Source organism: Primulina tabacum, chromosome 14 (genome assembly GCF_025594145.1).
Source record: "Primulina tabacum isolate GXHZ01 chromosome 14, ASM2559414v2, whole genome shotgun sequence".
NCBI classification, from domain to species: Eukaryota; Viridiplantae; Streptophyta; class Magnoliopsida; order Lamiales; family Gesneriaceae; genus Primulina; species Primulina tabacum.
In genome coordinates this window covers 37,707,756-37,849,914 of record NC_134563.1, presented here as the reverse complement: position 1 = coordinate 37,849,914, position 142,159 = coordinate 37,707,756, and the positions used below count along the sequence as shown (strand labels likewise).

Here is a 142,159-nt window from a genome sequence, read left to right as displayed (position 1 = left end):
GAGAAAATGTCCAGCAAGGCGAATTTGACCGTTGCAATCTTAGAAACAGTACAGAAACTTTTCAAACGGTCATATTCTTGTGTCTAACGTATATATCATCTAGAAGATCAAACAAGAGCTTTTGAAGAGAATTCAAAGAATGGGCTGTTAGCATGAAAAAATCAGCTAGTTGAGAGTACAAGCCCTTGTGTGAGGATACATTTGAGATATACACTGTAAAGGATAAATTCCTCACACACAATCACTCACATATATACAAGAGAGTTGAACTTCAAATATTAGTTAAGTGAGTCTTTACACAAAGACGTAAAATAATGTGTTTGTAGTCTTTGCATATGAGACATTAAACAATATGTTGATTGTGAGGTGCTGCCTACAATCTTGAGTGCTAAGAGTTCTAGTTGGGTGCTGCCCTTCCAGAGTGGGTTTGTACAAAGAGTTGTATAAATCAAAGTCTTCTAGTGAATCCTTCCCAAAGGGAAGAAGGGGTTGACGTAGGAGCATTTGAAGTCTCCGAACATCCATAAACAAATTCGTGTATATTTGTTTATTGCATTACTGTTCATTTCCACTGTTTTTAAAGAAGCATTGTTGAAGCATTTTATGTGTTCTTCAAATACCAAAATATTGCATATCAAATGTTTGATAAAATGCTTCAACCAAAATATTTTTACTCATTCAACTTTCATATATTTTAAATGCTTTACAAAATGTTTAATTGGTTTCTACGAAGGATTATTTCGAGTGTCTTCCGCTTGGTTTGAAAATCAAACTCGATTTAATTCATCGGTGTTCAATATTTCAAGAACCGAGCTATTGTAGCTCAATGATTTACCCCTTAACCGATCCTGTCAATTGGTATCTGAGCGGGTTGTTCTTGAAAGAACATTCAAATTGATTTTGATGTTTAAAAATTCGAAAATTTCAGATTTTTTAAACATATATATGCAAAACTGAATTTTCGTGCAGCTTGCAGCAACCGTAGGAAAAATGACATATTTCTTTGCTCGAGTGTCCAAACGACAAACCGCTTTTTGCGTTGCAAACTAGACTCATAGAGGATTACAGCAGTATAAAATTTGCATCCTACTTATGCTCGAGAAAAAGCAGTTTATTCATTGAAGGCAGTGCATATGTGCTGCGGCAGAAAATGAGCAATTGATAAAATTGGTTAGTTATCCATCTTCTTTTATAAATTTCAAACTTTCAAAAATATAGGAGGAGAACTCATTATAATTTTAATGGATAGATTATTTTTAAATATTTATGGGGAGAAAATTTTGTGCTTAAAATGTTTTGAAAATATGATTTCTTGATTTACACAAAAAGTGGGAGAAATATGTTAGTTGAATCGATTGTTTATCCAAGTTTTGTGATCATCAAAAAAAGAGAGATTGTTGGAACATTTTATGTTCGCAATCTTGATTTTGATGTTAACAAAACTTGTTGTTGTGTTTCTAACATATTTACTCAATTGTCAAGTTATTAAAACAAGAAACAAGCTGAAACTGAATTTTGCACAAACTGAATTTCTGGCAAGCTTAGGTGTTTTGAAGATATCTCTCAACTGGATTATCCAAATGATAATCCGCCAACTTGACTGATCAGAAAACTAAATTTGGAAAAAGTTTTATTGCACATTAGTTAGGCAAAATCTGATGTTATCTAGGTCAAACTGATCATAACTGATCGAAACTGATCGCACGAAGACAACAATCAGTTGGGTTTGAGCAGCTGCAGTATTTTGGTCATATCACTAAGCTCGGTTATTGAAATAAAGTGATTTGGTATGCGTTGAAAAGATAAGATGATGATCTACAAATCATATTCAGAAGTCAAAGTCTGAATGGAAGCTTAAGATGCTGATAAATGACGATGAAGCTACTGGTTCTGCACAAACTGAAATCAGCTAGGCTGATTTCAGCTCACCAGCTGAAACTGAACCAACTGAACCAGCTGCTGACCAGCTGACCAACCAACTGAATTGAACCAGATGTTGACCAACTGAAACTGAACCAGACCAGCTGAAACTGAACCGAACCAGTTGAATTGGACTAGACCAACTGAACCAGCTGAACTGAACCGAACCAACAGCTGACTAACTGAACTGAACTGAACCAGCTGCTTACCAGTTGAACTGAACGACCAGTTGAGTTGACCAAAGTTGACCAGTCGGGAAAATGTCCAGCAAGGCGAATTTGACCGTTGCAATCTCAGAAACAATACAGAAACTTTCCAAACGGTCATATTCTTGTGTCTAACGTATATATCATTGTTGGGGCCTACAAATACAACATCTAGAAGATCAAACAAGAGCTTTTGAAGAGAATTCAAAGCGTGGGCATTTATCATGAAAAAAATCAGCTAGTTGGGAGCACAAGCCCTTGTGTGAGGATACATTTGAGATGTACACTGTAAATGATAAATTCCTCACACACTATCACTCACACATATACAAGAGAGTTGAACTTCAAATATTACTTGAGTGAATCTTCACACAAAGACGTAAAACAATGTGTATGTAGTCTTTGCATGTGAGACATTAAACAATGAATTTCATCTATATTTAGTGAATAACATATTATATTCATCCATTAAAAATATGTCATATAATTCAAGCATATACATTGTTTGAGTGTATTTCTTTTTATTCTTTGTATCTTGACTGTTAAAATAGTATACCCCTATAAATTGTGTTTTAGATAGGGTTGCCATTCTTCCGCCTATCTCACTAAGAGATTTTCCGGCTAAGACTGACTCTTTGGTTTCCACTAAAGTCATGTCTCAAGAAATTTTAACTGATCTCATATGACTCATTTTTAAAATTTTAATGAATTTTTCTCTATTAAGATCAAGTGTTCATGCTGCGATTCTCATAGCTGATGTTCAATCATCTATAAGATCCTCTCTGTTTTTGAAATCCAATATATCAAAGTTAAGCATAACCACATAAGGATGTATAAGATCTAAAACAGATTTCCCGTAGAGTGTTTGGTGCGATGGAATTTGACTTCTCCTAGACTTTGTTCCCGCTGGGTGTGATTCTCCACAAGCATGAAAATCTTATTGGGGTTCTCTCATATTTATGTTCTGAGATTTCACAATTTCTCTTGGTGACTTCTGAGAAGATGATCAGGTTATGGTGGGTGGTTCACCCCCAGTTGTGTTCATATTTAGATCTACAATCTTGAGATTTACAAAAGATTCTGCAAGGTCTTGGAGATCATCGAGACCAATCTTTTCTAAAGTTATCATCAGATTAATTTTTTTTCTGAGACTATTTTAATTAAATTGATCATTTTTTCTTCAGTTAAAGGTTTTGGCATTACTTTGGCATTCTCTTTTTGGTTTAATAAAGGTTCTGCACCATAACCTTCCTTGTGAAGTCCTTTTACTAGAACTTGGTTGTTGTTGTAGGTTTTGAATTCTTGTTTGAATCTCAATTAATACTCTAAGAATTTCTTTCTAGTTTTCAAGAATTTTCTTCACATTTTGTGGTACATAATATAGCATATTACATTAATTTGTACTGTCTTTTGAATTTCTCTTAGATTTCCGAAAAGTTTAGAAGAAACTCATACTATTTCTAGGAACATGTTATTTTGAATCATAAGTTTACCTTAGGACTCTGATATGTTCTTTGTTTTGATATCAAACATTGGTTAGATCTTCTTGTTTCAAATATTCCAAAGTTTTGGAATATATCCCGCAGATAATTAATCTCGAACATCGGTTCAGATTCATGTTATTTGCGAAAATTTTGTTTCTCAAACATTTAATTACATTGTAATAATAAATTTGTATATTTGAAATAATTTTATATCAGTTCTTGTATCATTTCTAAGCCCAATAAAATCAATCATTAAAATTAGCACATATAAGAATATTTTTGTCATTTTTGTTATGTTAGGGAGTTTTAACAAAAAAAATTTAGGAATAGGAAAGTAGAATAAATATATATTTGAAGTTTAGAGATTTATCTCTAATTTATCCTAAACTAAATTATATGGTCTTTTATAATCATGAAATCAGTTTGCGTGATATATTATTATATTATACATTGACAACATATGATAAAAATGTGGAGAATTAAAATATAATTTTAAAAAATAATTTAAGGTGACCCATTTTATTTTACTAGTGTGTAGGGTCGTAGACTTTTATGATGCGTTGAAGTTTGAATAAAGGAATAAAACAATTGGTGGCATAAAAAAGTGATTATGAGAAGACTTGTACCCGGAAACGACGTGTCAAGATTCTATTGGTATTTGTTTATATGTCCGCGTATCTTACCGGACGTGTCTCCAGATACTATTACGACAAATCAGACGTTCTCTGACTTTTTCAATATATATGTGTGTTGCGTGCTTTAATCAATATATATTTTGATTCTCAATTTCCTTGTGAATTTTCCCACCTCAGCTTGTTCTTTAAGCTCTCGTCAAAGATTCATTTTATATTCTTGAATTAATGTTCTTCTTTATGGTGAGTTATACATTTGAATGTTTGTTTGTAACGATTTTGATCATTTATCTGAAATGGGATTCTGTTTTTGAAACATGATCCGGGATTTTCTGAATCGAACCTTCCATCATTTTTATCGGTTTTGTTGGAAAATTGCTTCTTTTGGTTCCTGGATTGACTTTTTGGATGGTGGGGCTTTTTTCAAGAATCAAATTCATATTTTGTTTTTACAAAGGATTTCCCCATGGAGTTGGATTGGCGCGCTAACTAATCAAGGTATATTTCTCTGTCTTCCCAAGGTTGAAGACTAGAATAGAATATCGATATCGATGGCGGTGAAGACTAATGAATTTATGGAAGGTATTTTGCCTAAAGAATTGATGAATCTCCTATTATGTCTTGCTTCAAACTGGGGAGATGCAATAGATAAAAGTAGCTTGAAGATAAATCACCTAAGTGGTGCCATGACTAATGAGGTTTACACAATTAGTTGGGCAACTAAGGTGGGAAATTCCTCAAGAACAGTTTTAGTTCGGATTTATGGCGAAGGGGTCGATCTTTTCTTTGATCGGGAGGATGAGATTCAGACTTTCAAATGTTTATCTATGCTTGGTTACGGGCCCAAGCTTCTTGGTCAGTTCTTGCAAGGTAGAGTTGAGGAATTCATCCATGCCAGGGTATGTGAATGTCAGATAGTTATTTTGTTCCCATGTTGCTTGCATTTTTATCTTGGAAGGTATGTTGATTCATTTGGTTTCGTATCATCCAACTGACAACAGACTTTATCGGCTGTGGATCTTCGTGATCCTATCATTTCTGCCCTCATAGCAGCGAAACTAAGAGAATTTCACAATCTCGATATGCCTGGTTCTAAGAAAGTTATCCTGTGGGATAGAATGAGGTACAAAAATCACTGCCAAGGAAATTAAACGAGAGACAGTTAAATGGCTCTTTTTTACCCTGATAAAAATTTCTTGCCTTGATTCTGCAGAAAATGGCTTCAAGAGGCCAAGAATTTGTGCTCTGCCGAACATGCGAGGGAATTCCACTTGGATAACTTAGACAAAGAAATTGACTTTTTGGAAAATTCAATATCCGAAGGAAACACCCGAAAGATTGGTTTTTGCCACAACGATCTGCAGTACGGTAACATAATGATCGATGACGAGACACTATCCATCACTATTATTGTAAGTTTCACAAATCTTCTGGATATCTCAGTTACAATGCGCGAGGATATAGATTGTACTGGACTTCTAATAATCTCTTTTCTCCTTGGTATATAGGATTATGAATATGCGAGTTATAACCCCGTGGCTTATGATATTGCAAATCACTTCTGTGAAATGGCAGCAAATTATCATACCGATACACCTCATGTCTTGAAGTATAGCAAATATCCTGGTTTGTTCCCGTGCACAAAAGGATTAACTTTGTAGTTGTTTACAATTTTGCTCACATCCACGTTGAATGTTTCTATAGGTTTAGAAGAGCGCAAAAGATTTATACGTCAATACCTCAGTGATGAAGGTTGGTTATACTTGGATGGTGAATTAGAGATTCTTATTCTAACCATTCACCATAGGTTTTGTTGTCAATTTTTTTAACAAATTATCTATAATCTTGAGATTTTATCATTGATAATTCATGGAATATGCTAAAAATCTAATGCTTGGAACATTAGGTTTTGTTGTTTAATGAGAATAATATAATAAAAATCGTTGTTTTTTGGGGAAAGAAACACCAACTTGGAATTGGAAGAAAGTTGGGTTGTATAAGCTACATCTCTATCTCCTTTTGTGGCTTTTAAAAAGGAGGATGAGTATAACTTGCTATGATGCAGGTTTTTGTTTATATATACTCAACTACTGAGAGTTTTCGTAGTGAAAAACAAGCTTGAATTGACATTTCAATTTGTTGCCTGCATCCAGACCATGAGGCCAGCAACACTGAAATAGAGCAGCTTGTTGATGAGGTGGAGAAATACACTCTTGCAAACCACATTTTCTGGGGACTGTGGGGGATTATCTCAGTAAGCCCTTTTTGGAAAAAGAAAATAGACTTGTTTTGTAAAATGCCTGTGTTTGTAAAGTATAAACTTGGGATTGTTTCCTGGTGTGTAGGGATATGTGAATCACATTGAGTTTGATTACATGGAGTATGCCAGGCAACGGTTTGAGCAGTATTGGTCAAGAAAGCATGGAATCTTCAATGAAAAACAGACTAGTGGAGCTTAGAAATATATACATGTATATATTGTATTGTAGATATGCATAGGGGATTTCACTCTATTGATTCTACATTCGGTATGTGTGTTTCATATTGATAAGGTGTTTAGACTATATATTACCATGTTCGTTGGAAAAACAGAGGATGTAATAGGCGACTTTTGCAATTTTCAGTTGTTTCCAGTTATCTCTTTACTGCGATTATCATTTCAAGAATTGAAACTCCGCAACTACACAGATTTCTTCCATTTGTGACATTTTTACCCAGTTGTGTCGATATTAATTTGTAGTTAAATTAGAAAAATCACATTCCTAATTAATTGGTTAGGGTAGAAACATCTGTTTGCAAAATTTTCGAATTCTGGACCAAAATGCACAATCATCATAATATAAAAATGTAGGAAGTAGCTTTCTTCCAAAAACAAATCCTTGAAATATGGAAGGTAGTAGGAAAATTTGGAAAAAATATCCCAAAACTCACTACTCATCCAACTGTTGAAGCTCAACCTTGAGCTGCTCAATCTTGAGGCTCGTCGCCCTTTGAAATAGCAGGCTTTTCGTTCTCAGGTAGCTTTCTCAGCAGCCCTTGATACATATCAACAACTTCACCCACAGCTCTACGAGCACATTCACCGTCTCTTTGGACACCATGGCCGATTCTATCTCCTCCCTAGCCTCAGCAAACTTGAGATTAATATCATCCGCTTCAGTCAACTCGTTTTTTACGAAAATGACCTCTTTTAAATACACTTGAAGAGGTCATTTACTTAAAAAAAGAGTTACCGAGATTATTTAACTAATTTCCTCATGTATTGCTTAACATATTGGAAAGAATTGATGTGGGTCGGTGAAATCATGCAATAAAATCGGTGGGGTTTTTTGAAAATGAAGAATTGATATACAGAGTCGTCAAAGGAAACGGAGATTTGGGTATTTTTGCATACCTTCGTGAAGGGTTTTTGAAAAGCAATTTACAGACTGAAGTTGATGAGCGCACATGCATTTTGAGGTCATTCACAATAAGAAAAATATTTCATTGAAATATTTGTGGAACTCATCATCCACATCATCAATCAAATATTTTTCTATTCAAATATATCATATTTCACAATCAGATATCACACCAACCAAATATTTATGGATCTCACTGTCACTTTAATTAATATTTTATTTTCAATTAAATAAAATCATTTAACCACTTTAATTACTTTCATCTATTATTTAGTATTATATTTTTATTGAAATATACCACTAGAAAGTTTATAACGATTATTTTTGAATAACTAATTTGTAATAAAATAAATATTAATAAAATTAAAAAATTTATAATGTACTATACAAAACCTAACGTTATTAATTGACCAAATAATCGACCAATGTTTTAAATGATCGATGAAAACAATTGGTAGACCAAAATAATTTGCCGACCAACAATTGCAATTGGTCGACCATGGACCAACAATCGGTCGACCATTTCCAACAATTGGTCCACCAAATGGTCGACCAATTGTTGGTCGACCAATGTTTTTGGTCGACCAATGTTTTGTTTTGGTCGACCAATGTTTTGTTTTGGTCGACCAATGTTTTCGTCGACCCAGGCTTGGTCGATCCCGTATTCCATTTAATTGTCAACTACACGTTTTGACCCGCGAGTGCAACGCACGCACGTGTCTCAAGTCAGCGTGAAACTCACGCTGGCTTGAAGAAATAAAAAAAATTGCAATACCCGGTTACAAATTTGTAACCGGGTATTGCTCTGACACACAAATCAATGGTGTGCAGTGGTAAATATTTAGATGGAGAGGATATTTGAATGACGTGACATGTATTATATCCACTATTGTGGATGCCCTGAGAGAGAGCAGGGATTCTTCGTTGGGTTTGATCCTGAAATCACACTCTGGGTTTGGTATTAAAACATGGAATTGATTAAAAGCTACGAATTGATTGAATTGACGAACAAATAATCACTTCCAACTAAATTCATTGAATTGACCTTATATAAAACAACTTTTGCATCAAAACTTTAACATTCCAAGTTTTGGGTCTTGGACAACTTCCAACTAAATTCATTGAATTTTCCTAGTACAAAAAACATCCTAACCATTTCCTGCATAAACTAAACATTAAAAGTTTTGAGCCTTCTACGACCCAGATGAGTCAAATCTCGGCAAAATTTTCGATAAAGTAATTTCAGATCCAAACGCATTTTACTTTGGTTATGAATAAAATAAGCATCCATATCCGATCCATCATATAACGTTTTAGTTCACCTAAAAAGTATAGTTGATTTCAAAAAAAAAGTTAAATTTTCAAAAATATTTCCTTTTAAGTGTTGAAAAATAACCGAGATTTGTAAGAATTGAGCGTGGACTTCTGCTTTTGGACCAGGGTGTGGACTCCTTTAATAAATGATTGGAGTGTGGAGCCCCGAGCCAGGGTACGGGTCTTTGGACTTATAAAATATCCAGGGTACGGAGCCCCGGGCCAGGGTACGGATCCCTGGACTCATAGACTAGCCGGGGCCTCATGCCTCCCGGGTTTAGATATAATATTTCACACACTTTTTCGGAAGAAAAGAGCTTCATTATCACTTCAAATGATAGATACATTTCAAGCATAATACTTTTTCAAGTGAAAGATAATTCATAGTCGCTTAAGAGAGGGTCACTGAGCATCTTCCAGATAAAATGTTCCCGAGTTAACCTTCCTGGTAATCTTGAAGGGCCCTCCCATCGTGCTTCAAGTTTTCCCACTTCTTCAGCTGGATTGACTTTTTTCATCACCAAATCACCTACTTGAAAATCTCGGATCTGGACTCGTTTATTGTATGATTTCATAATACGACCCCGATAAGCTACAATCCGAATCTTTGCTTGATCTCTCTTCTCCTCCACAAGATCGAGTTCCATTGCCCAGCTTTGATCAGTATCGTCCGGGTAAGATTCTACTCGGGCAGAAGATTATCCGATTTCCACAGGTATGACTGCTTCAGAACCATACACCAAATTGAAAGGCGCTTCTCGAGTGGGTGCTCGGGGTGTTGTTCGGTATGCCCAGAGAATACTAGATAATTCTTCCACCCAGTCTTTTCATTTTCCTTGTAGTCGGGCTTTCAAGACTTGTATAATAACTCTATTTATTATCTCTGTTTGCTCATTTGCTTGGGGATAAGCAACCGAGGTGAAAGACTGAGTGATCTTCGTTTCTTAGCACCAGGACGTTATCTTTCCATGAAACTGCCTTCCATTGCCTGAAATTAATATTCTGGGGATCCCAAAGCGGCATACAATGTTCTTCTAGAGAAATTTCAACACTTCTTCTTCGGTGATTTTAGCCAAATGTTCAGCTTCGACTCATTTGGAGAAGTAGTCTACTGCAACCAGGATTAATTTTTTTTTGAGCTCGAGCCACTGGGAAAGGTCTCACAATGTCCATTCCCCACTGATAAAAAGGACAAGATGCCCAAAAAGGTTTCATAGGAGTAATTGGGATGTGCTGAAAATTAGAAAGATGTTGACACCCTTCACATGGGCAGAGTCTTGGCTCATGCTGGACCACCAGAATCTAGCCAGCATTGCTTTTCGAGCCAATGATGTTCCTCCGAGATGCTCTTCACAACACCCTTCATGAATTTCCCATAGGATATATTCTACCTCTCCAATAACAATGTATTTCAATAAAGGTCCCTGGTACGATCTCCTGTACAAGACTTTATTTAAAAGATAGAACCTGGGAGCTTGCTTTTTGATCTTCCGGGCTTGGGATTGCTCCTCTGGTAATTTATCATGTGTTATGAATTCAATCAAAGGGTTCATCCATGAATCCTTTTGCGCTGGAAGTACTTCTTCGTCAGTAGAAAGAATTAGACGAGTAACATGCAATACTTCTCGAGTATTGACTTCTGTCAATGAGGCGGCCATCTTAGCCAGGGCATCTGCTTCACCATTCTCCTCTTGGGGGATCTGCTCAATACTCCAATCCACAAAAGATTCTGAATGGGTTTTGATGAGCTTTAGCTATTTAAGCATCCAATCATCCTTAGCCTCATAAATTCTCTTTATCTTTTGAGTAACTAATTTTGAATCGGAGTAAAGGATGATTTGGAAAGCTCTTATTTCCTGGGCAGCACATACTCCAGCAAGAATAACCTCATATTCTGCTTCGTTATTGGTCATCCGAGAGTCAATTCTCAAAGCCAATTAATATTTTCTCCCGGAGGGGCTATTATCACCACTCCCACTCCACATCCGGCTAAACTTGATGCTCCATCCTTAAATACTCTCCACACCTCTTCTTCATCCGAACAAATCATTTCTGACAGGGCATGTGCTTTGATAGCGACCTGAGGCTTGTACTCAATATCATACTCTCATAACTCTATTGTCCATTTCACCATTCTTCCAGAGACCTCAGTGTAAGTCATGATTCTCCCGAGAGGACTGTTGGTAAGCACAATGATTGGATGCGAGAGAAAATAAGGTCGTAACTTCCGGGCAGTCATGACAAGGGCCAGGGCTATCTTTTCCATTTTGCGGTACCTGAGCTCGGCTTCTCTGAGAGCGTGGCTAACATATTACAAAAGCTTCTTGTCGGAGCCTTCTTCCTGTATAAGCACTGAACTAACAGCATACTCTGTGATGGATAAATAAACAAACAATTTTTCCCTGGGCTCTGGCCTTATCAAGAATGGAAGCAAGGCTAAGTGAATCTTGAGATCTTTGAATGCTTTCTCACACCCGTCATTCCAACCAAATTTTCAATACTTCCGAAGGATCTGAAAGAATGGATAACTTCGGTGTGCAGATCACGATATGAACCGGGAAAGTGAAGCAATTCTCTCGGTCAACTTTTGTACTTCTTGAACAGATCGAGGGATGGCATGTCTAGCACTGACTTGACTTTCTCATGATTTTTATCGATTCCTCGATCAGTCACCACAAAACCCAAAAACTTACCACTCTTTACCCCAAAAATGCATTTAGCCGAGTTGAGTTTTATTCCATAACGCTTAAGAGTGGCAAACATCTTTTCCAAATCCGGAATGAAGCATGAAATCTCTCGTGATTTGCCTAATATATCATCCACATTACTTCAATATTTCTTCCCAACTGCTTAGCAAAAACCCGTTTCATCAAGCGCTGATAGGTGGCCCCAGCATTTTTTAACCCGAAAGGCATAACTACATAACAAAATGTGCCTCCCGAGGTGATAAAACTGGTCTTATCTTGATCAGTCTTGGCCAAAGGAATTTGATGGTACCCTTGATATGCATCCATAAAACTGAGCAACTCATAGCCCCAGTGGAAACCACCAATTGATCAATCCGGGACAGAGGATAATGATCTTTGGGACAAGCCTTCTTCAAATCCCGAAAATCTACACACATCCTCCATTTCTCGGCACCCTTAGGAACCAACACTACATTCGAGAGTGAGGAAGGAAATTTTATTTCTCAAATTTGGCTGGTCTGCAACAATTCTCGGACCCGTACACCAATCACTTTGTCCTTTTCCGGACCAAAATGTCTCTTCTTTTGTTTCACCGGCTGGGATCCCGGGATGACATTCAAATTATGCTCAGCTATCATGGGTGAAATCTTGACTAATTTCTGTTGGGACCGCAAAGACATTAATGTTAGTTTTAAAACAGTTTAATAAACTGACTCGGGTGGATAAGCTAAGATCTCCAGCCACCCGGATCTCCTTTCCTGGTAGAATCTTCACCGACTCCTGCTCATCTTCTGCCACAAAATGCACATCCCCTTTCTCCGCCCTCTTCTCCACCTCTTCAACACAACCTCCTCCATTCTCCTCCCGTCTTGCTTTCTTCTGATCCACCCAGACTCTCTACATAACACTTCCGGGAGGAGGGTTGATCTCCCCATACTTCTCCCACTTGATTTCCAACTAGAAATTTGATATTTTTATGATATGTGGATGCTACGGCTTTCAACTCATTCATGGTCGGTCGTCCCAATATGATGTTATATGATGAAGGAGCATCCACAACTATGAAAGTGGTCATGACTGTCTTCCTTAATTCCCGGGTACCGAGAGTCAACGGCGGAATAATCTCTCCCTCCGGATACACAACATGACCAACAAAACCAAAAAGAGCAGTTTCTACTGGCTCTAACTGATACCCCTGCAAATCCATTTGCACCAGAGTTTCTTTGAAGATAACATTTACATAGTAGCATGAGTCAACAAAGACCCTCATAACATCATAATTGGCAACTCGAGCTTGGATTACTAGGGCGTTATTGTGAGGAAAACTAAAATCCTTGAGATCACCCGGTCCAAAACTTATAACCAATTCATTTCTTCTCACTCCCTCAACCTCAAAGCACTCCCTCCTACCCCGGGCCTTTCGAGCCCGATTAGAATCACCATCTGTAGAGCATCCAGAAATCATTTTTATCACTCCCAAAGCAGGGAATGAGGCATTTTTTTTCCTAGTCATGATTTTTCTTTCGCCCGAGGCACCTCGTGAGTCTTCTTGGGAACTGGGTCCTAGCCGCCGAGTTGTCCAAGGTGGCAATCTTGGCCTTTTACTTGATGGATTATATCTTGGGGCAGCAGGCTGGACATAATCCTTATTCAATATCCGACATTCATTTGTGTTGTGAAAACATACTCTGTGAAGGTTACAGAATCCCTTCTTCTTAGGTCTAACAGGCTGTGGATTGCGGTTTAGGTCCTGCGATCTTTCTGAGATGCACTCTTGGACATCCCTGTCCCGGGCAATTTTCAGAGGCACATGATGAGAAAATGCCCGGGTTTAACCTTCTTCTGACATCTATCCTCAGGTCTTGCCACCCGATCACCCCTCTCTCTCTCTTTAAAGCATACCTCTTCTGCTTCTGGGCTTCCTCAATATTGATGTATTTTTCTGTCCGGGCCAAAAGATCTTCAAAGTCCCTGGGCGCTTTCTTGGTCAATGATCGGAAAAATTCTCCCTCTCGTAGTCCCTGAGTAAATGCAATAGTTTTGGTTTTAGGGGCACATGAGAGAACATCCAAAGCAATTCGGTTGAACCTCCGAATGTATGTCCTCAGACTTTCTTCATGGCTCTGCTTTACTTCAAACATGCTGAAAGTTGTTCTTTTATATTTCTTGCTGCTGCTGAAATGATGCAAGAACACTTTCTGGAAGTCTTTGAAAGATTGTATACTTTGAAGGGTCAGTCCTTGAAACCATCTCTGAGCTGAGTCAACCAGAGTGGTCAATAACACTTTACACTTGATTTTGTCCAAATAGCAATGCAACATAGCCATATTTTCAAATCGGGCCAGATGCTCCTCAGGATCAGCACTCCCATCATAATCCTTGATCTTCGCGGATTTGAAATGCCCAGGCAGAGGTTCCCGGACGATGGCATTAACGAAAGGGCATCCCTTAGTGATTACCCGAGCATTGTTTCGATCACCGACATGTCCCTCCAAGATCTTAATATTTCTCCTCCAACTCTTTGGCCACAGCAGGAGACTTGGAACCAGCACTGGACTCCCTCTCCTCCACTCTCACCTCCTTTTCCCCTCCTCGCTCTCGCTCCAGCTCCCTCTCGGGCTGAGTAGAATGATGAGAAGGGGCCTTTCTCGTTATGGCCTTCTCGACGACATCGGATATAATCCTAGCCAATTCTTCAGGCGACAGAGTGATAGTGGGCTGAAGTCAGTAAGTGGAGGACCACCTTGACCAGAAAGAAGTGGGTTTTCTCTAGGGACCCGAGAAATTTTCTGGTTCGTTCTTCTAGTGGGAGCCATATCTACGTCGTGAGCTCAATTTCCCACAGACGGTGCCAATGATGTGATCCGGGTGAATCAAGTGAGCTGGGTCGGACAATCCACCGAATCCTGATGTGAAGATGATGAAGAGAAAATGAGCTGTATGATTTCCTGAACACAAGAAAACGAACGCGTGAGTGGGCGCCGGAGGGGTGTCTGACGTGGCCACTCTGATGCTTAAGTCAGCAAGTTGAATAAAATTAGTGTGGAGAAATAAATGCTACTTGTGTATATATGTGTGAATATATGTCAAGATATGTCAACGGAATAAATTTAAAGCAAACATGCTATTTATAGAAAGGAAAATGACGAATTTTCCTTGTTTTCAGTGCCTAATTACCACTTGTCGTCGCCACCTACTTGTTGTCATGCCGTCTTGACGTTTTCCTTATGTCAAATCAACAAGATTTTGTCAGGTACGCTTATCGAGATAAGATATTATCTTCTTTCGCACTCGAGTGTAGTGCTATTACCGAAGCATCCCGGGTAGAGAGTCGTCATCTGAGAATTTGCCCGAGAGCTCGGGCCTCTGTTTACCCGGCCAATGATGTCTCGGGGCACTCTCATACCCGGCTATTCATGAGCCCCTTCTGTAGGCTTACCCTAATCTAGATTATCTATTTACCATCCCGGTTTATCCATGATCCGAACCCTTCCGGAGTATCAATTACCAAGTATCTGATATCACTGTAAACCATATTCCCCTCTTCTATTTGCTGAATAACTCTATCTTATGTAAATTGGGCAGCTCAAAGAGTCTTCTTGGGGTCTTAAACGACCGTCCCCACTTATCATTGTTGACATGAATCTTGCGTGGTGACTGATGTACTTCGTCACACGAAACACCTAGCAACACGAGCTTGAATTTAATAAAAGGTTGTGTTCAAGTCCATTAAGAGATGTACAAAAACTAATATGCTCACAAAGTTCTCTTTCTAGGCAGAATACAAGCCAGATGTCGATTGGGAAGAAGTTCAACATACCATGTAATGAATGCCTCATCCCTTCTCATCAACTACAAGATCAAGATAATGATTCATATGGTTCTGGGTGTCGTCAATTTACCCAAGCAAAAAAAATAGCGTCAAAGTTCAACGCCAAGTGTAACTAAAGGACAACACGAAGAAAAATTAATACGGGAAGTAGGATCAAAATTGGACACAAAAAGTCATTCGACAATTTAAGGAAGCTTGAACCCAAGATCTACGAAATCAAGCATATGATGATGTTAACCATTTTGCGACAATAAACACTTAAATTAAATCATTAGTTAAAAAATAGCATGAGAAAATCACACCCAATGACCTCATTTCCCCATAAAAAGAACTCGTTGAACACATAAAAAAATGCTGAAAAAATATCAAAACTTGACGGTTGACACCTTCTGTACACGAGCAGCTGATTAAAAAAATTTATCATTCAACTAAGCTTTGCATTAGCGATGAATATATTACGGTGAGTATATGAAAGAAAGTAACAATAACATTGATTCATGAAAAATGGAACCTGGATAAGAGGCAAAAGATAAGCCAACGTCTTGCCAGATCCAATGCGCGACCCCAAAACCACACTATCCCCTTTCAACACCGCAGGTATTCCAATACATTGAATCTCAGTTGGTGACGAAATCCCCATTTCTCCCAAAGCTCTTATGACTTCTTCAGTCAATCCCAATTCCTCAAAACAAGACACCATTTTCACGCCCACCACTTTTCTTCTGTATTGAACCCTCGACTTCAGCATATTGATCTCTCGATGTAGTGTGTTTTTTGTTTGAGACTGAATCTTTGATATGCATGTATTAGCATTTTTATTTATTATGTAATATGGCTTAATTCAATTTATAGTTTAGTTTAGTTAGTTAAAAGTTAGTTCACTCGGTTATTAGTCGATTATTAGATAACAACAATCGTTATATATAACTCTTGTACAATTTTACTGGAATGCTCTCCGCTCGCATATATCATCGATGGAAGGCCATATTTTGGTTGAGTTCTTCAATCAAACTCCATTTTCTGAATTTTTTTATTGTTCAATCCTCATATTATGCTGGTAAAAACCACTATCAATTTTGTTGTTCTCAGTTTTCATTGATTTCCCGATGATTACAGTTACAAGTATATATACACAAAAGGAACGAATGAAATAACGACACTGGAATAGCTTTTGTTACACAGTTGAAAATATCCTAAGTAATTCACAAAATTGACAAATTGAATCACACTCCCTCATGTGCACATTGGGTTGCTGATTTTTTAGTATTATCTTTAATTTTCCCATGCAAGCACAACGTGGGAAGAATTTCAACGTGAATCTTGGTTCTGTAACATTGAAACCAAAAAGTAGACAATGGTTTAGTCAATACATCAACTGCTTGATCCAAAGATGGAACATGTTGCACAGAAAAGACTTAAGACAAAACTTTTTCATGGACGAAGTAAAGATCAAGTTCCACGTGTTTGGTATGGAATGTAGAATAGGATTGGCATTTAATGCAATTGCACTAATGTTATCATACCATAGGATCGGGGTACTAGATAGAGGAACACACAACTCTTTGAGAGGTGACTGAATCCAGATCAACTCAGAATTTGCATTTGCCATGCTTCGAAATTATGCCTCTGTACTGGATCTAGCAACAACCTGTAGCTTCTTTGAACTCCAACTAATAAGAGAATTACCCAAAAACCAACAAAAGCCAGACATGGAATGCCGATCATCGGGATCGCTACCTCAATCTCTGTCACAATAACCATACAAGCCAAGACAAAAAGGAGCATACAACTTAATACCATACTCAAGTGTGCCATTTAAAAACCTCGAGATACGTTTAACTGCTTTCCAATGTGAGTGTAAAGGAGTGTGCATGAATTGACACGCCTTGTTAACATTGCAAGCAATGTCGGGTCGTGTAATGGTTAAATATTGTAAGGCACCCACTGTGCTTCTATAAAGCGTAGCATCTTCAAAGAAATCATCACCATGAGAAGATAGTTTGAGACCGGAACTCGTCGAAGTTGGTATTGGCTTAGCATGATCTATTTTTCTTTTCATCAGCAGCTCTCTAATGTATGTTGTCTGTTTAAGAAAAAAAACATTTGTAGAAGGCTGAGACACTCAATCCCCAAGAAATAAGATAAAGGACCCAAATCACGCAGCTCAAATTGACCATTCAATTTCTGAATCAATTTTTTAACTTGACATAGATCACTTCCAGTAATAAGTATATCATCAACATAAATAAGGATAGATATCACGGAGTTATTAATGAGAGTTGATAGGCTCATAATAGTTTGCATTTTTATTGTCGTATCTCTCATTTTTATCACTATCAACGTGCTTAATTGACACATTTTTGTGTGATTTTATTGTAGAAGGAAGTTTTCTGCTCTTGTGATAAATCTAGGCTAAAAATGATGATTTTATATTACAATTAAAGTTGCCGATATGATCTTAGTCTAAGATGTGGAGCAGAAAAAATTCAGAAGTGGTTTTTGAACAAAGCGTGATCACGCCTTGTGGCTACTCCTCGGCTATCTAGTGAGAATTGAGGAATTTTCATATCAAAGAATAAATAGAAGATAGAGTTTTTCCATAAAAAAACTATATATTCTTCGTAGATATTTCTTAATATCTTTTAGATTTTAGTGATTAGTTTTTATTTTATTTTATTTTATTGGGCTTTTATATTTTTTTTTGCCCCAAAAATTATTTCCTTTTCTTCCTTACTCTATTCACGTAACAAGAGGAGGCGGCACAATCAGATTTTTCTCCAACCTCTCCAACAATTCACGCAGAGAGAAGAAAAAAAAGGGGCGCAAGATTTGTTCTCAATTTTTCTCCACGATTCTAGTATTTTTCATATCTTTATTTATTTTTTATGGAGATTGTTAACCGAGCCATGCTTGGTTAATTTTCTAGTCTGGTTTAAGGGTTGTTATCACTGTTTAATTTATCACTGTGTGGTACTCGTTCTTGTATTTAATGTGCTTGTTATTCCAAGTATTTGTCGGTTTATGATTTAATTCTATGAATATTATATATCAATTAATCTGACAATTTAATTTGATATATAATTTTCTATTATTATCCATGAATTCATTAATCTGTAATTGTCATGAACGATTGATATATGAGTAGCATAGATTAATGTGTTGTGCTATCATAATATATTTAATCTAAATAAATCAACAAAATTCGATCTATCAATTGCAGCTATCTTGGTTGTTAGATTTTAGGATTAACTGTTTTCACATAACGAAATGATATTTTTAATTAATATGGAACGCTATTATGCTCAGTTAATTATTGATAAGTTTTGACTGGATGTTGGGTTTGGTCAATTAAATTAGAAAAACACAAGGATTTTAGCGGCTATCCTTATAATTCTAAGGTTAACTGCTTAGAACAACTTGAATAAATTATTTGTTAGCCGATGAACAGTTATATGATTAAATAGTAGAACTCCCTTAAATCATATCTTTCTCATATTAAATTCTTCATTTTTATCATAGTTGATTAATTATCATTTTAGTTTATTGTTTTCTTTTCTCGGATAAATCTAGTTTAGTACTTTTTAATTCATATACAAAAAATCCCCCTTTTTACTTGCATTTTGCTCGAAAGAAATCATCCTCTGTTCTCTGTGGATTCGACCTTGCTCACCATTACACTAATTTTATTTTAAAGAGTAGGAATTTAAATTTGATGGCACAACGACAGCACACCAAATTTTGACGCCGTTGTCGAGGAACAGTGCAAGGTTAGTTTCTTTTGAGTTTAGTTATTTTATTTTCTTTTATGCCTCGTTCTTCTCGTACAGGTGAACTCGAATATAATCCAAAAATCGAGAAGACAGCTAAAAGATTGAGAAAAGAAGCAAGGCTACGGGGAAACAACCATCATCATCATCATCTCCTGGTTTAAACGTAGCATTGGAGTCAACTAACACTAAATGAGAATCCGATCTTGATCTTAACATTGAAAGAAGTGAGAGTGAAGAAAAATTAATGGCAGAACCAGTTCAAAGAACCATCAGGGAGTTAACCAATCCTAATGTTATTCAGGAGCCATTATGCATTCAATTCCCTACTACTGAAGCTACTTTTGAATTAAAATCGGGTTTGATTCATTTATTTCCTACTTTCTGTTGTCTTGCAGGTGAATATCCTCACAAACATCTGAAAGAGTTTGATATTGTGTGCACAGCCATGAAACCACAAAGTATTACCGAGGAGCAAATCTTACTGCGAGCTTTTCCATTCTTTAGCCGACAAAGCTAAGGATTGGCTCTATTACTTGCCCTCTGGGACGATTACGACTTGGGACAATATGAAACAACAATTTTTGGAGAAGTTCTTCCCAGCTTCACGCGCAGCAAATATCCGGAAGGACATTTGTAGGATTAGACAGCTACAAGAGGAGACTTTATATGAATATTGGGAGAGATTTAAGAAATTATGTGCCAGTTGTCCTCAACATCAGATTCCAGAACAACTCCTAGTCCAATATTTCTACGAGGGTCTCTTACTTTTCGATAGGAACATGATTGACGTTGCAAGTGGAGGTGCATTAGTAAACAAAACACCTCAAGAGGCACGAGCTCTAATCTCCAACATGGCTGCCAATGCACAACAGTTTGGGACTAGGCTAGATAACCCTACACGACAAGTTAATGAGATAAGCGCTAACCCTATCGATCAAAATTTAGATTCTTTGACATCCCTTTTGAAAAAGTTGGTTGTAGGACAGGTACAACATGCCAAAGCTTGTGGTATATGTGAGATTGTTGGACATTCGACGGACATGTGCCCTACATTACAAGAAGATCCAACACAACAAGTTAATGCAATCGAAGGATTTCCTGGACAACCTCAGCGCCGATATGATCCATATTATAATAGCTTCAATCCAGGATGGAAAGATCACCTGAATTTCAGCTGTAGGAATCAAGGAGGTCAAGAGGAATATCCACAACAAAATTATCACAAACATCCATCACATGCGCAAGCCTCTAACTCATGTATGTCCCTAGATGAAATTGTGAAGGCCTTAGCTCGGAACACTCAAAAATTTCAACAGGAAATGAGGACTAGCATTCAGAATTTGAGCACTCAAGTGGGACAGTTGGCAACCGCAATTCACAAGTTGGAAGCACAAAATTTAGGCAATCTACCTCCTCAGACAGTGGTGAATCCAAGAGAGAATGTGAGTGCAATTACTTTGAGAAATTATAAAGAATTAAAGGTTCAAGAAATTGGGGTACAAGCATCAGCCAAGCAAAAGGAAGAAAATGAGATAAAAGTTGAGGATAAAATAATCAATCAAGATGATGCTCCGAAAGGTAAGTTTTCTCCTCTATTTGAGTATAAACATATTCCCACATTCCCTCTTGCATTGAATAGGAAATGTGAAAGTATTAAGGAGTTGAATAACACTTTCGTAGAGGCGAGGTAAATTTTCCTTCATTAGATGCTATTAAACCAGTACCTCGTTGTGCTTTTTAAAATAATTGTGTACTACACAAAAGGGAAATAAGTTGAAGGACTGTAAAAGAGAAAAGGTAGGAGAACATGTTTCTGCTTTTATTCAAAAAACTATTCCTATCAAATGCGGTGATACAGGTATGTTTTTTATCCCTTGTACTATTGGCGATACTAGACTTGAAAATGCTATGTTGGATTTGGGTGTTTCTATCAATGTCATGCCTGATTCTGTTTATAATTATTTGGAACTTGGCTCTCTTACTGAAATCGGCATTGTGATTCAATTGGCTGATAGGTCCACTGTTTATCCTAGAGGTATAATTGAAGATGTTCTTATGAAAGTTGAAAATTTGGTTTTTCCTGCTAACTTTTATGTGCTTGACATGGAAAATGATGATTTAAACAGTCAAATTTTGCTAGGAAGACCATTTTTGAAAACTTTAAAGTCTGTCATAAATGTTAATAGTGGTACCCTTACTATGGAATTTGATGGTGAGATTGCTAAGTATAATATTTATGATACAATGAAATATCATGTTAGTGAAAGCATTATTAATACTCTTGATGTCGCTGATCACTTGTCACAAGAAAATTCAAAAATTGTTGATAAGAATGATTTAGAAGAGATTATTGAAAGAACTGTTGAGAATTCTAATACTATAATTTCTCTCTCTGATTCGCAGACATCTAAAATTGCTCGAAAACTTCCTCTAGATCGACCCAAGCATGTACTCATAAAAGGTAGGAAATATCCAAGGGATAGAGACTTCCAAGAAATTCAAAAAAAACAAGCATTTGCTGAAATTTGCTATAAAATATTCAATGCAGAATAAAGTGGACGAAGTGAATATCTATGAACCACCATGAGCAACAAGAAAGAATGAATGTCGAGCATAACGACTTAAAAAAATTGCGCTTTTAGGAGGCAACCAAAATTTTTGTTCTAGGAATTTTTTAAGTTTTTGTTACTTTTGGACAGAAGAAATCTTTTTATAAGGCGTGATCACGCCTTAAAAGAAAACTCCTTCTGGTGTAGTAAAAAAAATGGTCCTACACGCAGATGAAGTATTTTAATAAGGCATGATCATGTCTTATTCGTATACTTCCTATGTAGCCCCATCACAGTAGATGTTTTTCGACAAAGCGTGATCACGCCTTGCCCGAACACATCCTATTTTTTTATTTTTAATTGAAAAAAAGGACCAAAACACAGAAGATGTTTTCGGCTAAGGCGTGATCACGCCCTACCCAAATATCTCTTCTGATATCAAACAATACAAAAAGGTTTTCAAATAGAAAGTGAATTAAAAAAATTGAAGCATCAACCATAGTGTTTCCCCTTTCATCCCCCGATTTTCGTTTCTCCTTCCGAAATTTCTCGTAGGCTTCTTCCTCTCCGTCGACCTCCATATCTCAGTTCTTCACAACTGTGCACGGTGCACAGATCTCATCTTCGCTCCAGCCCACCTTCGCACGGCCATCTTCCCGCTCGTCCACCTGTTCGCAGGCAAGTCAGTCGCACCACTCTAGGTGATTTCTTTCCTACCCCTCTCATATTTCGATTATCGGTGTTTACACGGTGTTTGGTTTAATTATTCGTTTCACTATCAATTGGATATCATTGTGTGCGCCTATTATTACTCGCTGAATTTGTGCTTGTGACCCGTGTCTGTTGTTTGTTGTGGGAGAATCGTGTGGAGTAGTAGAATTTGTTGATATAATGAGTCGGGTTGGTTCTCATGCATCGCATATGTCGGGGTCGGCTTACAATCCTTCCATCACACCTCCACCACCACAGCAATAAAACAATTTTCTCTATGATGCCCAAAAAAAATCAGGGGAATTCTCTAACTTACCTTGCGTTTTTACTGTCTGCGTTGTGCATCTACTTTTTGTGTCATTTAGGACATTGCCACATATAGGTGTGAGAGGGGTTATATAGCTTTATTTATAGTTTCAATTTCTATTTTTACTTTTAGTTTCAATTTCTATTTTTGTTTCTAGTTTCAATTTATTTCTCTATTTTTTCTTTTTTCCATTTTTTTGCATGTTTATTCAAAAAAAATTTAAAATTATGAAAAGTGAATATAAAAAAAGGGAGAGAGAGTATGACAGAGTGAAGTTGTTTGATCCATAAAGCATTTAATGTTTATTTGTCATCTCTTTCATTTGAATCTTGAATGTCTCTGATGCGAGGCTATGAAAAAACTGATGTTTTCTTTGTGTGCAACTGATTTTGCATTCTTACTGTTACATTTGTGGGTAGTTGCTCTTGATGGTGTGTTGAAATGACAAGTGTATGGGGTCAAACACACATATCATTCTTCTTTGGTGAGCTTTGAGCCTATGAACAAACACTATATCATGCTCTATTTTATTTTATTGTGTATTGGTCATGCATTGTTAATTTTTTTAGAACTTGCATTGTTATACATGTCTTTTTTGATATCTTGTGATGGATTAGAGGCATAAACAAAATAAAGGGCATTAGGTTCAAACCGTTTTCTTTCGCATCATCAATGCCGTTTTTTTTGAGCCTACCCTGATTCATTTACCCCTGGTGAGCCAAGTTCGAGAATGAGCCTATTCATTGGAAAATAACCACATTACAAGCCATGATAAATCTTTCTTTTGGTTATTCCTCTATTTGAACCCTGAATTGGAGAATCATACAAACTTTTCGCATTTAACATGCTTTGAGCCAAGAAAGTGCAAATTGTTGTGATAGAGTGATTAATGCTCGAAGTCATTGTCTTAAAAAAAACTTCTTATGCAAAATAAAAAAAATAAAACAAAGAAAAATGAGAAAGAGAAAATGAAAAGGCAGAATGAGAAGGAAAATAAGAGCAACGAAGAAGAAAAAAACTCTCTTGGATGTTATATTGAGATTGAAGATGTTATTGTTAGTTGAATGCAATTGTCTTTGTAAAAAATGCGTATGATTTCTTCAATTCCGTAAACTCATTGTGCCTTCTTTCCTACCTGACCTCTAGCCATGGTACAACCCATTTACAGCCCTTATTTGTGCATTTTAATTCATTCATTTGGTGGATGATATGATATATTTGGAAGCTTATGGTAAAAAATTTCAGTGTTTTGACATTAGAGCTCCTTGATACATACCTAGACACTTACGAGTTAAATGAGCGAATCATGTGAAGAGTGTTTGGATCCTATGCATTTTTTATTTCTACACATTCGGATGAAAGCACTTGTTCATAATGTTGATATGTCAGATGCTCAACAATTAAATTTCTTCGGTGCATGAAAAAATATTTTACGAACAAGTAAATAAAGCAGAAAGAGGATAATGAGTTGAGATAATGAATTGAGCTCTTTTATGCTTGAGGACAAGCATGGTTTAGGTGTGGGAAGAGTTAATTATTGATGAACTTAAGAAAAAGAGAAGCAAGAAAACCTATGGCTTGAAAAGTAGTTCAACTATCAAACCATGCTCGCGGAGCCTGCTTAAGGCCATAAATTTCTTTGTGTAGTTTGCAAACAAGTGGCTGCTTAGCATTTTGAATTTCAAACTCTGACGATTGTTGAATATAAATATATACTTGGGAATAATACTTGGCTACTAATCGTTCTTTCTAGTGAGCAACAGATCCATCAGTGTTGGTCTTGACCTTAAAGACCCAAAGGCAGCCTACAATAGGAACATTAGAAGTTTGTTCAACCAAAATCCAAGCGTTGTTTTTCAGCAATGCATTATACTTTTGAAACAGAAGGCAGTTCAATCTTGAAATTCATTTATCCAAACAAAAGATTTAGTAGGCGACCTTGTGAAGTAGAGATTGAGTTCCTGTTGTGCCGCCTCTTCGTTTAGTTTATTTCTGTTGTGAACGATGAACTGCTAAGAGTGAAATTTTTCAAGTTATAGGTTGCATCAGCATTTTAATCTGTTTGCACATTGCAAGTGGTACCAACTGTATTCACAGATGAGAACAGGCGTACAATCCATTCAAATCAGGTATGATTTAAACACCACATGTGCATTTAATACCCTACTGCATTGTATGTTGGGATCTTTCTACTGGAAAGGATTTGAGATTCATAATATTTTGTCATACCGCAGTTTTCAGTTACTGAACATATTAAAGGAGCAGAACTAGGCCAACTTCAAGCTCTTCCTGGAATTTTCTTCTTTTACAACCTCTCACCAATCAAGGTGAACATATTCAAATATATAAATACTGAATAACTAGTATTCCATCCCGACCGTCATCAAAGTGAAAATTGTGCCAGTCACTTGCCTTTTTCGTTTTTCTAAATTTGTCGTTTTCTTTGAAAGTATTGTGTTTACTGGTCAACACAACGTGGCTCCATGTATCTGATTGCATCTATGTAAAGGAATCCTTCTATTCTTTATATTTGATGGTTACAGGTGACTTTACATGTTTCATTCTTGCATTTCTTGACCAACGTCTGTGCCATTCTCTCTCTCTCTCTCTCTGCGTGCATGTGTACATCTTCTTTATGTCTAGTCCTTTTGACAGCCATGTATCTTTAGTCTTCTGTTCTGGTATATTTGCAGGTGTTTTCACAGTCTCAGGGATAATTGACTCGCAGTCTCGGGGATAATTGACTCATTTGTATATCACAGTCAAAAGGCAATAAAAAGAAAAACGGAGCTCGGTAAATTTATCTGATGATTTATGCAGCTGCATTATATTCGATTTGAAGTTGGAAGGTGTTAGATGGAGAGGATCATTTTTCTGTCCTGAACAAAAGGAAATTATTTCAGAAATTCCCCAATCCTTATAGGCGTAAGATGTTGTTTGGACTCTCGATGAAGATAGATAAACTCTTTTCAATATGTCTAAAGGTTACAACTCAAGTATTATGAAGATTTTGCAATGTGCTTCATATATCCACTAGGTGCCGTGGCAGTTAACATCGTTTTCGAGTCATTGGAATTCAACACTAGGCGGCCAAAGCGAAACGATCTGGCCTGGAAATTATGATTGAAAAATCTTTATTTATTCACATACATACCAATACCAAATGGAAAAATGAACTTTCTGTGAATTCTCAACAGCCAGGCTTACTGTATTTCTTCAAATATTATTATCATGCATAATCAAATTTGAAAGAGTGGCGAAGCAGGAGGTGGAATGCACTTGCCCATGCAAGAGATGTTAGTAATGCTACAACTGACATAGCATGGTACAAAATCCATGGAACCTTTGATTCCACGTTCCATGTAACAAACAATCACGTCACGCCCGCATGTCGCCAAGCATACCGTCTCACTTTTAACATTTGGGAACCACGTCCGATTGCCCAATTTTACAATATGATGAATTCAGGAACTAAAATCGTAAGCGATTGATTATGCTTGAAAGTTCTTCTAGCAGTCTCCATCTCATTACATTACAGATATATTGTTGAGATCAAATGAAACACTCACGCAAGATCAGGGAAAGAGAGTAGAGTAAAAATAAGTGACACTCATTTACTTGGTTCGGATTGAGATCAATCCTACATCCAAGGTTCTGGGAACACCCCAAAGAAATCCACTAAAATAAGAACAAGATACAAGCGAATACAATTCTCACAGAATCACACCACCACCGAGTTCTCACAACACAAATCTATATGTTTGTTTCAGACTTGTATATCATGATTGGCTTTCCCTTCTATTGAGCAATTCTAGACACAAGAATTATATAAAAGAAGAATGGATGTCAGCGTGTGCTGTATTCAAAGAATTTTCACTTGAAGCATCGGAGAGAAGAAGAAGCCTTAAGCTGTTATATCAGTTAACAGCCCTCTAACCAACTCATATCCAATTTAATCCGTTGACCTCAAGATCATCAAGTCATAGCCGTTGGATGCACATCACTTAGCCATAAGAAATCTCAGCCATCTGATTAATATAATGAGTCAAATAAAACTTCACAATTCTCCACCTATTTGGCTCATTTCAGTGGTTCCAAAAGCATGTTCCCAGGTTTAGGACCCGACAGTCACTCCTCCACATTGAGCAGGCGCAATGCATCCTTAAGGTTATTGGCTGGGATAACTTTTGTTAACATATCCGCAGGGTTAACCTTTGTGTTGATCTTTTTGATACTTACTAGTTCCCTTGATATGATTTCCCTCACAAAGTGTAATCTCACATTGATGTGCTTAGTCCTTTCATGAAATACCGTATTCTTAGAAAGATGAATCGCACTTTGTGAATCACAGAAAATCGTAGAAGAGTTTTGTTCATATCCTAATTCATTGACAAAGCCTTTAATCCACAAGGCTTCTTTTACAGCTTCCGTAAGAGAGATATATTCCGCTTCGGTTGTTGACAAGGCTATTGCATGCTGTAAACTTGATTTCCAGCTTACAACATTTCCTCCAACTGTAAAAACATACCCGGACAGGGACCTTCTTTTATCAAGATCAGCAGCATAATCAGAGTCACAATATCCTATGACTTCACAAGTTGATTGTTGAGATCTAGAGTAAACCAATTTCAACTTCTTGGTCTCCTTTAAATATCTTAGCAACCACTTCACTGCTTGTCAATGTTCCCTACTTGGCTTGCTCATAAACCTGCTAATCAAACCCAATCCATATGCGATATCTGGTCTGGTTGATACCATAGAGAACATAATACTTCCTACAGCATTTGAGTATGGTACATCCTTCATGTGAGCATGTTCAGATTCAGTGTCTTCCTCCTTGACAGCCTTTAGCTTGAAGTGTGCACCAATAGGAGTGCTAACACTCTTAGCATCTTTCATTCCGAAGATATTCAATAACTTGCTGATATATCCTTCTTGTGATAGGCACAGGATTCTTAAAGGTCTGTACCTGATAATATCCATACCTAAAATGCGCTTGGCTGGCCCAAGATCCTTCATCTCGAATTCAGAATTGAGTAAGTCCTTTAACCTCTGTATTTGCTTCGAGTCCTTACATGCAATAAGCATGTCATCTACATAGATTAGTAGATATATGTATGACTTATTCTGAAATCTGGAGTAGTAAACACAGCTGTCATATTTTGATCTCTTGAAACCTTGGTTCTGTATAAAATCATCGAACCGCCTATACCATTGCCGCGGAGATTGCTTGAGTCCATAAAGTGGTTTCTGTAATAAGCAGACTTTTCCAGCCTCAGCTTGTTGTACAAAGCCTTCTTGTTGTGTCATTAGGATCTCCTCTTCTAATTTGCCATGCAAGAAGGCGGTTTTGACATCCAATTGTTCTAATTCCAAATCAAACGTATCAGTGATTGACAGTAGGATTCTGATTGAGATATGTTTCACTATAGGGGAGAACACTTCGTGATAGTCCACGCCTTCGACTTGGGAGAATCCTTTCGCCACTAATCTGGCCTTAAATCTAGCTGCTTCTACCCCTGGAATCCCTGGTTTTCTTTTGAATACCCATTTAGAACCAATGACCCTCTTTCCTATTGGTCTATCAACAAGGGTCCAGGTGCGATTTTTATCCAGTGAATCGATCTCCTCATTCATGGCTTTCTTCCACTTTGGCCAGTCCTTACTTATTCTTGCTTCGTTATAACTGGTTGGTTCCTCAAGCTCAAGTAAATCAGCCACATTCAAGGCAAATGCAATGAAATCTGCATTTGCAAACCTTGGTGGCACTCTTATCTGTCTTCTAATTCGGTCTCTTGACAGAACATAGCCATCTAGTCCTTGAGTATTATCACTATCACACTGAGGTTCCTCATCACCCTGAGCTTCTTGATTATTGATGTGAGGATCTGGTTGTAGTTGACTCTGACATATGTCATGGATGGTTTCATGCCTAGAATCAATACATCCACCAGAATCTTGGCTGCCAGCAAGTTCTGCTTGAGATTTTCCATTCAAGTTTTGAGAGTTCACCTGGTTTTGAAAGTCTTGCTCAGCTTGTTTAGAGCTGGCATTTTTTGGAATACTCATGTTAGTTTTAAAAAACTCATTTTCATTAAAAATTACATCTCTGCTAATCACACATTTATGTTCATCCAATAGCCATACTTTGTAACATTTAACTCCACTAGGATATCCTAAGGAAAATTCCCTTTTTTGCTCTTGGATTTAGTTTACCTTGGTTAACATGAACATATACTACGCAGCCAAAGGTTCTAATGTGTTCATACTCAGGTTTTACAGTAGACCAGTTTCATCTCGGGAACAAGGAACTCTATGGCAGAAGATGGAGACCTATTTATTAGGTAGCAAGCTATTGATGCAGCTTCGGCCCAAAACCTGTTTCGTAAACCACTCTCATTTAACATGCATCTTACTTTGTCCATGATGGTTCTATTCATGCGTCTGTCACACCATTTTGTTGTGGCGTGTATGTGCATGTTTGATGTCTAACAATTCCAGACTTTGCACACAAATTATCAAATTGTTGATTACAAAATTCTAGCCCATTATCAGTTCTTAATCTCTTTATTTTATTCCATGTTTGATTTTCAATCAAGGTTTTTAATTCAAAAAATTTATTAAATGCTTCAGCCTTTGTTCTCAGAAAATAAATCCACACTTTTCTAGAGTAATCATCAATTAGAGAAATAAAATACTGAGATTCAGAGAGTGAGGGTGGTACCTTAGATGAGCCCCATAGATCAGAGTGGATCTAGTCAAGGGTTGATTTCGTATTGTGAGTTGCTGTGTTAAACTTTAGCCTATGAGCTTTTCCTAACACACAGCTCTCACAGAATTCCAAATTGCTGATCTGTCTTGGATTCAGCAAACCTTGCTTGCTTAGTTCATGAAGTCCTTTTAGACTCATATGCCTGAGTCTCTTGTGCCACAGGGCTGTTAAATCCTTGGCAGGTACTATAACATTTGTTTCTGAAGTGATGGTATTGCCTTGCAAAACATACAGTCCTTGTTTCAGGATTCCTTTCATGATTACCAGGGATCCTTTTGCAACTGTCAGTGCACCATCTTGAGCCTTGTAGCTAAGGCCCTTTTGATCCAGTGTTCCTAAAGAGATTAGGTTCCTCTTTAGATCAGGAATGAATCGAACTACAGTGATTACTTTCACTGATCCATCCCACATTTTAAGCTTTACTGAGCCAACACCATGAACTTTGCATGATTGATTGTTTCCCATTAGCACTTGTCCAGAATCTAGTTCCTTGAAGTTAAAGAACCAATCTCTTCTAGGAGACATGTGATAGGTGCACCCTGAATCCATGATCCATTGTTCTTTTGGGTCATCAGTCGATATGGTTAGAACCTCAGCATCTTGATATCCTTGGAGTACATTTACTTCTTTGGTTCCTGGACTTAGATCAGTCCTTTGATTGGCCTTTCTTTGAGGGCAATTTCTCCTGAAATGACCTTTTTTCTTACAGGTCCAGCAGGTCCTCTTCGTTCTTGATCTCGATTTGGTTTGAGGTCTTTGTTTGTTCCCATAGTTTCTTCTTTCAACTAATCTGCCTCTTACATTTAGGCCTTCACCAGGTGATTTGTATTGTTTTCCTGCAGCCCTGAGATCCAACTCCTTCGAGTAGGCAGCACCTGTGACTTCTTCAAGAGTGAGAGTATCTCTCCCATACTTCAAAGTATCTCTCAATTGATCGTACTGCTTTGGCAAGGAGTTTAACAAGAAAATGGCCTGATCTTCTTCATCAATCGTTACTTCTATGTTTTCAAGATCAGAGAGTAACTTAGTGAATTCATCGATGTTTTCATCTATGGACTTGTTTTCTTCCATCTTGAATCCATAGAATCGTTGTTTCAGATAGATTCTGTTGGGAAGTGCTTTTGTCATATATAGTTGCTCCAGTTTTGTCCACATCTCACAAGCAGACTTTTCTTTCACCACTTTTCTGAGGATTTGATCGCTTAGACTCAGAACAATTGTGTTTCTTTCTTTCTTGAGGATCTCGTCTTTGTTTTGTATTGTGTCGGGCATTTTTGATTCACCATTTAGGGCCTCATCCAGCCCTAAGTTTCCCAGGTGTGCAATCATCTTCTCCCTCCACAAGTTAAAGTTGTTCCTACCATCGAATTTCTCCACCTCGAATCTTGATGTTGACATATTGAAGATTTGCCCCTGGCCAGTGGACTATCCACGAGAAATCAACACAAAGGTTCGATCGAGCAGTCAATTCAGCAGCTTCCTCTTTCATACCCGATCCAAGAGTAGGGCAAGGAACCTAGCTCTGATACCAGTTTGTTGAGATCAAATGAAACACTCACGCAAGATCAGGGAAAGAGAGTAGAGTAAAAATAAGTGACACGCATTTACTTGGTTCGGATTGAGATCAATCCTACATCCAAGGTTCTGGGAACACCCCAAAGAAATCCACTAAAATAAGAACAAGATACAAGCGAATACAATTCTCACATAATCACACCACCACCGAGTTCTCACAACACAAATCTATATGTTTGTTTCAGACTTGTATATCATGATCGGCTTTCCCTTCTATTGAGCAATTCTAGACACAAGAATTATATAAAAGAAGAATGGATGTCAGCGTGTGCTGTATTCAGAGAATTTTCACTTGAAGCATCGGAGGGAAGAAGAAGCCTTAAGCTCTTATATCAGTTAACAGCCCTCTAACCAACTCATATCCAATTTAATCCGTTGACCTCAAGATCATCAAGTCACAGCCGTTGGATGCACATCACTTAGCCATAAGAAATTTCAGCCATCTGATTAATATAATGAGTCAAATAAAACTTCACATGTATAAATAGAAACATGCCTGCACTGATTCCGTCTTAAAACATCTTCACGCTCGCTGCATTATTTCTATACATTTTTATCGCGGAAGGAAAAATGTGTAGGGATGAATTAGTGAAGCATCTAAACATTTTTTTTTAACAAACTACGATATCGATACTTTATGTTTCAACTTCTCCTTCTCCCTCAACCTTTTCTTTTACCCTCTTTCTTGACTGTAGATCCAACCAATTCACCAGCCCGAGTTTCTTCTAGCATTTGAACCACGCTTCTCATTGTAGGCCTCATTCCTGGAACCCTTGCTGTGCAGAGAATAGCAACTTTTAAAACTTTTAAAGCTTCTTCTTTATAATTTTCTGGAATTGTTGAATCCACAATACTTAAAACACTCTCATTAGTCTTCAATTTGCTTGACACCCATTCAACTATGTCTTTGGCCTTCCCAAACTCCGGCTCGATTGGCTTCTTACCCGTTACAAGCTCCATTAGTACTACTCCGAAGCTATACAGATCACTCTTCTCGTTAACTTTGTTTGTATATCCATATTCTGCAGGCATGCATGACAATATAATTAAGATGTCTTGTAACAATATCTGTTACAATTTAAACTCTTAGATAAAACGGCTGACTTGTGACATGACCTGGTTACCTGGAGCTATATAACCATGCGTCCCCGCAAAGGTTTGAGTAGATTCATGGGTTGAACTTGCCAGAACAATCTTTGCGAGTCCAAAATCAGCAATCCGGGGCTTCAATAATTCATCCAAAAGGATGTTGCTCGACTTGACATCACGATGGATTATCGGCCTGTCACAACCGTGATGCAAATACTCTAACCCTTTTGCAGCACCAAGTGCAATTTCGAACCTTGTGTCCCAATCAAGGGATAACTTTTTACTAGTATGCAATCTATCCCAAAGACTTCCATTAGGCATATACTCGTAGACCAACAAGCTTGAGTCCTCACTAGTTATGCTGCAATACAACTTCACAACATTAATGTGCCTAACAGAACTTAATGTTTCAACCTCGGATTCAAATTCCCGAGACCTGGTGCCTCGCCTTTCTAACATCGGCGTCGAATTACCTATCTTTTTCAGGGCATTGTGAGGAAGATCGGTGTGTAAAATGTGTTTCACTGCAAATTCTTTTTCATCTCTAACAAGAACTTTATACACATTGCCTGAACCACCTCGGCCTATTAAATTTTCGGGCTTGATAGAATCAAGAATATCATCCTCTGTGAATGTTAAAATATGAAAAGACTGTAGGTCCCACGAGTCATCCTTCAAAGATCGTCCCCCTTCATGTCCACTATTCCTTTTTAATAAACAGAATGCTAGCATCGAAACAAGCCAGGCAATGGAAGCAATCAGGAGGCATAACAAGACTGTTCCAAGGAACCTGGACGTGCTGGATTCTGGAGAACATCTCCGGAATCCCCTGATTTTATCAGTGCAGAGACCACCATTGCCTGAAAAGCTGCCATTATTGGCTTCAATCAAAAGGGATTCGGGTATAGGACCCGTTAACCTGTTATAGGAAAGATCCAGAAGATTTAGCATCAGAGAAGATAGTGTCCCTGGGATTGGACCGGAGAGTTGATTTCTTGACAAGTTCAAGAAATTAAGAGTGGACAAGTTGCCAAGAGAGGCTGGAATTTGGCCACTTAGTGAATTAGAAGCCATGTTAATGTCATTGATTGAAAGAGAGTTGTGTAATGAATCTGGTATTGAACCAGAAAACTTGTTTTCCTGAAACTGAATAGTGGTGAGCTGCTTCAACTCTCCCAGGGAGACTGGTATTTCGCCTGAAAACTGATTGCAACTCAAGTCGATAGATACCAAAGATGAAGCAAATGAGATCTCAGAAGGCAGTTCTCCAGAAAGCCTATTGTTGGCAAGAAAAAGTTGCGCCAAGGTTCTGGCTTTTCCTATGTCAGAAGTAATAGGCCCTTCGAGTTTATTTTCCGCTAAATCAATAATTTCTGCCTTAGGCAGCCCCCATATCCCAGCAGGGACATGGCCCGATAGCTGATTATTGCTGACACGAAAACGAATCAGCGTCGTGCAATTCACATACGTTTCAGGGATTTGCCCCGTTAAGTTGTTCTGCAGCAGCAAAAGTTTCTTCGTCGTGCCCATTTTGCACATGTTCGGTGGGATCGAGCCCGAGAAAAAATTCTCAGACACATCGATGAAGAATATTTCGGCCGACGAGCCCAGGTTTTGAGGAATTTCCCCCGAAAGGTTGTTCCTGTAAAGCGACAAGTTCACAAGATTCTTGAAATCCCCGATTTCAGCAGGAATTTCACCAGATAACTGATTTCGGTAGAGGTGTAGGCTTCTCAGCTTATGCATGAATTTGATTTCGGAAAGATTTCCGGAGAGATTATTGGCAGAAGCATCAAAATTCTCAAGATTCGTGAGATTTCCCATTCCTGTAGGAAATTCCCCGGTCATTTCGTTCAGATAAAGCTCAAGCTGCCACAGCTTATTAAGTTTGGTGATCCCGTCGGGGATCTTTCCAGCAATGCTATTCTGTGCTAATTCCAGATTAATAAGCTGAACAAGGTTCCCAATGTCTTCTGGGATTTGGCCTTCAAGGCTGCAGTTTGACAAGTAAAGCCAATTGAGCTTCGTGCGATTCAGAATCACTTGAGGGAATGGATGTAGATCAAAGGGATTGTCGCCGAGACTCAACGCAACAAGATTTGACATATTTTGAAGAGAATTCCACGGGAAGATTCCTGAAAACCCATTGTTGTTAGCATAAAAATAAACCATCCCAGTGAGGGATGAGATATCTGGAAATGATCCAGAGAAGAAGTTGTTTCCCAAGTCCAAGTACTTGAGAGAAGAGCAGTTACTCAAATCCTGGGTCACGGGGCCGTAGATACTGTTGAAGCCGAGGGAAAGTTTCTCCAGCGACGTCAAACTGCAGATGGGATTCAGAGGGGTCGACCCAATCAAATTCTGGTTCGAAAGATCAATTTCTTTGACAAAACCATGGGAGTCACAGGTGATTCTTGAAAAGTTGCAAACTGGGGTATGGAGATTCCAGGAATCGAATATTTTGGTGGGGGAATCATGGAAAGCAGATTTAATAGATAAAAGGTTTTGCAGTTCATCCGAGAGGACCGAGGATAGGAGGCAGAGGAAGTGAAAATAGACGAACACGGTAGCCGCCGCCATGCAGCACTGTGGGAAGAATGCCGTTTGAACCTGGGTGAATCGCCACTTATATTTCTTTAAAAGTTTGTCGAAATTGGAAGCAACTGCTCAAATTTCATTTGTAATGTTGTCATTGGAAAAAGAGGTGGCGGTGGAACAAAAGTCGCCGCCTACTTTGACTTCCATGCTTCCAATCATCCATTCTTTTGATCACATGAAATATCTATCATTAAAATACAGCCACAAATTGAAAAAACTATATTTAATCGGATCAGCTTAGGTCCATTTAATAGATTTGGTGACTCTGATTTCTCATTAATGGAATTGAATGGAATGAATTCAAAATTATATCATTGCAAAAATACAAATACATTGGACGAAAACGATATCTACCCTGAGATTCGTGGTTCTTTTTCCATATTTCTCTTTCATGGTCATGGCATCAATTTTTTTAATGATTGCATAACATTTCACCAAATTTTTAATCTATCTGGGCTTTCATCAAAGATTCGTGAGACCGTCTCACAATAAACTTACTCAAAACTAGTCAAAAACTTGTGTGAGAGGATCTCACGGGTCGTATTTTGTGAAACAAATCTCTTATTTGGGTCATGCATGAAAAAATATTACTTTTTATGCTTAAAATATTATTTTTTATTGTGAATATCGATAGAGTTGACCCATCTCACATATAAATATTCGTGAGACAAGAGACCTACTCTGAAAACTATGGGCAGCTCTCAATAATTGTTTTGAAACTACATTTTAAAAAATATGAACTACTAATAAATTGTGGAGTGTTAGAATAAAAAAAATGATTTAGACCGATATATATAATTGAGGGTAATGGAGGATGAATGTTATGATTGCCTGAGCCAAAAGAGAGAAAATGTATCCACGATAACTTTGGTCCATCAATTATTGATATTATTTTACAATGAACAGGATTTTGATTGGGATGTATTTATTATATTTTATTTCAAGTTTATATTTTTATCATCGGCCATAAGTGGTTAAAAAAAATGAAATGAAGAAGACATAGGATATACTTTTTTAAAATTATTATTTCACATTTGAGTTATTGATGATAAATAAATCCAAGTAGTTTCACATCACTTCTAACCTACAAAACCACGTTATATCTTGGAACTTGTCGATTTTTTCTGTTTTTAAATAAATAAATAAATAATCAATGCAAGATATATCCCAACCCCTTTCAATTAATTTATGTATAATTGAAATTAGTTACGTTCATATGTTGTCCAATCGCCAGTTCTATCAATTATTATTTTATCTAGTGGTGAGGCTGTGGTGGTGATATTAAATTTAAAGAAAAAAATAGTGGAGGGCTTGAGTGCGTTGACTGCCTCTTTATTTTTTCTACATAAAAGTATGGACATTTTTGGGCCGCCCTTTTAGGCCCATAAGTGAAGATAGCCCAATCCATTTGGAGTTCAGTTCACTACTTGTTTCAAAAATTGTAACTAATATGGGTTTTACTGATTTTATTTGGCTCTTCAGAAAACCGATGATCGAAACTATGTATATACATATGTATATATCTGTGTGTATGGAACAAGTTGACAAGAAGAATAAGAAGCAATCTTCAAGAATACATGTTGATTATATGGCTGTTTCTATCACATAACACGATGTAGAATGGGAGGGCGAGATCATGAGATTCTAACATTAAGATAAGCTGCAACTTAAGGGGATTTATTCCTGTCATCTATTTAGGAACGTTGATGCCCATGACTGATTATTTGTTCTTTGGAATCTCATGCAATTTGTGGAGCGAGAGAGGTGGTGAATATTGCATTAGATGAAACCTTGTCTATTTATTTGTCTCGAGAAAGCATTTCTAGATTTTTATGTAATACCACTTTATCAACATTCTCTTTTCTTTTATTTGCATCTCAGCTTTGGAATAGATTCTTATGTTTTGCATTATCACAACTCGTACCAAAACTATCAGAGAAAAGTTATGTTGACAGATTCTTATTGTGATTAATATTGTTTTTCGCATGCTGAAAGCATATATATAATTAATATCAAATTCTCACAATACATAATCCATGTTGCCTTTGCGAAAGAAAGATGTTACTGAAACATTGCATATTGTGGTTCTGCTAAGAAAATCAGTGCGATGATATAAATTTTAGGTGGATTGGACAAACTCTCTCGATAGAATTTTGTCATTTTTTTTACACCAGAATCAGAGGATAACTTATTTACTAATGAATAGATGCATAGGAATTAATTTTGTGTGACTTTGGGAAACCAAATGGGGCAACGTATCGAGCTGGAAACATGTGTTGTTCTGACAGCTAGCGGCCAGTTTTCAAAATAATAGTCACCATTATTAGAATTACAAGGCAGGCAAAACCTGTTGCTTGGGTAAAATATAAACAGAACGGTGTTTGTTTATTGTGATTGTAAAAAGGAGTTGTGTACTGTACCATCGGTGTGTTGCATCAATTTTACAGGTACAGAGACAGAGACAGAGAGTGGGGAGGAAAAGGAAAAAAGCATGCAGTCTCATCCATCTGTTGCTATAAGAAAGGGATGCAAATTAAATGGTTGTAGTTATAGCACGTAGCTAGTTGAGTTACAGGGTGTTTCCTTTCTTCCATCTGCCGGCTCTTCATGCACCCATTCACTCCACCATTAATCACAGTGGTCCATATGCATTTGTTATTGTATATCGCACCCAACGAAAATACATCTATCTCCTCTGGCTAATTATTTCATTTAGTTTTTGCTCAATGAACATCAAAACTTTTGGGGGTACATTGAAACCCCACTTGTTTGTTTGGTTCATCAGTTGTGGATTACTTGAATAGTGAAAGAGAGGGATATATACATATATATAGGATGTTGTCTTGGTGCACATGTTCTGATATACAGATATAACTTTTGGTTGTGAATGTCATTTTCATTTCCATCGAACTGGATGCGAAACATCAATATTACAACTTGATGCATTGATTAAAGCGTGTACGACGATTATTTGTGATTAATTGATCAAAAGTAAAATGACTTCTGATTTTCCATGCACGCATGATTGGTTGATGGGTTCTTGATTTAAAAGTGCTAATATAAATCTTTGATGGGGGGATTAAAAACCTTTTTTTTATTTTTTCCACATATCCCTCAAGACATCAGATCCCGGACCACAATTCTTTTGTCACAATAATGATGACCAACAAAATGTTTTGATTTCCACTTCTTTCAAGAAAATAGAAGCTCGGACCACTTTGAATAAGATAAATTTATAATACAGAGCCAAAAAATGGGTCCTCTGAGTGATTTCAGAATGAACTTGTGCCTCACATATTGGGAAACTAGTGCAGCAATGTTTGGCTGTGTTGCTTGCTTCATCACATGCCATGGCCACACTAATTGGCTTCGTCCATATATCTATGCCGCATGCAAGAATTAAACGAAAAGTTAATTAATTTCTTGATCATAACAACATTCAACCTCCTCATGTACAGTGTTTTCTGTACACATACAATAATAGTACGCATCATGCCATGTCGATTCAATTGAATTTAGATGGCAAGCTAGCTAGCTTGTCAAACCACACTAATTCCTTCCACTTAGCATTAAAGATATTCTTTTTTTGGGCGAGTCGAAGCCTGAAGAAGTCGGTGAAAATAAGATTATTTTTGTAAATTAAAATGGCCAATTATATTTGTAGCAAATCCACTGTCCTATTCATTTTGCCCACCCAAGATACTTGATTCTCACCTAAACCATGTTTCTTGGCCTCAAACTCGCTTCCTGATGGCGGTGAAAAACAATGCAAAAAACCACCAATTATTGATCCACAAAACTTGTAATTTTCCACAAAAATTATATATGTATAGCAATAGCACTACTGTTAGATAAGATTTATATAGCAAGGCTTTATTCACACCCTCCACAGCCGACAAATAAATTAAAGAAAAAATACTGAATGATTTTTTTTTTTTTTTAGCATTATCTATCGTGTTGTATGTCTCTTATTATTATTATTTGAAAGATAAAAGTTACTGGGTAGCTAGAGATGTCAATGGGGCGGGTATGGGGTGGGTATGGCTAAACCCAAGACCCGTCCCATGAAAAAAAAATTTGACCCATTATCCGCCCCACCCCGGTTAAATATTCTTCGGACCCGCCTCACCCTGAATACGAAATAAGGCCGGGTAGACCCGCTAGACCCGTGAAACCCGAATTTTTTTTAAAATGAAAACAATAATCTTTTTATCACATGACTGAATTATGAAACAAACAAGCCTCTAAATTCAACACAATAGAAAACTAATTCATGTCTTCGACCACGCTTAATAATAACAAACAAAGTATTTTCACACATAATGAATTACATAAAAAAAAAAAAAAAAAAGTTACTAGCTCTTCAAAAAATATCTTGACATCCCCAAAAATAAGTCATAACCGAATTTAAACAGATCAATATAAAATCAACGAGTAAGCAATATTTCAGACACATTCTTTAGGATCATCTTGATCTTCATCAAGAATGATGGACACAAGTTGATAAATTACTTGAAGAAATGAAAGTGAGAGTTTGTGGGAGAATCAGAGATGTCTATAGTTGAGCTTTTCAGGTGGACTGCTAAAAAAATGAAAATTAATAAAACTAAAATTCTAAAGTATTTATATTCACGTATATGGGACGGGTATTATAATATCCATGACCCACCCCATATCCAGACGGGTCTGAAAAATTGGACCCGAGACCCGTCTCATGACCAATTTAGTATGCCCAAACCCACCCCAAACAGAACGGGTCTATTGCGGGTCTGGGTAAAACCCGGACCCATTGACGTCCCTATGGGCAGCCGCTTTTGTTCCTTTTCCAAAATCTGCATTCTCGACACGTGGAGGAGCTTAGGTGGGGTCCTATTCTTCCGTGTACACATATATATAGACACTCAACTTAAATGTTATACTCCCATCAAGCCGGAAAACAAATCACCACACCGCCCCAGCATATTAAGGATTTTTCCTTTCTTCTTATTATTATTAACAATTTGTCTGAATTGTGCACAAGAAGAAAGCATTCATGTGCAACTCAAAGCCCTCTTCCCCTTTCTCCATATCCACTACAAATGTAACCCATTTCTTAAACCCTAACAAAGAAATGGATCTTCCCACAGATGATCGACAACAACTTCAAAGATGGCCAACATCTTCTGAGGTAACCCACACAAAGCCACCAACACTATCACAATCTGTACTTAACTAAATTCCAACGCCACTTCTATCATTTATCTACTTCAACATATATAAATGCTTTGTTTCTATATTTTCGTCAGGCCCTTGAAGAAATGAAAGCAATAGGAAAAATATCAGCGCCAACAGCTATCACAGGACTGATATTATATTCAAGAGCCATGATTTCAATGCTTTTTCTTGGATATATAGGGGAGCTAGAACTTGCAGGGGGATCTCTTTCCATTGGTGTTGCAAATATAACTGGTTACTCTGTTATTTCTGGATTGGCGATGGGGATGGAGCCCATCTGTGGCCAAGCCTATGGAGCCAAACGAATGAAACTTCTTGGCTTGACTATGCAAAGGACTATCTTGCTTCTACTCTCCACTTGCATTCCCATCTCCTTCATGTGGTTGAACATGAAAAATATACTCCTATGGTGTAATCAAGATGAAGAAGTTTCATCTGTGGCTCAAACTTTTATAATTTTCGCGATACCTGATCTCTTCTTCCTCTCATTTCTTCATCCTTTGAGAATCTATTTAAGGACTCAAAGCATCACATTGCCATTAACTTACTGCTCATCTCTATCGGTGTTGCTACATGTGCCGTTGAATTTTCTGCTGGTGAAGTATTTCAATATGGGTGTTTCAGGAGTTGCCTTAGCCATGTCTTTGACGAATCTTAATCTTGTTATAATGCTCTGCTTGTTTATATATTTTTCTGGCATGTACAAAGACACGTGGGTGGCGCCAAGCATGGATTGCCTCCGGGGCTGGTCGAAATTGCTGGCTCTAGCGGTGCCAACTTGCGTCTCCGTTTGCCTAGAATGGTGGTGGTATGAGCTAATGATAATGCTTTGTGGGCTGCTACAGAACCCCAAAGTCACAATTGCTTCGATGGGAATTCTCATCCAAACAACCTCGTTAGTCTATGTGTTCCCCTCAGCCCTAAGCCTCGGTGTCTCTACTCGAGTAGGCAATGAACTGGGTGCAAGACAGCCCGCGAAGGCTAGAATATCGATGATTGTTTCTCTGTTTATCGCCGTGGTGTTAGGCATAGCAGCCATGGTTTTCACCACAATGATTAGGCACAGGTGGGGTAAACTTTTCACAAGGGATAAAGAAATATTGGAGCTGACAGCCATGGCGTTGCCGCTGGCGGGGTTGTGCGAGGTTGGGAATTGCCCACAAACCACCGGCTGTGGTGTGTTGCGAGGAAGTGCGAGACCTAGTATCGGGGCAAATATAAATTTAGGGTCATTTTACATGATAGGAATGCCGGTGGCTTTCTTGATGGGATTTGTGATGAAACTGGGGTTTCCAGGGTTATGGATTGGACTTCTTGCGGCACAGGCATCTTGCGCGGTGTTGATGATGTTAGTTTTGTGTAGAACAGATTGGATTCTTCAAGTTGAAAGAGCTAAAGAACTCACAGAGATTCATCAGTCTTCTTCTTCTTCATCGAATCATTCTTTATTACCTGTTTCTGCAGACTCCGTCAACACTAACAAGAAAAACGCTAATGAAGAGCTGTTGAAGTCAGTCTCAGTCGAAACAGATCCTTTGCTAGCAGTAGCACTTGGGTAAGTATGTAATTCATATGTATATTGATGTGAGAATTCTTGAGTTTCATTTAACTACATCGATCCATTGTTGTACTCTCTTAATTCGATTGTTCTCACTTTTGTATCTTCATATTGTTGTAGAGGAATTAAAGTTTTGATTTATATGTATATTGTGATTTAATTTTGTGCAGTTGGTTATTTGTTCTAACTTAATTAATGGACTGTTGGAACAATACCATACAACAATATTAGTGAAATTTTGTTTAGCATATAATTTTAGGCATTATCATGTCTTTACACACACATGCTGGAATATAATATTAGTAGTTTCTGAAACTTTATAAGTGGGAAGAGATTAGATATTATATAGAAAGGTTAAGGTGTCGGATTCTCCTTCTTTTTATATGTTCTTTAATGGGAACAATTTCACGTCAAAATATTAACTGCCAAAAATGGAAATTTTGGTTGTCCAATTTATTACTGATCAGTTTGTCTATCATATTATAAATTAAGAGAAACATGTTTGGTCACCTACATTTAACTTCTTGTGATTTTGATTATTTTTTCCGTCAAATTTAAATACTAATTAGTCATGTATCTTTCGACTTTTCGACAATTTTAGTTTTTTTTTTTTTTATTGTATAATCCAACTATTCTCAGTTGTTTGAATCATATTAAATATGATATCTCTATAGATCTTCTTAATTCTCTTCAGAAAGATATTTATTAAGGGAAAAGATGATTGATGGAATCGTTGAAAGTTGATGGCAAATATAAAATGACATTTGTTACTAAAATGTATCAACTGGCTAGCTTTATTAAGTGTCGAATTCCTTTCTGAAGTTTAATACGAATGATTTTTCAATTTATGTACGTAAAAATATTTTAATTCTAGTAAATAATTAATATCATCGTGAGGTGAGCTTTAAATTTTTATTTATATAATAATGAAATATATGATTTAAAAAAAAAAGAAAAAATTTCGCTGTATATTACATCAAATGAAACATTGATTTTTGGAGAGTTAAGAATACATGACCAAATACTTGTTTCTTTTTTCTTTAAAAAAAATAAATAAATAATCAAGCAGCCAAAAGGTAAAGTTAGGTCATGTAAGTTTAAACTTTGAAATTAAGAGCTTTGGCCAGTTAGCTAACGTTGGTACCAAAGTAGAGAAAAAATTGAAATGGAAAATAATTATTTAATTTTGTAATAATTCAATGAGCCATATTCCCCTCAAGAGCTGCTAACAAGCAGGGATTTCACCTGCTTTCCAGCGCAAGCTGACTTCAAAAGATATATATGTGGCCACTTCATTAACACACTTTTACTTTCATCTTTTTCTTAACTAAAAAAATATGAAAAATAGAAAGGTCTGTTCAATCATCTTTTAGACAAATTCATGCACTTTCTTCATCGTGCCCATATGTATTTCTCATTCAGAACATTTTACAGATAACTCTGAGCATAAAAAAAATTTATGAAATTTTAATTCAATATTGCAACTTGAAAAACCAAAATGTGATATTATAAAGTTGATGTAAATATGTTCAAAATTTGGTAAAACTTTAAACACTATTTAAATAAAATGTATCGTGTTCATTTGCTAACTTTTCGTGTCATAATATAATATATATATATATATATATATATATATATATATATATCGTGTAGGAAGACGTCCAAATGAAATGATGGAGGTGGGGTGGGGGCCTGGTTGAAATTTATGAAACAAAATTCAGCTATCATTTGCTCTATCCGCTTAACATGACAAAGATTGCTGTTGGAGCAGAAACGTACTGATTCATCTTCACTTCACCTCAAAAGAGTTATTTACATGTATGACCCATGCCGAGTACCTTAATCTGTATTCTATTTTAGGCCAAACATTCATTGAGAAAATAAGTATTCATAATATCTGATCATTAATTAGACATGCATGTATATAAAGTTTTGAATTTTTGATGACTCGTTCGCGTTGCATGTGCTCGTATTTTAATTTCCATTTTAAGTTTAAGATTGAGCTCCTGAAAAATAAAATTTATGTTTAAGATTTTTTTTTAGAGATAATTGCATTTTTTGTCCTTTTGAGATTATATACTATCAAATTTCAGTTTTTGTCTATCTATACTTTTTTGTAATTTTAGTTTCTTTTACAATATGACGAGGCGCTTATGTGATACCGATGATGTTAATCATGTACATCAGTCCTCCATAGAAAAAAATTATTAAAATTGCTTGAAAGGAATATTTGATTCCTAATTTGATTAAGATTGAGCTTTTGATTTTTCATTTCTAGACTTAATTTGATAGATATGTTTTCCTTGATATAGTGAATCTTATTATTAGGAATTATCCACTTAAGTTGGAAAATTATCTATAAGATAAGGTATTTGCTTTAAAATAGAGTTTGATACCTATTAAACTCTAGTTACCTTATTTACAGGTGGAAGTATCCTTGGAGATCTAGGTCAAAGAATTACTCTATAAAAAGTGGGACAAAGATTGAATAAAGCGGCGATTAGAAGTGAAACTTAAGCGACGGCCTCTAAAGCTTCGCTGAAGTCAATTCAGTCGGGGAGAGTTGCACAAGGAGCTGAAGTGACTACATCAAACACGTGACTGTGTTACCAAGTGGTGTTGCCTACATCCAAGAACAACACTGACGCAGAGTGGTTGTTTGAAGGGTGTTTGTTTTTCGTTTTGTGTCTGAACCATACGTTGCTTGCATCTGATGCTTATTTTGAATTGGTGATGCAATTTAATTCCTTGGATTGTCAGGGAATTTAGTTTTGTTAAGTTTCACTAGTATTGATTTTTGGTGTAAACGATTTACAGATTTTCTAGTGAATTTATTGTCATGAGGCATTGCACAAGTATTAGTACTTGTGCACAATTTTACCGAAGTGTTCATTTATTTTATGTTCTATAGTTTGCTCTTAATATTTAATTTACGCTGCCGTGTTGTGTGTTGTGTTGACAACACCGTACACAACACTGAATTCTGACAAACTAGTTTTGAACTGTTCAGTTTCTGTACGTTTATGCGAAGTAATCCTTTCAAGTGGTATCAGAGCCAACACTTGATATACTAAGTGACTGATTCTGACATTCTGCTGTTCGTACAGGAACGATACTAATAACCTAATGGATTCACTAGCATCAAGCACCGCGTTCAGACCACCAGTTCTAGATGGGTCAAACTATGCCCTCTGGAAAGTCAAGATGAGGATGTTCATCAAATCTATCGATGAAAGGGCCTGGCAACGTGTCTTAGACGGATGGTCTCCATCGAGGACTGTTGATAATGATGGTGATAGCATAAGTAAACCAGAAAGTACTTGGTCCAACGATGAAGTCCAAATCTCAAACTTAAATTCGAAAGCACTCAATGCTATTTTCACATCTGTGGATATCAATATGTTTAGTCTTATAACCAACTGCATCTCTGCCAAGGAAGCTTGGGACATTCTTCAAAAGCACTGTGAAGGGTCAGAAAGTGTTCGCAGAACCAAACTCAGAATGTTAACCTCAAAATTCGAAAACTTAAGGATGGAAGAAAACGAGACTATTGTGGAATATGATCGAAGATTTCGTGACATTGAAAATGAGGCCTTTAGTCTCGGTGATCCTATGTCAAACGAAAGATTGGTTAGCAAGGTACTGAGATCCCTTCCTGGACGCTTTAATATCAAAATATGTGCTATTGATGAATCCAAGGACACCTCTACACTTAATCTGGAGGACCTGATAAGTTCTCTCAGAACTTTTGAGATGAATCTAGACCTGCAGAAAAGAAATACTGGAATGGCTGTTGCTTTACAATCTACTGATGACTCAGTGACTAGCCTAATTCAAGAGGCAAAGGATTCTGATCTTGGTGAGGAATCAATCTCCTTGATCACAAAGAAGTTTGGTGACTACCTCAAAAGAATGAGAGACAAGAAGAAATCTGGATCAACACCAAGACCACAATCTATACCTTTTGATAGAAATAAAACAACAGCACCAACTCAAGTAAATTCCAGATTCAAAACAAATTCATTGGGTCGCTCAGAAGCAACAAAACTTGATTCAATCCAATGTCGAGAATGTTCTGGATTTGGACATTATGCAAATGAGTGTGCTAAACGCCTCCGCATAAATAAAAATATGGCAGCCTCCTTGAGTGACGATGATACAGATGAAGAATGTAACTTGAAGGAAGGAGATGATTGCACCGCCCTCTCTGCCATGCACAAAGATATCTACAAACTACAGGTCAATCCCTTTAGTGTTGCCACTGGTGTTGAAACACCCGGCCGCAACACTGTGTCAAAGTCACTGTGCCTTAATGCAAAATCACTGAAGAACATTGATGCTGACGAAATCCAAGAATCTAACCAAGAAGAACTCACTATTGACATTGTACAAATGATGTACGAAGAACTATATGATGATTGGTTCAAGAGGAATGAAACAAATTCAATTCTGTCAAAAGAAAACACTGACTTAAAGAGTAGTTTGACTCGTCTTGAAGTCTTGTTGAGTAAGAAGGATTTAGAACTATGTCGAGTCAAAGACGAACTTGATAAGGCATCAAAGACTCTTGCTAAATTCAATTCAAGCTCATCTAAACTTGACACAATGCTAAACAGGGGAAAGGAAGGTAGATTTGATCTTGGATATGTTGAAAGTACATATAAACACGGTGAAACATCCAACACTGATTCAAGGACTAATGTATTTGTGAAGGGTGTAGGAGACTGCACTGTCCCATCAATTTCAAATCCACCTATGAAAACTGTACCAAACTCGAAGCAAATCACTGAACAGAAGCTAAAAACATCAAGCTCAGACTGTTCACACTCAAAAGTTCTCCCCTTGTCAAAGAAGCCTCAAGTCAAGAAGAATGTGCAAACTTCTCAACCCAAGCAGAGAAAGCGCCTCTTCATCTGTCACTACTGTCACAAGGCTGGGCACATCAGACCTTTCTGCTACAAACTTAGAAACGATTACCTGGATTGGCAATCAAAACGTGTGTTGTACAAGGTGTCTTATAACACCAAACACAACACCGCAGTCAAGAATTCTTCCACAAGAAAAATATGGGTACCCAAAACGGTGATTCGATGCAATGTCATTTATAATTCTTTAAAAACTAACATTGCAGGTGCATGGTACTTTGATAGTGGGTGCTCACGTCACATGACTGGATCTAAAGAACACCTCACGGATTACATTGAAGTAAAAAGTGGGCGTGTAACCTATGGTGGTGGTACCAAAGGAAGAATAGTAGGCAAAGGAACTCTGAATGTTGTTGGCCTTCCTGAGCTTCACAATGTCTTGCACGTTGAAGGACTCAATTCAAACCTAATTAGCATAAGCCAACTTTGTGATGATGATCTTTATGTTAAATTCAACACAAATAAGTGTGAAGTTCTAAATGATGCCAATGTTTGTGTAATGTCAGGTACTCGATCTGCTGACAATTGCTATCTGGTGGGAGAAGGTGATGATTGCAGAAGTGCGAAGGTGGGTGATTTGGACCTATGGCATCAAAAATTGGGACATGTAAGCTTCAAGACTTTGAAGAATCTAAGTAAGTTTGATGTTGTGAGAGGTATGCCAAATTTAAGTTCAGGTAACTCATATGTATGTAGACCGTGTCAGAAAGGTAAACAAACTCGTGTTGCACACCTAGTGTTGCAACACTTTGGGACAACACGGTGTCTTGAACTCTTGCACATGGATTTAATGGGTCTAATGGATGTTGAAAGCTTGGGTGGTAAGAAATACTCACTTGTCTGTGTTGATGATTTTTCTCGCTTTACTTGGGTAAGTTTTATAAGAGAAAAATCAGATACTTTTGATGTTTTCAAAAAATTGCATGCTAAAATAACAAATTTGCATGATGAGAGGGTAGTTAAAATTCGGACTGATCACGGCAAGGAGTTTGAAAATTCTCTTTTTACTTCCCTGTGCGAAAAGAAAGGAATCTCTCATGAATTTTCTGCTCCTAAAACACCGCAACAAAATGGAATAGCCGAAAGGAAGAATCGAACTCTTCAAGAAACGGCACGAGTCATGCTAAGCTCAAAGAATGTGTCAAAAAGGTTTTGGGCTGAAGCTTTGAACACAGCCTGTCACATTTCCAATCGTGTTTTTCTAAGGAGTGGTTCCACCATGACCTCCTATGAAATCATCATGGGGAGAAAACCAAACCTCAAATATTTTCATGTTTTCGGATGCATATGTCACGTTCTAAATGATCGAGAACACCTTGCAAAATTCGACTCCAAAAGTGATAAGTGCTTATTCTTCGGATATTCAATGAATAGTCGGGCCTATCGTGTGTTTAATTTAAGAACAAGAACAATCATTGAATCTATTAATGTTGTGTTTGATGATCTTGCAGATCTAACAGGAAAATTGAAGGAGGAAGATACCGATGGACTACTGGAAATTGCAGAGCCAATGACCAGTACTGGTGTTGAGAAGGGTGTTGAGAAGTGTGTTGAGATCAGTGAAACAACCCCAAGCACAACACTGTCCCCTAACAGAACTGAAGTCATGGAAAATGAAGAGATTGATGATGATGAAATAATCAACAGTGGGAAAGACATTCCCAACAAAATCCAGAAGAATCATCCATCATCACAAATCATTGGTGAAGTACATGAAGATGTGAAGACAAGGAAAAAGGAGAAGGTTGACTACCGAAAGATGATTGGGCTGGTATGCATGACTTCCTCATTCTCTCAGGTAAGTCACTCTTGTTTCTTGTCTCAAATTGAACCCAAGAATATTTCTGATGCCTTAAAGGATGAATTCTGGGTCAATGCTATGCATGAGGAACTTGAACAATTTGTACGCAATGAAGTTTGGGATTTAGTGCCTCGACCTTTGAACGTCAATGTTATTGGGACAAAATGGATCTTTAAAAAAAAAACTGATGAATCTGGTAACATTGTTCGTAACAAGGCTAGGTTAGTGGCTCAAGGGTATACACAGGTTGAGGGGGTGGATTTTGATGAAACCTTCGCTCCTGTAGCTCGAATTGAGTCTGTCAGATTGCTACTTGCTGTTGCATGTCACATGCGTATTAAATTGTATCAAATGGATGTCAAAAGTGCTTTCTTGAATGGAATTCTGAATGAAGAAGCCTTTGTAAGTCAACCCAAGGGATTTGAAGATCCTCATCACCTGGACCATGTCTACAAACTGAACAAAGCTCTTTATGGACTGAAACAGGCTCCTCGTGCATGGTATGACAGGTTGGCCAAATACTTGATAAACTTAGGCTTCAAACGAGGTGAGGTTGATAAAACCCTTTTCATTCAAAAAGTGCATCATGATATTCTGATATGTCAAATGTATGTTGATGAATTATCTTCGGTAGTTCATCATATAAGCTTGTTGACAACTTTGTTGATTGCATGTCATCTCAATTTGAAATGAGTATGGTAGGAGAGTTATACTTCTTTCTTGGATTGCAAGTTAAGCAAATACATGATGGTATTTTTTTGTGTCAATCCAAGTATGCAAAAAACTTGATTAAAAAATTCTCTACCGATGGCTTGAAACACATGAAAACCCCCATGGGGTCCAGTGAAAAACTATCCACCGATGGTGTTGGCGAAGGTGTTGACAACACCATGTATCACAGCATCATTGGAAGCCTGTTATACTTGACTGCTACTCGCCCTGATATCATGTTCAGTGTGTGTTTATGTGCTAGGTACCAAGCTAATCCGAAATTATCACATCTAAAGGCTGTGAAACGCATTCTTAGATACATTGCTGGTACACTAGAATTAGGTTTGTGGTACACTCGAGATACGAACACAAATCTAGTAGGATTTTCTGATGCTGATTGGGCTGGTGACCTAGACGATAGGAAAAGCACAACAGGTGGATGTTTCTATCTAGGAAATAATCTAGTATCATGGACTAGTAAGAAACAAAATTGCATATCCCTATCCTACTGCTGAATCCGAATATGTAGCTGCTGCTAGTTGTTGCTCACAATTAGTCTGGATGAATCAAATGATTGAGGACTATGGCTTTCATAGTGATACAATGATTGTGTATTGTGACAATTCCAGTGCTATAGACATCTCTAAGAATCTTGTTCAACACTCTCGAACAAAACACATAGACATAAGACACCGCTTTATTCGAGATCTGATTGAGAAAGGAATAATTCGACTGGAATTTGTTAGGACTGAAAACCAGCTGGCTGATATTTTCACGAAACCTTTAGACCTTGAGAGATTCTCCAATCTTCGGAAGTCTCTCAGCATGTGTGTGCATTAATTTGTGTCTGTGCTGTCATTGGTGTTGACAACACCGGTGACAACACCAGTTTGTGCATGACCATTAGTAGGATATTAGACAATTTGCATATTCATAAATTTCTTCATTGTATAGTTTACATCATGTTTACAGATCTCTCAAGTGTGCACCCTGGCCCTGACTGTGTACAATACTTCTATGCTAAGTGTGTACTTAACCTTAAATTGGTGTGATAAAATCAAGAATTTCTTGGGTTTATCCATTGTTAATGAAGTAAGTTGCGTCTTCGTTAGACGATTATAGTGAAAAACAGAAAAGAGGGATCATATGTTGTTGTGAGTTAGAAGAAAATGGAAAAAGCTACCTAGAAGAGTTCATCGAAGACCGTTCTTCTAGTGTGGGAGCTACCACTTCTAAAAAGAACAAACAGAAATGGAAAAAGCTACCTAGAGGAGTCCTGTGAAGACCGTTCTTCTAGAGTGGGAGATACCATGACCAAAAAAAAAAAAATCGTTGATTTTTGAAGGATTGCTGCACATGTTAATGGTGTTGCACTTCAGTGTTGTCAACACGAAGTCCCAACACAATATTTCTTTCAGATTGCCTGTCATCTTATCTTCTCATCTACAATTAGGCATCACTAGGTCATGCATATATGTTTGTGTGGATTCGTCAACTCAGCAGGTGATGCGTTTCTAACTTACAACAGTTGATGAAATTCCTTAAGATTTTGTCTTGAATAAAAGTGGCATCTCTAGTTTATGGGGTGTAATCGATGTGGGCTTGATTTGGATCATCTATGGAAATGTTTAAATGCACACTCAAACTTTCTGTTCCGATTGATTAAGGAGTTAAATTATAATTAAGTCGTGGGAAATATTCCAAAAAGTTACCGTTGTAGTAGAAATGCATAATCTGTAATCATTTTACCGTTTACTACACGACGTTCTGGTTGAAAATATTACCGTTAGGGCTTCCTAATATATTTACCCTTGATAATCGAACTTGTGAAAATTACTCTTGATCGTATTCTCTGAATTTCTGAAATAACTCTCTACTGTCCCTTCTTTTTCTCCCTGAGTTATTCGCAATACGCGTTCTATCTTATCTCATGGCTGATAATTCATTTGATCCCCAAGATATTCGCAGTGAAATGGCGGGTAGTCAGAGTGTTCCTTCTCCAGAAGCAACACCACCAACAACACCACCTCTAGAGTTCCCTCCTGAAAATTCGATGCAGATGGTAGTTGTTGACCCAGAGCCTGCTCCACTGGACGAGATTCTCCCAGGTGAACCTGGAAACCCGCTGGATGTTGACAATCCCATTGATACCGAAATCTATCGACAAGCTTTTCCTGCTCAACCTCCAATTTTTCGAAGGCGATCAAAACGCCAAGCAGGGTATAGCCCTAATTACGACGCACCAAAGAAGCCACGAATGGCCACCTACTTCACTCTTGATCCAGATTTGTCATCAGGAGACGACTCCAATGATGAAAACTTTGAGCTAGTTTCTCAAAAACGTCCCACTTCTGCGAACAAGGCGTCTGCTTCCTCCTCTGCTGCTCCACCTGCGAAATCTCCGGAACATCTTCCCGAGGTAGGTTTCTCTTCAGAAGATAAACAATCTCTGGCTGACTTTCTTAACAGCTTGCGTGAATCAAAAAGGCAACAAGAGTCAGTGGATAAAGAGGTCGATACTCCACCGGAGACTCTTGCGAAAAGCCTATCTGAATCCGAGACTGCAGCCGAAGAATCTGAGGATGAATCTGTTCAAGCAGTGAGTATTGAAGAAAACATTGAAGGTGTTGAGTCCGGTGTTGAGGCAAGTGCTGATGACACTGATTTGGTTGACTATGATCTTGCTTCCGTTTTTTCCTCCAAGTTCTACACTGAGTCTGCTGTGGCACAATGGTATCTATATGCCCACCGAGATTCTATTGAGGAACGCAACATCGATTTCAAAGCTTATGGGAGATACAATATTACTGCCTTCCTTCAGTCTCGCAGATTGAGTTCTACTGTCAACTCAGTGCTGCCCTATGCACGAAGACCAATCCTGGAATTCTACTGCAATCTGGTCTCCAGTGTTGGTGATGGGAGATCTGCCAAGTTTGGGAAGGTGTTTGTCCGAGACGCCATCTATGATTTCTCTCCCTCCATTATAAACGAGTTCTACAACACGCCTATTCCTGACAGGGAGGATCCCCTCCCACACATTGATGAGATCACATCAGTTCTCACGGGGGGCCTAGTCACACAATTTCCTAGCCTCCCCAAACGACTTGCAGCGGCAAATCTGACCTCTTTCTACTCTATCCTCCATAAAACTGCTATCCGCAATTGGACTCCCTTATCCAATACCTCAGTTGTAACCAGACAACAAGCAGTTACACTCTTCACTATTGGGACAGGGCTCAACTTCAATTTTGGTCAATTAGTCTTCTCCACGGTTCTTCAATTTGCGGAAGGAGGAATGAAATCAACTAAGCTCCCGTTTCCATCCTTGATCTTTGGTATTCTGGAATCCCAAGGTTTTTGAAAATTGCCTCAGCTTATCTTAAAGGAAAATGGATAGTTGACCTCCCTTGGTCTGCACCGGGTGCGCAACCCCATACTGCTCACACTGCTCCTTCATCTGTTCCTTTGACTGCTACCGGTGTTGCTCCTGGTGTTGCACTAGGTGTTGACAACACTGCCACCTCATCCCACCCTGCATCTGAAGACCATGTCGTAATGAGGGTACCTGAGATCCATGCCCAAATTGCCTTCGGTCTTCAACAGATTCAACAGGCCCGTGACACCATTGCCTATGCCAACACGCTGACAACCCAATCCATTGCCACAATCGCATATTACGAGAATCTGATTGCGGATTATCGGCAGCTCCTCGAGGTGGGCGTGATTTCTGGTCAAAAATGGGGAGATGCACTTCCAAAAATGGGACAAGAAACTGGAGTCGGTCCTTCCACTAGAGATAGTGCGGGCGACACTGATGAGGATGATGATGGCACTGCTGTTTAAGCCCCCTTTTCGTATCCTTCCTTTGTACTGTTTCTTTCATAATCTGTTTTGTGTTGTGTCTATTTTACTAATGTCCTGCTGAGTTGTCTCTATCCTTGTGCAAATATTTTTTGGTGTGGGGTGTGTGTAAGTGTTGACAACACTGACTACAACACTCCACTAAACTGATCTGCTGCAGGGGGAGATGTGCCTTACACATTCAGGGGGAGTTACTAGCTGCAGGTTTCAGGGGGAGTAATGAATTTTGTGCCATGTCCATCATGTTTGAAATTTTGTCCAGAAATGAAAAAAAGGGGAGATTGAAAGGAATATTTGATTCCTAATTTGATTAAGATTGAGCTTTTGATTTTGCACTTCTAGACTTAATTTGATAGATATGTTTTCCCTGATATAGTGAATCTTATTATTAGGAATTATCCACTTAAGTTGGAAAATTATCTATAAGATAATGTATTTGCTTTAAAATAGAGTTTGATACCTATTAAACTCTAGTTACCTTATTTACAGTTGGAAGTATCCTTAGAGATCTAGGTCAAAGAATTACTCTATAAAAAGTGGGACAAAGATTGAATAAAGCGGCGATTAGAAGTGAAAATTAAACGACGGCCTCTAAAGCTTCGCTGAAGTCAATTCAGCCGTGGAGAGTTGCACAAGGAGCTGAAGTGACTACATCAAACATGTGACTGTGTTACCAAGTGGTGTTGCCTACATCCAAGAACAACACTGACGCAGAGTGGTTGTTTGAAGGGTGTTTGTTTTTCGGTTTTGTGTCTGAACCATACTGTTGCTTGCATCTGATGCTTATTTTGAATTGGTGATGCAATTTAATTCCTTGGATTGTCAGGGAATTTAGTTTTGTTAAGTTTCACTAGTATTGATTTTTGGTGTAAACGATTTACAGATTTTCTAGTGAATTTCTTGCCATGAGGCATTGCACAAGTATTAGTACTTGTGCATAATTTTACCGAAGTGTTCATTTATTTTATGTTCTATAGTTTGCTCTTAATATTTAATTTACGCTGCCGTGTTGTGTGTTGTGTTGACAACACCGTACACAACACTGAATTCTGACAAACTAGTTTTGAACTGTTCAGTTTCTGTACGTTTATGCGAAGTAATCCTTTCATTGCTAAAAATCGAAATTACAGTTTTTAAATAGATTAAAGGTTCATAATTTTTAAAATCTAGTACGAGAAGTGGTGTAAATAAGGCCGGCATCGTGTATTATATTATTATAATTATGAAGATAGAATTGAGTGCATTGAAAAAAAAGGCTCACATGCCATCGCATAAGCAAAAAGCTCAAGTTACGAAGTAGTTTCAAATAATGTGATTTAACACTTTGTAATATACATGACATTATTATGCAGGTAAATAGGGCCTTTTATTGATTGGCAGTATATGAATTTTATATGAACTAGTGATTAATATAATATATATTTCTCAGCATAATTATTATACATATAAATATAGTCGGCATAAATGTTTTTAGTTTTAATCTATTTATTGTTAATTAACTATAAAGTGTAATGTCGATTCTTTGGTCCAAATGTCTCGAGAAGGATTTTACCAGCTAAATTTATTATGGATGCCACGTGTCTCACTTCTCTTGCTTAAATAACATTAATATAGTAATGTGCGAAGATAACAAGTAGCCGCCCATTTTCGCGTCAAAGTGGTCGGATAACTATTTAATTTTCTTGTCTATTTAATATTCAAATAAATTAATTAATGCTTATAAATAAATAAATAAATAAATAAAATAAAAAAAAGTAGCTAGTGCTTGTTCTCATTTCTATATATGCTCAAATGTGATTCCATCCACGAGTTTTTGGTTTACATTAATTATATGTCATGTGTGTGTGTGTTTTTTTTTTTGAAAAAAAAAATCAACAAGCTAGATTGTATATTATATAATCTTAATTAAGTCATTTCCATAACCAATAATTTTATTTTCAGCCACCCATGTTAGTATAATCGATCAATAATGCATATATTGACTAAAGTCCATGATCGAATCCTTCCATTGAACTGAAAGTGGATGGCAGCACAAGAATACAAATCATATGATGCACGAAAGATGAGGAACCAAGGGCGGGCAGAGAGTGATAGTCACGTCGGGATGAGGATCGGACGGTGGTGGTGGTGGTGGTGGTGGTGGTGAGATAGTCGTTCATACATACATACATACAAACAAAGTCAGTGGCTATCTAGGGCAGCAAAAAGGAATGGGCATATAAATGTGTGTGTGTGTGTGTGTGTCTAAGGCTTTTACCTAGCATCTGACCCGGTCCCCGTCCCTAAGTAATAATTTCAATTTTTCTGTGCAAGTTATATATATATAAGCTAGCATAGCATGCACTGCATTGTCTGATATTCGAAGACAGAAAGACTGAGTCCAAAGATGCGAATCTTGTGGCATTCAGCCAATTTATACTGATCAAAAGCTGCTCCAAAATTTTCAATTGCAATCCAAAAAACATTGACAAATTTTGTAAAAGGCGAGTTCATTTTCCACACGTCTCTCTGATCACTTGATAATTAGAAGTTGAGATGAAAACGCATGCACTGTTTTCCACCACTGAGAATGAAATGGAAAAAACGAGAAACGTACAAGTAACAATATTGTAAACGTATACAGACAAAACTCCACACTTAATTGTTGTTTCCTAACGCGCGACACCCTATCTTAATTAGCTTGGCCTCATGTTTTTTTTTTAGTGACTTCCCCACTTGACCCGAGTTAGTCTATGCCCCATATTCACATTTTTATGGAGGAGAAATACTACATATTTATATCCTCTCAATGCATATTCAATTCTTAATTAATTCGCTTGCTTCTCTCTATATATGAAGTCAACCCGTGACCACTTTGATCAAATTTCAATGTCAATTTTTATGATCTTATGATTTAAGATTTGCCTAAACAATACAATTCGTGAAAAAATATATTATCAACCACAAACACAAGTCAATCCAATTTATTTTCTTTAGATTGGGCTTAAATGATATGGGCCATCGGGGCCCAAACTCTTGTTGGGCTATCCAGCTCACCTCGCAGCTGCATACCTGGAGCCAGACCGGGCAAATTTCGATATCTTCTTCCCCCACTCGCAAAACATTTCCCTCGATCAGTTTACATTCCTTTTCCAGCCCTGGATTTTCTACATATTTCTCGCGCTGCTTGATACTTCGGCTGCATTTTGGGTTCGCTTCGCATAGAGTGGAATTTTCGCCTGGATTTTCTCCCGATGCATCATCCAATCTTTCAAAGTTCCCCTCATTCGGATCGATATTGATTGCTTTTTTCGATGCGATTTCCGTCGAGGAAATGGCGTCGATTCGTAGAACTCTGTCCCCGTACGGCGACCGATCGTATCAGAACGGATCGAACAACCCCTTTTCAATACAATCTTCATCGCAGAAGCTGCTCTCCAATACCAGGACGACCTTGTCTCCACTCCACAGATTTCTATCCGGAGTTTTCCTCCAAAAGCACAACTACAAAAAAAGTAATCACTTTTCTTTGCGAAAATGGCTTTACCGGTGCGTATTGTTCTTTCTCGTAGGGTTTATACTCGGTATGGCGCCATTTAATAGCGATTTTAATGAATTAAAGCAACAGGGTTTGAGTGATAGTGATTTCTCCTTCGAAATGAAGCCGCAAGTTGTGAATGCCGAGAAAAACGAGGGAGATATTGGCGTTGTTGATAGACGGAAGGAAAATCATATGGTGCTGGATGCTGTTGAATTAGGGGTTGTTGAGAGGAGTGGCCAAGATGTTACTGATAGGACATTAGGCTATTTTGTGCCGCAAAAACAATTGATTGTGGTTACTCCAACCTATAATAGGGCTTTGCAGGCCTACTTTTTGAATAGGTTAGGACAGGTTTTGAGGCTGGTGAGACAACCGGTGCTGTGGATTGTGGTGGAGATGAATGCTGCATCAATGGAGACTGCAGATATTTTGAGAAATATGGGAATCATGTACAGACATTTGGTGTGTACAAAAAATTCTACTGATATGAAGGACAGGGGAGTGCACCAGCGGAATACTGCACTCGAGCATATAGAGAGGCACAGGCTAGATGGAATTGTGTATTTTGCAGACGATGATAACATTTACTCACTCGATTTATTTGAGAGCATCAGGAAAATCAGGTTGACTTTTTAGTTTTTATTCATAAATCATCTGAATTTTCTGTCAAACTCGTTGATCATGTATGCTGCATCATTTCATTTATTCTCTTCGTGAATAATGAGGTTACGTGATTCCCCATAGAAGAGTTTTTACATTCACTTTGCTGAAGTAATAATGTGGTTGGTGAGTAAACAAACTGGAAGGTATAGATGACCTTCTCCTGATCATGGAATCTTGGAGCTAGTAGAGAATGGAATCTGTAAATATTTTAAAGTTTATTCGGATTTAGTCAGTTGTTATCATCTTTGTCTTATTTTTCTTCTCTGCTGTAAATGCCTCCATTGTTGTTCAACCATTTCATCTACATTTGGTTATCTGATCTGCTAACTTTTTACTCAGCATATGATATTTGTCTGAAAAAGTGAGATGGATGGAATACTTTTCATTCTTCATCATTGTTTGAGAGCCATCATGTATTGGGTTATTACCAAAACAAAGATGCTCTTGAAATATGTGAGTTTGAGTACTTTTAATGGATTATAGACCTCATGAGGATGATTAAACATCCAGGTGGAGATTTGTGTCTATTAACTTGTTGGATATTATTTTTGGCAGCTTTTGCTTGATACTTAAAATGTGTTCAAGTGAATGCTGAATGCTGATTATGTCCCGATGTCCTCGATATTCTTTTCCCTTTTGGCATGTATGTAGTTGCAAAAGTTTGCAAGTATAAAATGAACTTCTTCACTAAGTTATATGTTCTCGATGATATAGTTATAGTGTCTGCAGTTGAATTTGATTTTTTTTATGATAAACTATCTAAAAAAATTTAGAACGTAGGAAACTGTTCTTTTTCCAACAGATGTTTCTTAACATTTGCCATCCTGAACATGTGAACAAGCTTGCCATATGCCTTCTTTTTCAACGCCTTTTGACACCTTGCTACTGGGAAATTTCCCCTTCTAATTCAGGTGTGTGGGGGGGGTATGTTCAATTTTTTCTTAATTGATAATTGATCTCCATAAAGAGTCGAGATATTGAGCAGCGAGGTCCAGTGCTCCACATCATTCTTTGACTAACTAACTTGTGCAATAGTTCTGTGTTCTAAGTGATATAACCTGTTAGAGTGCATATATACCGCATCTTCAAACTTCTGTGAGAAGATTGGGCGCACATTCACTTGATATCATATTTTATAACTGTGAATGATATTCTTCTTAATGGTGGAACCTTTTTTCTTGTAAGAACCTGGACTAACTTTGAGAATGCCGTAGATATTCTACAAACTCATGAATTCAACCTGTCTATATAAAACTTAAGGGTTTTATTTAAATGGTTCTTCGCTGGAGATTTTATAATTTAGTTTAGATGATTTCATTTTCAGTTGTTTGGCAGCTTCTTTTGTCATTTTAGCTTGTTGTACTACACTGCTAGGCCTTTAACTAGTTCAAGATAGTTCCTCATGTCAATGTCATGTTTGTGGTTGCTCAAAAGTAAAACCGATGTATTTCTGCTGATTATAGGTGGTTCTCGCATGCTTATCTACCCATGTATTAAATATAATGCCGCAGTTCTGGTGATTCACAGCTGAGATATACTGAATCATGTGTCAATACTCGTTTTGAGCACTTATTATTCATACTGTTGTTTCCTCTAAACACTAAATTTTCAAGTAATCGAGAGTCTGCCATTCATGACCGCGGAATTCTCCTTCTAACTTCTGTAGTCAGAATATTAGCATGAGATGTAAGAAAAGACGAGATCACCTACATTAATACCCCTTCAGCCTGTTTGGAAAAAGCATATGTTTTTAATGATCCTAATTTAGATTAATTTTTAAGGTTTCTGATATAAAGTTTTGATCCATGATTCCGAGTTCATATTTATATCTTTTTTTATCATTGATATTCAGTCGTTTTGGCGTTTGGCCTGTTGGCATGTTGGCTCAAAGCAAAAATAAAGCAATTCTAGAAGGTCCTGTATGTAATGGAAGCCAAGTGATTGGATGGCATACGAATGAGAAGAGTAAAAGACTCCGTAGATTCCATGTCGATATGTCAGGCTTTGCGTTCAATAGCACAATACTCTGGGATCCCAAGAGATGGCAACGAGCAACTTCAGATCCAATCCGGCAGTTAGATACAGTGAAGGAGGGGTTCCAAGTATGTGTCATGTCTTTGTATTTTGACCCCATCAATTTTAAATAATCTTATCTCGTTGAGTTTATATTTAATGGTATAGCCTATTTTATTTGAATTTATTTTCAGGAGACAACTTTCATTGAACAGATTGTGGAGGACGAGAGTCATATGGAAGGAATTCCTCCTAGTTGTTACATGATAATGAACTGGCACCTCCATCTAGAAGCTCGTGAACTTATATATCCCAAAGGCTGGCTGCTTCAGAAAAACCTTGATGTAGTTATCCCATCCAAGGAATAGATTTTGATTTCATGAGATCACATATTCCATGTTCGATCTGTGAGGTATGATATTTGTTCTAAAACTGAGCACAAATTTGAGAGCCTATGAAATTTCTAGTGCTGCAAATCCTACGAACTATTCCTCCATTTTTGGCATTTCTTTCATATTTGTAATTCTTGGACGAGATGTTAAAATAGATACTGTATGATAAAAGAAGGAAAACAATAGGAAATGAACTCTTTGACGTGTTGTTTATACAAATTGGCAGAACGGTGCATTTTCTGGTGCCATGATGACTTGTAATTTGATCAAGATACAGCTGTAAGCAACGAAGTCAAGGAACTGCAGCGGTGATGGCATCGGCTAGCACCATTGCTATATTTCTTTGTAATGTTATATTTAGCCTGAGAATTCTTTTGCGAGACCGAACTTAAATTTTGTGATAGTATGAAGCTTGTTAAGAGATGAGTTACTGAAACGCCCTTAAAGTTTAAACCTATACTGGAAATTAGAAGTTGTGGATTAATATTGTGATATAGGTCTGTGTGATTAGTCTCTCACCTGTGGACTGCAGTATTTAGGAGAAATGAGGCGACAAAGTTGCCCATTCCTACTGTTGATTCTTTTACTTTCTGTTGCTTTGGCAGTGAGTGATGAATGAAACTCTAAACAAAACACAATTTTTGGTGCATGTTAAACTACATCATTTCATTGTTCTTCGTGAATATAATTTGAAATCGTACATTTACTTGGCTGTTTACATGACACCTCGAGTCACTCCACAACTGAAATTGGTGATTGTGAATTTCGATGGTTATATTTTGGGAAAATGGATTGAAAATAGGATATCAGTGGAAAGTGCATCTGAAAATTTTTATTACAGATCCATCGGATCTTCAAGCTAACTATATTAATTAATTAAATATCATTTAGCTAATAGCATATCATATTCTTGTTTATATGCCAAAACCTTGAACCTTCACCCTTTTTTTCCCGTATCTCGTAGCATTAATTAAAATTTGTTCGCCTTCGCCAAAACCTTAATTGTGAAGTTGAAATCGATCCCGTGAAAAACTTTTTAACCAGTGAAAAGTGTTGCAAAATAGCATTTTGAGCTCCGATTTGTAACCAAGAAAGAATATGAACGGGTCCGGCAAAAAAGTTAACCGAACATAAATCAAATTTGTTTATGAAACGCATCCGATATATATACTAGTTGTATAAAAAAGTAGAGGCTGCTGCTTTTCTAAACAGCGCTTGCTTGATGTCTTCCGCATCCCTCTCCTTCAATTCCTGCCGTACGTGTATACAATATAAAATTCAGTGTGTAAGTAATGTATATTCTCGCAAACTAAACTAAACTAAACAAAATAATATATATATAGATATATTCCAATATATTACTGGCCTGTGAGCAAGAAGCTTGCATTGTAAAGTCACTGAAGCAGCTGATGACGCATTGTTCAATCTCCAGCCCTAATTCCTCCACTGTATTCACGGTCGATAACAGTAACCCAGGCTTCATTCCGCAGCAAATCTTTATTCTCGTCTCCCCATTTTTCCTTTCCACTTCCATCTGAAACGTAGTGCAAGGAAATTAACATTGTGCATTCATGAAACAAGGCAGCTAGCCAGCATGCGTACCTTGGGTGAATTTCTCGCAAACGTTACGTTGGTAGGCTTGCCATCGTTGAAGATTGTCATCAGACCCAATTGCTTTGACCCCCCATCATCCATTTCTTCCCGCAATTTGTTTATCCTCTCTAAAAGCTCCTTCATGTAATCTATAGTATCTCCGAGTATAGACGTTCTGTCCATCTGCTAAATTAAATCAATAATTTTTCCATTTATAATGATAAGAAATTACCTACGTTACCTTGCTAATCTTGGGAACAACCGATCGGAGCATGGAAAGCCGGTCGTTTAACCTCTTCCTCCGCCGTCTCTCCGCCATAAGATTCTTGGAAGGCTGCCCTGCATTCAATTTCTTCATTTTGTTTTTGCTTTCATTCTCGGGGCAAAATCCCACGTTAAAAATGGGCATCTCGGGAACGGGCTCATCTTTACATGGAGCCCCGGTCATCGGAACCACCACGGACGATTGATAATCTTCATCAGCATAATTATTAATGGTGTAGCCTAGAGCTTGTTGAAAATCGTAGTAAAAGTTGGTATTGAGAATATTTGTGTTGGGTGAATCTTGGGATACTGGGAAGTTGAAGGTTTGGATGTCAATGGGGAAATCGGAGTAATCTTCAAAGCTGCAATGGGCCTTGGAAGAAGAAGAAGAGATAATGTTGGTGTCAAGATAATTGAAATCTTCATATTCCATGTCTTTTGCAAGCAAGAGCTGCTCTTCCATGAAACATGTTTCACTACTGTAATACTCCATTGATATATATCCAATGAGATCTCTTTTAACACACACACACACACACACACATATATATATATATGAAAGGTAGGTTTGAAGCTAATTAATTGTGTTGTGGCTGGTAACTCCGTTTTATTTATTTTTATTTCCCTACATAAATTAATAATGTGGGATGCATATATAAGATAAGATAGAGAGAGAGAGAGAGAGAATGGAAATGGTTTTACTTATAAATTATATTGATTTTAATATAGCATAAATAAATATTAAATAGGATGGCTGTAAAAAGTTTGACCCACATTTGCTGTCTCAACCGAAAACGATGGAGTTAGCATCACAGACCTGTCAGTCTTTGTATGCACTAAATTTCGCAGTATTAAATATACGTTATATTCGAGCTGTCCAATTATTAGCATTTTTTTATTAAACAATACAGAGAAATGTGCACAAAATTATTTTCTTTTATTCAGCGAGTTCGAAAACAATATCAATAATTTATAATCGAGTATAGTTTATTTTTATGATTCCTTTTTATTCTTGAATTTTCTGACAATGAAAAATACACATCACTTCATATTTTTAAAATAGTTTAAGAGAAATATGTTCGTTTCAGTTGTTTAAATTAAACGTTTAATCATTTTAATGTAATTAGATGAACCGTGGTAGGGTCAACTAAATTTCAAACTTCCACGGACCTTTCATCTAATAAAAACAAGACATCCGATGATTCAGGGGAATATTTTCAATGCGTAACACTGGATTAATTATTAAATGCTTATAAATTAGTTAACTTTGGCATATGTTGTATGAATATATATATATTTAACAGTGGATTTGTGTTTCCTTGTCTAAAAAAAAAAATAAATAAATAAGTTATGTGCTGGTATAATTATTAATTACTTATTGAAGGGAATGAGAGAATCCGTAGGTAAAAATTAATTAAAATGGAGAGTTGGGCGTGATGATTCTATGGATCTCAGCTGGGCACATATCATATTAATGTAATAATTGGGGCAGCCCACAGAATGAAGTAGAAACCGCTAGCTATATATGTTTTTGTTGCCCATTGGTGAGGGAAGGGAATAGTATTCCCCTTGTCTTGTGTCATTTTGTGATTTTCAGTTGTCGTAATTTATATTTATTTTTTTGGGCTCATTTAATAGGTAAATAAATTATTTAAATTATGTATGTTTTTAGCTAATTATATATATATATATATATATATTTTATTTCATGTCCCATTCGACGATTCACAAGTCAGTCGGAAGGAAAAAGCAGACGGATCCCTCTCCATGAAAAGGCGTGTAAAAGTAGACCCTTACCTCCCACTTTTAACTAAAAGCTGTTACATGCATCGTCTTTTTTTCACCATTCCGGTAATTATATGAAATCTTACGCCCTTCTTTATATTTTGTATCCAAAAATAAATAAAAATTTATGCTTTAAATTTAATCTTTATATACCCGGTATTCTTGTATGAAAATCATATTATATCTATTACCTATATAAAAGATATCTTTTAAGTCTTTTGTTAATTCATGGATTTAATTAATCATTAAAATTAATTCAAAATTATAATATTTATTTATATTTCCTAATATTAATGAACTTTAATTGATTCAATAATATATATTTATATATCATTACCCTTTAATTAATTCAATAATATATATATATATATATATATATATTAGTTTGTCTTTCTTCTTCATTAATTAGTTAACTTTAATTAATTTAGTAATAAATAAATATAAACATAAATACAAGCTAAATATATATAATTATGCACATAAATATAAATTTATGTTATTTTTTCATTAAATTAAATAATAAAATAATATACTTTATTTTGTTTAGTTTGTACATACATATACATATACATATATATATACATATACATATATATATATATATATATTCTATGGAGTTGAATAAATGAATGATGATTAGTGAAGTACGTGATACTTAAGAGTGAGTCGGAAAATATTTAATTCAGGCTCATCGAATAAGAATGGAATAATAAACTCTCTGTCCAAATATAAATATTAGCTTTGGATGTCATTTGAATGAAATACGATTTTCATTTTTTTTCCTTCTAATTTCATCTTATGGTTAGATTGTTATCATCTCACTGTTTTACACTGGGGAATTTGTTTAAAAGTGTGAATTGATTTGTGTATTATCGGAATTGTCATTTCATATATTATTGTATGTTGGTTTTTTTTAACTCTAATATTATTGATTTGTGTATTGTTTTCTAACTAATATATTATATTATTTATTATAGTAAATTTTACTTTATTGCATTTAATTATTACTTTCAATATTTTAATCACTGCATCACATAAGTTTTGCAAATAAATATAATAAAAAAAACACATTCCAAATTAAACAATTGTATACATGCTTATTTTTCTAAAATAATTTAACCTAACACTTTAAAAAATCAATTTAATAGCATTATTATTTTAAAAAATAACAACAACTAAATTTAACATATAAAATTGGCTTTCATCTTCATGATTACACCAAGTGTTTTAATTTACCACCTATAAATTTTCCTAATACTAAATAGATTATTATAAAGATTTGACTATATCCAAATATTCATAAACAAATCAAAAATTATTCAATTATCATCAGTTTTATAATGTATAATTAATGAACAACTATTACATATTAAATTATAAATCAAATAATTATAATAATTCGGGTAGCTGAAGAGAAAGATAGCTAATATTAATGAAATAAACGAAAATGTCTTCAAATACAATATTTAATGTCATTTGTCACAATGATTATTAACAATTATAAATCAGATTCAATCAAACATGCCAGACCATGCACCCATATCACTAGTCAAAAGAAAAGTTTTGCACGTCCATGTTGAAGGCATACTAACAATACAAACCTCTATGTGATGCTGATTGATATGTTTCAACACGATAAAAAAGAATAGAGTGATCAAAGTATTTATTATTCGACAAGGATATCAAATTCAACAAGACATAACTCAAAGACGACAAGGATATCAAATTCAACAAGACATAACTCAAAGACTATTCGAAAGTTAACTTTCATGGATGCACAAGTGACTACTTTTCAAATGTTATATTTCTTTAAAAACAAATAATAACATGTTTTTCGGACCATCAATTATGTACGAACAATATGAATATGATATTGTAGCGAACTATGATGCATGACTTGATTTTTGTCAATGTTATTCTACCATTTGAGCAGCTTTTAAATTATAACAAAAGTTATCTTGTATGAAATGCAATCATGAAGCAAATAAATTCAAGTTATCCAAATGTAAACACAAGTATTGAGTTGATAATTAAAAATATATATATATTCACCAAGTTGCAAAAAGCGCCAAATTAAGGCAGACTTAATTTCCGCTTCATAGAATTTGATCATTTAACAAGTGATCCAAATGACACTATTGACCAAAGTAAGTTTTCATTTTATTTATTTACATACATTTTTTCAATCAAATAATGTTATTATGCACAAATATCATTGACATAATCACGAAGGTTGGATCATTAAACAATTTCCAAAAACAAGATGACATCGTTATTTACCGGAGGAAGTAGTTTTGTTCAAAACTTTGTAATTTTATAAAAATAATTATATATATGTCTCATTTTGAAAAATTATACTTCACATGTAAATATCTGACAACAGTTGGAGATCATGATAATACATTTATGAGATGATATAGCGTTGAACGGATCTTTCGATTTCACTCAATGTAATTGTTTTATGTCTACTTACTCCATATAAATTATATCATACAATGTCTGTTCATCACGTGCAACACACGTGTTACATAGTAGTATATTTTTAAAGTATGTATTTCTTCAACGAAATATTATATTTCAAAAGTATGTATTTCTTCAATGAAATATGAAATGTAACAAATACAAAATATACAATATACGGTTGATTAGTTCTAGCTAATGAATAAAATACACAGGCATGTCACATGTAATTCTAGATTTCGTAGAAAGCTTCTCTTTGATAGTCGTGCCACTAACAAAACTCGGACAGTAATTCCAAATTCCTCTATATTTTTGTGCATGTAATTATTTATTTAAATATAGATATGTATAAGAATTTATTTTCGAGTTACGATATTATTGTAAAAATAATAAATCCGAAAATATTGTGATATTTGAAATTTCAAGTCAATAAATACATGAAATTCGAAATCCAACACAAGACATGTATTAATTTCAAAAATTAAAACTAAATATCAATCAAATTTTTAAAAAAAATATTACATGCAAGACAATTTTTACTCAACAAATAAGCATTTCAAAATTATGGAAGAAGCATATCGAAATTTATGAAAGAGCTTCTTGAAATTATGGAATAATCATATCGAAATTTTGGAAGAAGCATCTCGAAACTTTAGAAGGATTATCAATGAATTATGGTAAGATTTTCACATCACTACCTATAAATATCATACCTATGCCATTCGAAATTTACACCATTCAATAATTATATTTTTTCGAAAAGTTACTCTCCAAGTGCTACTGAATTTTTGAAGTCTTGCTCTCTAAGTTCTGCCGAGTATGGAAGCTCTGCAGCAGTTTAAGTACAGGGAGGATCCGAAAATCCTAACCAAGAAGCAGTGTTCTTCACGTTTTCGTTTAAGATTTAAGGTAAGTGGACTTGTTTTAAAAGTATAAATTTCGGTTATGCATTGCTTCGTTTTTTTCAAAAGTTACAATCGAGCGCAATTCTTTTTTTACTCATTCGTGATATGATTATATTATATTCTATTCTGACACTAGTGATGATTCAATTGGATATGAGTGGGAATTCCAATACGAGATATGTTTATGGCCCTTACATTGTGAGATTGTAATTGTTATATGGTCTTGACCTAAAAATTAGGAACTGATATCAGTAAACCATGGAAAATAGATGAGTATCAGTGCCTAGGCCAATATATACCTATGTTTATGTCGATGACGTGAATTATGTTATTCATGATATGTTTGTTTTTTTTAAATCGTCTATATTTATTATGTATGTGCTCGAACGGTTCCCATTTGCTGAGTGACGACCATATCAGTCACCTTACTCTCCCTCCTCAGATAATTACGAAGATCAGATAGAGGATGATGAATATGACTAGTTTTGGGGCTGGTGATAGACGAAACAATTAATAAGCTGATTTAGTTTATGATTGTTTAAAGTTTATTTGTTTTTTGTTGTAAACGCTTCCGCATATTTTTATGGTTTTAAGTATTTACTATTGTAAAGACAATTTTTTGATTGATTATGAGTAATAAACGTGTTTTTGGTTTATATTGAAGCGAGGTTGTTGTTTTCAATTACATGGTTGTAAAACAATGCCCGCGTCGACTAACTTCGGTCTCGGAACGTGACACGAATATTATTTATGTGATTATTTCAAATATTTGTTGACTTGTTATTAATTAACATATGTTTCTGGTTCATTATTTTGCACAACAAAGAGTTCATATTTTACTTTTTGCGTCCAACTCCGTCGATGGGCGTGGTTAGCAAAAAAAAATACCATCTCCTCAAGTGACATAAAAAAAAAAGAGGGAGAAGAGGACGTGCAAAATCGAAAGATTATGAGTATCAATTTTGAGATTGGCTATTCATTCGTAGTCAATCATATAATAGTGGTTAAACTTTGGTTCATGGTATTGTCCTCCTCACTAAGAACGAACCCCGTCCTATAGCTACTTAGATTTGTGAGTTACTATTGAGCAGCAATGTCATTTGCAACATAAGAAAGAAGAATCGTGAATATGCCTCCAAAACAAGACCATAAACAATAATTACAGAGTGTCGTTTGATTTGTTGTAATCATGATAATTGATTGGAAGTGGACGATGATGAACGAGGTGCCGCATACCTGTATGAAAAGCTACGGAGTGAAGAGTCGTCGAAATCATCACCATCTCGCCAATACTCTTCAAAATTTCGGGAATAACTCAATGGGCTATATCTAAAAACGCTGGATTTAGGAACCCCTTTTCTCGGATTTGAATCCGTTGCATTTCGCAAATTTTTTTTGCTGTTTTTTCTTGAAAAGAAATGCACGAGACGTCCCCAGCATGATACTGTATCTTGATTTTCCCCATAAATTCTTGTGTCCATGGAGACGTTCATGTGACAAAATTCTACGTGAGCCTGTCGTAGAGAAAAACACAAGGTATATCCCTGTGCCGGCCCCCACACTCACACGGTCGACGATGCAGAATTTAATAATATATCATGCAATAAATAACAGATTACCAGAGGATAAACGTGATTAAATTACCTTAATTAATATTTAGTAATTTATATTTTATTATATTTCTTTTTGGGTTTGTGGAGGGGGACACCTTGCAGAATTCTGTTAATTGAATTTAGAGATGTTTTTAGAGTTGTACCATTACCATTAACTATAGCAACCGACAAGTGATTGATCTTATAATTGATATCAGAGCCAAGATCATAGATTCGATTCTCATTGATTGCAAGGAGTGTGGAATTATTGGTTGAGAAATTTGTTGAGGCAATAATTGTCCCCATTGGGAAAAGATTTGATTTGCACTGTTACCAATAACTATAATTTTTTGTAACCGTCAAGTGTCTGATCCTATATTTTGTATGAAAAATATATCAATTTTGTTTTTGATAATATTTCTAACAAAAATAAACAAGACAATTATTTGTACTTGAAAATAGAGAAATTAATGTAATTTTATACAATTTTAAATATTTAATTTATTATAATTATCTATATGTGTTTGCTCATAAATTTTATGCATAAAATTTTAAAAATATATTAATGTATCAATCAATCACACACATTATATATATGTATATTCAAATGAATACATATATATTAATTTTGAGTTATAATCAAAAGTGAGATGCAGATTAACTAAAATTAAAGATAACTAAATATTATATAATAATTAATAGAAAACTAATTTTACTTATTAAAAATTATTATTATTATTATTATATTTTCAATTTATTGTTCAATAAAATATTATAATTTTTTTGTTATGTATTGTAATAATTTTATATTAATTGTTTTAATAAAAATAATTTTAAATTTCTTAAGAACTTATATTCAAAATTAGAAAAATAAAATAAACAATATTAATATTTGATTTTAAACTATTAATAATAATAATATTTTTTTAAAAAAAAGTTCAAAGAAAAATATATAGAGAAGAAAAGAATGAATTTAACACATGAGTTTGAGATATTTCCTATCTAAATTTTCGTCCAAATTTTTAGGTTGAATTAAAGATATTTTTGACATTTTTTAATTGCACATTATGATTTCATTATTGTATTTAATAGAATTTCATTGAGTTATTAAAAGTAACGACATTTTGAAAACATCTATACATAAGTTTGAAGGATCATATAACTTTTTAAAACTTCACAAAATTTATATTGAATACTACTAAACTTTTATACAGAATATATACAAATCTAAATTGAACAGGGGACAAGACATTATTCTCCACTTCTTCGGATTTGGATGTAGGTGTTTAACTAAATGGTTGATATTTTTTATTTTAGTGGGATAATCAACAAATACATCTAAATTTTTAAACTCAACAAAATCATTAAAAATTTAAAATCAACACACCTCCCTTATTACAAGATGATGTAATTTTTTTAGAGCTTTAAGCTACATGTTTACTTTGAAGAGAAGTAATAATTAATCGATTATATAAATAATAATTAATTACCACCCTCGCCCTCACCCACACCCACACCCAACTAAACCTAATTAGAAGTCTCCAATCCATTTATTCCAAAACCCCCACAGTCCAAGGTTTGGAATCTTAAAAGTTTTAGACATAAATAAAGTGGAAATTCGTTCCATCTGTAACCAACTGTTTCTCGTCTAAATTTTGTGGATTTTTCTTTCAAGGGCACGGATGGGTCGTCTGGAGGAAATAATGGCTGCAACTTCTGATGATCACGCCACCACCGTCTGCGGCCATTGGTAAGTTCCTTCTTCTTTCTGATTCTTTTCATGTAAACGCTTTTGTTTGCGTAATTGTTGGTAACGTTTGGAGTTTATGCATATAATTGTGTGATCAATCATTTTCTTCCTCCATCACCTCGCCCGTATATTAGATTTATGTTCATCTAAGCCGAGCTATTTTATAAGAATTTGGCTCCATTCCTATGTAAGATCTGATTATATAAATTCTGATTATCTGCTGTTTTTTGCCAGATTGCGTGATGCTTGTCGTTAACTATGTGTGTTCTCAACGGTTGTGTTGTAATTTATTCCGTCTTAGCTATCACGTTTACCATTTTAATGTGAATCTATGCCGATACTCATTTTTGGTTTATATCCATTGAAAAGGTAAGAAATTAAATTAGTGGAGTTGGGCCAGTTTTGCCCTTCCCTTTATTTATGTAATCTGATTGCTGTGGTTGTTTGTGCTTATGGTGTGTTTTAGTTGACAAAATGATATCGTATGGCAATTCTTATATTGCACAATTCTACAACAACAATCTAGTAAGAAAACATTCTTTAATTTTTGGTTATGATATTCTAGATTTGAAGGTGTGGTTATTAGGAGGTACGTTAATGGCACACACAAGTCATTTCGAAAATCAGTCTTGAAGTTTGTCTTCATTTTGTTGTTTATTTATTTTTACATGTAGGTAGTGATCAAATTCAAACTGCTACTTTTTAGATAGAATGGTATGTTACATAGGATTTACTATTTAGGCATGTCATCCTTGTGCTAACTAAACTATGGGAGTGCCAAAGGATTTTATCGGTCCAAATTATTTTTGAATTCAGCAAGACAAGTTTAATTGTCAGTACTTATAATCCTTATGAGTCATGAGAATTCATTGTTCAATGTGTACTTTGGCTATTCAATTTCATTTTCAAAAACATGTGTTACATGTTTTTAAACAACGAAATGTCAATAAATGTCTAATATTATGTTGAACAGATGTCTTCACCTCATTGGTGCATTATTATAATTGTTTGAGCTGATATTCTTTGATAATTTTTGGTCTGTCTCAACTTTGGACGTATTTTCTGATTTGTTCTTTTTGTTATTTACAGCGACAGAGCTATCCCTTCCTCCAATATCGATTTACATTTTGCACACTGCTCCAGAAATCTAGAAAAATGTAAAGCATGTGGTGATATGATTCCAAAAAAATTATCAGAGGAACATTTTCTCAGCACTCACGCACCGGTATGCAATTCTATTTGCCTTAGTGAAAAAGCTATTGACTCAACTATGCAGAATAACCATCTGTGGCTGCTAAAGAATGTCTTGATTGCTACTGTTGTTCTGTGATTTGATGGTAGATTTTGGTGTGGATGAGTCCCTAACTGGATAAGTTTTGGTAGATCTATTTATTATTTTGTCAATTACTTTTAGAGCTCACATGTCCTTTTGGCACCAACGTTATCTAAAGCTTACCTTATTTTTGCATGAAGCTTGATTCTATAATTGATATAACAGTTTAGGGGGTTAATATCATTTATATGTTTACTCTAGCAAATTATTTCATTCGCGTGTTACTTTAAATTTGATGTTACTTTCAGTTCAAAATTCTACAAAAACTTAATTTTCGCTCAGCTAAAACTAACCTTTAGAGTACAAGGCATTTGCCGATACAAAATAACTAAGTCTCATGGATTCCTTGACACAACTCCTTGGGCTAAATGGTTGGTGGGGGAGTTAAGGAGTTATAGGAGTGATCGGCCTGTTCCCACCCATCAGCCACAGAATTAATGGGTTCATTTGAAGCATGCATCTTGTATGACTATAGGACCACATAGTGTAGATATGTTCAGTTACACCCTATGAAGTCCTGAACCATTTGACCTAGAGAATAATTCCATTCTTCTTCTTTGAGGAACATTTTCTCAGCACTCGTGATCCGGTATGCAAATATATTCTACCTACTGAAATGATATGACTTGATTTTGTGCAGGAAGCAAGAATGACTGCTAAAGAATGTTTTGTGTCGGTCTTTCTCAGGATTTTTCTGTGGTTGATTGATAGATTTTTCGTGTTGATGAGTTCCTATTAAGGTGGAACTTAAGTGCTGCTAGACCCATTTATCATCTGTCAGTTGTTTTCGGAGCTCACATTTCCTTTTTTTTCATTGTTTTCATTAGGATAAATAAGCGTAATTGTGTTGATCACGTAAGTATGAATAGACCTTGAAAGATTCTCTTACTTTGGCAGACTTGAAACTTTTACTAAAAAATGTTAGCAATTGGCCTATCTTTTAAAATGTTTTTTTATTTTTCTTTTTTCTTTGGTTGGATTGAGATCGCAATCTTCTGCACTTTCTAGCACTACCATCGTTGCAACATCTATTTAGTCATTTCCCTGATTTTTGGTACTCAAATTATTTCTCCTTTTGTGGATTGATAAATGGTAAGATAATCGGGAATTTGTTGTTCTTGTCAGTTGACGGCTGTTTATGCTGACCTTGATAAATTGGCAGGTAGCTTGTTCTCTGTGCAGTGAAACAATGGATCGTGATAGTTTAGATGTTCACAGAGGAGAAAATTGCCCAAAAAGGATTGCAACATGTGAATACTGCGAGTTTCCACTGCCTGCAATTGATTTATTGGAGCATCAGGTAGTCTTTTTTTTAAAAACAAAATGGGTAGTCGCTTTTGATGATTCTGGAAATGGTCCATCTCGCTTGATATAATGTGTTTTTCATGGTATGATCCAGGAAGTATGTGGCAACCGGACAGAACTATGTGATGTATGCCACAAATATATCAGACTTCGTGAAAGATATGGCCATGAAAGCAGATGCAGTGGCATTGTTGATAACGCTGCGGAGTCTTCCGGGTAAGTAAAATCACCGATTAATTTATGCCATCACCTTCTACTTAAGGTTTGTTAGAATCTTGAGTTTCACTTTGGAAAATACGGACTTATTTCTTTGGTTTGGTTACAAAGGAATGTGTGGATGGAATCTTTGTATGAACATGATTAAAAAGGAACTTTTCCATTACAATTAAAAGGAGGTGTCTGAAAATGGTGGATATTGAAAATAAAGGAGGGTGGGGACAATTTTGGAGGAAATTCTCATTTTCTTCGTGCACTTGTATCTGGTGTCTGGTGATATATTAGATCTTCCTAGACATGGAAATACTTTAAAATTTTCTAGAATGAGTTGTATGTGGGACGACTTAGTGTTTCTAGTAATTACTCTTTCACCTGACTCGACGCACAATGTAACCGGCGATCATGTTCCTTGCATTTCTCTGTCATTTACTATCTATTTATCTTGTCATCACATGGCTTTGAAGGAACACTAGGCCACCTGAAAGAGGTCGTGGTGCTCCAAGAAGGCAGCAGCAGGAGTTTTCAACGAAACGCCTCCTGTTTACTATTGCTATTACGGGAATTGCAGTTTTGTTAGGTTCGCTTTTATTCCAAAGGAAACCAGATCACAATCAAGTTCACTGATAATCCTCAACTACCGGAGTTTGATCTCTGAGATTGCTGATTCCATTTGTGCTTTTGCCTATGTTTTTGTATGAGAGACTGATATGATACCGCCATTCTACGACTTCGTACACCTTTATGGTTCGATTGGTGTTTACTTACGTAAATATGGTATAAGAAAATTCATTTCATACTCTATTACGTATATTTATATTATGTTGGCAATTTGGTCAAATTTGGTTGGATCCAAGTGATAGGGTCGAAGTAATGAATGAGCATTGGCTTTATGATCTGGCCAAAGCTGGAAAATATCATTTATTTGTATTTTTCCATTTCAATCTTTTTTTAATATAGATTTTACTTGATTGTTGAAAGGAATACATTAATTTCGAAAATAAGTCAAACAATAATGCAATAGATGTAAGTTGTATGTAGATTCAAGAGGGAAAAAAAGGACGTAACATTTGTTTAATTTTTTTTATAAGTCAAACAATAATGCAATAGATGTAAGTTGTATGTAGATTCAAGAGGTCAAACAATAATGCAATAGATGTAAGTTGTATGTAGATTCAAGAGGAACAATAATGCAATAAATGTAAGTTGTATGTAGATTCAAGAGGATTATTGTTTGACTTATTTTCGTTTGTTGTCAGTAAAACAATATAATTCACGATTTATGAAACTACTGTTCCTTCAAAAATAAAAGAACCCTTTGGGTACAAATCTTGTCGGAAATGTGCATAGCATGCCAAAATAGTGGGTAGGTGTGATGATTTTGAAAGAGTTTGGTGCCAACAAATTACAAGTCCTTCTTTGGGATAAAAGATTATTGAATTAGATTATTTACAAAACTTTAATTAAAAATTTTGTTGTATTTGTGTTTTTTTTTTAATCACCGTTACGTTTTCCGATTAATGGATCGTCTTCGCGCTTCAGCTACTATATCATCACAATTTCACCATCCCGCTCGTCTTCGCGCTCATTCTGTGACCACCGCCGTCGCCGCCTATTCAACTGGCGGTGCACTTACTTTCAAGCTCTCCGTCTCCTCTCCGAAGCACCTCAAGATTTACCATAGAAAGACTAGTCATGCACTTGTGCGTTTGCACCCAATTTCCGCGAGTTCTGCATCTCCCCGCCTCCCGCCCTCCTCAGGTTCTAATGGAAACAGGAAGCTAGTCCTTGTGGCTTGCTCCACGGTTACTGTTGCACTAGCTATTGCCAATCGCGTGCTATACAAGCTCGCCCTTGTTCCCATGAAGGAGTTCCCCTTCTTTCTAGCTCAGCTCACTACTTTCGGGTATGCATTTTCTCAACAATTTCTAATTACATTATACATTGACAATGTTGATTCAATATTTAGTTTCTAATTATAAAAAAAAGGTTTAAATTTACTCCTGCTGGTGAAGTATGATCATTACTACTCATTGGCGCCTGGTGAAAACAACATATTTTCAAGTTTAATTTGCACTCCCTTGTGGTTTTTATTGCTTACTGACCTGATCTCGATTTATTTATCTACGATTGAGTCCAGCATGACTCAGACTTGCGCTGCATGGTGTTTAATTTATATCTTGCTGAGTGAGCTGCGTTCTGGTCAACTTTAGTATAGAATGTTAAAAAAGTGTTCCAACTTCATACTTAAGCTAGTTAATTAAGATCAAATTAGCATGAAACTTTCAGACAAGATAATAGCAGCCATTTACACTATATCTCTTGATTGCTAGTAATTTCAATATATTCGCCAGCTTGCTGAAGGTTAAGTCAAAATCTACCCCAAGTTGCTGCATAGTAGTGAGGGAATGAATTGGGAAGAACTTGAAATGACCTTTCGAATCGATCTTCCTAGGCATGTAAATGTTAGATCTTTTGTAAGCTGACAGTATGCAGTTTTGCTTCCTTTCTGGCTTTTGGATACAGTTCACTTTGTCTAGTTTGTAAGGATGTGTTATACCTTTACCGTTTTACAGAAAATTCACGAGATATGCATCAAATACGGAAGAAAAATATCATGCTAGGATTTCTGCTTCATGATTGGGACATTACTATCATCTGATTATTCATGCGAACAATGATTGACCTCTGACCTCTTTTGAACATAGCAGTTAGTCATTGAAAATTTAATGGAAATCAAAAGATGGTGGTTGTTTATAATACACAGGCGCGTGTCTATGTATGTCACTGTTCTTTACATGAGGTACCAATCTAGTATCGGTACTGATGAGATGCTCAGCTATATAATACAACAAATAAGGAAAAGAATATCATGCTAGGATTTCTGCTTCATGACTGGAACATTATCATCATCTGATTTTTCTTATGCGAACTATTATTGATTTTCCTCCAATGCATCACGAAAATAGCAGTTGGTAATTGAAAATTTTATGGAAGTCAGAAGATGATGGTTATGTATTATCCACAGGTATGTGGTTATATATTTTACTGTGCTATACATGAGGTATGAAGCTGGCATCGTTACTGATGAGATGCTCGCTTTCCCAAAATCACGTTTTATGATCATTGGTTTCCTAGAAGCTCTTGGAGTTGTTTCTGGAATGTATTCTGCAGGTACAAAACACTACAATTTTTAGCAGTTTTCTTTGACATCAGCCTCCGTAATGAATGTCGTGTATCTTTAACAGCCAATCTTCCTGGACCAGCTATACCCATTTTGAGTCAGGTAATATCAATTTGATTTGAGCTGGATATTAATTTTTAGTTGTCTGATTTCTCAGTTCGATGCAATTAGTTTTTAATCAATTTATACAGTGTATGCATGTTCAGTAAATTTTGAGGTGACATTTGGTAAACTTTGAGAGACATGTAATCTTGACAACAAAGATTGTTGGTGATATTAAAGTTAATGAAATTAGTGGGAGACTACGTGACGAGGGGAACTTGCGCAAACACCCTTTTCTTTTCAATTTTTAAGAAGAACCTTTTACTGTATTAAGTGTGGAGACACTAAACTACGTTGTCTGGATACCATAGAAAGTTGCCAATGATTGCTAAAAGCATAGCTAAACTTGCACCTCACTGGAGTTTAATGGGGAAATCATTTTCATGGGCTGCAGTCTAAGCTCTATACTGAAGTATTATTTATATTGGGCAAAAAGTCTAAGTTTGTGTCTCCTGGGGGTAGGTATGGACCATGTAATCTTATGTGGGGTATCATTTACCGCCATGGCTTGCATCTTAAATTTCTCTATCAATCAGAGAATGTAATACTTTTTTTGCTACATTTGGAACTTGGGTGAAATATATAATGGCCCGAAAATTCGTGTTTGAAAATTTGCGGAAAAATTAATTTTTTTTTTTAAAATAATCAAAATTGCCTCATTCACAAAATCAACTGATAAATCAAGTTTAAATGTTCAAAATAGCAGCGGAAGAAATTATTACTCGCCAAAATAACAAGTTAAAGTATCCAATAACTGATAAAATGTTTGAGCATAAAAAAATGGCAAGTGCTGTAAATGAGGTCCTCGGGTGCCACTACTGCCGACCCAAGCTAGCTCACTGGTCCCCGCCCTCGGCCCCGACATCATCAGTACCTACAACAATCAAGTCTATACAACAATCAAGTCTAGTGAGCCTAAAGACTCAGCATGCATATATCGTAAATAACGAGTAAATAATATAGTAAAAGTTGCATGGGATAAAAATATCATGTCATGAGGCATAATGTGAAAATAACTTGTCATGAGCAATTATAATACGTGCATAACTGAACTGAAAATCATAGTGAAAATGTTTGCTCCTTGGAGCCCTGTACTGAAATAGCATGTAATAATTTTCTGTTGAGATTATGGTCTACGCAAGTGGCCCCTGCACTGAACTGAACTGACCGGTAACTGGCGACCGGACTGGTAACTGGCGACCGGGTTTAGTAATGTTTGTCTGATCAGACTAATGCCACAGTATACTGGGTGAAACTGAACTGAACTGACCGGTAACTGGCGACCGGATAATACAATGCTTCCATGATAGTGAAATGGCCACAAGCAATATTGCATAAATCTCAAAAATGAATATTTTCTATGCACGTAATATAATTAAATGGCATAATGAAATATCCTGTATTATTTTACCACATGGATTGGATCGTTCCCAGGCTCGCTGCGACTTAAATCTAACATGAAAAATATGCAAATGATTTTCTTGACAAAACTTTGTAATTGAATCAAAAAACGATACAATTACGCCCAACGACTCCGTATTTAATCATGACTCCGTGCCGACCCGAACCAACACCGAACCATCATTTAGTCATGATTAAAATACACTTAAAATGATGAAATAATGCTCCAAAAATGATAAGGGCCGAAATTTTAGTGAATGGAGGCCAAAACATGAAACGCTCTTTCGAAAGTCAATTTGGCACATCGCACCGTAATTTCTCGTACGACTTAAAAAATGATCCGAATCACGAACGACCAAAAACATGACCTTCCTGACTCGATGAGGCACTGTCCAGTCCAAGGCCATAGGCTAAAAGCCAACCAAGAACTCAAACGAGCCTCCGAATTGAAGCACCAAGTTGCTGCCAGAAAATTCCAGCAACTGCACTTGCGCTTGCATTGCTTCGTTTGCGAGACGATTGGTCATTGGGGCTTGAACCACCGACCAGAGTCTCTTCCCAACATCCTAAGGGGTGGCTTGAACCATGGCTAAGGGCCCTAGGCTAACCACAATCCAATCCAACACCTAGGACAACACCAAGCTTCAACCGAGAACACAAAAATCTGTACGGTGATGTTTCTGAAATTTCGTTTTGTTGCTGTCATGCATCATACCAGTGGCCATATGGTTGGCCATGGCTTGATCTAGACATCATGGGGTATGGTATGAACCGTGGCTAAGGGCTAAAGAGCCAACCAAGATCCACACCAACACCCAAAACCGAGAGGACACATGCAGAATTTAAAAGGGTCGAAGGGGCTGTTCTTGTTGTTTGATTTGAAAACCGATTTCACCATGGACCAAGCCTCAAAAGGGCGACTTGGTCACGTCTTAGACATGATAGGGAAGTGTTCTAACCATGGCTATTGGCCCTTAGGGCAGCCAAGATCAGAAACTCACCTTGACATCAAAACAGAAAAATTCGAAACTCAAATGGCATAAATGAGGGGTTGCTGTCATTTTCGGTTTCTAGCATGCATGGGGCTTGTTTGAATGGACCAACATGGTCTTGACACACCCTAGTATGTGTCTAGATGCAGCCTTGGGAGCCTGGAATCGAACCAACCTGTAACTCAACAAAAACAGCAAAAATCGTGAGGCATAGCGTGAAGCCAACAAAATCTGCACTACCTTTTTGAAAATGATTTGGTAATATTTCGGTTTTTGCCTAATAAATCATGCACGTGATATGTTTTAAAATATTAGTATGACTTGATTGAAGAGTGAAAGGAAATATAAACATGCCTTGGTTCGTTTTGAAAAGAAAACGAACGAAACGACGACGCGGCGCGGAGGAGACGGAGCGTTCTTCCTTCCTTGTTTCTCTCTTGCTAAGCTCGATTTTTCTCTCTTATTTCTTCCCTAGAACTCACGGTTTTTCACCCTAATATTACTCTGGAATTCGAGAATGGGGAGTGGGGAAATGGTGGTTAGGAGAGTGAGGGAGATCCAATAATAAAGGAATTCAAATGGTATGACCAAGTCTCCTCTCTTTTGAATTTTGAATTGGTTGATATCAAATGATTGTTGGAGGGATCTAGAATGAGGTGTGGCCGAATTTTCATGCTAATCTAGACTAGGATAATGTTCTAATATTAATTAATTAAGGGTGAAAAGATTACCATGCTAAGGAGTGACAAGGAAATGGTCAAAGGGTGAGTTGACATAGAATTGTGTCTCACTAAGGGGGGTGGCCGAAATTATTCAATAAATGGAAGGGAAATATTGTTTGGTTAGTAAATTTTTAAACTTTAAGAGCCTTACCTATCCTTTAAATAATTTAGTGAATTAACACCTCAATTAAGGAAGCTAAATGAACTTATTTCCTACTCACCTCAAGTTACTAAAATAATTCCTTAAACCTCATTTTTAACTTAAATCAACTTACTAGCTAGCTAAAATAAACTCTGGGAATGATTTCTTAAATCTTAAATTTTATCTCAAAACTCCAATTCCAGTCCGGCCTCACTGAATTAACTGAAAAGATAAAAATTAAACTACTGCATAAAATAATTAACTTTAAAGAAAAGCATTTAAATACTCATGCAATAAAATCATTTTAATTTAAAATATTAGAATTATGCATGGCTTATACGTAGTCTAATTTACGGGTTCTACAAAATAAGAGTCCATCTTGAATGATTTATACAGGCTTCCATAGCATCAATTGAAGGTTCGGAATAACGTGCTTTAAAATGTTCCTCAGTTGCACATTACTGAATTATTTGATTCACGAACACCTGTTCTTTTACCTAATAGAGTCCTTTAAATATCCTTCAAAGTTGACAGTTTTTAGCACGAGTTCCTATCTCTAAGAGGTTTTCAGACTTGCTTTAAACAAGATTCACTGTTTTCTGAAATTTTCCTGCTTTAAACGTGCTTTAAAATGTTCCTCAGTTGCACATTACTGAATTATTTGATTCACGAACACCTGTTCTTTTACCTAATAGAGTCCTTTAAATATCCTTCAAAGTTGACAGTTTTTAGCACGAGTTCCTATCTCTAAGAGGTTTTCAGACTTGCTTTAAACAAGATTCACTGTTTTCTGAAATTTGATTAGAAAACCTGCAAAGAAGCCGAGTCATGATTTGATCCTTGTTATTTACCTTGATCACCAGATCAGTTATTATAAATTTCTCTAAATTTTTTCCTATTTGAAAGTTAGTTTTAGATGATAACTGACCTGTTTTCTTGTCTCAGCGCACATAGTATCAACCATAGACAAACATAACCTGGTTCAAGTGTAAATTTGTTGTTTCATTTTTTTTTGCAACTTTTATTGCAGACCTTTTTAGTATGGCAGCTGGCTTTCTCCATGCTACTATTGGGTAGGAGTTACTCGTTGAATCGGGTTTCTGGATGCTTTCTTGTTGCTGCTGGGGTTATATTGGCTGTTACGAGGTTTTATTTCTTGTCTTTGGATAATTAATAGACACCTAAAATGTGAATGAACTAATTGGGTCATACTGATGGTCCCTATTGGTGTATGCATGCCTTTGGTCCTTGCTTCTAAAGTTATTCATTCAACTAAACTAAATCTATACCAATAACACGAGTTTTTTCCAAGAAAAGACTTCCAATTTTCTAGATAAAGACATTGTACTGAACTCATCTTGTTTATTTTGCGAAGTGGGCTTGTTTCATAGATAAAAAGAATCAACTTTGGCATTTCGAGGGAAATAACTGGAACAGGAAAGAGACTATAGTGATAAATGTTTCTTGGTTATTGGATGCTTGTGCATATTTTGTTCTTCACACTTTGCACTCTCCTGATGTCCTTGTAATATTTAAATCTCGCAATTGCAGTGGATCAGAACAAGATCAAATCCTGTCTGGAGTCGGAGTAGTGTGGCCCACATTGATGATAGCTTCAAGCGCTTTCCAAGCAGTTGCTTCGATTCTTAAGGTAATGAATTTATTTTCTTTTGACAGCTTGGCCTTGCTCCTTGAAATAAATCATTTTCTGATATCAGCAGACGTGCAGGAATCTGTTTTCCTCAATGCAGCAACCCACCTCAAGGTAATGGAACCATGCAATTTTCCCTTCCTTTTTGTCTATCTCTTAAATTTTTTTGATTATAATAATTTTAAATTTTCTAAATCTTTCTGGTTGTGTTAATAAAGGGGAAACTGCTGGACATCTTTGTCGTCAACTCCTTTGGATCTGGATTTCAGGTATCATTATATTTATTTCACAAGGATATCATTTCATTATCATTATCGAAATTTTAATGGGTGTGTCTACTTTATGCATATATGCCCAATGTGCACATGTAAAATCTTGGAAATGCATTACATGCTGATTTGAGAGTCATTCTTATTCTTTCTTTTTTAATTGAACATTGTTTGTGCCTGGACAAGGCATTTGACATGAGTCCCCTCCCATATTCAATAAAAGAAAAGGAAAGTACCTGATGGAGGGATTTGGCCAATTAACCAGAAATGCAGCAAGAAAGCATGAGAGTTTCTTGAATTTGCATGCATGATGAATTGTGGAGATAGGGTACTTAATCCTTCAGTTATATCACCGTTTACCAGCGAAGGCAAGTAACATGAACTTGGACCGACATCTTTCTTCACGTGGTGTGATATGAACTAGGAATTACAAGTGTCTCACTGAGAGAGGATATTTCTTTTTCAATTTTGTTGCGTCGGAAACTACTTTGTTTCCAAATTGGAATATTGGTTTTTAAATTCTCTTTTCACATTTTATTGTTATCAGCATAGTGATGGAGGTGGCTGCCCGTCATCATCTGGTGAACAATTTTAAAAGTGGACTATAACCCTGATCTGTTTCTTTAGTGGAAGGAGCCTTGTAAGCTGGGTGCACCCTCAGTTCATAAATATAACAAAAATATGAACTTGTGACAATTTGTCTTTAGATCTCTTGGTGCTTCCATATTTAATCTCTTGAATAGCAATATTCTCTGTTTCCTTTTGCTTGCAGGGACTTTTTGTGCTTCTCTTTCTGCCTTTTTTGTCAAACTTGAAGGGCATACCATTATCTGAACTACCCTCATACTTGAAAAGTGGTGCGGCTTGCTTCCTCAATATTGGAGCCAATACAACAGGTAATATCTTTCATTAGACCTCAACATTTGGAATTCTCATGTTGCTCTTCCTGTTCTGATATCCTTCAGGAAAAGAGTTTGTCTAGAGAGGGTACCCCATTGGTCTTTACGTGATACACCGGCTCAGAAAATCACTGTGCTCGTCATTTTTGTGATTTTCTGAAAGTTATGGGTGGTCTTTCTGGTGGCCAATCAGACAAACTAATGTTAGCAGAGGCAGAGCATGTGGGTGGGGGGATGATTTTATATTTTAAAATTTATTTACAGGATTTTTACATAAAAAACAAAACATAATCATAAAGAAGGTTGAAGTAGTATATATTTTGTTTATTTTTTATATTATTGGGAAAATTACTTGTGGCATGAATTTTCAGGATATGTTTTGTCGGACGAACTTATAGCATAAGAGTGTATGCTGGGAGTTGGTTTTAAGAATATAATTTTACTATGTTTGACTTATAAGATTTTATCTTTTTTCCATTAAAATTGATGTTTGTGTTGATGATGATTACGAGTTAAATATGTTGATGTTTTACTTAGATATCATATATTGTATTATAGTATTATTTAATAATAATTATTTTTGGAAAATTTAAAAAAGTCGAATATCAAGAATGAATACACATGCACGTATAAGTAATATGAGTTAGTTTCCAAAGTTCTTATTGTTTTATTTTAGTACATGCATGCATAAGTAATCCATTCTTTCTGTGAGCTGGAATTCATTTTCCCTTTATAAAATATATTTTTCCATCTAACATTATTATCTAGGTATCGGAGGTATAACCAAAGTCGCAATGATGGACACTTCGTTAGTTCTCATCTGAACCTCTGATTGTTTATATTTTATCAGATGCATTCATGAAATTCTTTTGCTTGAAATATGTATATTATTCTCTTCATCATATAACTGAAGCTTGAAGATAGTCTTTTTCATTGCTTAACCTTCTTCGAAATTATGCCAGGCTGTGATGGAGCTCCACTGCTACCTCTCTTATACGTAGTAACCAATATAGCTTTTAACATTTCTGTGCTCAATCTTTTAAAATTTTCGTCCGCTATTGCCTCGTCCCTCGCTGTGATGTCATCAGGTACTCTCATCACTCGATGCTTATAAATGAGTTAAATTACATCGTTCGCTCCCCTTGTAACAAGTTCGATTTGGTCTTGTAGTGCCAATCTCAATCTATATACTTTCCTGCCCACTGCCGTACCTACCAGAAGGCTTGAGCTTGAGCCCTTTCTTTGTCTTGGGAAGTGCTGTTCTTGTGATGGGACTCGTTGTTTACAATGTATCTTGGCCTTTCAAGCACGACTCGAATGTTTTGTGATAGTAGTGGGTGCACTTGAAGCGAAAATGGATAATACGTGTAATTTCTTGATTTACTACATGTATAAACTTGATATTGCCTACATTTTGTTTTATCGCGATGGGATAATATTATTTAATGGTTTAGGGCAGATATCAAACATTGACAAGGATTCTTGGTTGTATTTTTTTGGTATGCACCATGGGGTTCAAGAAAAATGATCTGATCATGTTGATGTTTCCTTGGTTGTGTTTTTGCGTTGTTCACATTTTCTTTTTAAGATTGTATTCATTTAAGATCTTAGTGCTTTTTTACGAATTATATGAACCAAAACTTGCTTAAACCACAACAAATTTAATGTATTTTTTTTAACCACAACGAAACATATCCAAGGGAATCGCATAATTTATTGCTACAAAGGCAGGCTTGATAAGTTACAATGTCGGTAGAAATCAGAACAAGGGATCCGTAATTTATGTATTTCGATTTTCGCAGAGAGTTGCATAAAAGAAATTTGTTAGCTGACTATTTAATTTATTAAAAATATTGTATGTTGATTAATAATTAATAAAAAGGAAAAAATACTTCAAAAATAGAAACCTTAAAGAAACGAAAAAAGGAAGAAAACCTATATACTTGGAATCGGGAAGTATTTTTCCTCCAAGATATTGGGCTTTTTGCCGACGACACGAAGATGAAGAACAGGATTTTGGCATTTTGCCCCCTATTTGTCCTTCTCCTTCCCAACCTTTTCCCTGCCCTCTTCTCGCCCTTGTCCCGCTCCTTTCCTTCACTCCTCTCCGTATGCAACTCTTCTATTTCTCACTAGTTTCATTTGCATTCTTTTTCAACTGAATTTTTCATTTGTATTTTTTTTCCAGGAATGGAATGCTCCGAAGCCCATGCACTTGAATTTACTCAATGGTGCTTTGCAACGTGTGATTGTGCGCTTTGTTTTCCTCTTCATGTGTTTTGTGATTACTTTTGAGTGGAAAGTGTTGATCTAATGCCATGGTTTGTGGTTCTGTTTCGGAACAGTCTGACGATCATAGATCGAGGGTATGGTCTGCTTTGCCTGATCAAGGATTGAAGCCATGTCAGGACTTCTCCAAGTCTCACAGTACGTGCTTCGTTAAACTATTACGTTGGAACGTGATGCGATCCATATTTGGATCAAAGGTTTCTGCTTGAGTTATTTTTTTTAAAAAAAAAAATTCTCAACTTGTTATCGAAGCCCTTCTAATTCTGTAATTCCAGTTTTCCACTTTGAAATTTTCAACACGAGTTTAAAATTTCACGCTGATGGTTTAGATATCTGACTTTCGTGTTTTGGGATTCTGCCGCCATACTTTAGATCTGCCGAAGAAATCCAGGGGCTATATTCAGGTGTTTCTTGATGGAGGACTGAATCAACAGAGAATGGGGGTATGCAACTTCTTACTTAATTCTTGTCTTTTTTAGTAAAGCACGAGGAATAAATACTGTTGCTTATATTTATTGACGTAATGTTAAATCTAAAGACGTTACATATCTAAGCAGTAGTTTTATTTCATCTTCTTATTATTATTTTTGTCTTCAAAGATCTGTGATGCTGTTGCGGTTGCTAAAATATTAAATGTTACGCTGTTGATCCCACACCTTGAAGTGAATCCTGTGTGGAGAGACTCTAGGTATCCTTTGCTGAGCTTATCTTTTGTTTCCAAACAAAATAAGTCACCTCTAAAATGAAGTTGTCTCTCAGTTCTTTCACAGATATATTTGATGTTGATCACTTCATCAATGCACTGAAGGATGAAGTTTATATAATTAAAGAACTACCAGCTGAATACTCTTGGAGTAACCGGGAATATTATGCAACTGGCATTCGAGCTACTAGAATAAAAAATGCACCAGTTCATGCATCTCCGTCATGGTATATAGAGAATGTTCTCCCGGTAATAGAGAGGTATGACCATGCAAACATTCCCAATAGGCTACTTCGATGGTTTTTGCAACTAGGAAGCTGTGACAATGAAAATGAATGTGGTGTCATATACTGGTGTACGATGCCATAAAAAAAACTAAACATAGCTTTGTGACGTGCCTTTTGCATGTAACATTGATAAATAACTTAACTTTTGAAGTGACTATAAACATGTTATTGTGTTACTAAACTAATTTGGTTCAACATTACTTGCACAGTATTTTTGTTGTTTATCTGGTTGATTCCTCTGCTGCTATTTCAGTTTTGGGATAGCTGCTATTGCCCCTTTTTCTCATCGATTGGCCTTTGACGATTTGCATCCAGACATCCAGCACCTCCGTTGTAAAGTTAACTTTGAAGCATTAGTTTTTGTTCCCCGTATCACGGCATTGGCAGAGGCTCTCATTAGTCGTCTGCGAAACCCTCCGAGTGCAAAGAGAAAGGGAGAGCACATGAGCAGGCTGGAGGGTATGAATGGCATGGAAGTTGGAAAGTATATTGTATTGCATCTCCGCTTTGATAAAGTATGACCTTCAATCTGCTTTTACCGCGTATATTTTTCCATAAGAGTGAGGAGCCTTGGGTTTGTCTAGCACCTTTCAAATTTAAACACTTCGTGTATTCCTGACTGATTATTTTGTGTAAAAAAACTAGGTTTAGAAGTATGTGTTTTTCTTTGACAATCTGGGTGAGTTTTAGGCCAATAAATTTATTCATAAGCGGAGTTCTGTTGATTGCCTGGTTCACCAATTAGAGTTGCTAGGCTGAAACTTTGGATTCTGTCTTATCCAGGATATGGCTGCACATTCAGCTTGTGATTTTGGTGGGGGAGAAGCTGAAAAACACGCTCTCGCAAAATACCGTCAAGTGATTTGGCAGGGAAGGGTTCTCAATTCGCAGTTCAAAGATGACGAATTAAGAAATCGAGGACGTTGTCCATTGACTCCTGAAGAAATTGGACTCTTGTTGGCTGCTTTAGGATTCGACAACCATACCCGCCTATATCTTGCCTCACACAAGGTTGACTTTAATCTTTTATGTATCTTGAAAACCACGGTTATTTTTGATTGAAGATTGTGATGTCAAGTAGTTTTAGATGCAAGTTCTGGAAATTTGAATCCGTGCCTTCACTTGTCAGCAAGTCTTTACTGATGATGGTCTGAATATTCTTTGTACTGGGCTTAGGTATATGGGGGAGAGGCTAGGATCTCAGTTCTTCGAAATTTTTTCCCGCTAATGGAGGATAAGAAAAGCCTTCTGTCAGCTGATGAGCGTGCTCTAATTGACGGAAGAGCTTCTTTATCAGCTGCTGTTGATTATCACGTGAGCATGCAGAGTGACATATTCATTTCTGCTTCTCCTGGAAATATGCACAATGCACTGGTAAATTTTGCAAACTCAATCATTATAAGATATTATTTTTGGATATTGGATTGTTTCTTACAAAATTAGTTGACAAGTAGTACAAATCATGAAATCAAACTGTTGGACCTGCTGTTGTCTGTGGAATGTATACATGCAGTTTGCAAATTGTATTTCTGAAAATTGAAATTTGGTTTTTGTGAATTCCCAGTTAGGCCATCGAGCATACAAGAATTTAAAGACTGTACGGCCCAATATGGTGTTACTTGGGAAACTCTTCCTCAATCAGAGTATGGAATGGTCTAGAATTCCAACAAGCAGTGGCAGATGGCCACATGAACAGACAAGGGCAGATCCGGTTGAGAAAGAAAAAGCAGTCCATATATACATATCCGGCTCCTGATTGCATGTGTAAAGCTCGACTGCAACGACTCTTTGGAGGGTTGACTTCCTTAGTACGATGATCGAGGTCCTGCCTATTCATTTAGGTTGCCTATGTGCCGCACTCGGTTCTGTGCGAATGCTCACGTGCAAGGAAATGAGTGCACAGGGAAATTTTGAGGGCCAAAACATGCGTAAAAAACACAATAATGCAGGTAGATAAAGATTTTGGTGGGTGGCTCATAATGAATACTTGTCCTGTAGAATTTAAAATCTAACAATATTTAACGATTGGATGGAGGGTGAACATGATTAGTTGAACCGACGTTTTAATGTGTTAATGTTTACTCGGCTCAATTAATTAGACTATTATTATATTTTCCAAAGGCATCAAAGCTTGTGTCTTTTGTTTTTTCCCCCACGTCAATATTATGGCATTGATCAAGAGAACCTGTAAAGAAAGAAAAACCAACCCTTTAGAGATCTGACGGATCGCTCTCCCTTCTTGGTTGTCTTTGTTCCATTTCGTCAAGTCATACTAAGATTAATTTTCCAAGAAAATATTTTCAAACAAACAAAGGAAAAGAGAACTGTACATAGTCTTCAATGCTTGAACAATTAATTATAAGTTTCAAGAAATCTAAAACTAAAAGAGACAATATTGCTAAATAGTGATACGATTTTGTTTTCGGAAAAAATATTAATAAGATAATCGGGATGGGAAGGCTAAATTCAATGGAAGTCCAATATGATTGCAGAAAACAGAGGAAGATGGTCAATTCAATCGTTGTTAGCTTTGAGTTTGGTAATATAAAAGCAAAATTTATGGATGGTGGGTCCGTATAAAGAGGAAAACCCTAGAGAAGGTGCTATAGCAATGTCAGTTTTCCCTCCAACAGCTCGCCTCTGGATGCGATGCCGATGCTGAACCCGAAGATCTCGACGATGTTTTAGCTGAAACCCGTGGCATGTCTTGTTCTGTTGTTGATTTAATACTCGCTCTGTACGTGGGTGTGGGCAGAGTATCCTGTTGCCACTTAAACAAACTAAGGTTTGTTTCGTAGCTTACCTTGGTGAAGGTTTTGAACTGCATAGTCGCTTGATTCAAATTTGGTAAAATGCTTATTGAAGCCCGTTTGCTTAAACATTTATTTGTACTCGTATGACTGCATCCTCATAAGCTCCAAATTATGAGTGCCCATAATGTCTAGTATTTGTTAATTTGCTCAGTGCAATCCATTGCTTCATCTATTGACAGTGAAGTTACTGGAATTTCAACTGAATAAGTGGGTTTGCTTCTGTGGGTTTCTGATGCTTGGTCGTCCAGGATTTTCAAAAATGGTTTTTATCTCTAACGAGATGAGTGATTCAGTTTTTTCTGGCGCGTTTATTTCCTACTCATACCAGTTAAAAATGAACTTTTTCTTGTTGTATTCACATATTTTCTGCTTTGTTTTGCAGGATTTGTCGCCAAGCCACCTTCAACAAGGCGGGTCCTACAATTTTTCTTCTTTTGCGATCCCTTCTTAATAATTGATTTAGACTTACAGTTTAACCAGTTCTTGAGTAGATTTCTTAATCAGAGATGGTGCCATTTGAGTCTGAAATTTTCTTTAGCTCTTAGCAAGGCGTTCTCTGTAAGAAAGAAGAAGGGCAAGCTTAGAAAGGCATGGGATGGAAGCAAAGTAATCTACAATGTAGCATCTTGGGGAGCGACAGCAATTGGGTAAGCCATGTTAAAAAAATCAGCACATTATAGCAAGTTTTTGTGTTGACACAACGATTAAAATGAATCAATTATCTGATGGTGCATGTTGAGGTTTTAGGATACTATTTATGCTCCTATATTGAGGCGATCACACATCATTTGTCTTCAGGTAGAATTTGTTGTCTCACAACTCAACGTCATTATATAATTGTGTAAGCAAAGGTTATTTGGTGACAATCTTATGACCGACAACAAGAAATTTACCTTGTTTATGTTGTTTGAACATCCACTGTGGTTATAGCATGCAAAGATAATTGAAGATTCTGAGTTTTACTTGTGATATCCATCTTGGAACAAGGTTGTTTGTATGACCTTTTCATCTGAGTAATGTCCAAGTCAAATCGGTTTCAACAAGCTTCTGTTTTATTTCTTCTTGAGTAACTGTCAAAAGCAAGTAACAAGCCTGTGTCTTTTTGTCTTCAATGGGATGGTTTCCTAGAGTGCTTCGCTGGTTGTTTGTGATGTATGACAACGTATAGAAGATCACTGTTTTTGCATCCAAAAGTTGTTAGAATTTTTTTGTCATTTCTATTTAGTTTTGGAGCTGTCTTAACGTTTTTTAGTGGCTACATATGGAACGGGATTTATCAAAATCCAGCTCTTTTAAAGGCGGCCTCTGCGGCGGCATTCTGGACTTCATGTCATGTTATATTGAAACTTTTTTAAGCTGCGTCAGTGACTCGAACCTTGGCAGTCCTTGAAGGTTAGCTGTTTAGATGTCTCAAGATCATGTGACATATTGCAATTTAAGCGACAGGTTTTTTATTTTTATTTTTAAAAAAGATGTTTTTAACCCTGTAAATAGGATATGCGCGACATATGTAGTGTTGTGGATACTGTTAAACAAGTGCATCAGAATTCCAGCCCGTGAAGTGTTTTTAAACCAAGAGCGAAATAAATCAGCCACACAAAACCATGAGCAAAATCAGCACATTAGCATAGTTTTTAGGTTCTATTTGGTTTTGATATATGATATTTAAGTATTACATATTTCATATGTGATTTTTTAGTACTCAAATATGTATAACAAATTTTGGTATTAATAACATGTTTTTTTGGGATGTAAATATGTACATACCATTAAAAATTTGATAGTAATATATGATATTTAATAATAAATTTTTTCAGATCGAGTATTAATATATGATATACGAGCGCACACACAAATATTAGAAAGTATTGATATTAATATAGTTTTTTTAATTTTATACTCAAAATTTTATCTTTTATATCAGATATAAAATAATTTGTGTTTGAATTAAAGATTGCGGAGATAATTCGGATCAGACATAGATTAAACGTGTATTTAACTATGTTAGGTATTTAGAAACAGTGTATTTATATATATCTTGGGCTTTATTGTAGCACGAAAAACCAAATAAATATGTGATTATAACTATTTATCACGTGATGAATGGTACGGACGTTAAACATTTTGCAAAGTCAAGACCCAAAAAAGAATTTTAGGACAACGACTCATAATATTACATACATGTGACGTAATAGATTAACCCTAAGGAGGTGTGGAAATGTCAATTCGTTTCTTTGGGCTGAAGCAATCGAAATCAGAACCCCCTTTCTACCCTCGCACGTTGCCGCTCCGCTGAGTTTTGCTTCGGGCTAATTCGGTCATTTCGTCCCCTAAACCGCAGTCCTCCCACTATAAAACGACGGCAGGCAAAATGGACCCTACCTCAGAAGTTCTTGTGCCCAGAGCTTCTCAACTTGTTTCTTTGTGTAGCCATGGATTCGGCCCCCAATTCAACGATGATGACGAAGAAAGGTGGCAAATGTCTCAGAGTCGATGTTTCTCGATGCTTCAAGGCGTCGCCGTCTCGCGACCCGCTGATCCAGAATTACTCCAACTTCAAGCGGAGCTCCGAACCAAAACGGGTCATGTTTTACGATCACGGATCTTGGACGGACTACCCGGAGGCAGTGGTCGAAGTATTGAAGCTAGGGTTTTCCGAGGGCATGCCCATGATCGAGGCTCGTATTGAAGGGATTGATCGTTTTCTCGACTTTTACCGCATGCTTGAGATAGAATTGGAGTCTGGAAATCAGCGGTCTATTTCTTGGATTGATGTTGATGGTAAGTGCTTTTTCCCCAAGATTTGTATCAATACTTACGATAATAACGATCCGGATTTTGTCGGTGGCGATGAGAACAATCCGAAGATTGAGATCGAGATAAAACTTAGCAAATTAGCTAGTTCGGGAAGTTTAAAGAGTTTGAACTTGAATGAAATGGAAAAATTAACCAAGAGAAACAGAGAGGAACAGGCAGAAATGAATCAACCGGAGGAGAGTTCATCCAACGGTAAAGTGAAAAGGCGGAAAATTGTTTGTGAGAAAGAATTGCAGTCTCCAAGATGGCCCAAGACGAGAGTTTTGAGAGCTGAGGAAGAAGGTTATACATTGGTGAAAAATTTATTTTTGACGGGATTGAAGACTGTGGAACCGGGTGCAGAAGTTACTGTCATTAATCAATGTGTGAAGACAGGACCGCTGGATGTGGCTCGTCGCCAGGTTTTCATGAAGCAGATGGAGATCACCAAACAATCTAGAGGGGTGAGTAACATGGTCTTTGCATGGTATGGGGCATCTGCCAAAGGTGTTGAGAGCATTTTGATGCATGGGTTTGGGATTCCTGCAATGGCATCAAGATCTGAAGGTCATGGCTTGGGGATTCACTTGTCCCCTGTGCGTTCACCCCAGAATAGGTATTATGTGTTTGAAATTCAACTTGAGTTTTCTTCAGACAGCTGGTTTAATTTTTCATTGTATTGGTTACCAATTTTATGGCTTATTTCATTGTTGATCGTTTGTGAAAACAAGAAAAAAAGTTAATGCATTTTAGGTTTACTTGCTTTTTAATCTTTTTTGGTTTTTCGTCCAGTGCATTGTTGTTGGAGATGGATGAGAATGGCGAGAAACATGTCATTTTGTGTAAAGTGATACTAGGAAAATGCGAGAAGATTGATGCAGCGTCTCGGCAGTCTCATCCTTCAAGTGTAGAGTACGATACTGGTGTGGATGACTTGACTAGTCCTAAGTGGTATACAGTGTGGTATGCGAATATGAACACCCATATTGTTCCGGAGTGTGTTGTCAGCTACAGGCCTGCAAATGTGCCAGGTAAGCCTCCTTGATTGTATGTATTCTCTTGCTTATAATTTGGTTTGAAACTGAGGTACAATTATTTTACAGGTTCAGTAAATGGTGTCTCTAGTGTGAATTGGGTTCTGCCGTCTCACGTAATTGCCAAATTGCTTTATAGGATGAAAAGTTATCTGCCTATGCCCAAGTTTCAAGAATTGCGAACTTTGTGTGGATTGTTTAAGGCAAGCCTTATTTCTTATAAGTGTTATATAAGTGGTAATTGTTCCCAAAATTTGGTCGGTGATTGAATTTTAATTGATATTATCCGACTTCTTTACTATTTGCACTGCAGGAAGGAAAGTTGGGGAAAAATGTTTTCATGCAACAGTTAAGATCAGTTGTTGGAGATGATCTGTTACGGTCTACTATCCAAGAAATTTGTGGCTGATAATAAGGTTTTGTCCTTATTGTGTTTGCAGTTGGAAGAACTTAAGAAATATTCTTTCTCATGGATCATATAGTCCGTAGAACTCATTGTAATGTTACCAACTGGTTATAAAGAAAGCCTCTCAAATGTGAATCAATCTGTAGGCTTAGGGCAGACTTTGGAATCAATTTTTGAACTTTATTGATTTACTTTCGCTTGATAAGAATGATGTGTGTTCCTTGTGTATGCTTTGATCTCTCTCCCGCTCTCATGTTTTTATGTTCTTTGTGTGTGTGTGTTGGAATAGTGGGGCTGTCTCATTAGGTGTGGTTGTGCTGTCTAATTGTATTGTTGGCTAGTGGGAACCCTTGTGCTCCTAGAATTTGCTAGTAATTCAGTCAAACAGTTTGCCGTGATCTCTGGTTGGGTTAAAGCTGATGATTTGTTGGGTATATTAGCTCAAACGTACAGTTTGGCTCACATTTGATGAATTTTATGGTTTGTTCACTGGATATTGTTGGAAAGGACAAAATTAGGTTTGATGATATTTAATAATCGATACCTAGCGATTAATATGTAATTACCCTGAAATCTTGCATGTTTTGGTTAATGGTGATGAACATAGAAGTTATTTGAGTATTGTTGTGCTAGTTACTTATTAAATGGATATAATGTATAAAGGAAGTGTGTACCCACCAATATTCTAGCAAGTCTTTGTGTTCTATGCTGCACGGCTATCGTCAAAAACCTCTTCATGAAGTTGAGATGTTAATTGTTAGACTTCCAGCTGCTCCTACCTGTGGCAAGAGTTATGAATGGTGTTATTTGTACTTTTATGACAGGTACTTTCTACTTTCTCAATAAAAATCTTGTTCCCTGAGATCTTAGCCTTTTGAATATTTCTTAGCAGATTATTTGTACATTTATGACAAATTCTTTTTTTGTAAAGTTGAGGATTTTGTATTGTGAAGATATGGTCATGATTTATCCCTTTCATTGTAGCATTATTTGATGATTTTAAATATGTGATATCTTCTGCAGTCTTCACTAGGTGGTTTTTGTTTTCACTCTTATCTTTTTTGTTAGGAAGTCAAATTAGTTTATAGAGACTTTCTCACCGACGGCAACATCTGTAGATTTATAATGCTATTCTGGTTTTCCTCCAGTTCTCCATTTTCTTAAGGTTTATAGAACTGTTGCGAATGTTGCTCGATTTTTACTCAGTTTTCGGTTATTCAATCAAGTTAGTTATCCTATTTAGGTTAAGCTGCATAATTTGTATATGCTAATGCATATATATCCTTAACACTCAGAAATTCTGTGTTTTTTAAGTTTTTCTTTTATTCTCCATAAACCCCATACTTAGAAAATTATTTGGTGATTTATAGTTAAGTTTTCATTTATTTTTTGGGGTTAGGGGAGGTGTATACAGCATACTGCATAGTAAACCAACTAAAGTTATAATAATTTGAACTAAATTTGTTAATTTTGATCCTCATTAGCCAGTGTGTTAATACTCTGCTTATTTAATCCTCTGTCCTGTTTTTTTGTTGTTGGTAATCTTCTCGTTGCAGTTTTACTACTTTGGTGTTGCCCTTTCATTTATTTTTTTTGCTGTTGTTGACAGTTTGCAGTCCTTTTTGGTCTAACCACCAGAACCAGTGCATACATGCATGGGATGATTGAAGCATGGGTGTTGTATTTATAATACTCCAAATCGTTTTCGACGACGCTACACCTTTAATCAGATTTATGGAACTTTGTCACCCTCTTGTTATGGCCATTAAATCATGTGATTACTGGGGGGTCCCTTGCTGCAACAGTCATGATACGGATTTTAGTCTAGGGTCTTTGGGTAATTGGTATATTCACAGTATCTTTTGCATTCCCTCTTTGAATCACAGAGTCAAAGACGATGTATTTGATGGGAGCATACTGGTTTGTGTTCTTGTGCTAAAAAGATGACAAGCAAAGATATCTCATGCGGGCAGGTAATTTAATTCATTTACAGATAATTTTTCAAGGGCATTACATATCGTAGTTGCACCTCCTCACTTGCATTTTTGTTACTTTTGTGTTTTTGAAGACTAATTGAAATGAAAAATGTTCCACCATATTGTCGATGTATTGTCCATGATATGTGTTTTTGTGACTTTGATTGATGCGAAATAATCAAGATGCCAGCATTTCTGTGGATATGATTTATCTTGTGACAATTATGTTTCCTTCAAGCTGTTCGAATGTGATGTTTTATTAACTTGCTAGATGTTGCGCACCAAACAACGGCTTGTGTAAAAAAAAATCTAAATTTGATATTCAAAATATTTTATTTAGTTACTTTTAGGCTTGTATTACATGCTTTGTTTTGTGAGCAGTAGATGTTGACATCCAATTAAAAAAAAACACGCTGTGCGAAAAAGCACAGATACGAAGCCCCTGTTATAATGCACAACTTGTGCGCTTCACCAAATTTGGCCCGTGCATAAACCTTTTTCATAATATCATTTTTTACTTATAATTTGCTATAAAAAGTGGTTATTTTGGTTATCATTTTTCGTAATGTTGTTACTTGTGTTGGAAAATTGCATTTGTATGAATGAAAAAATGAAGCCTAAATTCCATATGAAGTGGGAGGAGTTGAATTTATGAAGTATTGAATTTAATTGGAAATTTATATATTGTGTGAGGGCCCATGCTCTTATTAATATTTAATTACCAAACAGCAAGGATTAATTGGTGTAAACAGCGAAAACGAGTTTAAAATGTTCATTTGGACTTATAGAAATTTCGGCATTACCTTCCCGTAAGTAGAAGCACATGACATCTCCCTGGCAAATGTATCAAACCAGTATAATATATAGATATCTGGGAATTCTGACAGAAACCAACTCCACTACTGGATATCACTCGTTGACGCTCCACCAGACGCGTCAAATCCCCTGGAATGACCTGCTATGGAATCAAAAACAACCACAACATAAAAGAAAACAGGAGTCGACCCTAGTACGACAAACCAGTAAAATTATGACGTATTTAAATGACATGTAATAATACCAAGTAAATGCAATGATATGCGATGCATTAATGGTAACAATGGAATAATGGATACCAAACGGAGTCCAAACGAATAGCATCATCAACAGTAACAGTGGCCACCCGTGCCAGAAATGCAACATCAAATCACCGCTCATCCATGCACTTAGCATCGGGAATGCGAGTAGCTAAGTCGCTCGTCCTTAGCTGTCATATAGGAATGTGGCTAATCATAACACACTCGTCCCTTCGATGACTCAATATATCTCAACAGAATCAACATAAATCGTCGTCAAAGGAGTCAAGGTTCAATATGTTATGCCAATACAATTTATGCATGAATGCATCAGAATAATCATTCAAGTCACATAATAGCAAACAATTCCACGCCAATATACGCGTCATAATGATATAAGTTTGAGCATACCTCAACTATAACTTACAATGTCACAATAATTTCTTAAGGACTTTCTGATGAACTCGTCCAACGATATAACCTTTAATATAAATTCGCTATATACTTCAATATACTGTTTTTAACCGATTAAAATAAATTAAATCGGCTCGGTTAAAAATCAAATTTCGTGTAGCCTATAAAACCCGTTTAGAATCTGAAATTTCAAGCTTAATATCCCAAGAATCAAGGCTTGCCGGAAAAGTCGTCGGAATTACTGTTCACGTTCAGAAAACAAGATGGAAAAATAGAGGAAAAACTTAATATTTCATTTATATAAACTAATCCACCAAGAACAACCAAGAATTGAAGCCAAAATCTTACCCAAAACCGGATCAAAGTCTACGCGCATAGAAGCTGGAAAACAAGCCAATCGAGCTCATCACCTTCCGATTCATAGCAAGAAAGAAACTAATAGACTGGAGAAAGAAGGTTGCTGGGATGCGCTACTCTTTCGGCTGCTGAAGACGCTACGCGAGGACGGCAGAAAACAGAAGGGAAGGCGACGAGGTGCAAGGCAGGGGAAAAGCTTATTTTCTGGATTTGAGCCATCTGTTGCGTCTTCTATCAAATGGTTTAAGTAATTAAATAGAAATGGGCTGGGCCCAAAATGATTATTGGGCTCTTACATATTGTCACTTTGTGTCTGCATGTTCTCAACCATGTTGGTGTTAGTGGAAGATGTTACGGTAATAGGGGAGCGAGCTTGCTTTTGCTGTTGTGCATATGAATTAATATCTGGTATAAGCTTATCGATTTCCACAACTCATGCACTGAATTTCCGAGCAGCTGTCTTTCTCCTCTAGTCTTGTTCGGCCAACAGGGGCAATACTCAGGTATGTGCTTTTGTAGTAATTAATCGTGCTTCATTAACATGGGTTTTAACTGTTGTCTTAGGAAATGGAAGCGAGTCTCGAATGAAAGAGGATGAATATAAGGAAACTGAGACTTGTGTTTTTTGCCCTGCCCAACTGGGTTTGATCAATATTGACCCGGAATCTGGTTCGAGTTGTGCTCAGTCTTTGCCGCCGTCATCTGGGAGCCAATATTCAGTTTCTGTTGTCGAAGTGTTTGATACCCGTTGTAAATCTGGTTGCTCTACCAGCAGCAGATATGATATTTTATTTATTACTGGTTGTTATCTTTGTTTCAATCATTATTTGATTGTTGTAATTTTGTACAATAACTGCCAAACAATTTGTATGTGATCATTCTTCTTAGCAATGGACTATTTAAACTGCTTTATTGACGCATATTTTTAAAATCAATCGTAAGATTTTGGTAGCTTTTTTTAATATCAACTGTTTCCACGAGAAACTAAATTTGTTAATTCGAATCAGCTGATGTTCACAGCCTTCACTTCTTGTGTTGATAAATCAGTAACAAGTCATTGTAAAATGGTACGATAAAATTTATGAAATGACAATGTTTCAATCGCCCAGGTTGTTTTCGGTGCCACCTTATCAGTCACTTCCACTTGCATTGACCCATGATGAAGTGATTAATACAAATTTTCATGTGAGATTTATATATATATATATATATATATATATGTATGTATGTATGACAGACTAACCATGATTTGCAATGGACACACGCCTTTAGCATTGCCGACAAATTTTTTTTTTTTTTTCATATAAATTTTAAAAGCTGATGAAAATTCTCTCCCCTATTGTGAACCACAATAATTAATATTGCTTTTGAAACAAATGTGACCATTTTTCAATTCTTTATCTTTTTAAACGTGGGTTAATAGGTCTAGAGAGAATTATGTTGGAGTCTTTTCCCATCCCCTGAATTTTAAAAAAATATGACCAATAGGTCTAGAGAGAATTATGTTGGAGTCTTTTCCCATCCCCTGAATTTTAAAAAAATATGACCATAGTTGAACGAACATAGGAGGAAAGATTTGATTTGCAATCGAGTGAATATTTTATTATTTATTTTTTTAATAATAAATATGTGTAAAAGTTCCTTCTGTCCTTGTTTATTGGCATTCAGTTGGGAGAAAATCAAACATTAATCTCACAGCATAAAAACGTGTTGTCATTGTTTGGGAATGAGGATGACTGGTGAAAAACCGTTCGAAGAACAGATCAGAAACGACGGAGAGGTGGGAGATAATAAGAAAATGGTGGCGCTTCCGCGTAAGAAGTGCACGCCGCCGGTCGTCCCCGCTTTAAAACTTGTCGTCGTCGGATATGCTCTTACGTCTAAGAAGATTAAGAGCTTTTTACAGCCCAAGCTTCAAGGCTTGGCCAGGTATTATAAACTTTCACAACATAATGCGTGTTTTTTTGGTTTTTTCATTGCTCCCTCCATTGTCAAAATGTTTAGATCTGTTTCAGTTTCGAAGGCCATATACATGTATGTATCTGTATTTGTGTGTGTACGCCTCCTATCTCTATTTTTATTTTTCGCTAACTTTATATCTCCTTTTCAGAGTTTTTTTTTTTTTTTGATGATTTTAATCTGATTTTATCCCTACTTTATGCTGGATGACAAGGCACTGCTTGTGATTGAAATTGTCTCTGGGAGTCGGTTCTGTGGCTTTAGATGTTGTGCAAGTCTTTTTCTTGGTACCATTTGAATTTGCTTCTGGTTGTGTGATTGCTTCAGTTTATTTATATTCTTAACGGAATCTCCTTTTTGAGGTGTGGTCACAGCCACACAAGTGTTTCGGACAGAAGGATGTTTTTAATTTTGACAAAAAGCTTGTGTTCACAAGTTGAAAGCATTTTTTCCTAGATATTCTATGGTCTTCGTCATTCTCCGCCTCGTTTAGCTTGATACTTGTTGCCACCTTTGCATTGTCGCGAAACTTTGAGTTTATCCTCTATTAGTAGTGCTGGAAGCCTGGAAGTTTTGGCTGTGAATTGGAATTTGAAGCTGTCCTTCTATATTCTCCAGCTGTTCGTTTTAACTTCCTAGTTTGTGCTTTGACCAGAAGCTTTTTATGGACTGGAAAAGAAAATAGGTTCGGTATCTTTTACTGTTCTTGTGTCTTGTGTTCATTAGTAAGCCTTGGAACAAATTAGATGCTTGAATGCTTGGCATCATCACTTCTTCTTCTTTTTTCAATGAAGAGATAAAAGAAAGGCTGTATAACTATTGATGTCTTTTATTTGACTAAAAGTAATAGGCAGATTTTTCGTGATACTATGTCATGACGAGCCCTGGTTTTTCACTATCACATAGAATTAGAACGCCTGTAGATATTATGTGCTAATAGCTTTTGGATTATACAAATGCAGGAACAAGGGGATTCTTTTTGTTGCAATCGACCAAAGTAAACCCCTTTCGGATCAAGGTCCATTTGACATCGTGTTGCATAAAGTGAGTTTGCTTGTGCCCCTTCACAGCTTTACCACCCTTGTCTATAAATGTAAATCCTGCTTTATATCCTATTTGGTGTGCTTATAACTCAAGCACAGTATTGATACATCCCAAATATACTTCTTTTGCAGTTATCTGGAAAGGAGTGGCGGCATGTGCTCGAGGTTGATCTCATTATCGAATATCTGCATCTTTTACTTATATTATTGCAATGCCTTCAGAAGTTACGGTTGGATGATACATATAGCATCTTAGGAAATTAATTGCATGGTGCACGATGTTATGGCTTGGACAGTGCTGTCTCCGACTGGTGGGCGACCTGCTTGCCCTAAAACTTGCCTCATCCAACTTAATTTGCAGTGTGCAACTCACCGCCACAATGAATCATGACTCGGTGATTTTGGCTAAAGCCTCAAGAGTTCAGAAAAGAGGATGCCCTCTTGCAATGCATCACCAGTGGATTCATTTTTTGGAATGGTTTTCGCACATTTTAAGTTCTATGCCTTTGGGCATTAGTGGGTTTTATCTTTTCAACGGGTTCTCTATTCTAATGTCATCACCACCACCATCAGTGCATCCCTTGAGAAAGCTCATCTTTTTTATTTGTCTACAGTTTTACATCTTTTTCAATGTTTGTTATTTCATGTACTGTGTGTTTTAAATTCTGCATGTTTTCTGTTATAAGTTTTCTGCATACTTGGGTCTATGGTGCTGAGTTTCCAGGTGGAAGTGCGATGAGGATCGGTCCATCTGTGGTATGTGTGGTGGGAGAAAGACCTTGTAAACTAAATTGGTCTAAAGGATCTGCTAAGAATGCGATATAAAGAATTCTATTCACGAAAACTCCTGAGAAGGAAGCCAAAAACCATGTTGTACACAACACAAAGGATAGTAATGGATTGGTCTGAATACAAACTTCTTCATAGCAAGCACCAAATCCCGAGCATTAAGTTTTGTCTTAACATGGAGTCAATTACACTAACTGCTAGCACATGCACTCAAGAAAAAATGAACATATTCCAGCCTTCCATAATTGTTTGGAGATTACTTGTTTTTTTCCTCTCCGATAGTTTCTTTTTTTATTTTTATGTGTTTAAGGTAATATATTTATATATTGAGGGATCAGACTAGCAGTTAAAGAATTTGATCAACAATCTTGGAATTTTGTCTGAACCAAATAACAATATCTTGTGTGTTGCAGTGATAAAGTCAGAACCGCTGAAATGAAAATATCTAGGTATTTTTGGGGTTTGTGCACTAGGGACAAAGGCTTGTCTTGATTAATCAAGTACAGTCTAGTCCACACTACATTGAACCAGCTCATCACTTATCTCACTTGCAGAAGAAGTGAGGATAAATGTTGTAGCCATGAGACCATGCTGAACATGCAAAATTTATAGTTAGAAAATGCACTTCCAATGTTCTCTGTGCTTTGTTTCCCTTTTTCATTGGTTCGTATTTCATTGATTTTCTCATTTAATGTTTCTTTATTCTTGTCTGGTTGTAATTTGGGAAGAGATGGAATATGTTAATTTTTTACCTGATGATTTTTAAATCATCCTTTACTAGGCCTGAATATTAACAGGGTGCCTAAGGATCCTTTCTAATTGTTATTTTGTATCTGTTGAAGGATTACCGGCAGACACATCCTGAGGTGACAGTTCTTGATCCTCCTGATGCCATTCAGCATGTGTACAATCGACAGTCCATGCTTCAGGATGTTGCTGACTTAAATCTATCGGATCCTTGCGGTAATTTTATAGATATGCCTTCAATAGCTTGGGTGTTTCTTTGGAGGCTTTTGCTTCTCTTTTTTGACGGTCGAGAAGCAATGCTGTGGGCGTAAGAAATCTGATTCGTGCTAATGCGCCAGTTTATGGACATTTTCAGAACTAACAAATTTAGCAAAGTAAGATGCAAGTTCCATCTGGTTTCACTTCCATTTTGTATTCAGGAAAAGTTCGCGTTCCTAAACAGTTGGTTATCAAGAAAGATCCATCATCTATTCCGGAGGCAGTGAACAAGGCTGGGCTGAGACTACCTATTGGTACGTTCCTTTGATATTTGCGTGAACTCTAATATCATAATAGTGATGGATAAACTTGGAACTGTTCTCTGGTATGCAGCCATATATACTTTTATGCAACTGAGCAGGACTTAGGAGATCTTGTCATGATTTTATCCTCATTTTGCTATATTGTAATCGGTCTATGGATATTTCAGTGGCAAAGCCATTGGATTGCCAAGTCACATGAGCTGTCTCTTGCTTACGATGAGTGCTCCCTCCAGAAGTTGGAACCCCCTCTAGTTTTGCAAGAATTCATTAATCATGGTAGGATTCCATTGTTAATCTCATGTTCAGCAACTTCCCTATGCTTACAATAGAAAATTCATCCATGTGGCACCTCCTCTTTTATTCAATTTGTAGGAGGTGTACTCTTCAAAGTTTATATTGTTGGGGAAGCAGTAAAGGTGGTCAGGCGTTTCTCCTTGCCCGATGTCAGTAAGCGTGAATTATCAAAGAATGTGGGTGTTTATCGCTTTCCAAGAGTATCTTGTGCTGCTGCATCTGCCGATGAAGCAGATTTGGATCCTGGTATTGCTGGTGAGCAGTTTTTTTTATGACATAGACTTTTGAGTGCAAACTACTATGTAGAATCACAATTTTAGTGTGAGTGTGGTGGAGTGCGCTTCCTTTACGGCCCATGAAACAAGATTTAATATCCCTTTCAAATGATTGATCATTTGTTGAGTTGAGTTAGGTGATTATTTTTTGGTTGCATTGACATTTGAAAGGATAATCACCTTTTTCTTTACCATCTTTATCAGAGCTTCCTCCAGGTCCGTTACTTGAGAGACTGGCCAGGGAACTGCGTCGGCGACTGGTACTCCCAATGCCCTTTGTTATTTCTGTCCATATTGATTGATTGATGCGAACGACAATTTTTTTTTGTATCCCAGTGGTTTTTTCTGGGACATTTGTTGATTATTATTATATTATGCACATGTGATAGGGTCTTCGACTATTTAACTTAGATATAATTCGAGAACATGGAACTGAAGACTGCTATTATGTGATAGACATCAACTATTTTCCAGGTATGGTATATGGCCTTGTGATTGTGTTGGAAAGAATCAAAATAATGAGGGAAAGTTGAAGCATTATTGCCGAACAATGATATAGTCTTAATCGGAAACGGACTTTTCTGTACAAGCAACAAGGTCCTAAAAATGTGAAGGGCCTTCCTAGAGTGTTAGTTCTTACATGCTTCCACACAATTTGCAGGATATGGGAAAATGCCAGAGTATGAGCATATATTTACAGATTTTCTTCTGAGTTTGGTACAAGGCAAATAAAAACCAGGATATGGCCAGAGGGGTGTAGATGAGCCCGTGTGTGCAAGATGATGCACCAGAACAAACATTTACATCATTGGAAAGAAGAGAAACATGACTTCTGCATTGCATCACTAGATGTGCTTGCCAATGCATTGATGTGATTGTTTGCACCATTCCTTTGCAGTTTTCGCCCATCCATGGCGATACTTGTGACCACATCGAAGGCAACATTCTGGAGAAGGTCCAATCCCATTTTTCAGTTTCTTACTTTGCTGCTCTCATGCTTTAACATGTTAGACTCGGTAGTAGTTGGTGGAATCAATATGACTCGATTCTAATAGTTCGCTAGGTGCTAATCGTTTTAGGCCCAAATTTTAGGTGGCGTGCTGCCATTCTAGTTCTCCTTGTATATTCTTCTTAGTCGAGGAGTATGTACAAAATTTCTCCCATATCACATTGCTTGTTCCTAGTTTTTTAGTGGGTAAATCCACATTTCAAATAATTTTTTATGTGGGGGAGGCGTTTTCCTCCTGTCGTCCTCTACTGGGTCAGTATTCAGGTGATTCTTTCTTTGCCTGGTATAGGTGTGTTGGATTTGAAGTACGGTTCGAGAATGGGGATGTATGGTGATGTTCAATCGGTAGATGTCTCAATATGGATCAAAACCTTGTTGGTTTTACAAGGTTAATGAGATGCTAATTTGAGACCCTTATTCTAAGGATTTATTGGATGGTCCACATATATGTCGACGTCTATAAAGAAATCATGGATTTCTACTTATAACAATAAATGTGAATAATATTTCACTTAGAGCAATGTAAGGATGAGTTGAACTCGACCATTTTGTAGATAGTTGGCTTTGGATTTCATTATAAGATTGAACAATCGTACAAAGAAAGCTAGAATGTGTTGTGCTACGGAGGACGATAAAAAAATAAGTGCGTCAGTAAAGAAGTGAAGAAAGCGAAGGAGAAAATAACTTACTTTTTAAATAATTAGACAAAAAAATTGCAAGTGGAAGATGGTGTTTTGGTAAAAATTAACAATCCAATTGATTTAGTCATGTTAGTTTTTGAATTATCGTATTTCAACACTGGTATGAACAAGTGTATTAACACATTATACATACACGATATTTAAAGTATATACTTGTTTTAAATCATCTTTCATTTATCTTTATAACTCAACATTTTTGTATATTTTTATTTTTTATCCATCGTTTTTTAATAAGAAGCTTTCTTTTTTTTTTTTTATCATCTTCATTCTGAACACTTATGTTTTATTTATTATCAATTATTTGTATAATTTTTTCCCATAGTATATGTCTCGTCCTCTTTATTTTGGACTTCTTTTGTTGCATTATTATCTTTTTAGACATTGAGTCGTGTCATTATATTTGAATTTTTTGGCTTCTTGAAAATCTAAAATTATTCATCAGTTATTTCATTAATAACAGATAAGATTTCTTGTAAGTTTCAATATTTTTTTCAAATTTAAAATGAAATTTATATTATTTTTGTGTGCTACCTACAGGGACGGATCCAAGAATAAAAGTTGGGAGGGCTTGAAGTCAATATGATAAGTTATATATTATTAAAAAAAATTACATTATATCGTTCAACGAAGTTGTGCCCTACGAGATTTTAAAACATAAAATTCATCAATAATAGAATTTACATCAATATGTTTAGCTAAATCTCGTTCAATATAGAGTGTCAAACAATCGGCAAGAAAGTCATCCTTCATTTATTGCGAAGTGCCGTCTTCACATGCTTTATTGCTGAAAAAGCCCGCTCAGTAGTGGCAGTAGACACATGTAATGTCAAAACAAGATGAATCAATCTAGTCAACATAACATAAACACTTGACCGTCCACTCTCGGTCAATTGCTAACACAACTCAACAAGTGTAGAAACCTTTAAATTCTGCATCACATCAAGTTTATAATGTATCAATTCATACTCCAAAGCAACAATTTCTTGATCTGTGAAATCTCCAGGATAAAACTTCTTCACAAGCTTGCAAATATCATCACTGTTAAATGAGTCAAATGAATTTTTAGGATCCAATGCCGAGATATTAGATGAATTAACATCATTCAGGAAAAGTAAACAATAGAAACAATATGCCTTATTTGTTGAAGGCGAATACTCCAACCAATAAAATTTCTGAAACCATTTTTTCTGAAAACGACGATTCTGGCTTCCAAATTTTGTACCTGGATACTCCAACATATCTGGTTGATAAGGCCCCATATTTAGATATGAACGTCTTATCTCATCTCGTACATTAACATGATATTCACATATCTGTTTTCTTTTTCACGGATCTCATTCAATAAAAGTAGACGAAGACTGATGATCGTCTCTAGGAGAGGAACATGAAGGAATTTGGATATTGGGAAATAGAAGACTTTCACTGGATTGATGTTGCATTGTAAGGACCGTAGGAATTGAAGTATCTTCACTAGCTTGACGATCTCTCTTCTTAAAGAAAGAGGATATCAATGTTTTTCCTTTCTTTGCAGCAGATTGATATTCCATTTTGAAATAGTTCAATTTATAATCCTAAACAAGAATAAAATAATTATTAAACAAATAAACAAGTAATAATCAATCAACAACTCAACAACAAACAATCAAGAAACCACAAATCACACACAGAGAAGCTATAAAAAACAAAATAAAAAATGTATAGCCGATTCTTACCTGGATTGTTGCCTTGCCGATGAGCAATTCGATTTCTTCGGGAGTCCGCAATTCTATTCTGTCGCTAAAGGGCTTGGGACTTGGGAGACAAATTTTGTAGAATTGAGGTGGGGCGGATCAGAGGATATGGGATGAATTTGGTCTCATCCTTGTAAATGGACGGGACTTGATTGGACTAAGACATTGATTAGCGACGGTTTTTGAAACAACCGTCGCTATTAGCAACGGTTTTTCAAAAAACAGTCGCTAATAGCGACTGTTATTAGCGACTGTTTGAATAAACCGTCACTAGTAGCGACGGTGTAATTAAAACCGTCGTCGATCCACATCGGCAGCGGTTGTACTAAAACCGTCGCAAATATTAGCAAAAACGTCGCTAAATTATTAAAAAAGTGGACTGGGCTACAGGCCCAATACAGCCCTAGAATACATCCGTCTCTGGCTACCTATATAGTCTTGTTCTTTTTTATAATCTTGAACTATTGTTGTAAACTTTCCATTATGAATTCTTGATTTAATATTCATTTCATATGTACATACTTTAAAGTAATATACGTTTTTGCAAGTCTATGAAAATTCAACATGTTTATTCATCCAGTGTTGATCCTATTATATTATTTTATTTTACGAAAACATTTTCACTTGTTTTTCACCAACGTTTTGAACTATATACGAGCAGACCAACGAAATTGACAATTCCCAATGTAAAATTTTCGTATGGTACACACTGTTATATATATGTGTGTGTGTGTGTGTAAACAAGTGAAAATAACTAATAACAAAGAGCACAATTGCGGATATCAAATAGTTTAATTACATAATTCAAAGTGTTTATATATCTTTAAAATTTTACAAGGTTCAGGTTTTGTTGCATACATGATTAAATCACGAGTAACAATATCGAATTCGTGAAGTTTAATTGGAACAATATGAATCAGTAATTATTTGGACGTTAAATGTTGTAAAAAAAAATTATTTTAGTAGTATTAGAATTTATTTTGATTTATTTTTTTGTTAATAATATAGATATAATTATATTTGAGTTATGTATATGTTGTTTAAGTTTTAAAATTTTACAAATAATTTTTTATCATTTATATAAAAAAATTTAAAATATATTGTTATTTTACATGATATAACATTTTTTGGATCAATTTTTTTTTAAAGATAGACGGTGTTATTAGAAGACATTCATATGCATTAATTACATAGGGCAGCGCATTCGTTGAGATTTAAGCAATGCGGAGACGCTACGTTTTCTCTAAAGTGTAAAAGCCAAATTAGCTGCACACAATGGTCTATTACCTCGAGATACATTATTATGAACTTGTGTTCATAACATGAATTTGTCTGTTTGTTTTTAATAAATTAATTAAATTATTATTAAAAAATTACAAAATAATTATCTATTCTGATTTAATTAATTTAAGTAATATTCTTCATATAAAATGTAGATAATAATAATAGTATATCAGTAAAAGACAAAAGGAAAACTATTGATATAATTTAAAAATGTTCATATATATTTTTCAGAGATCATCTCACGACTCAATTTTGTGATAAAGATATCTTATTTCAATCACCGTTATAAATATGATTAAAATTGAACTCGTCTCATAAATAAATATTCGTGAGACCGCTCACGAAAAAAAAAACTTCTATTATTTATATATATGTTTGATCACACAAAATTTGTGTGTTTTAAACCCTAATTCTGATCCTAATCCCCTTTAGTCGAGCCATTATTTTTTTTCTAAAAAAAATAGATAAAGGGTGGGGTTTTTTTTAAAAAATATTGTAAATTAAAATAATAATTATAAAAATATGGCAAAATGAGAGTGTTTGTAAAAATATAGTAATCCGCTGCACACTGCCGCGGATTCATCCGTTTTTTATAAAAAAAAAATAAAAAAACTAAAAAAAAAAAGGAAAAGCAGTGTCACGGATTCAAACTGTCACGGATTATTTGACCAAATAATCCGTGGCTTTAAATTGCGCTCCTCGGATGAATTTTTGTTCATTCAGCAGCGGCTTCACCTCAATTTCTTTTCGCTTTAAATTCCTTCTTCTCGCTTTCGTTCAGCTAATTCCCATTTTGCGAGAATTTCGTTCGGCGGCTTCAGTGCATTTAGCGTACGTAAGTCTGTGAATTATTTTTTTGTTTATTATATTTATTATTGTCAGCTAATTGTATTATTGCGAGAATTTCGTTCAGCACAATAGTTTATTATATTTATTATTGTCAGCTAATTCCGATTTTGCGAGAATTTCGTTCAGCACAATAATTATATTATTAATTGTATTATTATTGTACTTATTGGATACCGAGAACTTTATGACCGCATCGTAATAGTTTTAAGTAATAATAATCACTATACTTAATTTTATTACAGTAATTATAAATTATATTATTGGAATTACATGTTATAAATAAGTATTATTCCACATAGATCTTAAATAATTAGAGCTAAGTTAATTAGATTATGTTATAGGTTTATTTAACTAAGTTGAAATTTTATTTTTAAGTAATAATAATAACTATGCTTAATTTATTTACAAAAATTATAAGTAATATTAATACGTATATATTAATTGTAATAATAATAACTATTTTGATACTTATATATTTATAATTATAAAATAATATTAATACGTATATATTAATATTTTTATATTGTATAATTTTAATACTTATATATTAATATTAATCGACTCACGTAATTTTGTTATTACTTATATATTAATTACATCACGTATTAAAATATTAATACTGAATAATTAAAATATTAATTGTATAATATTAATACCTATATATTAATTCTATGAAGTAATATTTTTATTGAAATACTTATGATATTAATTATATAATAATAAGTAAACTTAATTTAATTACAATAAATGTATACGTTTTATAACTATTACTAATGTATTTATTATAATAAATAAGTATTACTAATTTATTTATTGTAATTACATGCTATATTTTTTATAATAAATAACTATTGCTAATGTATATATTTTATAACAAATAACTATTAACTAATGATTTATTGTTTGTAAGATGGCTGAAAATACGGAGAATGTGTTGTATTTGCGGGATAGACACATATCAACTAATATCAACGCTGAAAATATGGATGCAATAATTTCGCCACGCCGGTCAGACAAATGTCTCTGGAGATTGTATAATGCTGGGATTCACCTCCGTGTCCGCCTATGTCTTGCACGCATGGGCTTCTATGGTGTCATTCAGTGTGGTCCTATTAAATATTATGATAATCATTTGCTTACAGCCATTGTTGAGAGATGGCGTCGTGAGACACACACATTTCACCTAACCGTGGGCGAGGCAACAATCACCCTGCAGGACGTTGCCATTATTTGGGGGTTGAATATTGATGGCATTCCCATCACTGGTGTAGATACCGCGTACAATAAACATACTTTACAACAGCGCTGCGCTACCTGGTTGGGTTTTACGCCCACATTTTCTCAGATTAAAGGTGCACATCTTTATCTGACCGCTTTGCTAGACCATTGCTTGAATAATATGGTTAATGACGAAAGCACTGAAGAGGAGGTGACACAATATTCTCGTTGTGTTGCATTAATGATCATTGGTGGATGTATGTTTCGGACTCGGAAGGTGCTGCTGTGAAACTTATGTATTTGCAGTTCCTTGAGGACATAGAATTAATGAATACGTACAGCTGGGGTTCTGCGATGTTGGCATATCTTTATAGAGAGTTGTGCGACACATCAATGAGTTTGAAGGGCGATTTGTGTGGCCCAGTTCAATATTGCAGGTATTTGTACATTTATACGGTCATTATATTTTTTGTACTTTTTTTTCTTAAGATTTGACTATTTCTGTTGTATGTTATTGCAGATTTGGGTGTGGTCTAGGATTATTCTTCTTTGCCCTGATAGAGCTGAACATGTATCTATTTCAGAAGAGCAGGCTGCGGATGTGATGCAGGGTCTACCATTCCCACCATACTGCGCACGGTACTAATAAAAAATAGTTAAAATTTAATATTATTATTTCTTATTTTTTTAAATGAAAATATTGTGTACTTTTTTAAATTACAGGTGGAGACGCGGATTTTCTTGGACACACACGGCCCAGCATTCGGTTCGTATAATGAGAGATATGCTTGACACGATGGTAGAAGGGCAGGTAGATATAAATTATTTGTTTAGAGTTTGAAATTTTTTTACAATTTTAATCTTATTTATATATTATGAAATTGCTAATCTTTTTTTCATTTTATTTGCTTCAGTTTCTATGGACAGTTTATGATATGTGTCCGGAGGTTGGCAGAATTCTGGATGAAAATAGCATTCATCTATGTCGGTCGGCATGCGCATTGATTAATTTTCATATCGTTGAGATGCATAGACCTGAGCGGTGTCTCCGACAGTTCGGAATGCGTCAGGGTATTCCGCCACCTGCTACTAACTTCGACAATTTCCATAAGCTGACTCGACAAGGCCGGAACAACTTCGATTGGGCGACATATCACGCGGATTTTGTACAAATGTTGAATGATAGATATAATTTTGTGATTGGTGGAGACTATGTCATACCTGGTACGCCCGCCATCACAGTGGATTATATTGGTTGGTATTATCGCATTTCACAGATAGTGCTCTCGCCGCCAGTGGTACCTTCGAACATCATGGGCTATCATCCTGTTGATGCAAACTACCGACAATTTATCGTAAGAAATGTTTTATTTATCTACATATGAACGTAAATTTATCTACATATGTACGTGAATTTAATTTGTTGTATTAAATATATGTTACATAACATATGCATCTATGTCACAGGCACGCCCAGCTCATGTGCAATATCCACCGATGTGGACAGGAAATGAGTTTGAACCCGGACCATCATCTTCAAATATGGCGTACACTACTCTGCCAGTGGTTTCAAGCTTTCCATCATATGACGCTGGTTACTACACTCCAATTGTTGGTAGTTTTACACAATTTCTACAAAGTGACTTTCGCCCGGGTATGAACGAGAGTCGCCCTACTTTTAACCCGTCGCCCATACCATTTCCACAATATTCTGATCCAGAAGGGTTTGAGGTTGGTGGGAACATTGCCGATACCAGTACATCTGCAGGACAAACAAGTACTCATGGAGATGATGAACAGATGTTAGGTCGTGGACGTAGAGTAATCAGGAGACCACCGTGTGGCACTGGGGGGCATTGTTACCATCGACATTAACTATTTATTTAGATATACACAATTACTTACATCGTATTGTTGTATGTTTAGCAATTTTTTATTTTAATTACAAGTTGTTGCTGCAACATATTTTTTGCGACATTCGTAAACTATCTTTGTATTATTGACTTTTTAAAATTGTGGACTGTATTGATTGTGGCTTATTATTCTTTTACGAATAAATTTAGGGATAAATTTATAGTACTGAAAAAACATAAGTATAATTGCTAAATCAAGTCAGGGTATGTCAACAAACTACATAGTAAAAAATCTTCATAACAATACAACACTGAATTGTCATATCAATACAATACTAAATTGTAAAATCTACGTCACAAACATAATTATTTTGCACCATAACTCGATCTTCTCACCTGCACCTACCTTCAATGAACAAGAAATATCAATAAATACAAAATTTTTATACACAATGTTGTAATTACATTCACATCTGCACATGTTACGATTTAAAAATAAAATAAAATACGTTATTGTAGATTTTTTACCTCCCACGTTGTCTCGCCCTCGTTGATGGCTGGTCCATCTCGTTTCTTATGCGTGTCGTTCGATCTCTACCAGCCTGCCTCCGTTGTCGACGAACACCATTGTGTCGTAATTGGAATGTAGGTTCATCCCAATATTGTTCATCATGAATAGGATAGAATCTTCCATCGTATGTGTTCACGTATTCGCTCAATGTAAACCATGGTTGTACAAGCTGTGCGGGATTCAAACCAAACCATTTCGCTGCACATATCACATGTGAACAAGGTATTCCAAATATTGTGAATTTACCACAGGTGCAATCACGCGTAGAAATATTCACAGCTTGTACGTGATGTTGACGACCCGGTCTTCCTCCTGTCGCGACGGATGCTGTTTTATCTCTTTGGTCAAATCTTACAACTCGATGTTCAATTGACTTTTTCGCCCACATATCAAATTTAGAGTATGCGTAGTCGGTCCATGGTTGATTTTTTTCCAGCATCTTATCACTTCGAGCTCGCCGTTGAATGAAATACTGCACGCAACGCTGAAAGCTCATCTCCACTATCGCAGTTATTGGAAGACGTCGCGCCCCTTTCAACACACCATTAATACACTCAGACATGTCCGTCGTCATTATCCCTCGTCGCCATCCACCATCATGAGCCAATGACCATTTTTCTTTTGGAATGTTTGACAAATATGTGAAAGCTGCTGCATTATTGGTTTTAATTGCCTCCATTGTCGCATTAAATTTTGATACTTGGTGTTGTATCCCTGCTTCCCAACATAAGTCTTTTAAATGAATGTTTTTGAACCTGCTGTTGAAATTAGAGCAAACATGCCTCAAACAGAAACGATGAACACCAAGAGGAGGCCTGAAGTCAGGGAGATCTTGAACTGCACTTGTTATACCAGCATGTCTATCAGATATAAGGCACACACCACTACACCCTCTGGTAACATGTCGTGCAACATTACCGAGGAACCAATGCCAAGACTCGTAATTTTCTTCATCAACAAGCGCAAATGCTAGCGGCAAAACCTGGTTATTGGCATCCAATGTTACTGCTATGAGTAGTTTGTACTTATATTTGGTGTACATATGGGTACCGTCTACACTGATTACGTTGCGACAATGTCGGAAACCATCTATACATGGTCTGAATGCCCAAAACACAAAGTTCAAAACTTTATGTGGATGGTCATACGGTCGAAGATGGTTCCATTCTACAACAGTTCCAGGATTGTACTTCGACAAAGCTCCCATATATTTAGGAAGCAAAGTTACAGAGCTTTCCCATGTGCCATAGACTAACTCGACCGCGCGTTTCAAACTCTGCCATGCCTTAGCATACGATATATCATAACCATATTTTTCTTTAATACTTTCTCGCACATATTTGATTTCGTATGCAGGATCACAACGTACGATTCCCAAAAGTGTATTGGCTATCATGTTTACGTCAAGGTTGTGATGATCTATACCGACTTGGGTAGACATGTATGTGTGATCACCTCCATATTTTGTGATAATGAAGTAGCCTAAACTTTTTTTGAACGATGCTCGAAGTCCCCACCCACAATTGCCACCTTCGGACCAGTTCTTGCATTTGACCTTCCAAATTGTCGGAGAACTTTCGACAACAATATATTCACGTCTCAAAACCCGAACAGAAAAATCCTTCACAGAAGCTATTAACTCACCTTTGCTATTAAACACCATTTTTACACCGAGCTCTGGCCTTTCAGGATTGTAAAAGTTTGTTCGTGATGCAGAAGGAATACCAAATGAATCTGGAATTTGTTCATGATAGACTTCATTGAAAAATTGAGGAATTTCACGTAAATGTTGCTCTGGTGCAATAGGAATGTTCTCTGTCATTGTTGCTCCAGACATTAACACACGCGCCGATGTCCCTTCATTTGCATTGTCAACATGATGATCATCTTCTCCGTCACTTGATGTAGCATACAAATCATCATCGCTATTCATGACATGATGCGAACTGTCTCCGAATAAATCATCATGCTCAGGCATGTGTTCTGTAATTGGGGTGGGAATATTTGCATCCAATTGACCTGTTCTACTAGAACCCCATGCGACATCAACTCCTGATGGACCCGTGATATGATGATCCCAACCCCCTGAGGAAAAATCCAATTCTCGAGTTCTATTCATCCCCCATGCATAGTCTTCTTCAGTGTGAGTGGTGATATGGTGATCCCAAGGACCAGTGTCGATCCCAGAGTAGGCCTGAGCTGACTGTTCATCGACGTGATACATAGAAGATCCCGCTTCATTCAAACCTACTGTTCCCAAGCCTTGCTTTATTACTGGCATGAATGCATCAAAATCGTAATCACTTGCATTCTGTAACACTGGCGATGAATCAACATACAAGTACAAGCAATCCAGTGTCGGCAACTCAAACATAAATTGTAGACTATCATCATCTGTGATATAGATATGCTCTTCAATGTAATGAGACAACGAGCTATAACAATATTTCGTTGACAATTTGATGCAGAATTTTGATGGGTCGATCTCCAGCTTCCGATGCACATAATTCAACAATTGAGAAAATGTAGTAGAGCGAGGGATTTTAATGGGCCTGGTCGCGGGAATACAATATCCAACCCTACCATCTTCAATAATGACATACCCACCTACGTAAAGTAAGGCTCTGACAGTATCCATGTCTGTGAGAAATATAAAACATAATTAATATTAAAAATATAAAATATAACAAAATTATATAAAAGAATATAATGCAACTGAAAAAATTTATAATTACATTAATACAACATAAATAATACAATTAAAATATAAGAAATTATTGAAATTACCTTTTCAAATGTCGTTGTACGGAATTTGTAATGAAATGAGCTACCGGAGTTTAATATCTGCAATTAATTAAAAAAATTATCAGATACAATATAAAAAAACAATTCAATATAGAAAGAAAAAATATAGATTCGACTTAGACTCGGCGCAATTCTCCCAAATTCTGTTACTCAGCACAATTCTCCGAAATCAAATTCTGAATTGCTGATACTCGGCGCAATTCTCTAAAATTCTAAGATTCGACATAAAAATATCAAGTCAAATTAGGAATTAAAATAATTACACGATCGACGCAAATTATAAAGGGAGAAGAATCACAGATTCTTTATACGTAACAAAAAATACAAAGGAGTGAAAAAAAATAAAGAGCTGCGCAAGAAGAATCCCGAAAATTTGAGCTGAAGGACTGATGAATTCACCAAATACTCGGTGCAATTTTATTACATAATTTTCAAAAAAAAAATTTATATACACCAACACAAATTAATATATGACAACAAAAATTAATATAAGTTACTTATATTAAACTTTTAAGTAACTTATTTCAAAATATAAAGTTTGATAAAAATATTTTAATTAGAATTATCAATTTCTTATATTACTTTGCATCAACAAATTTTTTTTTATAACATTATATAAATTATATTAAAGTGCCCAAAGTTAAAGAGTAACTAATCAGTATTTCATATATAAATTGTTATAAATTTTTTAACAAAACATAACAAAATACTTTATAATTTCATTACTATTAAGTACAATAATATTAATTCATTCTTATATTAAATTAATTTAATTATATTAAAAATATTATACTTCTAAAATTTCCAAAAACACAATATCATATTTATTATTTTTTTAATATTCCAACTATTTTTTAATATCATGATTAATATTATAAATATAATATTTAACTAAATTAGACTTATTAATATAATGTTAATGAACAAAATTATAATTACATTAATATAATATAATATAAAAAATACAAACAAAATATTAAAAGAATTGCTTAAATTACCTTCTCCGACGTAATTATACGGAATTTGTAATAATTTCAACGGACGGTGTTAATATCTGAAATAAATGACAAATATTATCAAAAAAAATACACAAAAAATATTAATTCTTAATATATAATTATAATATTATCAAAAAAATTGAGCATTACCTCTTGATATATCTTCAAATTAAAAGGATAATAAAATCAACAAATAATATCAATACAATATCGAATTAGAAAAGATGGATTCTGCGCATTTGAATCGGATAAATGCGAGAATTATTACGGAAATACTTTCGAACGAAGGAAGGAAAGATAGAAATGATACAATTTGAAGCGAACCGAAATTTTTATTTATAGAGGAATATACGCGGAGTAGACACGGTCACAGATTCAAAGAATCCGTGACAGTTTGAATCCGTCACCCACTCACTTTTCTTTTTTTTTTTTTAGTTTTTTTAATTTTTTTTATAAAAAACGGATGATCTGCGGCGGATTACTGTATTTTACAAACACCTCTCATTTTGCCATATTTTTATAATTATTATTTTAATTTATAATATTTTTAAAAAAAGCCCTAAAGGGTGGGTGCCAACTTCTGTCCTAACTGGCATTCATACGACAGCTGTAATCCATTATCATTTTCAGCAAACAGCGGGGGAGCTACGTCAGTCCTCGGCCTCAGCCTCATGGATCCCTGTCCCTTTGTGCGGGTTACCGTAGGGAATCTCGCCTTGAAAATCCCCGCCGCTGCGAAGCCTGCTCGCTCAGCCGTGCATCCTTCGTCTTCTCCCTGTTTCTGTCTGATTCAACTCAAAGGCTTCCCTCCGCAAACCGCCGTTGTACCTTACATTCCGCCGGAGAACACTCCATTTATTGATGCCAACTCGCTAACCCACGCTGCTAGCCTTCACCTCAGCAAATCCGACCTCGACAAACTCACTGGAAAGTCTTCCCTCTTCTCCACCTCCAATAAACCTTGCCTTAAAATATCCGTATACTCCGGCCGCTTCGGGCCGGCATGCGGCTTGAGTTCGGGGCGTTTGCTGGGGAAAATCTCTGTTCCATTGGATCTGACTACGGCGGAATCCAGGGCCGTCATTTTTCATAATGGATGGATTAATGTGGGAAAAGAAACCAAGCGTGTGGCGCAGTTTCACTTGAATGTTAAGGCAGAGCCCGACCCGAGGTTCGTGTTCCAGTTCGATGGAGATCCCGAATGCAGCCCCCAGATTTTCCAAATTAGAGGGAATATCCGGCAGCCGGTTTTCACTTGCAAGTTCAGTTTTCGTGCAGCAGACCGCAATCAGCGCTCCAGGTAAATCTAAAATTGGAAAATAAATTCCCTTCGTTTAATTTTTGCAATAATGTTTGGATCATACACTTTGCACTTGAATTAGTTTATTAAAAGAATAAAAAAGAGGGTTCCGAAGTATGGATAGGAAAAGAAATGTCTGCATTTGGTTGTCAAAATCTTCTGAGTCACCATTCCAGTTAGAAATAAAGCATGAATCCATAACTTACAGCCATATCTATTCAATTATTTGCTCTCTTTCAGCGAAGTATTGGTTAATCTCTTTGTTGATTTATTTAAAATTTGAGAAAAAGCCCATTCTTTGCTTTGAGTAAACGCTTTTAGTGCCTGTAAAGAATTTATCATAGTCCATTCCTATTTCTTAAGGTCTTTACCGCCGGAGCACAGTAATGGTGCAAGAGGGTGGTTGAGTTCCTTCGGTAGTGAAAGAGAGAGGCCGCTAAAAGAAAGAAAAGGGTGGTCCATAACAATTCACGATCTATCTGGTTCCCCCGTGGCTGTGGCCTCAATGGTGACACCTTTCGTAGCTTCGCCTGGATCAGACCGTGTGAGCCGGTCCAACCCCGGTTGTTGGCTCATTCTCCGTCCCGGTGACAGCACCTGGAAGCCCTGGGGCCGCCTCGAGGCTTGGCGTGAGTGCGGCACTGCAGATGGTCTTGGCTACAGATTTGAGCTCATTCCGGATTCAGCCGCCGCAGCGGGTATTGTTTTAGCGGAGTCAACTCTCAGCTGCAGCAAAGGTGGGAAGTTCATGATTGATTTGACTGGAAACAGCAACTCCACTCCAGCACAGGTGAATGGGCGAGCAACACCGAGCAGCACCACAGCGTCTCCAGTGTGCAGCCCCCGGAGCAGTGGGGATTTTGGGTACGGGCTGTGGCCATACTGCATGTACAGAGGGTTTGTGATGTCGGGCAGTGTGGGAGGCGAGGGACGCCGCGGCAGGAAAACGACGCCCTTGGTGGAAGTGAGCGTGCAACACGTAAGTTGTGCGGAGGATGCGGCGGCATTTGTTGCTTTGTCGGCTGTCCTGGACTTGAGCCTGGACGCATGCAGGATTTTCTCTCATAAGCTTCGTAAAGAACTACGTCCGTTGCAGGATTTACCCTTCTGATTCTGGAAGTCAACTTTTCATTTAGTTATACCATGTTCTTTTACTGGTTTTGGTGCGAATGTTTTAGGACCAAGGAAACGTAGGATTGATCGATGTACATATCGAGCAAAGAACAGAGGGGTTAGAAAACGAGGCCCGCTGTTTTTTTAACCGAATGCGTGGCTTGTAAATTATTACTGCTGTTTCTTCGTGTGTTTTCAATTATCTCTTTCTTTCTTTTTGTACTACCCGAACTGATGCTCTGTATTTTTTTCATTAATGTACGGATTATTAATCTTGTGTTGCACATTCTTATACTTGTCGGTCGATAAATTCTCGTCGTTGATGCGAATCTTATATCCTTATGGGTAATTTGTGTGATGTAACTAACTGGTGAATGATAGAGGCTAGGGGCAAGCAACTGTCGATGGAGGATGCTTACTCGTCTGCGAAAGAAGTGGGTTTGGTTTTGTTTGGTTTGGTGAGAGACGTGCGTGCGCACGCCAGCTTTCATTTTAGTTTAATGGTTTGGATTACTTTAATGTATAATAGTAGATGGGAGCTTAGCTGTATTTGCTCAACTTTCAAATTTAGTCCCACCAAAACGTGAAGTTTATAATCATTAATTAAAAGGGGGATCCGTTATTATTATTAAACGACCAAACTCATTTGTTCTTTTCTTTTAACATTATTAACAAGTGAAACTAAACTTAGTCTTATATCGTATTTGTCATGTTTATTTCTAACTTATATATCCTTTACTTATATATAAAATTTTACTTTTTTAATTTTAAAAAAGTAAAATTTTTAAATTACTTTTTTTATATATATTATTTAAATTAAATTATGTAAACCAGCCATAACCACCCTCTAGTATGTTTAAAGTTTCAAAGATTGAAATGCTAATTTTAATTCGAAGAATAACTTCGACTTTTTATACACAATTATCATTATTATATTGAGTATTCCAATCTATTAGACAAATCCCAAGTTACTTTTGATAGATGTAGTTTATTCATTTAACATATTTTAAGTGAAAAATGCAATTAGTAAACAAATCTAAATATAATAGTAAAATGAGTTTTAATTTTTTTTTTAAAAAAAATTTTAATGAAATATTTGTCATCGTCATTGGTTTCCCCATCAATCTGGCGAAGGATGAAGTTGCTAGGATGGTGGCTGATGCTTGTGGGTACCCTTCGATTGGCTTCTGTTTGGTTCGGATTCTTCGACATTTGGGCTCTTCGCCTTGCCGTTTTCTCCAAGACTACCAGTTCGTTCTTTTATTTCTTTTTGCTTTTTAGTTTCATTGGGATCCCCTAATCACTCGATTTGATTTTGAGCTCGATTCGTCATTTCACATTAAAATCACTTCAAATTTTGATGTTTTATGAACCGACACTTGATATCAATTTTTATGCAACCTCCTAAAAATTCATTTGAATGAAGGGTCTTGAGATCCAACTGTGGACCGTAATGGCTCGCCTGTTAAGATTTGATTTGCGAAATTCGAATTGTTGCTGTAGAAGCATAGCCAACTTATACTCCCTTATTAGGATGCGTACTTATTATATATATATATATATATATATATCAAAATAGAGTGCAATGTATAATATTAAGAATATATAGAAAGATATTGAGCTGTGAAACATGACTGAAATGCGGGGAGTAGACGTAGAGGAGAGATACCTTGGGAGGTGGGCATTCTTGCTGGTGGTTTTATGTTCTCATGTGTAATGGAATGAAGGAGTCGAACTTGATTCTGCAACTTCAGCAGATGATATGCCATTGATTACATAGTTTCTTTGATGCATTTACATGTGCAATCTGTTGGCTTTTATACAAGATTTTTCGTTCATAATTTCGAACCACATGTGCATAAACTTTCCCAATATTAGTCTTCATGAAATCATATTTATTACATTGCAGTGAGCGAGGTTCATGGACGGACATTTGGAGTTTGGACGCTGCTGACTTGCACCCTTTGCTTCCTTTGTGCATTCAACCTTGAAAACAAGCCTCTATATTTGGCCACATTTCTATCGTTCGTCTATGCATTTTGTCATTTTTTGACGGAATATCTGATTTATCACACCATGGCTATTGCCAATCTGACAACTGTTGGTATTTTTGCAGGTAATGCTTCCGCAAATGAATAACTTTTATCTATGGATCGCATCGTATCTTCACTTCTTATTTGGACTCTACATCGTATTGTTTTCTCATCTTTCATTGATGCATTATGAATTTCATTGAGTGGGAAGATCCTTTTCTTTCTTGGATTGTGATAGATTGAAACATCCACAATAGCATCAGGTTTTTTCTCTCCGTCAGTAATTGCGTGTCCATTATGATATGAGGTACCTGGGCTTAGTCTGTACATGTTTTTTCGACTCCTAGCCCAATTTGGACCTTAATTGAAATGTGCTAATCGATTATCCTGGACTTTTATGCTAGTCTGGTATAATGTTATGTTGTTATGTTGACATCATTGTACAGTTATTTATTATATTGTGGATACTTGTATAACATATACACTGATATAATTTTAGTTAGAAAGAGTAAGAAATTAATATATTAATTGTGTTTGTAGGCACATCCATCATATGGATGTTATTGCAGTGGAATTCACATCAGTCCCTCAAGATTAAACATTCGTAGACGTGGCATCAAGCATTGCCATTAAATGTTGTTATGCTTCATCGTAGCTGAATTTGTTGTTGACTATTAACGTCTTGGTAAGCATTCATTGACTGGTTGCGAACTGTTGAATGCAATTTTATTTCCTTGGTACCTGGTTTAGTCGTGCTTCTCATCTCCATTTGCTTACGACGGATCTCCCGAGCTTATGATATTTTACGGGTTTTTTTTATTTGCTGAATTGCTGTTGGTTAATGAACTTTATTGAGTCGTTTGTTTTGTTTCTCTAATGTGGGGTTTACTGATAGCATGAGGTGAGCGAACACTGCTACTCCGAAATATGTATCTGCTACTATCTAATTTTATCTGATATTTGTTACATCCTCTATATTTATCCCTTATTATTGCTTTCAATTAGAACACTCTTTCTTAGCGGCATTCTTCTTTACAAACCTCTCAGACACAAGTAACTTATGATGTAATGTGTAGTTGTTTTGTTATGTCCGTCTATCAAAGAACATATCATCAGCATCAATAATAACGTGTAACCAGGGGGGACCGAGCACATTTGCTTCTTCTACACTCTCACCCATTTTTTTTAAAAAAAACTTGTATCCCCTCATGAAGTTTCCTGTGACCGATACCCCGTCTTTGGCTCACTCCATTTCCCTATCATTTTGGACTGTGCGACGAATTTTGGATTGCAAGGTTTTCGTGTCTTTTCTACTTAATTGTTTTCAGTCTTTGAGACCCACCCAATTTATCTATTTTCAGCTTGTTCTTGGTGGTTTAATTCATGGTCCTGATTCTTGTTATGGGATTTCTTGAATTGGTACACGCAAATGAAAAAGGTATTCAACATATTTGAATAGGCCACCGAGATGGCTACAAAAATAAGCATGGCTTGTAGTTGAGCTGGAACCTAGATTATTTTGGTCCCTTGACTCTATAATAATAATAGTAATGTAATATGTGACTGAATACTTGTATATTCGTATGGTTTAACAAGAGGCAGAAATTACTCTCCTTGAATAATATAGTTTGAATTTCTAATTTTTTGAAAGCGTCCTTTCGTAAAATGTTGTTGTGTCTAATCATAATCATAATAATAATAATAATAATAACTAGTAAATACATAGGTGTTTGTAGACATTAAATTTAATTATTATTTTATTAAAGTGAGGGCAGGCCTTTTTATTTTATCTTTATGGTCCAGTTGAATTATGAAATCTTGTAAAATACGAAAACTAGAACAGGACTGCGTAGCACTGTGCTGTATGTACTATTACTGACACTCGGTTTTTATATTATTTTATATTATCAATTACTTATATATTAAGTCTCACCTAATAGAGACAAAAGATATCAATATGATATTTTACAATTTTTTTGAGTCGGTTTGCTGTGAGACTATCTTACGAATTTTTATAGGTGGAATCGATCAATTTTACCGATATTCACAATAAAAATTAATACTTTTATCATAAAAAGTAATATTTTTTGTGGATGACTCAAACAAGAGATTTGTCTCACAAAATACGACATGTGAGATCGTCTTACACAATTTTTTACCTATTTTTTTTTTGTTTTTGCCCCCTATTTATGTATTTACTATATTTGTACATCTCTTCGATTTTTAATTTAACATAAATCAATTTAATTAAAACAGAATTGATTAAGCTGGCTATATATATTTACTGAGACAAAAAATTTGATATGTTGATATGATTTTTTTTTTTTTCATTTTACCATCTCTTCCCCACCCCACCAAATTTATGTATTTAATACTATATTTGCTTTTATCAATGGGTCAAATTGTCAGTATGGTTCTTCGTCAATTTTTAAAATTGATGTACAATTATTTTTGTTGCTTTTTTCTACGTTACGTTGGGTTAATTTCACCAATTGGGGTGTGAACCATTGGATGTACAATTATAATTATAATTAAATAAAATTATTTACAAATTCTGGCATCACAAAATCCCAAATTATTTCAATTCTGTTAATATTTTATTTACTTACAAAAAATTCATTAACCTTTTCATAAGACTAAAAAATAATGACAATAACTCCAGTCATATCCGTTTAATGTGTGGAAAAATTCATTAAAACCTGACTTCAAAAACACAAATTCACTTTAATCGCTAATTAAACATAATCTTTCTTTTCTGTAATTTGGAATTTGGTCAGGGAGAATACCATCAATGGGCTTGCAATATAACTTAAATTCTATATTTCGTAAAAAAAATAATAATTAGAAAATCAGAATGTATATACCATTTTACTTTCTTCAAGGGATAACTTTTATTTCGTGGATCATAAAAACTATATCAAATAACTTTTTCACGGATTAGTTTTCTAAGATATATTAAAATTTAATCAAATAATATTCGGATAGTGTATCAAAATAACATTGTGATCTATTTAAGAAACACAAATTTGACCAAAAATACATACAAAATACACCATCAAAACTCCGGATACCACACTGTTGTCCTTGACAGTTAGTTAACGGAGTAGAGTGCCCAAGTTGGTAATGGAAACCTATATACTTTTAGCACCAAGAAGAAGAAGAAGAAGAAGAAGAAGAAGAAGAAGAATGCCAATACAATTGTTACATAAATGGTGAGGTATCTTGAAATGCATATGCACAAAGAGAATATAATAAATTCAGACGGACTCAAGGATTGACAATTAAATCTCCACACTTACACTTCCAACACATTGGCTTGTAATTTGAAATGTCTTCTCGTATTGAATATGCATATTTGGTAGTGGGAGTGGTATAAAAATGGCTTCCTTTAAAGTGATGAAGATATCTCATGGGAGGCGAAATTGGGACTTGAACTGCCTCGCAATGCCCGCAACTTTGGCACATTCTTTCACATCTCGGAGGCCTTGATCCTATCAATAATCTCACTTTACTTGCATTTTCTTCACCATTATTTCTACTCTGCACCTATACCAGAAACAACAGTATCATAATAAGCATTCCTAACTTGCTGAAAGATATGAAAGAAGAGGCCATTCAAAATATTACGTCACCTCGGTGAAATCAGAGAATTTGCCAGATTGTCTACCTGAAACATGCAAGCGCATGAGAAACTTCACTTGGAAAATGGGCGAGAGCCATTCATGCATATATATATATATATATATATATATATATACACTCACTCACCTTGAACCAACAACTTTTGGTCAAAATTTAAACCTGGTGATATTGCCAAGAACACGAAAGCCATCAATTTCATGCAGGCCATGGATTTTCTTCTTTCTTTATTTTTTGGAGGGAGGAACATAAACTTGGGACTCAAATAACCAAGTAAAAAACATAAATTTCCTTGGCTGCAATGATTGAATCTCGAAGACAAAAGGGTTATCAGCAAAAGATGGATATAGAAAAGAACTTGAGAATGGATCCGAAAAGGGAAAGACCTTTCCTCTCCTTGTTTGAAGAGCACAAAAAACAAGAGGTTTAGTTGTACGAAAACAGCGCCGGTTTTTATGTTCAACAAAGTGAATTTAATGTTATTGGACAAGAACGGGTTAACCAACGCAGGCAGAATATTTATTTATTTTCAAAGAAAATGACGTGTGAGTGATGAATACAGAATACATAACATTGGCGAGACTTGTGGGGCTTTCGTTTTCAATATATGCATGGATCTCTTCATTCAGTCTCCCTTTATTTTCGTGTATTCCTGCCTACTTTTAATGGGTTTTCAATTTTATTTGAATTTAATTATGAGCTATGCTTCAACTTCATGTCGAAATTTGATATAGCAAATAAGATTGGGGTTCTCATCGGATAGGTGGTTTATCGTTATGCGACCCAAATTTGAAAACAAAGTCGCGCGCAACGTTTTAGATGAACTACATTTTGTAGGATAAAATTCTCATCTGGTTACATGCTTTCATTAGGCTTCGGGCTCATCTCACATAAAAATCATAAACATTTTAAATTGTGGGTCAGATTTTATTTTATTATTATTTTTTTATGTAGAAAACCGCAAGTGTCTTTCGCTCTACACTGTGTAAACCTCCAACTAATGTCATATTAGATTGTAAACTACGCTAAAAAAGTTGTTTGTATGAAGAATTAAATTCGTGACCATTAGTTAGCTAACGTTCACTTAATCCACCGACTTAAACAACTCTTTCACGCTAAATTCAAATAACACCTCCAACCCTGTTGGAACTAACGATGTTAAAACTAAATCTTTAAATTCCCAGGGAATTCATCCAAATCTTTGATTATAAACAACACTACAAATTAATATTTTAATTATAGTGTATACATATATACACACCAAAATTTTCTTCAGATTTGGCAACAAGCGTGCATGCATGAATGATTCAGTGCAACCCCTACCAACCTGCCTTTTTTCGTATTAGCAAATCTTTATATTTCTCTATAATTGAAAATTGTCCACCATATGCTGTATTACATCCGCGCCATGAAAATTGATGCAATAAGTTTTCACCTAAACATAACAGAGACAAAACGAAATTGGTGTTTTCTCATTGCAACGTTCAGCACTAAACAAAAACCATGCAACAAATAATATCTGATCAGGCCTATACCATTAGAGTTCAAAAGATACATGCCTGAATGGTATTGTGTGCAAGAAGTCTTTGGATACTCCCACTGAAGTTGACATCAACTCGTTCCCAAGTCATTGTCGTTAGCCCTCTGATCACAGCCTCTACAACACGAGCAACAGTCGAATGTCAGGTTTGCGAAATACGGATCCAATAATTGAATGTTGAAATGAATCGTACAAATCTCTCAGTTATAGTAAAAAAAACCCCAATTTCACTACATTTTATTCCCCAGTTTTCTTGCTTCCGATGGAAACCATAACGGATTTGAAACCCAGGCCAGAAACATCAACTCATAGACCCAAATTTTGTTGTATCAATGCAAGTCATCGCATAGAGTTATTTTAGATTGCCCGAATATAATACGAACCTTCCATTTCCCTTGTCCTGCTTCTAGCAACTTTAGCATCCGGAGGAAAAATTTCCTGAGGATTCACCACTTTTGACGGATCTTCATGGACAATATGTGGGTATCTAGCATCTTCCAGGAGATTCCGGCGCTAAGAAGATTAACACAAAACAAGAACTGTAAGATATCAGGCATGCTTAAGTATTGCCGTGCAAGTGCAAATGTCTTTACCTTTGGAAGCTGGTTTCGGCGGCGCAATGATGATGAACTCCACCCAACAAGATCTATATATAAAGTATTAAGGTAAAAGAAAACAAAATATATCAAGAGTGCTTATCACTATCCCTTGCTTTTCGAATAAAACCTGAAAGCTATGCCATAGTACCCGTAACTTTTAAATTCCATTTGTCAATACAAAGCTTCAATGGATACAAGTCATATATAAGAAAATGCAGGGGAAGAGACGATCATATAAATTAAAGTCAGGATACGGTCATAATGTGTATTTGCATAAGCAACACGCCTCTTAAATGATTTCAAAGCGGATCTACATTAGTGTCGAGAACCGGAAACATCAATAATTCGATTTGAATTGGCTGAAAGCTAGATTGAACCAAAATAAACAACTCACATAAACTTAAGATCATCAGAGTCACTGCTCATCTGAACAAGAAGAGGAGGTTTTCCATTTTCGCGATCTTCCAAGAATAAATGTTTACCAGTTCTACCAAGTAACCCTGAAGCACGTGATGCAACTTTCTCCATGGCTTTAAACCCACAGAAAACAGGAACCTGCCAGATAGCCAAATTTATCAACATTTTGGCTTACTGCTTTGGTAAAGGGGATGGAAAAAAAACCTAGTGACGGACCTGTTTGTGCCCCCTGGTCCCAAGATGTGGCGTTGCAGATGTAATGAAGTTCACTGGTTCGAGTCCGGCAATTTTTGCCGTTGGTGGCTTTTCTTCAGATGATTCTTTCGACTCATCCGACATGTGATCACCATTTTCATTACTATTTTTTCTTGTAAAATCTTGTTGATAAAGACAAGCAGCAGCATATCTTGCTACCAAGCCACCCAGAGAGTGAGCCACAAACGAGATCTTTTGAAGATTTGGATGGCGTTTGACGACAGAAATCACCTGAAAAATGAATCAGCCAACACACCCTTAAATTCTAGCTCCTAGAGGCCAAGAAGCAGCTCCAGGCATATATTTGAACGACCAGTAAAAAGTGCAACCACAAAATCTTGGTGAAGAGTAAAGTGGATAATTCAGGGAAATGTTTAGCAAACCTCATCAGCTAATCTCTTCCCCATAACATCAACACCATCGAATGTCAACATGGAAGAATTACATTCGCTACCTGGAAAAAAATGTTGGTCAAGAATAGTTTATAAAAAGAAAATCATTATCGTTTCTACGATTATCGCATTTCCAAATGATCTGTTTCATTTCAAAATGTCTTGTATATTTGAACTAAATCCGTGTCCTAATTTCAATTTAGCGTGTCATTTACCCAGCGAAGCATCAGACATGAGATGATCGGGCACTTGGGAAACAAAATTTACGTAGAACATGCTATTTTTTTTGAAGTTTGAATCTTAACATTCAATCTGATCTTATATAAAATTTTAGATACAGGAAAAGTTAGAAAAACTCACTGACTCATATAAAAAAAAAGTATAAATAAACATGCTACATATATATATTTTATACATAAAGAAACATTAATTTACAGGAACAAATCGAAAGAGTCAGAAATATAAAACAAGAGATGAAAATAAATTGAAAAAGGTATAGAGCTCACAATGTACTAAAACATCTTCGGGAAACACCTTCACAAATCGCTTCGCAGCATATCTCCAATCTTGAGCACTGCACACACATGTCCAAATAAATATTAAAACTAATTACACGAAGAGCGACATCGAATTGACGACAATTATTTCACCATCAACACTCATCAATCCAATCACAAAAAAACATCCCTTTATCTCAAATCAAATTCAACAAAAAATTTTGCAATCTATATTAGTTAAATAGCATATCAAGAAGCAGCTGTCAACCCAATGAATAATTTAGATCGCGAATCACCAGAATTACTTCATACCCCAAAAAGGAAAAAATTAAATAAATAAATAAATAAAAGAACACAAGATTGCTCTTTTACCCATTTTGACATCGTATCGTCAAAATTTTATCACTAAAAAAAGAGAAACGGAAGTTCAAAATTATAGCTTCATCCACATTCAATACATCCAAACCTTCCGATAATTCCATTGACCATGACGATCAGGTGCGTGGGTACGTGATTTTTCGCCTTGCGAGAGGCTTCGACGTTGAAACTTCCGTGGACATCCGGCGCCTCCGCCGCCGCAATATCGTCGTCTAATCTCATACACCCAAATTTCGGGACAAAAAAGAAAGTCCTTTTGATCTTCTGCTTCTTGGGTTTGTTTTCCTGATCGCTTTTTTTTCCATCAGCTTCTTGTTCTGCCATAGTTTCTGCACCAATATCCTTCACTTCCACTGGAGCGTTAATTGGAGTAAACTGGTTTTATTACATATGTTTAATAATGAAAGAAGTCAGGGTGGGTCTGAAGAGCAACCACGTCAACATTAATCTAGAAATATTACATGAACTTAGTCTGAATTACTATCTGGTTTCGGGGTTGGTTGGCGGATGATTGAGTCAAGTCAAAATGTTGACCTAGGAGCTGAGCTGCGTGATAACGGAGACCGTCTAGAAGTAATGCTAATGCATCTGCATCCATAAACGTGTCAAAATAGATTAGGTCCGTCGTCCAGACATGTCATATACACTTAACCATTTTCGATATTTGTCCTACAATTTTCGGGACACTCGATCGAAGTAGGTCGACAGGTCCCCCACACCAATTATGTGTAGGGACGGACCTTCCTTACCCGAAATAACAAACATATATATGCTACTCTCTTCAGTGATCCAACACTATTTGGACTTTTAGTTTAACAAATTATTGGGCCCGATATCTGTTGGGCTCCTAAGGTATGGGCTCGGGATGATATTTCTTAACATATGGCATTCACATACCTAGTATCTAAACCATTTAAATGGCCCAATGAAATCATGCCACGTGATAAAAATTAATGGTATTTATTTATGTGTGTAAAAGTTATATATATATATAATATATAGGTATTTGATTTATTTTGTTATGTTTTGTATATGAATGAATTCCCCCAATTACAGATGTGTCCCAGTTGGTGTTGAATTAATTGGATATGCTATACTAAAGAGAGACATTAAAGATGAACATTTTAATTTAATTCTGAATCACCCAAAGTGAGATGTAGACGTGTGTGGCCGATAACCCCAAAGTTGATGTGTTTCATACAACAGAAGCAACCATTCATAAAACCTGATTTGTAGGTGTGGTAACAGCAACATTATTTATTTATTTTTTTTAAAAAAAAATAAATAAAAAAATAGTCCTGGATATGAACATTGCAATTCGAAGCAAATTAGGATTTGGAATCACCGGACAGGGTCCCGCCGCCACTAAAGCTGCATGGCCCGGCGGTCACATCGGGTGATAGACTCTCACCACCATCACCACCACCACCACCACCACCACCACCACTGTTATAAACAAATAAATAAATACATGATGATTAGACCCCTTGCCTTGTATTTTTATATTGGGGGGGACCAGCTAGTTGAACAAACACTCTTGCTATTTTCTTTCTCACGTGCCTACCTCCCATTTTTGCCGGGCAGGAGCTACTTAATTCTTCCTGAACAAGAATATCTACTTCTCCTTCATGATAAAGAGAGACGACCAGGATTCTTAATCTAATCGGTCTCAGAAGACAAATGGAAATATGGATGGAGAGTAAGAGAGTTTGTTAATTTTTTTGTTGGACAGCAGTGTTATCCAAGAGACTGACAAAAAGAGGAGGAGAGCTACAGTAATACTAGTTATTATGAAAATAATGATTTGTGGGAAACAACCCCCGCGCGGTTTTCGCGCGCCTGAATAAGGGTCCGATGTGCTGCTAGTAACCAGTACTTTTGTCTTGTACCCCCACCACCACTCATGCTATATTACTTTCTCAAATACAACCCTAAACCTCAACATCAAACTGTATTTCAATTTACAAATTCTCCACTCACAAATATTTGTTTCAACTGACTACCTCACTTCAATTTCATTAAATATATTGGCTTCTACTACTACTACTACTATTATTATTATATGCAACACCCAACAATTAATATTACCAGGTGTACTCGTAACACTATTAAATACTTTTATAAAGGTCTCTTTGAATTTGTAGAGCATGTGATGTGAGTATTTAATCAATGTTCATTAGCTCGATTCATCCTATCTTATCAATATATTCTCAAACAAAGACTTGTCTGATATGATATATCTTGCTAATATGATTCGAAAGTTGTGGTTTTAATCTAAAAAAATTTAATCGTAGAAAATTAACAGCCACATTGTAAGAATATATTGTTCGACATTTATGAGTAAATAAATAAACAATAAAAAAATAGTAAATTTGTGTTTTATCAGAATTAGGTGTTGTGCCAGATGTTACAACATCTCAGGACAACATGCAGCGGAATATTATATTTTGTAACACAAATTCACTTAACTTAAATAGATGGACGAGATTAAATTTGCACAAGTATAAATACTTGTGCGGTGCCTTATTGCAAAAATTAATCACTAGAAAAATCAATCGTTTACAAAAATCTTACACTAGTTATTATAACAAAAATCAATTTCCTCAACAAGTTGAGGAAATAAATGCTTTCTAAAAACAAATAACCAGAATAAAACTAAAAACAAGAAAGCAAAACGTGTTGCTAAAAAGGAGATCCACGAGTAACAGTCTTCGGCCAACTTCGCCACAGATGTTGTCCGCGGATGTTCTCAACATTCACAGCAACACTTTATCACACACTTCTGCACACAGCACGTTTCTTGAATAAGGTTTTCTCTGAAATTCTGAACGTGCACACGTGAGTGAATATTGACCGAGAGGAAGAAGAAGCTCAATGATGTCCTTGGTCTCTTATTTATAGATGTAGAGTTTCATTACATAAGAAAACCTATTTCACAAGGAAAGATAAGAGTTTTATTAGGAATAAACTCTTTTTAAACAACAATATCATATCTCATCAATATATAACATATCTTTAAATATATTTGAATAATTATCTCATTATCTAAGAAAGGCAAAATCATATAAAATAATAAACTCAATTAGATCAACAAGGAAATATAATATTAGGAAAATAATTTAAATCAATAAAATATATCAATTAAAATTGAAAATAATATTTCTTACTATCTCCCCCTTTTTGCCTTTCTTGGACAAAATGAGATCAAACTCAATTATCAATGTTTAGTTCAAATTAACTCCCCCTGAGTTAATCAACTCCCCCTGAGTTAAAACATTTCTTTTCCCCTGAACAAACTACAGACATTAAAAATGCTGTTAGAAATGTTGTCATTAGCAGTTAAGCAGAATCAACACATAGACAGAACCATTAGTAAAACAAAAACAACACAGAAAAAGAAACTCTTAACCAAAAACACTTAATTCCCCCCATCTCCTTCATCCTTGGTCCTTGAAGGACCAGCTTCGGTTTGATCATGTCCATCTCTCCCTTTTTGTCCAGGAAAGACTGCTACATCCAAAAGCATCCGAAAGTGTCTAGCCAATGCTTCATAGTATGCAATATCCGCCGTGGCTTGTTCAACAGTTTTCATAGCATGAACAACAGCAGCCCTGGCTTGCGCAATCTTTGCCTCAGCGTGAGCAATGTGAGCATGTGCGTCTGGGACAAAGATCATGATATAGTCAGTAGACTGGGATGGAGTAGGAGGACTTGGTGGTGGCTCCGCAACAGGTGGTGCTTTGGGAGATTCACACCAAGGAAGATCAATTCGGCGATTGCCCTTGAAGAGTGCAGGAGCAATCTTGAGTGTATCACTGGTGGTTGATAGTTGTTCATCAATGTCTCTAATAAAACCTTGAAAAACAAGCATTCCATAGATCAGTGATGAAAATGGTAGCTTGGAAGCTTTGAGTCCCCCTTCGGCATACTGAAGAACTGTCTGGAAAACAAGATTCCCAAAATTGAACACTCATCGTGTCCCAATGGAGTGCAGTATGAACGCCTGATGTCTTGTCACGATGGTGTAATTTGTCGAGGGTGTCCAATTTCGAATACCCACATTGTGTAATACTGAGTAAAAGGATGTCAACTTTGCAGCTGATAGCTTCTGTGGGTATGCTGGGAAATGAGTAATCAGACCCCCAGTGAGAGTAGAGGTGACCTCATGGATGTCAGGAAGGAGTCCGTCTTCGGAATCAGTAGGTGTGTTGTAGAGCAGATTGATAGCAACAGGATTGAAATCAAAAATTTTGTTTCGAACAAATACCTTCCCGTATTTGGCTGACCTCTCATCACCTACCCCAGGTGATAGGTTTGCATAGAATTCCAGAACAGGTTTCCTGCAGAAAGGTGTAACAGCAGATACAGTTGAGAGAAGTTGAGCGTGCTGGAAGAATGTGATCAAGTTCTGTCTGTCAAAAGCATCTGTATCAATGCTCCTTTCTTCTATGAGTTCACGGTGAGCATAAAGATGCCACTGAGCAACGGCGTGCTCAGTGTAGAATTTGGTAGAGAAGGCAATGTCCAGGTCATAATTACTGAGGTCAGTGTTGTCCTCAGTGTGGACAACATCCTCAGCAACATCTGCTTCCAGAGGCTCGTGTGCTTCAGGGATATCATTTACTTCAGTAGGGTTATCAGGAGAACCGTTGGATTCAGTAGAATTCTCAGATTCTTGGACTTCCCAGGAACAACAGAAGTGTCAGCTCTTGGATTTTTCAAGTTGGCCATAAATTGTGCCAACGTGATTTCCTCCTCTCTGTTGGGTGAGGGACTGTCGTGGAGGAACATGGAGTGCTTCATCATTGGATTCAGTGGCTTCGCTGGAGGAGGTGCTACTGTCCGTAGGTGGCATGGCAGTTTTCTTGCGAGCCACAAATTCATAGTTCGCATCATCTGAGTCATCCCTCGAAGTATTCTCTGGATCAATAAGAGACGATCGACTCGGCCCTTCTCCTTTGTGACGAAACCTCTTGGAAGTAGTCAAGTCAGGATTATACCCCGCCTGTCGTTTTGATCTTCTGACTGGAGGAGGAGGCGGGCACGCCTTATTGACGGCAGCAAAATCCGGTGGATTATCGAGATCAATTTCCCAGGCTCACATGGAGCAATTACTTCCAAGGGCACGGCTTCTTCAACAGCAAGTACCAGTGTTAGAGACGGTTCGACTGTGGGTGCTGCAGCAGATGTTGTCTCGTTGGGAGCAACATCTTATGTGTATCCCATTTCGCTTCGAATGTCATGGGGATCAAACCCTTTTCCTGCCATTGATTATGATTTGAGAGTTGAACGATATCAGTAGGGGAAATTACAGAGAGAAAGGAGAAATTGCAAGTGTAATTTTTCGAGGATCTTCTGAACAATGAGAATGCCGATAATTTGAGTTAAGCGGTGTAACCAACAAGAGGATAATCATGAAATCACAGTGCAGCGGTAATATAATTCATTAACTTATCGGTGCCAACGGTAAAAAAAATAATGGGTAGGAGAAAATATCCGTTACTCGCTTCAGATTTTATCGAGATAATTAAGAGCAAAGTCTATTCAAAAAGATTTCCAGAGGTAGAACCCACATCGAATTAACTCCAATTTACATCAAAGAACACATGAATTCGATTTCCGGCAAAAAAATGATTTTTATAGAATTTTTCTTTGTTGACATACGAATATCCTTATGACTTGACAAAACTCACTAAGTTATGTTTATGCATGACTTATGGATACCCAATAACAGAATGTAACAAGAATAGGAATATGAGAGCAAATATGAGGTATGAGTACTGATGAAGTGTTGTTACAAATGTTGGCAACATCTTCTGACAACACACATAATTCAAAACAAAAATTTCCAGTTTTACTTCACACTTACTTCTTACTTATCAACTTTCTAAACATAGAAGTGACAGCTCTCACACTAGAGGAACAGTCTTCTTTAGACTCCTCTAGGTAGCTTTTTCCATTTTCTTATATTTCTGTGTTAATATTTAGAAGGGGTAGCTCCCACACTTAAAGTCCGGCCTTCATAGGACTACTTTAGGTAGCTTTTTCCATCTTTCCTTCTAAACACAGACCCAATAATTTTAAATAATCATGTACCAATTTTACTTGGGTGACTTGTCACATTGGTTAGAGTCAAGTGACCATTCTTCAAAACCTTCGTGACTTAAGTTCACATGTATATAAGTGTGAGGATTTAGACTATAACAAGGAATTGTGGGTGCATCAGAAAAGTGTGCTACAAAGTTTCAACACAACATATCACAGTATAAATGCTATGTAATATGCCTAAGTCCTAAGAATGCACATGCAGGTTAGGTGTTGTCCGAGATGTTGTAACATATGAGACAACGTCTATGTATAATCAGGCAGAACACATGCTGAGAGATTTTCTAAGGTTAGAAAACCTCTCAAAATCTAATGTTTTTGTGAATATGTCAGCCAGTTGGTTATTTGTACCAACAAATTCAATTCGAATCAATCATTTTTCTACTAAATCTCGAATAAAGTGATGTCTAATGTCAATGTGTTTGGTTCGAGAGTGTTGTACTGGATTTTTTGAAATATTGATTGCACTAGAATTATCACAGTACACAGTTAATGTTTCACTCTTAAGTCCATAGTATTCTATCATTTGGTTCATCCATAAAAGTTGAGAACAACAACTCCCAGCTGTCACATATTCAGATTCAGCAGTTGAGAGTGACACACAATTTTGTTTCCTACTATGCCAAGAGATCAAATTATTGCCAAGGTAAAAGCAACCTCCAGATGTACTCTTCCTATCATCTAAATCACCAGCCCAATCAGCATCAGAAAAACCTATTAAGTTCGAGTTGGTTTCTTGAGTGTACCATAGCCCTAATTCAATTGTGCCTGCTATGTAGCGAAGAATACGCTTCACAGCTTTCAAATGAGAGATATTAGGATTAGATTGATATCTAGCACATAAGCATACACTGAACATGATGTCAGGTCGACTGGCTGTCAAATAAAGGAGACTACCTATGATGCTGCGGTATAAGGTGTTGTCAACATTTTCGGCAGCATCATCTTTGGATAATTTTTCGTTTGAGCCCATAGATGTCTTCATATGCTTGGTGTTTTCATTAGCAAATTTCTTTATCAAGTTTTTAGCATACTTACTTTGACATAAAAAGATGTCATCATACATTTGTTTGATTTGCAAACCAAGAAAGAAACCTAGCTCACCCACCATGCTCATTTCGAATGTGGATGACATGCACTCAACAAAATTATCAGTATGCTTTTGAGATGAGGAATCAAAGATTATATCATCAACATAAACTTGACAAATAAGTATCTCACCTTTGGATTTCTGAATAAAAATAGTATTGTCTACCTCACCTCGTTTGAAGCCAATTTCAAGAAGATATTCTGTTAATCTGTCATACCATGCACGTGGTGCTTGCTTCAAACCGTAGAGGGCCTTTTTCAACTTATACACATGATTCAAATTATGTGGATCTTCGAATCCTTTAGGCTGTCTAACATATGCTTCCTCACATAAGGTACCATTCAAGAATGCACTTTTGACGTCCATTTGAAATAATTTGATTTTCATGTAGCAAGCAATGGATAGCAGAAGTCGGATTGACTCAATGCGGGCAACAGGAGCAAAGGTCTCATCAAAATCAACCCTCTCAACCTGTGTATACCCTTGAGCAACCAACCTTGCTTTGTTTCGAATGATGTTTCCTGACTCATCAGTTTTATTTTTAAAAATCCATCTAGTTCCAATTATGTTGACGTGGTCAGGGGGTGGAACAAGATCACACACATCATTTCGAACGAATTCATTAAGCTCATCATGCATAGCGTTGACCCAAAATTCATCTTTTAAGGCTTCGTCAACATTTTTCGATTCATATTGAGATACAAAACATGAAAATCTAACATGTGAGTAAGCCGAGCTCATGCATATAAGTCCAGCCATTTTTCGGTAATCGATTTTCTCTTTCTTTCGGGTTTGGACATCACCTTGCACGCATCCAATTATTTGGGATGTTGGATGATTTTTCTGAATCTTATTTGGTATATTCTGTCCATCATTTGCTGTGTCATCATCACTATTTGCTTCGTTTTCAAATTCAGCGACTTCAGTGTCACATGTTGTGCTAGGTGTTGCAACATCTGGGGCAATACCTGCATTTTCCAGTATGATGGGATTTTCCAGAAGATCATCAACATCATCCTCAGTAGTTTTCTTCTTGAGGCCTGCACAATCGTCAAAAACAACATTAATTGATTCTATAATAGTCATTGTTCTTAAATTAAACATACGATAGGCTCGACTATTAGTGGCGTATCTCAAAAACAAACACTTATCACTCTTTGAATCAAACTTTGCAAGTTGATCCCTGTCATTCAAAGTGTAACAAACACAGCCAAAGACATGAAAACATTTAAGATTAGGCTTCCTTCCCATGATGATTTCATAAGAAGTCATGGTTGAACCACTTCTTAAATAGACCCTATTCGAAATATGGCACGCTGTATTAAGAGCTTCTGCCCAAAAACACTTTGAAATATTCTTTGAAGCTAGCATCACCCTTGCCATTTCTTGCAAAGTTCTTACGTTCACCAATGCCATTTTGTTGTGGTGTTTTTGGTGCTGAAAATTCATGTGAGATCCCCTTCTTGTCACAAAAGGATGAGAATAAAGAATTTTAAAATTCCTTACCATGATCAGTTCTGATTCTTCTCACCTTTAAATTATGGAAGTTTGTGATTCTTGTGACCAATTGTTTAAACACAACAAAAGTGTCCGATTTCTCCCAAATGAAATTTACCCATGAATATCGTGAGAAATCATCAACACACACAAACGAATACCTCTTACCTCCAAAGCTTTCCACCTTCCATAGGACCCATAAGGTCCAAGTGTAGCAATTCCAGACAGCATGTTTTCCCAGATGTTGGCAACACTGGGTGCGACACGCGAGTCTGTTTTCCTTTTTGACAGTCTCCACACACGTATGGTATTCCAGATGAAAGATTAGGCATACCTCTTACTGCATCGTACTTACTCAAGTTCTTCAAGGTTTTGAAATTTACATGTCCAAGTTTTTGATGCCAAAGGTCAAGTTCGGTGATTTGTACATGCTTGCATGAAGATTATTCACTTATTTGATAGCAATTATCTGAATACCTTGTACCTGTCATAATGCACATGTTAGCTTCATCAAAAACTTCACAATTATGTTTATCAAACTTAACGAGCAAATTATCATCACACAATTGGCTTATGCTTATAAGATTTGAATTTAATCCTTCAACATGAAGCACATTGTAGAGCTGTGGCAGTCCTTCAACATTAAGAGTCCACTTTCCAACAATTTTTCCTTTAGCTCCCCCTCCATAGGTTACTCTACCACAATTTTGTTCAACATAATCGATGAGATGTTCTCTTGAACCTGTTATGTGGCGTGAGCTTCCACTATCAAAGTACCAATGACCTGCAGTGTTAGTTTTTAATGAAGTATAAACAACATTACAGTGAATTTTTATCTATGGTACCCAAACCTGTCTTAGTGTAGGTTGATGATGGGAGGTGTTGCGGCAAGTGTTGGGCAACATTCGGGGCAACATCTGACTTGTCTTTTGATTCATGCAGTCATCCTAAGTTTAAAACAGCAGGGCCTGATAGGACCAGGCTTAAAGCAGTAATGACATACGTACCTTCGTTTTCTTTTCCTAGGAATGGGTGTCGCAGTTTGTCTTTTTGGTGGAGAGCTTTTGATAGGCGACTTGGATTGTGGTTGTGTGGATGTATCGGCCTTTTCTTTTACAAAAATAGTTGACTTGGAAGATTCACCAATTTCAAACATACTGTCTTTGAAACCTAGGCCCTTTTTGTCATCTCTTCCCATCAAAAGTATGGAATCAAGCTTGGATGTGCTTGAATTAAACCTGGACAAGGTTTCAGTTGTCTTTTGAAGTTCTTCTTTGGTCTTACCAAGTTCCAAATCCTTTTTGCTCAAAATTACCTCAAGTTTGGCAACTACGACTTTTAGTTCAACGTTCTCCTTCATGAGACTTGAGTTCAACTTGTTTCTTTTGGTCCAATCTTCAAAGAGCTCTTCATAAAGCTTTTGCACACTCTTAAGAGTGATTTCTTCATCATCAGCTTCTGATGCATCATCTCTACTCAAATTTCCAGAAGTTGTGGATTTCAAACATACTGAATTTTTGCAGATGTTGCGGCTAGGAGTGGCAACACCTAGGGCAACACCTAAAGGATTCACCTGCAGTCTGCGATTTTCTGTCAATAATGCAGTCAAGGAGGTTTGATTTTCTTCATCAGTGGATTTCTCCTCAGCATCGGATTCTTCATCACTTAGAGACACATTGTACTCTTTGTTTTTTTGCAATCTGTTAGCACATTCATTGGCATAGTGTCCAAAGCCCTTGCACTCTCTACACTGCACCGAATCATACTTTTTTGAATTGTATTGTCCCTTGCCTTCATTCCTTGGTTGAAATTGTTGCTTGGCAGGGTACTTTTGTGACCTTTCAGGTGCAGGAAGACTTGGAAATTTAGATGGTTGTTCATCATTTTTCTTATCTCTGATTCTTTTCAAGTAATTACCAAATTTCTTTGTGATAAAGGAGATAGAATTCTCGCAAAGATCAAAATCATTTACTTCTTGAGATATTTGAAGGAGTTCATTGTATGAGTCATTTGAGGCTTGGAATGCAATTGTCTTCCCTTTATCCTTCTTCTGCATGTCCAGATTCATCTCAAAAGTGCGTAGTGAACTGATAAGGTCTTCCAATGCCATTTGAGAAGTGTCCTTAGCCTCATCTATTGCGCAAATTTTTATGTTGAATCTTTCGGGCAGAGAGCGGAGGACCTTGCTAACTAGACGCTCATTGGAGATAGAGTCTCCAATACTGAATGCCTCATTTGAAATTTCCCGTAGGCGACGATCGTAATCGAGTATGTTATCAGATTCTTCCTTCCTCATCATCTTGAATTTGGAAGTGAGCATCCTCAGTCTGGTTAGTCGCACACTCTCAGAACCTTCACAGTGTCTTTGGAGAGTATCTCATGCACTTTTGGCCGAAGTACAGTTTGTGATTAAACTGAACATGTTCATGTCACCGAAGTAAATATAGCATTCAAGACCTTTGAGTTGTAGTTCGAATTTTGCACTTCGTCAGCAGTCCAGTCAGTTTCAGGTTTTGGCAAGTTGTCACCCTCTTGATCTATCATGACTGGTGAAGTCCATCCATTGATGACACGCTGTCATGCTCGTTCATCTATGGATTTTATGTTGTATCTTATTTTGACCTTCCATAGGCTGTAGTTGGTACCATCTAGGGCTGGTGGTCGAAGTGCTGCGCTTGCAAATGAAGTGTCCATTTGATTAATTCACTGTCAAACAAAACGAGAACCAGAATCAGCACTTAGTATATCAAGAGTTGGCTCTGATACCACTTGTAAGAATATATTGTTCGACAGTTATGAGTAAATAAATAAACAATAAAAAAAATAGTAAATTTGTTCTTTATCAGATTTAGGTGTTGTGCCAGATGTTACAACATGCAGCGGAATATTATATTTTGTAACACAAATTCACTTAACTTAAACAGATGGACGAGATTAAATTTGCACTTGCGGTGCCTTATGGCAAAAATTAATCACTAGAAAAATCAATCGTTTACAAAACCTAACACTAGTTATTATGACAAAAATCAATTTCCTCAACAAGTTGAGAAAACAAATGCTTTCTAAAAACAAATAATCAGAATAAAATTAAAAACAAGAAAGCAAAACGTGTTGCTAAAAAGGAGATCTACGAGTAACAGTCTTCGGCCAACTTCGCCACAGATGTTGTCCGCAGGATGTTCTCAACATTCACAGCAACACTTTATCACACACTTCTGCACACAGCACGTTTCTTGAATAAAGTTTTCTCTGAAATTCTGAACGTGCACACGTGAGTGAATATCGATCGAGAGGAAGAAGAAGCTGAATGATGTCCAGAGGGATGTTCATCGGTCGGTTCGGTTCGGTTTTCGGTTTTTTATTTCGGTTTTTTCGGTTTTCGGTTTTGAAAATATATAATCCGATATCCGAACTATTTTTATTCGGTTCGGTTCGGTTTTCTTCCAAAACGATTCGGTTATTTCGGTCGGTTAATTCGGTTTTGGTATAATTATTTAAATTAATAATATAAATATATTGTAAAATATAATATGTTAACTTTTTCTTAGTAAAACATTTAAACATAAGGTCTAAATTAATTAAACAAACAACAATCAACTAAAAATTGTTCAAAATGGTTTTTCATTCGCTAAATATCATACCAAAATATATAATATAAATAAAAATATAAAAAAATTATTAATCTAATGAAATTTCGGTTTTTTCGATTTTTTCGGTTTTGACATATATAATCCGAAACTGAACCAAATAAACTTCGGTTTTAACATTTATATCTGAATTACAGAAGTCGGCTTTCGGTTCGGTTCGGTGTTCGGTTTGAATTTTCGATTTTTTCGGTTTTATCCGAAGTTTGAACACCCCTAGATGTCCTTGGTCTCTTATTTATAGATGTAGAGTTTCATTCCATAAGAAAACATATTTCACAAGGAAAGATAAGAGTTTTATTAGGAATAAACTCTTTTTAAACACAAATATCATATCTCATCAATAGATAACATATCTTTAAATATATTTGAATGATTATCTCATTATATAAGAAAGGACAAAATCATATAAAATAATAAACTCAATTAGATCAACAAGGAAACATAATATTATAGAAATAATTTAAATCAATAAAATATATCAATTAAAATTGAAAATAATATTTCCTTCACACGTGTTATTCTTACAAAAAAAAATTCAAACAACAAGAAAGACTCATTATTGATTGCGGTTAGTAAGACTCGAGAAAGTATTTAAATCAGCTCACACTTTCTGTTATATATTTGAAATGAAACCATGCAGCAGGATCAAACTAAATTAACTAGCTGGTTTCGTCTCCAAATTTAATTCGACTGACCATACATAAGAAGAAGAGGAAATTAACTGATTACAGACAGTCAGCGATGGTGCAAGGTAAACGAAGAAGAGGCTAAATCATGACCTTATTATTCAGTTTTGTTATTTAATATCGTTTTTCAAAATGCTACAACAATCCTATTATATATTATTATAAATCAGAAAATATAAGAAAGACAGGAAGTGACAAGTGAACGTGGGTAGCTGCAAGACTCACACCCACTTTACTTGCAATAGGTTTCGCAAACGTCCAATCTGTGACTGAACTAAACCACTGATCAAAAGGGTTGGGATATGATAGCCCATGTCACCTCCTGTTTCCTTCTCTCTTTTTATATATATATATATATATATATATATAATCAAACTCTGTTAGAATCTCTAATGCCCATTCTAATATTTTATTTTTTTCAATTAACTTGTCTTGTTTATCGCTTATGATTTTTGTACCATTCAATACTCAAAATTTAGTTTCAATGTAATAACTTTTCTTTTTTTAACTTTTAATCATAATCTTATTATAATGCTAACATAATATGAGACAATCATGTCCAACATCGTGTCAACTATTTTAACGAATTAATAGACTAAAACCTTACACAAAACTTTAAAAAAAAAATATTTATTGACGAGTCCGATTTCTGCCTTCGTTGCATATTTCTCGAAGGTTTCAGAAGACAAATGTTTAATAGTTAATGGTATAAAAAAAAAGGTATTTGAACTTTTTTAAAAATAAATAAAAAATACTAATAAATAGTCTGGAAAATGGGTCGAAATCAAGCCGTGCCATTCAATTCTTGTAGCGCGAAACTCCCGGGCGTATATGATGACTGCTAGTGCTGTCTAGTCCATATAAAATAAATTTACTTTACTTTATTTTATGTATAATAGACAACTGATTGAATTATCGAATGTTTATTAACTTTGATTCGCTGACTTAGTCAGTAATGTCTATTTCATATCGATTTTTATTCTATTTTTCATTCGAAATAAAGAATATGGACCGGGAACAATTATTTTACCTCGAAGAATGACAAAGTGCGGGGCCCGCCCAAATTTATTTTCATTTTTCCCACTAAATCCATCTCTAAGATAATTATAATTTTATGTTTTCATACTTCTTGAATATTTGATCAGAAAATTAAGTGAGGTGTTTAAATCGTACCGGAAACTAAGTTTTATGCTACTCAAAAAGCTAAAATTTTACAAAATCTAAATTCAATCCATTTTCTCAAATTGATTCAAGCATAAATATTTTCAAAAAATACCTAAATTTTTTTTATTTCGTCATTAAAAGAAAATCATTATACCGAGCCATTAAAATGTGATCAGAGCCTAGTTTTTTTGCTTCATACATATAATATTATTAAGTAACATATCTTGCTGAGCGGATATATTTCTAAAAAAAATATGAATATGAACATATGTTCGTGATTTATTATTTCAGGTTTTATTCCAAGTAATAGATTCCTAAAAATAATATTTGATTCCTCTAAATTTTCGGGAGGACTTATAAAAATCCAAAAGATGATACAAAATTATGGCAATCAGTTATACTATGTATCGTGAAAAATTGAAGAAATCTTTGAAAAACAAGATGAAATTCTTAGAACTTTAAAAGACATTTAAACAAGAATATAAAACCTAGAACAACAACTAAATTCTAACAATTTTATTTTGCGGGGAAGGTTACCACCATCTTTTGGTACCCAATCCATATTGCATCAAAGAGAGAATGTCAAAGTAGTGGAAAGAGCTTTAACCGATGACGATAAAATGGTCAATCATATCAAAATTGTCTCCGAAAAGAAAATCATATGAAGACAAGATAGAAAAGATTGATCTAGATGATCTTCAAGACTTGGCCTCTTTGCAAATCTTAATGCCATGGTGAACACAACTGAAGGTGAACGATCCTTATTAATACGATACTTCATGAAGAACCACCAAGGAAAATTGCGGGATCCTATGATACAAACATGGGATGAGCCCAAAGAGATTTACAGGTTGGTGGAGAATCATTTGCAACGTGAATACGATAAACCAGGAATCAAATTCCTTTGGACAAAACACTCTATGAGAAAACTATTTTGTAACCAAAACATTCGTATGAGGTTATT

General features: G+C 36.1%; 15 protein-coding genes, 2 long non-coding RNA genes and 1 pseudogene across 28 annotated transcripts; 14 read left to right on the top strand and 4 right to left on the bottom strand.

Moving 5' to 3' along the window:
- The first annotated feature begins 4,342 nt into the window (after positions 1-4,342).
- Positions 4,343-6,879, top strand: LOC142525228 (putative choline kinase 3). 4 transcript variants are annotated; one of them, XM_075629443.1, is made up of 8 exons: positions 4,343-4,485; positions 4,764-5,141; positions 5,244-5,365; positions 5,456-5,654; positions 5,751-5,868; positions 5,947-5,994; positions 6,396-6,496; positions 6,588-6,879. In XM_075629443.1, the coding sequence occupies exons 2-8, from the start codon at positions 4,794-4,796 to the stop codon at positions 6,699-6,701; spliced, it is 1,050 nt and encodes a 349-aa protein (XP_075485558.1). In that variant the 5' UTR covers positions 4,343-4,485; positions 4,764-4,793; the 3' UTR covers positions 6,702-6,879. The 4 variants fall into 4 exon arrangements, with proteins under 4 accessions (XP_075485558.1, XP_075485557.1, XP_075485560.1 ...); XM_075629442.1 differs by having other exon boundaries at positions 4,352-4,485; positions 4,776-5,141; XM_075629445.1 differs by lacking the exon at positions 4,343-4,485 and adding an exon at positions 4,498-4,653.
- A 12,611-nt stretch (positions 6,880-19,490) lies between these two features.
- LOC142524021 (uncharacterized) lies at positions 19,491-21,799 on the top strand (annotated as a pseudogene).
- A 2,379-nt stretch (positions 21,800-24,178) lies between these two features.
- On the top strand, positions 24,179-26,356 carry LOC142524688 (uncharacterized). Its single transcript, XR_012814942.1, has 2 exons — positions 24,179-25,140; positions 25,507-26,356. It is a non-coding gene; the product is annotated as an uncharacterized LOC142524688 (long non-coding RNA).
- A 5,230-nt stretch (positions 26,357-31,586) lies between these two features.
- Positions 31,587-35,004, bottom strand: LOC142524229 (receptor-like protein kinase 7). Of its 2 annotated transcripts, none has more exons than XM_075628109.1 (2): positions 32,285-34,998; positions 31,587-32,182 (listed from the first exon to the last, which is right to left on the bottom strand). In XM_075628109.1, exons 1-2 carry the CDS (start codon positions 34,827-34,829, stop codon positions 31,821-31,823), a joined length of 2,907 nt encoding a protein of 968 aa, XP_075484224.1. In that variant the 5' UTR covers positions 34,830-34,998; the 3' UTR covers positions 31,587-31,820. The 2 variants fall into 2 exon arrangements, with proteins under 2 accessions (XP_075484224.1, XP_075484226.1); XM_075628111.1 differs by having other exon boundaries at positions 31,890-32,182; positions 32,277-35,004.
- Positions 35,005-39,781: 4,777 nt separating this feature from the next.
- Positions 39,782-41,760, top strand: LOC142524433 (protein DETOXIFICATION 48). The gene is made up of 2 exons (XM_075628435.1): positions 39,782-40,014; positions 40,133-41,760. The coding sequence occupies exons 1-2, from the start codon at positions 39,880-39,882 to the stop codon at positions 41,618-41,620; spliced, it is 1,623 nt and encodes a 540-aa protein (XP_075484550.1). The 5' UTR covers positions 39,782-39,879; the 3' UTR covers positions 41,621-41,760.
- Positions 41,761-55,997: 14,237 nt separating this feature from the next.
- LOC142524458 (putative beta-1,4-xylosyltransferase IRX9H) lies at positions 55,998-59,999 on the top strand. Its single transcript, XM_075628464.1, has 4 exons — positions 55,998-57,060; positions 58,953-59,202; positions 59,308-59,525; positions 59,732-59,999. Exons 1-3 carry the CDS (start codon positions 56,231-56,233, stop codon positions 59,479-59,481), a joined length of 1,254 nt encoding a protein of 417 aa, XP_075484579.1. The 5' UTR covers positions 55,998-56,230; the 3' UTR covers positions 59,482-59,525; positions 59,732-59,999.
- A 522-nt stretch (positions 60,000-60,521) lies between these two features.
- LOC142525535 (transcription factor bHLH93-like) lies at positions 60,522-61,910 on the bottom strand. Its single transcript, XM_075629852.1, has 4 exons — positions 61,340-61,910; positions 61,108-61,281; positions 60,872-61,039; positions 60,522-60,756 (listed from the first exon to the last, which is right to left on the bottom strand). The coding sequence occupies exons 1-4, from the start codon at positions 61,853-61,855 to the stop codon at positions 60,676-60,678; spliced, it is 939 nt and encodes a 312-aa protein (XP_075485967.1). The 5' UTR covers positions 61,856-61,910; the 3' UTR covers positions 60,522-60,675.
- Positions 61,911-69,619: 7,709 nt separating this feature from the next.
- Positions 69,620-73,502, top strand: LOC142525259 (uncharacterized). Of its 2 annotated transcripts, none has more exons than XM_075629490.1 (5): positions 69,620-69,854; positions 70,944-71,079; positions 72,350-72,487; positions 72,587-72,708; positions 73,182-73,502. In XM_075629490.1, the coding sequence occupies exons 1-5, from the start codon at positions 69,787-69,789 to the stop codon at positions 73,330-73,332; spliced, it is 615 nt and encodes a 204-aa protein (XP_075485605.1). In that variant the 5' UTR covers positions 69,620-69,786; the 3' UTR covers positions 73,333-73,502. The 2 variants fall into 2 exon arrangements, with proteins under 2 accessions (XP_075485605.1, XP_075485604.1); XM_075629489.1 differs by having other exon boundaries at positions 69,623-69,854; positions 73,173-73,502.
- Positions 73,503-74,081: 579 nt separating this feature from the next.
- LOC142524889 (protein CLT2, chloroplastic) lies at positions 74,082-83,610 on the top strand. The gene is made up of 10 exons (XM_075629042.1): positions 74,082-74,611; positions 75,734-75,879; positions 75,954-75,991; positions 80,279-80,394; positions 80,800-80,899; positions 80,978-81,013; positions 81,118-81,168; positions 81,941-82,064; positions 83,030-83,155; positions 83,238-83,610. Exons 1-10 carry the CDS (start codon positions 74,226-74,228, stop codon positions 83,393-83,395), a joined length of 1,281 nt encoding a protein of 426 aa, XP_075485157.1. The 5' UTR covers positions 74,082-74,225; the 3' UTR covers positions 83,396-83,610.
- Positions 83,611-83,983: 373 nt separating this feature from the next.
- On the top strand, positions 83,984-87,457 carry LOC142525299 (O-fucosyltransferase 31-like). The gene is given in 11 exon segments (XM_075629550.1): positions 83,984-84,176; positions 84,256-84,318; positions 84,413-84,494; positions 84,729-84,799; positions 84,956-85,044; positions 85,116-85,319; positions 85,600-85,861; positions 86,130-86,357; positions 86,523-86,720; positions 86,911-87,003; positions 87,005-87,457. Coding segments are annotated over 11 exon segments (1,557 nt in total). The 5' UTR covers positions 83,984-84,068; the 3' UTR covers positions 87,164-87,457.
- A 93-nt stretch (positions 87,458-87,550) lies between these two features.
- Positions 87,551-89,775, top strand: LOC142524970 (uncharacterized). Its single transcript, XR_012814996.1, has 3 exons — positions 87,551-88,131; positions 88,542-89,551; positions 89,654-89,775. It is a non-coding gene; the product is annotated as an uncharacterized LOC142524970 (long non-coding RNA).
- A 673-nt stretch (positions 89,776-90,448) lies between these two features.
- Positions 90,449-97,113, top strand: LOC142524366 (putative inactive poly [ADP-ribose] polymerase SRO3). Of its 3 annotated transcripts, XM_075628323.1 has the most exons (6): positions 90,449-91,571; positions 91,748-91,986; positions 92,059-92,192; positions 92,303-93,219; positions 94,282-94,368; positions 96,762-97,113. In XM_075628323.1, exons 1-4 carry the CDS (start codon positions 90,592-90,594, stop codon positions 92,396-92,398), a joined length of 1,449 nt encoding a protein of 482 aa, XP_075484438.1. In that variant the 5' UTR covers positions 90,449-90,591; the 3' UTR covers positions 92,399-93,219; positions 94,282-94,368; positions 96,762-97,113. The 3 variants fall into 3 exon arrangements, with proteins under 3 accessions (XP_075484438.1, XP_075484437.1, XP_075484436.1); XM_075628322.1 differs by having other exon boundaries at positions 94,282-97,113; XM_075628321.1 differs by having other exon boundaries at positions 94,005-97,113.
- A 606-nt stretch (positions 97,114-97,719) lies between these two features.
- On the top strand, positions 97,720-103,025 carry LOC142524367 (inositol-tetrakisphosphate 1-kinase 3-like). The gene is given in 11 exon segments (XM_075628324.1): positions 97,720-98,126; positions 99,119-99,200; positions 99,332-99,364; positions 100,831-100,951; positions 101,155-101,247; positions 101,424-101,436; positions 101,438-101,532; positions 101,629-101,805; positions 102,030-102,085; positions 102,215-102,299; positions 102,487-103,025. Coding segments are annotated over 11 exon segments (1,029 nt in total). The 5' UTR covers positions 97,720-97,923; the 3' UTR covers positions 102,558-103,025.
- Positions 103,026-108,871: 5,846 nt separating this feature from the next.
- LOC142524924 (serine/threonine-protein phosphatase 7 long form homolog) lies at positions 108,872-110,646 on the top strand. Its single transcript, XM_075629084.1, has 5 exons — positions 108,872-109,053; positions 109,106-109,255; positions 109,340-109,427; positions 109,531-109,971; positions 110,084-110,646. Exons 1-5 carry the CDS (start codon positions 108,872-108,874, stop codon positions 110,489-110,491), a joined length of 1,269 nt encoding a protein of 422 aa, XP_075485199.1. The 3' UTR covers positions 110,492-110,646.
- A 73-nt stretch (positions 110,647-110,719) lies between these two features.
- LOC142525606 (uncharacterized) lies at positions 110,720-115,119 on the bottom strand. 4 transcript variants are annotated; one of them, XM_075629929.1, is made up of 6 exons: positions 114,994-115,119; positions 114,844-114,899; positions 113,962-114,057; positions 113,828-113,884; positions 110,998-113,680; positions 110,720-110,875 (listed from the first exon to the last, which is right to left on the bottom strand). In XM_075629929.1, exons 5-6 carry the CDS (start codon positions 113,676-113,678, stop codon positions 110,872-110,874), a joined length of 2,685 nt encoding a protein of 894 aa, XP_075486044.1. In that variant the 5' UTR covers positions 113,679-113,680; positions 113,828-113,884; positions 113,962-114,057; positions 114,844-114,899; positions 114,994-115,119; the 3' UTR covers positions 110,720-110,871. The 4 variants fall into 4 exon arrangements, with proteins under 4 accessions (XP_075486044.1, XP_075486045.1, XP_075486046.1 ...); XM_075629930.1 differs by having other exon boundaries at positions 113,968-114,057; XM_075629931.1 differs by lacking the exon at positions 113,962-114,057.
- A 313-nt stretch (positions 115,120-115,432) lies between these two features.
- On the top strand, positions 115,433-117,256 carry LOC142525110 (uncharacterized). Its single transcript, XM_075629277.1, has 2 exons — positions 115,433-116,143; positions 116,507-117,256. Exons 1-2 carry the CDS (start codon positions 115,515-115,517, stop codon positions 117,252-117,254), a joined length of 1,377 nt encoding a protein of 458 aa, XP_075485392.1. The 5' UTR covers positions 115,433-115,514; the 3' UTR covers positions 117,255-117,256.
- Positions 117,257-118,332: 1,076 nt separating this feature from the next.
- Positions 118,333-120,264, top strand: LOC142525518 (ergosterol biosynthetic protein 28). Its single transcript, XM_075629830.1, has 3 exons — positions 118,333-118,506; positions 119,166-119,372; positions 119,830-120,264. Exons 1-3 carry the CDS (start codon positions 118,344-118,346, stop codon positions 119,895-119,897), a joined length of 438 nt encoding a protein of 145 aa, XP_075485945.1. The 5' UTR covers positions 118,333-118,343; the 3' UTR covers positions 119,898-120,264.
- Positions 120,265-122,921: 2,657 nt separating this feature from the next.
- On the bottom strand, positions 122,922-127,599 carry LOC142525166 (uncharacterized). Of its 2 annotated transcripts, XM_075629345.1 has the most exons (11): positions 127,095-127,599; positions 126,638-126,705; positions 126,123-126,193; positions 125,701-125,970; positions 125,462-125,622; positions 125,322-125,377; positions 125,062-125,114; positions 124,852-124,981; positions 124,488-124,585; positions 124,256-124,363; positions 122,922-122,956 (listed from the first exon to the last, which is right to left on the bottom strand). In XM_075629345.1, the coding sequence occupies exons 1-10, from the start codon at positions 127,328-127,330 to the stop codon at positions 124,292-124,294; spliced, it is 1,215 nt and encodes a 404-aa protein (XP_075485460.1). In that variant the 5' UTR covers positions 127,331-127,599; the 3' UTR covers positions 122,922-122,956; positions 124,256-124,291. The 2 variants fall into 2 exon arrangements, with proteins under 2 accessions (XP_075485460.1, XP_075485459.1); XM_075629344.1 differs by lacking the exon at positions 122,922-122,956 and having other exon boundaries at positions 124,085-124,363; positions 127,095-127,596.
- Between the last annotated feature and the right edge of the window lie 14,560 nt (positions 127,600-142,159).

Bases quoted from the DNA above. Each gene is read 5' to 3' on its own strand.
- LOC142525228 (XM_075629442.1), top strand. The intron at 5,366-5,455 runs GTACAAAAATCA...TTGATTCTGCAG, and splicing joins ATCCTGTGGGATAGAATGAG to AAAATGGCTTCAAGAGGCCA. The intron at 5,655-5,750 runs GTAAGTTTCACA...CTTGGTATATAG, and splicing joins CACTATCCATCACTATTATT to GATTATGAATATGCGAGTTA.
- LOC142524229 (XM_075628109.1), bottom strand. From the start codon at position 34,829: ATGGCGGCGGCTACCGTGTTCGTCTATTTTCACTTCCTCTGCCTCCTA. The intron at 32,183-32,284 runs GTAACCAGGTCA...GCATGCCTGCAG, and splicing joins GCATGGTTATATAGCTCCAG to AATATGGATATACAAACAAA.
- LOC142524433 (XM_075628435.1), top strand. From the start codon at position 39,880: ATGTGCAACTCAAAGCCCTCTTCCCCTTTCTCCATATCCACTACAAAT. The intron at 40,015-40,132 runs GTAACCCACACA...TATTTTCGTCAG, and splicing joins GATGGCCAACATCTTCTGAG to GCCCTTGAAGAAATGAAAGC.
- LOC142524458 (XM_075628464.1), top strand. From the start codon at position 56,231: ATGGCGTCGATTCGTAGAACTCTGTCCCCGTACGGCGACCGATCGTAT. The intron at 57,061-58,952 runs GTTGACTTTTTA...ATTGATATTCAG, and splicing joins GAGAGCATCAGGAAAATCAG to TCGTTTTGGCGTTTGGCCTG. The intron at 59,203-59,307 runs GTATGTGTCATG...ATTTATTTTCAG, and splicing joins CAGTGAAGGAGGGGTTCCAA to GAGACAACTTTCATTGAACA.
- LOC142525535 (XM_075629852.1), bottom strand. From the start codon at position 61,855: ATGGAGTATTACAGTAGTGAAACATGTTTCATGGAAGAGCAGCTCTTG. The intron at 61,282-61,339 runs GTAACGTAGGTA...TTAATTTAGCAG, and splicing joins TTGTTCCCAAGATTAGCAAG to ATGGACAGAACGTCTATACT. The intron at 60,757-60,871 runs GCCAGTAATATA...CACGTACGGCAG, and splicing joins TGCAAGCTTCTTGCTCACAG to GAATTGAAGGAGAGGGATGC.
- LOC142525259 (XM_075629489.1), top strand. From the start codon at position 69,787: ATGGGTCGTCTGGAGGAAATAATGGCTGCAACTTCTGATGATCACGCC. The intron at 71,080-72,349 runs GTATGCAATTCT...ATAAATTGGCAG, and splicing joins TTCTCAGCACTCACGCACCG to GTAGCTTGTTCTCTGTGCAG. The intron at 72,709-73,172 runs GTAAGTAAAATC...ATGGCTTTGAAG, and splicing joins AACGCTGCGGAGTCTTCCGG to GAACACTAGGCCACCTGAAA.
- LOC142524889 (XM_075629042.1), top strand. From the start codon at position 74,226: ATGGATCGTCTTCGCGCTTCAGCTACTATATCATCACAATTTCACCAT. The intron at 75,880-75,953 runs GTACAAAACACT...TATCTTTAACAG, and splicing joins TTCTGGAATGTATTCTGCAG to CCAATCTTCCTGGACCAGCT. The intron at 75,992-80,278 runs GTAATATCAATT...CTTTTATTGCAG, and splicing joins CTATACCCATTTTGAGTCAG to ACCTTTTTAGTATGGCAGCT.
- LOC142524366 (XM_075628323.1), top strand. From the start codon at position 90,592: ATGGATTCGGCCCCCAATTCAACGATGATGACGAAGAAAGGTGGCAAA. The intron at 91,572-91,747 runs GTATTATGTGTT...TTTTTCGTCCAG, and splicing joins GTGCGTTCACCCCAGAATAG to TGCATTGTTGTTGGAGATGG. The intron at 92,193-92,302 runs GCAAGCCTTATT...TTTGCACTGCAG, and splicing joins CTTTGTGTGGATTGTTTAAG to GAAGGAAAGTTGGGGAAAAA.
- LOC142524924 (XM_075629084.1), top strand. From the start codon at position 108,872: ATGTATGTTTCGGACTCGGAAGGTGCTGCTGTGAAACTTATGTATTTG. The intron at 109,054-109,105 runs GTATTTGTACAT...TTTTTTCTTAAG, and splicing joins GGCCCAGTTCAATATTGCAG to ATTTGACTATTTCTGTTGTA. The intron at 109,972-110,083 runs GTAAGAAATGTT...TCTATGTCACAG, and splicing joins CAAACTACCGACAATTTATC to GCACGCCCAGCTCATGTGCA.
- LOC142525606 (XM_075629929.1), bottom strand. From the start codon at position 113,678: ATGGATACTGTCAGAGCCTTACTTTACGTAGGTGGGTATGTCATTATT.
- LOC142525110 (XM_075629277.1), top strand. From the start codon at position 115,515: ATGGATCCCTGTCCCTTTGTGCGGGTTACCGTAGGGAATCTCGCCTTG. The intron at 116,144-116,506 runs GTAAATCTAAAA...CTATTTCTTAAG, and splicing joins GACCGCAATCAGCGCTCCAG to GTCTTTACCGCCGGAGCACA.
- LOC142525518 (XM_075629830.1), top strand. From the start codon at position 118,344: ATGAAATATTTGTCATCGTCATTGGTTTCCCCATCAATCTGGCGAAGG. The intron at 118,507-119,165 runs GTTCGTTCTTTT...ATTACATTGCAG, and splicing joins CGTTTTCTCCAAGACTACCA to TGAGCGAGGTTCATGGACGG. The intron at 119,373-119,829 runs GTAATGCTTCCG...TTGTGTTTGTAG, and splicing joins AACTGTTGGTATTTTTGCAG to GCACATCCATCATATGGATG.
- LOC142525166 (XM_075629345.1), bottom strand. From the start codon at position 127,330: ATGGCAGAACAAGAAGCTGATGGAAAAAAAAGCGATCAGGAAAACAAA. The intron at 125,115-125,321 runs GTATCCTGACTT...CTTTATATATAG, and splicing joins TGCAAATACACATTATGACC to ATCTTGTTGGGTGGAGTTCA. The intron at 124,364-124,487 runs GCATGTATCTTT...TGTTATGTTTAG, and splicing joins TTGCACACAATACCATTCAG to GTGAAAACTTATTGCATCAA.